Source organism: Nycticebus coucang, chromosome 3, assembly GCF_027406575.1.
Source record: "Nycticebus coucang isolate mNycCou1 chromosome 3, mNycCou1.pri, whole genome shotgun sequence".
Taxonomy (NCBI): Eukaryota; Metazoa; Chordata; class Mammalia; order Primates; family Lorisidae; genus Nycticebus; species Nycticebus coucang.
The window spans coordinates 17,571,993-17,690,416 of record NC_069782.1 but is presented as its reverse complement, the minus strand read 5'-3'; the positions used below and the strand labels follow the sequence as shown (position 1 = coordinate 17,690,416).

The 118,424-nt window shown below is 41.1% G+C and overlaps 2 protein-coding genes and 2 pseudogenes across 4 annotated transcripts; 1 reads left to right on the top strand and 3 right to left on the bottom strand.

Annotated features, from left to right (window-relative positions):
* Nucleotides 1-25,947: 25,947 nt before the first annotated feature.
* On the bottom strand, nucleotides 25,948-29,887 carry LOC128580878 (uncharacterized; annotated as a pseudogene).
* Nucleotides 29,888-29,897: 10 nt separating this feature from the next.
* On the top strand, nucleotides 29,898-41,805 carry NOPCHAP1 (NOP protein chaperone 1). Its single transcript, XM_053585768.1, has 4 exons — nucleotides 29,898-30,040; nucleotides 31,847-31,933; nucleotides 36,881-37,017; nucleotides 39,460-41,805. Exons 1-4 carry the CDS (start codon nucleotides 29,926-29,928, stop codon nucleotides 39,667-39,669), a joined length of 549 nt encoding a protein of 182 aa, XP_053441743.1. The 5' UTR covers nucleotides 29,898-29,925; the 3' UTR covers nucleotides 39,670-41,805.
* A 5,239-nt stretch (nucleotides 41,806-47,044) lies between these two features.
* ALDH1L2 (aldehyde dehydrogenase 1 family member L2) lies at nucleotides 47,045-113,502 on the bottom strand. 3 transcript variants are annotated; one of them, XM_053585757.1, is made up of 23 exons: nucleotides 113,300-113,502; nucleotides 101,660-101,804; nucleotides 98,092-98,326; nucleotides 96,042-96,207; nucleotides 92,843-92,944; nucleotides 92,548-92,637; nucleotides 91,105-91,239; nucleotides 89,859-89,984; nucleotides 89,300-89,391; nucleotides 86,145-86,292; nucleotides 74,575-74,694; nucleotides 73,631-73,758; nucleotides 71,711-71,861; nucleotides 71,089-71,159; nucleotides 70,899-71,004; nucleotides 67,315-67,402; nucleotides 66,755-66,848; nucleotides 65,500-65,599; nucleotides 62,980-63,078; nucleotides 59,943-60,108; nucleotides 56,910-57,015; nucleotides 54,220-54,419; nucleotides 47,045-51,302 (listed from the first exon to the last, which is right to left on the bottom strand). In XM_053585757.1, exons 1-23 carry the CDS (start codon nucleotides 113,345-113,347, stop codon nucleotides 51,247-51,249), a joined length of 2,772 nt encoding a protein of 923 aa, XP_053441732.1. In that variant the 5' UTR covers nucleotides 113,348-113,502; the 3' UTR covers nucleotides 47,045-51,246. The 3 variants fall into 3 exon arrangements, with proteins under 3 accessions (XP_053441732.1, XP_053441733.1, XP_053441734.1); XM_053585758.1 differs by lacking the exon at nucleotides 54,220-54,419; XM_053585759.1 differs by lacking the exons at nucleotides 54,220-54,419; nucleotides 56,910-57,015.
* LOC128582145 (RCC1 and BTB domain-containing protein 2-like) lies at nucleotides 109,435-110,972 on the bottom strand (annotated as a pseudogene).
* Nucleotides 113,503-118,424: the final 4,922 nt, after the last annotated feature.

The window sequence follows — 118,424 nt, the reverse complement described above, 5'->3', positions numbered from 1 at the left end:
AGACCAGGGACCGGGAGCTCCACAGAGGGCGTGAAGTTGGAGCACCCGATCGCGCCCTCCCGGTGCCAGACAGGTGCAGGAGCAAAGTCCACGGGGCACTGAAGAGTTGGCTGGGGTGCCAGGCTTTTCAAGTTTGCCCACGCTTGCTTTTAAGCCTAGGTAAAACTGAGCCGAAGTCTGCAATAGAAATCAAGAGCTCATTTATTTTATTTAACAACTGTTTATTGAACACCTATTGTATATGACTCGGGTAATAAGATATGCCCCAGAGATACTCCAGTGAGCCAAACAAAGGAGTTAGTCCTCAACCAACTTACTCTGAGGGGAAGACTATCATTTTCAAAATTACACAGCCAATGACTCTCTCTCTTATCCTCTAATTAAAGCAGACACCAATGCCAAGTCACACTGGTGATTTAGTAGCAGCTTTTCAGGTACTAGAGGACACCACATACATTTATCCAGTTCCTTCTGCTTCTCCATCAGACTTTTGAGCTTTAACCTTCACCTTCAGAGTGAAGGGGGTTTCTGTTTCACTCCTCACCCCCTGTAGTAATGCTTTTTATTCTGGTATTTTTCACTGCCTAAAATGAAAGTATACATGTACTTGCAAGGAATATGAAAAAGCAGTGCATTTGACTGCATCTCTGGCTTCTGAAAGTAATTAGCTGCTCTTGAAAGTTTGCCAGAATTTCCAAAGCATAGGTGTCCCTTCGCAAAGTCATGTAGTCTTTCAAGATTCCTACATGAAGCCTGTATAGGAGAGGCCAACCTCTTTTGGATTTGAAGATTCTACAGTTTTTTCTGAGAAAGCTGATGGTTTGGACTGCTCTTTGATTAGTCAGCATCACAATCTTCTACTTTCTCTCTTCATCTGTATGCCACAATACACTGTATCTTTCTGAAATATGTGAAGTTGGAATCCAAATTTAAATTTCAATCCTAAAAATAGCTCAGGTTGGAATCAGGTGGGGAAATGCCTCCTTCTGAAAAATTAGGTTCTAATGTGTGCAAACAATAACAATTGGTTTCTACTTGGACTTCTTATAGCTGACAACTTAAAATGTGAAGCAAGGGCGGCGCCTGTGGCTCAGTGAGCAGGGCCCCGGCCCCATATACCGAGGGCGGCGGGTTCAAACCCAGCCCCGGCCAAACTGCAACAACAAAAAAAATAGCTGGGCTTTGTGGTAGGCGCCTGTAGTCCCAGCTACTCGGGAGCCTGAGGCAGGAGAATCACCTAAGCCCAGGAGTTGGAGGTTGCTGTGAGCTGTGTGACGCCACGGCACTCTATTGAGGGCAATAAAGTGAAACTGTCTCTACAAAAAAAATAAATAAATAAAATGTGAAGCAAGTGGCTTAAAATGAGGCTACATAGTAATCACTGGTTTGATGATTGCTAGGGAAAAAGCCTGGGAGTTATGAGAGCATAGCAAAGGAACCTGTCTGCTGTGGGGGATAAGAAAGCTTCCCTTGAGGAAGTGACATTTAATCTGAACATCCAAGAATAAGGAGAAGTGGTCAGGCAGACAGCAGGGGATGGGAGAGGAGAGGTGGGCAGATCCTTGAAGGTCATGCTGAGGACTTTGGACTTGATCCTAAAGACAAAAGGAAGCCATTCCTGTACTGGAGAGGGTTCATCTGGCCATAATCAGAGTTGTGTTTGTAAAAGATTGTTCTGGCTGCAGAGTGGAGAATGGATGAGAAGGGAGCAGCAAAGGAATGTGTGAAGACCAGTTCGCAAGCAAGGAAGATTAGGAGAAGACAGTGGATCAAAGAAATAGATCAGGATTAGAGCTGTAAGGACTTGATCGACTGCATATAGAAGGTAAAGGAGAAAAAGTGTCAAAAACTAGGACTCAAGAGTTTGAGTTTATGCCGTTCCCTGACCTGGAGAATGTGGAAGAGGTTAGAAGGGGCAACTTTGAGTGGCTGTAGATATTGTGTTTGATGTCCCTATGAGACGTCCAAGTGGAGATGGCTGAGTGTATCTTTGGAAAATAAATCTGCAACTCAAAAGTAGAGATCTGAACTGGAATGAAATGAAAACCAAATTTTAGGAGAGCAAGTAATATGAGTCATTTGCAAGAACGTAACCTTTACACTTTAGAGGAAGCGTAGACAGAAGAAATAAAAGGAATGTGTGAGACACTTTACAGAGATTATTTTTTGTAATCCTGACATCCTATGAAGATGGTATTATAGTCCTCTAAAAATAGAGAAATTGTCTAAAAGAAAGGGGTAACAGACTCTATACAAGTCCAGAACCCAGTGGAGGCAGACATTAAATCTTAAAGCTCCAAAAACAATTTCCCAATACTTCATGTTCTACATCCTGGGCAAACAGGAGTCCCTAGGCCTCAGCTCTAACTGCATGATGTTTCTGGGCACAGCCCACATGGCTGCTCTCCCGGGCTGGAATTGAAGGGCTGTGGCTTTCCAGGCAGAAGTTTCCTGGTCCTGATAGCTCTATAATTCTGGGGCTGTACGGTGGCAGCCCTGGTCCCATAGATCCGCTAAGGGGGGGACTCTCTGCAGGAGCTGCAATCATTTCTGTTCAGCATTGCCTTAGTAGAGGGTCTCTGTAGCAACTCTGCCCCTGTGGCAGGCTTCTGGCTGGGTGCCCTGATTTCCTATATCTCCTTTGAAATCTAGGTGGAAGCTGCCAAGTCTTCACCACTCCTGCATCTGTGTGCCCGACTTAACACCATGTGGAAGCCGCTGAGGATCACGGCTTATACCCTCCCGAGCATGAGGTCCTTTGAGCCGGGGGGCAGCATGCCAAGGAGTGGTGACCTGGGCATGTCCCAAAAGCCATTCTGTCCTCCTGTGCCTCTGGGCCCATGATGGGAGGAAGTGCCTCAAAGATTTCTGAAATGGTTTCTCAATGCCTTTCCCCTTCAGCTTGACTGTTACACCTGGCTCCCTTTCATCCATGCTCACCTCTCCAGCAAGCGGTTGCTCCCCAACACTCCTGGATTTCTCCCTGAAAATTGTTCTTTCCTTCTCTACCAACTGGCCAGACTGAGACTTTTTCCAATTTTTACACTCTATTTCCTTTTTAACTACAAATTCCAACTTCCCGTCATTTCTTTGCTCCTGTCTGTATCTGATTATAAGCTGTTAGAAGCAGCCATGCCACTTGTTCAACACTTTGCTGCTTTGAAATTTCTTTCACCAGGTCATCAGTCTTAATTCAGCCTCCCACAAAGCCCTAGCGTATAGACACAATGCAACCAAATTCACTGATAAGGCATAACAAGGGTGACCTTTTTTCCTGTTCCACTAAATTCCTTATTTTCATCTGAGATCTGTCAGCATGACCTTTTTTACTCTTTAATTTCTTTTTGAGACAGAGTATCACTCTGTTGTTCTGTGTAGAGTGCTATAGCATCATAGCTCATAGCAACCTCAAACTCTTGGGCTCAAGCGATCCTCTTGCCTCAGCCTCCTAAGTACTTGAGACTACAGTGCATGCCCACCACCATGCCCCTAATGTTTCTATTGTTAGTATAGATGGGGGTCTCACTCTTGATCAGTCTGGTCTCAAAACACCTGAGCTCAGGCAATCTACCCACCTCAGCCTCCCAACCACGCCTGGCCTTTTTCTTTCTTTCTTTCTTTTTTTTTTTTTTTTGCATGCACTTTACTAACTCTATTTCTACCAGCCTTTGGTCCCAGGCACTTAACCAATGTCTAAAAAGTTCCAAACTTTTTTTTTTGGCCGGGGCTGGGTTTGAACCCGCCACTCCGGCATATGGGACCAGCACCCTACTCCCTGAGCCACAGGCACCGTCCATAAAGTTCCAAACTTTTTGTCTTCTGTCTCTCTTCTTCTGAGCCTTCCAAACTCTTTCAAACTCCACCCATTACCCGGTTCCAAAGCTGCTTCCATATTCTCAGCATCTCTAGCAATGCTCCACTTTGAGTACCAATTGTCCATCTGTGTTGCTACAAAGGAATATCTGAGGCTAAATGATTCATAAAGAGATTTCACTCATGGTTCTGCAATCTGTACAAGAAGCATGGCAGCTATTTCTGCTTCTGGTGATGGCTTCAGGCTGCAAGCATTCATGGCAGAAGAGGAAGAGGAGTCAGCATGTGTAAAGATCACATGGTGAGAGAGGAAGTGGAGGGGGAGATTCCAGGCTCCTTTGAACACACAGCTTTCAATGGAACTAATAGACTGAGAACTTACTCATTACTGCAAGAATAACACCAAGCCATTAATGAGGCATCGCCCCCATGATGCCAACATTAGGGTCCCCACCAACAACATTAGAATTAACTTTCAACATGAATCCAGGCACAGTTACTCACAAGTATAATCCCAGGTGCTTGGGAGGTTGAGGTGGGAGGATCACTAAAGATCAGGAGTTTAAGACCAGCCGGGGCTGGCTCGGCACCTGTAACTCAAGCAGCTAAGGTGCCAGCCACATACTCCAAAGCTGGTGGGTTTGAATACAGCATGGGCCTGCCAAACAACAATAACAACTGCAACCAAAAAATAGCCAGACATTGCGGCGGGCACCTGTAGTCCCAGCTACTTGGGAGGCTGAGGCAAAAGAATCACTTAAGCTCGGGAGTTGGAGGTTGCTGTGAGCTGTGATGCCATGGCACTCTACCCAGGGCAACAGCTTGAGGTTCTGTCTCAAAAAAAAAAAAAAAAAAGACCAGCCTAGGCAACATAGAAAAAAATTTTTCAAGATGAGCTAATACAAAGGGTGGGGTAGGGGAATGAAGGAGAGGGAAGGGGAGGAGGGTGGGGCATGTGGGGTCATGGTGTATGGCACACTCCTTGGGGCAAGACACAATTATAAGAGTGACTTTACCTAACAAATGCAATCAGTGTATCCTAATTCTTTGTACCCTCAATGAATCCCAAACATTAAAAAAAAAAGGAAAGGCTGTGCCTGTGGCTCAAAGGAGTAGGGCGCTGGCCCCATATACCAGAGATGGTGGGTTCAAATCCAGCCCCTGCCAAAAACTGCAGGAAAAAAAATTTTTTCAATATAAGGTTTATCTAGATAGTAATAAAAACATAAAAAGAAATAGTTAGGGAGTGTGGGGGCAGAGGCAACAAGGATTTGAAGAGGAGGGGAGCCTACTTTCTATGGAGTAATCTAGGGAGACCTTGATGGTTTGAGCAAAGAGGAATGATGGAGAAATTATAAAATATGAGCAAAGCATAGCAAGCACGAAGATGCTGAGACAGAAGTATATGTGTTGTGTGCGAGGAACAGCAGGGAGTCCAGTGTGTCTAGAGCAGGGGTCCTCAAACTACGGCCTGCGGGCCACATGCGGCCCGCCAAGGACATTTATCCTGCCCGCGGGGTGTTTTTGCCACAGCTGCCTGTCCTGGTTAGTAGCCGACTTGTCTCAGGCCACAGTGTGCATGTATGGAATGTGTGCCAACACTTCTTCAACATGGGTCTTCTCACCAATGCGATCAGATTCCTGTGCAAGTTCACAGATCACAGTGCGGTTCGCACAGGGTAGTGTGAACTGGAAAGGTGGTGGAGGAACCGGCTCTGTAATTGTGCCTGTTCCCACACCACACCAGTGTGAGCCTGAGGTAAAAGCGGAGTTCCACCATATGGGCACTGACAAGGCTGAAATGATGTGGACTGGCAAGGCTGCATTGATGGGCACTGATAAGGCTGCATTGATGGGCAGTGCAGTCTATATGTCTCTGTGTGGGCAAAGTTATTGCTGGTATTTTGTTTTTGGAGTGCTATGTATAGATATTGGTATTTACTCATAGCAATTTGGAATCCCTAGGAAACAATGATATCAAGAAAGAGAAAAATTGACTTGGAGTGTAGGATATTGAAAGAACAGTGGACTTAATGATCACTTTTTCATGCAGTACAAGGAAAGAGCTATGTGTTTGATATGCCAGAATATAGCATCTGTGTTCAAAGAATACAATTTGCGTCGACATTATCAAACTCAACATAAAGATAAATATGATAGTTTGGTCGGAGAAGTGAGAAAAGATAAAATATTAAAACTGAAATATACATTGACAACTCAGCAAAATACTTTTGTGAAGCAGAAACAGCTAAATACTTCATCACTGTGAGCAAATTTTCAAGTTGCCAAACTAATAGCGTGCACTGGCAGACCATTTGTGGAGGGAGAATTTGTTAAAGAATGCCTTCTTTCTGTTGCCAAAGAGATGTGCCCAGAGAAGGCTGATTTATTTAGTACAGTGAGTCTTTCAGGACCCTCAATTACATGAAGGATTGAAGAAATGGGAGATCATTTGCATCAGCATTTGCAAAACTCCGCAAAAAAACCTTTCCTATTTTTCCTTGGCACTTGACGAAAGTAATGATGTTCGTGATTCTGCACAACTTCTAATTTTTATTCGTGGTATAAATGACTATTTCAAAGTCACAGAAGAGCTTGCTGCACTGCAAAGCATCAAAGAAACAACTACAGGAGAGGATATCTGTGAAAAGGTTTGCCAAACCATGAACAGTTTGGAGCTGGACTGGGCAAAACTAGCCAGGGTGACAACTGATGGTGCTCCTAGCATGGTAGGGTCTAAGAAAGGACTAATTTGCTCACATTAACCAAGAGATGGAAAAACGTAACCATTCTCATCCAATAGCCACACACTGCCTCATCTACCAAGTGCTGTGTAGTAAATCACCGAAGTGGGACTCTTATGAAAACTGTGGTATCTCGTGTTAACTTCATTAGAGGTAACACACTAAACCACAGACAATTTCAGGAATTTCTGTCTGAGCTAAATGTTGCCTGTGAAGATGTTCTGTACCACACAGAAGTCCATTGGCTGAGTGGAGGGAGAATTTTGAAACATTTCTATGACCTACTTCCACAGATTACAGCTTTTCTGCTTTCAAAAAACAAGTACCAGAGCTCAATAATACAGAATGGAAATGGCACCTTGCCTTTCTGATAGATGTAACAGAGCTACTCAACAATTTCAATGTGCAACTTCAAGGAAAGGGGAAGCTCATCTGTGATATGCAATCACATGTGAAAGCATTTGAAGTAAAATTAGGCCTCCTCATCAAACAAGTGAAAGAGGAAAATTTCTGCCATCTCCCCACAACTCAAAATCTGTTAGCGGAAAATCCATTGGTTGCATTCCCAAATAAAACATGTGTGGATTCACTGGAAAAGTTGCGAAAGGAGTTCCAATTTAGATTTAAAGAGTTTCATCTCCATGAACAGGACATACAGCTTTTCTATAACCCATTTTCTATTGACATTGAAAATGTGGATGCGATTTACCAAATGGAACTGGCTGAACTGCAGAATTGTGACTCTCTGAAAGACGCATTCAAGTCAAGGAGTCTTCCTAATTTTTATGCATCTGTCCGCTCTGAGCATTTCTAAATGCTGTTCTCCACACTAAAAAGAACTAGTGCTCCTTGAAGAAAAGACAAATTCCAGGGCTGAGAGAAGAAAAGTGCAAAATGAAGCTGAGATAACTTATTGCACCAGAAATTAAGGAAGTGCTTAAAAAATGATGGACATGGGCGGCGCCTGTGGCTCAGTGAGTAGGGCGCTGGCCCCATATGCCGAGGGTGGCGGGTTCAAACCCAGCCCTGGCCAAACTGCAACAACAAAAAAAAATAGCCGGGCGTTGTGGCGGGCGCCTGTAGTCCCAGCTGCTCTGGAGGCTGAGGCAAGAGAATCACGTAAGCCCAAGAGTTAGAGGTTGCTGTGAGCCGTGTGACTCCACGGCACTCTACCAAGGGTGGTACAGTGAGACTCTGTCTCTACAAAAAAAAAAAAAAATGATGGACATATATCCTGTCAGGGTTCTCTCTCAGCATAATGTGAATTCATCTACTTCGTTGAGTATATCCACAATTTGTTTCATTTTGTTGCTAAGTTGTATTCTGTTACATGAATATATCCAAATTAGTTTTCCATTCTCCAGCTGATGAGCTTTTGGATTCTCCTCTCTCTATAAAAAGGAGAGATTTGCAGATTGAAAGAGCTCTGCTTAGGCAATTTTAGGATCTGAATAAGTTACGATAGTATTAGATTTAACCCATTAAATAAAATGAATATACATTAAAACTGATATAAATAAATGGATATCATAAACAAATGATATAAATAAACAAATGCGAGATGAGAGAGTTCAGCTTCACAATAGATTACCAACTAATACATAAGGAAATAAAGAGGAAAGCATTAGGAAAGTCATCAGCAGATGTAAAAATTAGAGAAGGTAAGCTTCATGAGGGACAGTATGTTTATATACCTTCCCACAAATATTGGTTAATTACAAAGAGGAAAATAGTCATTTTACAGTGCAGAAACCTGACACTTACCATCATATCCATTATAAAGTTAACAGCGCTAGCGATGAGACCAATCTCTCGCATGTGCTTCCTGGCATCATGCAACAAGAACAACCGAATATCACTTCAGTGGTATTCTTGCCAAAAATGTCTAATGTGAATCTAATCATGAGGAAAGAGCAAACAGACTTAAACTGTTTGGGGGACATTCTGAAAATTCTCTAGCCTAGCCTGTCCAAAAATGTTAAAGTTAGGAAAAGCGAAATTGATGAGAGAACAGAAATTGATGAGAGAAAATTGAGTGCAATCCATGATCTGGTATTGGATGCTCTGCTAGGATAAAGTAAATGTATAAGTGACGTTATTGAGACCATTGAAATGTGAATGCAGACCTTGGATTCCATAATAGTACTACATTTATATTTGCCACTTTTGATCACTGTAATTTGGATGTATAAGAGAATATTTTATTACTTAGAATTTACTCACTAAAGTATTTAGGCGTGACCTGACATGAAGTCTACAATTTGCCCTCCACATAGTCAAAAGAATTTTCAGAGTGGGGGGAAGAGACAGAAAATATTTAAAACCAAAAAAATATGGGGCAAAATTTACCCACTTTTGAAAATACATAAAAGGTATATAGAAGTTATACTACTGTTGCAACTTGCTTGCAAATTCAAAGTTATATCAAAATAGAAAGTTACCAAAAAATCAAGTTTATGGGGAGGGGAGGACATAGCCAGCCATTTTTCCAGGATCCCACTGACAGAGAGGGAAACTTCAGGCAAAGAAGCACTGTTTCTGCTCCTGTTCTCCGTAGCCACCTGTCTTCCCATAGCTTCTGGTTTTTTTGTAAAATAAATTAGCAACTTTTATAGCCACTGTGTAGGCAGTCCATTTGGGCAGGATCAAAGGGAAAGACAGCTATTGTGATCATCTGATAGTGTTCATTTGGCAATAATGAGACCGCTCTGTCCTGGAGAACAACTAGGGAGGTTAGCAGCAGTTTGTAATCGAATGAGTAAACTTGCAAAACATTCTTACCATGAGAAAGATAAAAAGAAGTACTGTAGGATGGGGGGAAAAGAACAGTACAAACTGTACACAATTTCCTAACATTAAAAAATGTTTCCATTCCTCTCCTATTTAACTCTTGTATACCGTCTTTTCTTCTGATTGTTTTTATCAGATTTTATGTCTGTCAGTGCATAAAACAGTATCATCACAATGCACAAATATTGGCCTAATTATGCATGTATCTTCTAGCTACTTTTGAGGAGATGCTAGCAATCTGGCCTTTAATACCCTATCTTTTTTTTTTAGACAGAGTCTTACTATGTCACCCTCGGTAGAGTGCTGTAGCGTCACAGCTCACAGCAATCCCCAACTCTTGGGTTTAAGTGATTCTCTTGCCTCAGCCTCCCAAGTAGCTGGGACTACAGAATGCCCAACACAACGCATGACTATTTTTTGGTTGAGGTGTCATCGTTGTTTAGCAGGCCCAGGCTGGGTTGGAACCAGCTCCGGTGTATGTGGCTGGTGCCCTAGCCACTGAGCAACAGGTGCCAAGCCTTAATACACTATCTTAATAGAGCAAAATCCTGGAAACTTTGCTCAGGGGAAGAATTCAGAAGTTATGAAAAAGAACTAAAATTGATTAAAATGGGAAAAAATATTCTTGATCAAAAGCCAATGAATTATGTAATAGGAAATGGTTCCCCACTGCTATGATCTGAATGCTTGTGTCGCCTCCCCGCCAAATGTACAAGTTGAGACCTAACTCCCAAGGTGATAGGATTAGAAGGTGGGGCCTTTAGGAGGTGTTTGTGTCCCTGTCTGGTGAGATTAGTGCCCTTATAAAGGAGGCCTCAGGAAGCTTGTTCACCCATTCTGCATTGTGAGGATCAGCCAGAAAGCAGATACAGAGAGTGAGCCCCAGCAATTCTCTTGGCTTAAGTGATTCTCTTGCCTCAGCCTCCCCAGGAGCTGGGACTACAGGTACCCACCACAACCCCCAGCTATTTTGTGTTGTTGTTGCAGTTGTCATTGTTGTTTTTTAGCTGGCCCAGGCCAGGTTTGAACCTGCCAGCCTCCGTGTATATGGCCAGCGCTCTACCCACTGAGCTACAGGCGCTGCCACACATTTTCACCCTTTATTAAAATACAGTGGAACATCCATAGTTAACCACCTCCTTAAGTTGACCTAATTTTCATAGGCTGGACATGCACCACATGTACATATCAGAACAGTAGGCCTAGATCCTTATCTTGAGCAACTCCATATGTTGACCTGTTTGTTACAGTCCCCTGGATGGTCAACTTACTTTGTCATCATTTTTGATTCACTGATATTCAGCAGAATTTAATACGGATCACATTTGTGTCATCCCATGGGTGGAACTTGGAGGAAGAAATGATGCCTTTTACTGCATACAAAATTCAACACTAAAAAAAAATAATAAATAAAAACTCAAGAAATCCTTTTGCCTCAGGTTCTTGAGTAGCTAGGAGTATAGGTGCCCACCTCGATATTGGGCTACTTTTTGTATTTTTAGTAGAGACAGGGTCTCACTCTGGCTCAGGCTGGTCTCGAACTTCTAAGCTCAAATAATTCACCCATGTTGGCCTCCTAGAGTGCCAGGATTACAGGCACAAGACACTGCACCCAGCTGCATTTTCAGTTTCTTAAGAAAAGTTTCATTGTAAAAGCCAATCAGTGAGCAAGTGCAACTTTAGTCATGTTATGATTAGAGCTTGGCCCTAATAATGACTACAACATATACACAAGTCAACCAACAAGTTTCTTACATTATATTCCTTTTAAATATCTTAAAATTCCTAACAGTTCATCTTTTCTATCATTTTCCCATTGAATAAAACATACTTATCTTGTAGGACAGCCCACATTCTAGATCTGAGGCTTCCTTGAGTCATTTTTACTTGTCCCTCTGTTACTCATATTTCCTGTTGAATTATAGCTAGAACTAGGACCTGGTTAGGGGAAGGTTTAATTTTTTTTCCTTTTTCTTTTTCTTTTGGCAGAAAACTTAATAGGTGGCAGGATGTATTTTCTAATGCTTGTTTACATCAAGGGCACAAAATAGCTACTTGTCATGCTTTTAGTGATGTCAGGATGACTGACAGAGCCAGCCAGGTATTGTCAGCTTGATTTATTTATTCTGAAGTTCCCTGTCAACCTTTGACTTAATGAAATGGTTTTAGCATTCATTGATGATTGTCTCAATTCACTATTTCCTTCTTGCAAAATAACGTTTCCCTAACCTATGACTCTGTCTTCATTGAATAGTTAGAATTATTCTATTAGAAGAACTTTCCCACATCAACTGTTCGATTATTCTGAAAGTTCCTGCAATAAAGGCAGGACAAATCCTTACTTTTGACTTTCATCAGTTTTAAGAGTAATAAGTTTGTGTTCTAACAATCAGCAAAGGTGACTAATGAGAGATTTTAAAAGTCGTGTTTGTTTTTATCATTGTCATAAATTCATGGGTTTTTATGTATTTGATATGTTTTAACCAACTATATAGGCTCGGCGCCTGTACCTCAGTGAGTAGTGTGCCAGCCACATGCAAGGCTGGTGGGTTCAAGACCAGCCCAGGTCTGCTAAAACAATGACAACTGCAACCAAGAAATAGCTGGGTGTTGTGGGGGGTGCCTGTAGTCCCAGCTACTTGGGAGGCTGAGGCAAGAGAATCTGTTAAACCCAAGAGTTGGAGATTGCTCTGAGCTGTGACGCCACAGCACTCTACCCAGGGCAACATAGTGAGACTCTGTCTCAAAAAAAAAAAACAAACCAAATACATAGTAGAGACTTATTTTCTTGATGGTTTAATTGTGCCATCTTTGGCTAGTGGGAATCTCCTGGAGTTAGTTCCAGATTCCTTCTGACATGACCCCAGTAGTCTTTGAGAGCTTTCTAGCTTTCTGGCACCCCAAGATGATCCAGAATTATATTTTCTGACCCAGATCTAGAATCAACCTTTGGTATAAAAAGCTGGGTTTTTTAAAATGAAATGATATTTAGAAACCACATTCAGGGCTCAAAGACATTTGTTCTGTAGTGTTGTTATGGCTTCTAGAACTTTCAATGGACCAAGCTAGGAAATACATATTTTCTAAGGAAGCAAAAAGCAAATCAGGATTTGTACACATATTACCACTTCAAATTTAAGGTTATGGGAGTAGGGTGTTTTTGCTGTGTTTTTCTCTTGCACAAAAAAACTGAGATCCAAATATCAACATAACTACTTATTTGATTTAAGAATATCCCTATAAAGTTTTTAAATAGCCATTCCAGTGATATTACTAAAAATTAAGATGATTAAATACAGTATAAGGTTTCTCTGTGGTGATTATTTGCTGTTATTCTTAAAATGTAGCTTAGTAACAAGGCACAGTCCAAATACCGTGTTTTCATTTAAAATAATTATTTTCTTTTTTTTTTTGTTTTTCCCTTTTTTTTTTTTTATTATTGGGGATTCATTGAGGGTACAATAAGCCAGGTTACACTGATTGCAATTGTTAGGTAAAGTCCCTCTTGCAATCATGTCTTGCCCCCATAAAGTGTGACACACACCAAGGCCCCACCCACCTCCCTCCTTCCCTCTTTCTGTTCCCCCCCAAAACCATAATTGTCATTAATTGTCCTCATATCAAAATTGAGTACATAGGATTCATGCTTCTCCATTCTTGTGATGCTTTACTAAGAATAATGTCTTCCACGTCCATCCAGGTTAATATGAAGGATGTAAAGTCTCCATTTTTTTTAATGGCTGAATAGTATTCCATGGTATACATATACCACAGCTTGTTAATCTATTCCTGGGTTGGTGGGCATTTAGGCTGTTTCCACATTTTGGCGATTGTAAATTGAGCTGCAATAAACAGTCTAGTACAAGTGTCCTTATGATAAAAGGATTTTTTTCCTTGTGGGTAGATGCCCAGTAATGGGATTGCAGGATCAAATGGGAGGTCTAGCTTGAGTGCTTTGAGGTTTCTCCATACTTCCTTCCAGAAAGGTTGTACTAGTTTGCAGTCCCACCAGCAGTGTAAAAGTGTTCCCTTCTCTCCACATCCACGCCAGCATCTGCAGTTTTGAGATTTTGTGATGTGGGCCATTCTCACTGGGGTTAGATGATATCTCAGGGTTGTTTTGATTTGCATTTCTCTAATATATAGAGATGATGAGCATTTTTTCATGTGTTTGTTAGCCATTCATCTGCCGTCTTTAGGGAAAGTTCTATTCATGTCTCTTGCCCATTGATATAAGGGATTGTTGGCTTTTTTCATGTGGATTAATTTGAGTTCTCTATAGATCCTAGTTATCAAGCTTTTGTCTGATTGAAAATATGCAAATATTCTTTCCCATTGTGTAAGTTGTCTCTTTGCTTTGGTTATTGTCTCCTTAGCTGTACAGAAGCTTTTCAGTTTAATGAAGTCCCATTTGTTTATTTTTGTTGTTGTTGCAATTGCCATGGCAGTCTTCTTCATGAAGTCTTTCCCCAGGCCAATATCTTCCAGTGTTTTTCCTATGCTTTCTTTGAGGATTTTTATTGTTTCATGCCTTAAGTTTAAGTCCTTTATCCATCTTGAATCAATTTTTGTGAGTGGGGAAAGGTGTGGGTCCAGTTTCAGTCTTTTACATGTAGACATCCAGTTCTCCCAACACCATTTATTGAATAGGGAGTCTTTCCCCCAAGGTATGTTCTTGTTTGGTTTATCAAAGATTAGGTGGTTGTAACATGTTAGTTTCATTTCTTGGTTTTCAATTCGATTCCAAGTGTCTATGTCTCTGTTTTTGTGCCAGTACCATGCTGTCTTGAGCACTATGGCTTTGTAGTACACTAAAATCTGGTATGCTGATGCCCCCAGCTTTATTTTTGTTACAGAGAACTGCCTTAGGTATATGGGGTTTTTTCCGGTTCCATACAAAACTCAGAATCATTTTTTCCAAATCTTGAAAGTACGATGTTGGTATTTTGATAGGAATGGCATTGAATAGGTAGATTGCTTTGGGAAGTATAGACATTTTAACAATGTTGATTCTTCCCATCCATGAGCATGGTATGTTCTTCCATTTGTTAATATCCTCTGCTATTTCCTTTCTGAGGATTTCATAATTTTCTTTATAGAGGTCCTTCACCTCCTTCGTTAGGTATATTCCTAGGTATTTCATTTTCTTTGAGACTATGGTGAAGGGAGTTGTGTCCTTAATTAGCTTCTCATCCTGACTGTTACTGGTGTACACAAAGGCGACTGACTTGTGGACATTGATTTTATATCCTGAAACATTACTGTATTTTTTGATGACTTCTAGGAGTCTTGTGGTTGAGTCTTTGGGGTTCTCTAAGTATAAGATCATGTCGTCAGCAAAGAGGGAGAGTTTGACCTCCTCTGCTCCCATGTGGATTCCCTTTATTTCCTTTTTTTTTTTTTAAGGCCCCACCCCCCTCCCTCCATCCCTCTTTCTGCTTCCCCCCCTTTATTTCCTTATCTTGCCTAATTGTATTGGCTAGAACTTCCAGCACTACGTTGAATAGTAAAGGTGACAGAGGACAACCTTGTCTGGTTCCAGTTCTAAGAGGAAAAGCTTTCAGTTTTACTCCATTCAGTAAAATATTGGCTGTGGGTTTGTCATAGATAGCTTCAATCAGTTTTAGAAATGTGCCACCTATGCCTATACTCTTCAGTGTTCTAATTAGAAAAGGATGCTGGATTTTATCAAATGCTTTTTCTGCATCTATTGAGAGGATCATGTGATCTTTATTTTTGCCTCTGTTAATATGGTGGATAACGTTTATAGACTTGCGTATGTTAAACCAGCCTTGCATCCCTGGGATGATAAAATAATTATTTTCTATGTTGTTATACCATGAGCTTAATATATAAATTCAGTTATTTCATTCAATTATCATTTGGGGAGGATTTTCTTTTCTCTTTTAAAAATTTTATTTATGGCTCGGTGCCCATAAGCACAGTGGTTACAGAGCCAGCCACATACACCGAGGCTGGCAGGTTCGAACCCAGCTCAGGCCAGCTAAACAACAATGACAACTGAAACAAAAAATAGCCGGGCATTGTGGCAGGTGCCTATAGTCCCAGCTACTTGGGAAGCTGAGGTAAGAGAATCCCTTAAGCCCAAGAGTTTGAGGTTGTTGTGAGCTGCGACGCCCCGGCACTCTATCAAGGGCAACATAGTGAGACTCTTGTCTCAAAAAAAAAATAATAAAATAAAATAAAAATTTTATTTATAGGTATATAAGGATGATTATACGATTCTAAAGTCAAAACTATAGAACAAAGTCATTCAGAGAAATCTAATGTCATCCACTGTTCCTTCTTTTCCCATTTAGGTAACTAATTTATCAGGTTTGGGATTTATTCTTCATGGTTTGTTTTTGAAAATGTAAGCATATGTGGATTTACCTATATAAGAATACATACATAGACGTTCTCTTCACCTTAGTACACAAAAGGTAGTATACTATTAACATTGTTGAACAATTTGTTTTATTGACTTATCAGGGTATCCTGGGGATCACTCCATAGCAGATATTCACATTTCCATCATTCCCTTTTACGGTTGCATAGTTTTCTACTACGTACTTTATTTAGCCCAATTTGTATTGATGAGCATCTGGATTATTTTATTTTTTTTACTATTACAAATAGTCCTGCAGTGCATATGTTATTTTGTACTTTTTTCCAGAGTATTGTTAGGAAATGCTGGTTAAAAAGAGTAAAGGCATATGTAATTTTGTTAGATAAGGCCAATTCCTTTCCAGAGCAGTTCTAACCTTTTGTATTCCTACATTAATGTTGACAATGCCTGGTTCCCTACAACTTTGCCAATCTGACAGACGAGAAATGGTTTCTAAGTGTCATTTACATTTGTATTTCTTAAAAAATTATTAGTGAAGGCCGGACACGGTGGCTCCCACCTGTAATCCTAGCACTTGGGAGGCCAAGGCGGGTGGATTGCCTGAGCTCACAGGTTCAAGACCAGCCTGAACAAAAGCGAGACCCCATCTCTACTAAAAATAGAAAAACCGAGGTAAGAGGAACATTTGAACCCAAGAGTTGGAGGTTGCTGTGAGCTATGACACCATAGCACTCTACCCAGGGCAACAGCTTAAAACTGTCTCAAAAAAAAAAAAAAAATTATGAGTGAGTCTGAACATACTTCTTGTGTTTAAGCATCATTTGTATTTCTATTTCTGTGTTATCTATTCATTTCTGTAATTTATTTTTCAATAAGACTTATTTTTCAATAAGACTTACTTTTCTTCTAAGTTTTCAGAAGCTATAAATGTTATGAGTATGAAAACTTTTCAGTGATAAAAAGTTGGAAATCTTGTTTTCGAATTCATCATTTGCTTTCCACAATGCTTATGATGATTTTTGCTTTTGTTTTTTTTGAGACAGAGTCTCACTTTGTCACCCTGGGTAGAGTGCCGTGGCATCACAGCTAACAGCAACCTCAAACTCTTGGGCTTAAGGGATTCTCTTGCCTCAGATTCCCAAGTAGCTGGGACTACAGGTACCTGCCACAACACCCAGCTATTTTTTTGTTGTAGTTGTCATTGTTGTTTAGTAGGCAGGGCCAGGTTTGAACCTGCCAGCCCCAGTGTATGTAGCAAGTGCCCTAACCACTGAGCTATGGGTGCTGAGCCTATGATGATTTTTGTTATGTAAATGTTACTTTTGAATTTTTACATAGACTTTTTCATCTGTCTTTTCTGGATTATGGATTATTTTTTTCCCATTGCCAAGTTATAAAGAAAATTAATTTTCTTTCTTCTTGCCTTCTTTCTCTTTTCTTTTCTTTTTTTCCTTCCTTTTGTCTTCATTTCTTTCCTCCTTTTAATGCTTGTATTTTTTATTTTGTATATTTGAATTTCTAATACATTTGGAATTTATCTGGATGTGTGGTGTGGGAAACTGATCTAATTTTACCCTTTTTCCCACATGCCTATTCTTTTTTTCCAAAATAATTCATTAAAAGATCCATCTGTAAGGGAAATCTTACTGATTGAGAGGCTCCCCATTTTTTTTTTTTTTTAATTCAGGGTCTTGCTCTGATGGCCAATGTTTGCATTTCTTTGCTTGAGGCCCACTCCTTAGGAGCAGCCCTGAACCAATGACCAACAGGAGCTAATGGATAAAATACCTAGGCCCTCCCAAAATAATCCTGAGACACAGGTACTGTTTCTCACAGTTTCCCAGCAGGATTAACTCCTAATTGCCCATAGCAGTAGTTTGCTAGATAGAAACACCCCAGAAACTGCCTGTTGTAACCTGAAATCAGTTTTAACCTTAATTGCTAAAATAACTTGCTGCAACTCTAGGACTGACTTGGCCGACTGCCGTTGCTTACCAGTCAGAGTTGGCCGGCTCCCCCGACAATGACTAGTGCCAGTGAACTTTCTCAAAGAACAATGCATAACATTTCTTCTTTTTTTATAAAACCGCCAACCTCCTCTTTATTTGGGGGGTATGCCAAAGGCCACTGGATCTGTATGTATGCACCAAATTGCAGTTTCCTTCCCACATAAAACATTTTGATTTTAGAGATTCATCCTTGCATTCTCGTGTTGACTTTGACCTACATGGTGTCAAAGTGGGGTCCAAAGCTAACTCCCTCAGGGAAAATCACTGGCCCATGGAACTCTGGTTTGAGGGACCCACACAGAGACCCTTTGAGTCCCCCTGCTTCTGTGACTTGCCCCTTCTCCCTCTAGTGAGTCTCTCTTGGATAGAACCTCCAATGTTGGTTGAGTTCTGTTTCTTTGGGGATATGATAGAGAAGGGGTCTTCCCCCTCCTGTCTGAAAGGGGTCTTTTCACTTTGGTTAGGAGATCTCTTTGTAGGCAGGGTATTTTCTTCCTGTTAACTTTGTCTGTGAGGCTGGGATCTCAAGTTTTGGATGGGGGGATTTTTCCCCCTTCATCTGGAGAAGGCTTATCATCCTTTCTGGTAAGTATATACTTATTTTTTGTTGGAGCTTGTGTTTAATTGGCTTTTGTATATTTGGTATTAAGCCAGAACACCCACAAAATGGGCCCTCAGAGTTCAAAAGGCATACTAAGATATTTCCTGGGACTTCAGCTGGTAATGTTTTCAAACATTACAAGGATTATTCTGGGCGGCACCTGTGGCTCAGTGAGTAGGGCGCCAGACCCATATACCCAGAGTGGTGGGTTCAGCCCCAGCCAAACTGCAACAACAAAAAGTAGCCAGCATTGCAGTGGGCACCTAGAATCCCAGCTACTTGGGAGGCTGAGGCAAGAGAATCGCCTAAGTCCAGGAGTTGGAGGTTGCTGTGAGCTGTGACGCCACATCACTCTACCGAGGGCGATAAAATGAGACTCTGTCTCTAAAAAAAATAAATAAAGGCTTAGCACCTGTGGCTCATGTGGCTAAGGTGCCAGCCACATACCCTGAGGTGGCAGGTTCAAATCCAGCCTGGGCCTACCAAACAACAATGACCACTGCAACCAAACAATAGCCGGGCATTGTGGCAAGCACCTGTAGTCCCAGCTACTTGGGAGGTGGAGGCAGGAGAATCACTTGAGCCCAGGAGTTGGAGGTTGCTGTGAGCTGTGATGCTACGGCACTCTACCCAGGGTGACATAGTGAGACTCTGTCTCAAAAAAAAAAAAAGTCATTTTGACCTTCTTGTTATTTCTTAAAAGGAAAAGATAAAATTCCCAAGTAAAAACACCCTCCCTATGCTAGAAGAATGGTAACATTCTTATCTTCAGTGCCAAATAATGGAGTCCAAGAAAATATTGTACAGACCTTGCTAGAATAAGCCTTATCTTTAGGGCCTCCTCTAAATAATAATTCAATAACATTTTCACAGTTAATGGTTTTTTGTCCAATCCAGTAGGTTGGTAACTAACTCCAGCTGCTTTAACCAAAATTTGCCTCACTGCCTTTATAAGATTTAAAAAACAAAAAAAGGCCAGGTGCAGTGACTCATGCTTGTAATCCTAGAACTCTGGGAGGCTGAGGCAGGTAGATCAGTTGAGCTCAAGAGTTCAAGACCAACCTGAGCAAGAGTGAGAGCCCCATCTCTACTAAAAATAGAAAAACTTGCCCGGTGTTGTGGTAGGCACCTGTAGTCCCAGCTACTTGGAAACCCAAGGGTTTGAGGTTGCTGTGAGCTATGACATCACAGCACTCTACCCTGGGGCAACAGAGTGAGACTCTGTCTCAAAAGAAAAAAAAAAAATCCCTAAACCTTAAAGTTTAGCCTGTTCCATTTTATCAGAAAAATAATGTGGATCCAGGTGGAGCCTGTGGCTCAAAGGAATAGGGCTCCGGCCCCATGTGCCGGAGGTGGCAGATTCAAACCCAGCCCTGACCAAAAACTACAAAAAAAAAAACAAAGAAGAAAAATAATGTGGATCCAATTGTCATCTATAAACGGATGAGTTTATATGTTTTACTACCTCATGGCTAAAATTCTAAAATACAAGCTATAGGATCTATATTTATGTGTTTGTATATGTTTGGAATGTGTTCATGCATATGTACATTGTGTTGTATGTTGTGTCTGCATGATAAAATGTGGTATAGTCAGTCAGAAATCCCTTAAGAAATTTGATTCTGATTGGTTTAAATGAGTGCTCATATAAAATATATAGTAATTAACCCCAATTTTTTTTTCTTTGCAGTTTTTGGCTGGGGCTAGGTTTGAACCCACCACTTGTAGCATATGAGGCTGGCACCCTACTCCATTGAGCTACAGGCACTGCCTCCTAAATGTTTTTTTTTTTTTTTGTAGAGACAGAGTCTCACTTTATGGCCCTCGGTAGAGTGCCATGGCATCACACAGCTCACAGCAACCTCCAACTCCTGGGCTTAAGCGATTCTCTTGCCTCAGCCTCCCGAGTAGCTGGGACTACAGGCGCCCGCCACAACGCCCGGCTATTTTTTGGTTGCAGTTCAGCTGGGGCCGGGTTTGAACCCGCCACCCTCGGTATATGGAGCCGGCGCCTTAACGACTGAGCCACAGGCGCCACCTGTAAATGTTTTTTAAGTTCATATGACTTTAGCAAATCTTTGATAAATTATTATTTTCTTTTTTAGACTTTTTTATTTTTATTTTTTATTTATTTATTTTTTTAGAGACAGAGTCTCAGCATGTTGCCCTCAGTAGAGTGCTGTGGCATCACAGCTCACAGCAACCTCCAGCTCTTGGACTTAGGCGATTCTCTTGCCTCAGCCTCCCGAGTAGCTGGGACTACAGGTGCCTGACACAACGCCTGGCTATTTTTTTTTGTTGTTGTTTTTGTTGCAATTTGGCCAGGCCAGGTTTGAACCTGCCACCCTCAGGTGTTAATGAGCACGCAGACATTAGTGATGGTTTTATTTTTATTTAACATCACGGGGTGTCTTTTTGTCTTCTTTCTGAGTTCTTGCTTGTCTAGTAACAAGCTTGACCTAGCTTCTTTTTACTTGCATATTCCTGGTTCATCTATAATCATACCTTTATTTTTTATCATTTTTATCTTTTATTGTAGATATCTCTTCTGTCCATTACAGAGAGGAATTTTGACTTTTTATCCAATCTGAAAATTCTTTTAATTTTATATGTTAGTTAAGCCTATTTGCATTATTGATGCAATTGATATGGTTCATCTCAGTGTTGTTATAAATCTTATAAAGTCTTTCCTATGAAATTTGTTTTATTATCTCTCTTTTTCCAATTTCGTTTATTTAGTGTTTAGGAAAACTTGTATTTTGTTCCAATAACTTTACACAACACCTTTCAAACTGTCTTCTTCTGATACTGTCTTATGAATGATATTGAAATTAGCTAGTGACCTTTTTTCCTTCCTCCTTGCTATGGTTTGGGTATGGTTTGGTTGGCCACACCAAAGCTCATATTAAAGCTTGATCCTCAGTAATGGTAGTGGGATAGTGGGTCTGGTGGGACGTATTTGGGTCCTGGGAGGAGATCCCTCATGAGAGAGACCAAATTATTGCTATGAACCTTCACAAATAATGCTTTGTATGGAAATACAGTAGACTTTCTATAAGTTAAGCATGCAAGGGAATATAAAAAAAAACTGGTTAACATATGGAGGTGTTCAACATAAGGAACTAGGCCTACTGTACTGATATGTACATGTGGTGCACGTCCGGTCTATGAAAATTAGGTCAATGTTGGGAGGGTGTCAAAGTAGGGAGGTGGTCAACTATGGAGGTTCTACTGTATATTTTCATTTATTTGAGGTTATTTTAGTTCTCTATTGCTATATAACAAATCACCCAAAAACGTAGGGCTCAAAACAACAAACACTTATCTCATAATATCTGTAGGTCAGAAATCTGGTGTGGCTTTACTGGGTGCCTGTGGTTCAAGGATTCTCAAGATTTTTCAGTCAAACTGTTGGCAGGAGCTGCAGTTTAATTGTAAGGCTCAACCAGGTGAAGATCTGTTTGCAAGCTCTCTCCTAACTCATACAAGGAACTGTCAGGAGACAGTTCCTTGTGGGTATTGAACTGAGAGTCTCAGTTCTTCCCTGGGTGTTGGCTTGAGGCCAATCTCAGTTCCTTGCTGTGTGGAACTCTCCATAGAGTAACTCATAGCATGCCAGCTGGCTTCTCTCGAAGGGAGAGAGAGCAGCCAAAACAGAAGTCAGCCTTTTGTGTGTGTGTGTGGTTTTATAATGTTATTTGATGTGTCTGACAATCGCCAGTTAGTTCTCATTCTTGTTGACTATAGATTTTTTTTGAGACAGAGCCTCAAGCTGTCACCATGGGTAGAGTGCCATGGCATCACAGCTTACAGCAACTTCCAACTCTCCTGGGCTGAAGCGATTCTCCTGCCTCCACCTCTCAAGGAGCTGGGACTACAGGCAGCTATTTTTTGGTTGCAGCCGTCATTGTTGTTTGGCAGGCCCAGGCTGGATTCAAACCCACCAGCTCAGGTGTATGTGGCTGGCGCCTTAGCCGCTTGAGCCACAGGCACAGAGCCTAGATTTTTGAAAGTGGTAACAGGTACATAGGTAACTAAAGTATAGAGCTTGTTTGGTGAATCTTCATATTCATTATGTTGTCTGGACAACCACACATGGATACTGTCTGAGACATTCTTTATGCCTTTGACCCAGATAGCTTTGTTGTGCCTGGTATCTAGAGTCCCCATCTCTTTCATGGAAAATTTCCAGATCTCTTTCAGTGCCCAAGGGACACGCTTGAAGCCCACTCTGTGGATGTGCTTGTGAATGTTGACGGTGTATTCTCGAGCCACCAACTCGTTAATGGCAGACTGGCCCTTCTTCTTCTTGCCACCCTTCTTTGCAGGACCCATTCTGCTGGGCCCAAGTTGGAAAGCCAGAAGTCAGTCTTTTTGTAGTCTAATCTCAGAAGTAATATCTCATTACTTTTACTATACTTTGTTCATTAGAGGAAATTCACTAGATTCACCCCATACCCAAGAGAAGGCAATTACATAAGGATCCCAGGAAATGGGGCCATTCGGGAATATCCTTGAGACTGTCAGCCATCAGGGCAAATAACTAGAAGTGGAACTGCCTGCCACAGGGTAAATGTATGTTTATAAGAAGCTGCTGAATTATTTTGCCCAATGGCTATACCATTTTGTTTTCCCCATCAGTAATAATAGGGCTCCAGTTGTCCTAGGGTTCTCAACCTTAGCACTATTGAAATGTCGACCCAAACAATTCTTTGTTCTGAAGTCTATCTTTTGCTTTGTAGGATGCCTTGCAACATCCCTGGCCTTTGTGCATTAGAAGTCAAGAGCTGTCTTCTAGTTGTAATGACCACAAATTTCTCTAGGAATTGTCAAACATCCTTTGGGGACAGTGGCTCAAATCTATAATCCTAGCACTTTAGGAGGCTGAGTGGACTAAAACACTAATTTGGAGACCAGGAGTTGAAGACCAGCTTGGGCAACACAGGCAAGATAGCAAAACCTCATCTCTATAAAAAAAGAAAAGAGAGAGAGAGAGAGAGAAATCAGCCAGGCATGGTAGTAACATGCCTGTAGTCCCAGCTTCCTGGGAGGCTAAGACAGGAGGATCACCTGAGCCCAGGACTATGAAGTTGCTGTGAGCTGTCATGACACCACTGCACTCTAGCCTGGGCAACAGAGTGAGACTCTGTCTCAGAAAACAAACAAACAAAAAGTCCTTTAAGGCAAAATCATAAACAGATGAGAACCACTGAATTGTCTGACATCCTCACCAAAAAAATATTTTTAGTCTTTTTAATTTTAGTCATTTTAATGTAGTGTTTCTTGTAGACAGCTTACAGTTGGGTATCTTTTATCTAGTCTATTTTTTTCCCTTTTAAGACTTAGTCAATTGATATAGTCTGAATGTTTGTATCTACCGAAAGTTCCTATGTTGAAATCCTGACCACCAAGATGATGGTATTAAGAGGTGGTGCACATCTTGTACCTTCAATGAATCCCCAACAATTAAAAAATATATATTTCTATAAAAGGCATCCCCCAAACACTCAGAAGAGTCTTTGCCCCATCACATAAAACCATTTCTCTGCAGTTGCCAGGCTGCTTCTGCAAGAGCTTGAACCTGGCCAGTTACAATAGCTGGTTAAAAGCTGATCTTAGAAAACACACATGAGGGGGTGCCTGTGGCTCAAAGGAGTAGAGCACTGGCCCCATATACTGGAGGTGGCAGGTTAAAATCCAGCCCTGGCCAAAAACTCCAAAAAAAAAAGAAAACACACATCATTTCTCCAACCTCATAATTGAGACCAGAAATCCATAAGTGATACATTCATAAAATTGGGGTTTCCAAGTGCCAGCTTTGCCTTAGAGTTCCCCAGAATGGGCCAGATTGAGGGAGGCCTACCCAGAACAACCCGATAGGCAGGAGAGTGGGCTCTGGACAGGTAATGGCCAATGGAAACAGACCCAATCTGTTATTTTCCAAAGCCTCCTTTCCCGCTAGGTACATGGCTCAGCACTTTTCTGTCCACCTTTGATCACTATTTAAGTGCCAGAGCTACCTAACCCCTAGCATGTCTACAATTAAAAAAAAAAAAAAAAGAGAGGTGGGGCCTTTAGGAGGTTATTAGGTCATGAGGGCAGAACCCTGATGAATGGAGTTAGTGCCCTTTCCAGCTGCCTGGCCCTTTATGTCATGTAAGGATGCAGTGATAGGGCCATCAATGAACCAGAAAGTGAGTCCTCATCAGACAGAATCTACTAGCATCTTGGTTTTGGACATCCCAGCCTCCAGAATGGTGAGAAATAAATTTTATTGTTTATGAGCTATCCAGGTTTATGGCATTCTGTTATAGCAGTCCAAATGGAGTAAAACATTAATTTACATGTGATTATGAAAGGGGTATTGTTTCTGCCTACCATGTCGTCGTTTTTTGTCTCACTTTGTTTTTTGGTCCTTTTTTATCCTGCTTTCTTCTTGATTAACTGAAAATATTTTATGGCTTCATTTTTTCTTTCCTGTTGGCTGATAAGATATTCATCTTTTACATATTCATTTTTTGTTTGTTGTTTGTTTGAGACAGAGTCTCAATCTGTTGCGCTGGGTACAGTGCCATGGCATCATCATAGCTCACAGCAATCTCAAACTCTTGGGCTCAAGCAATCCACTTGCCTCAGCCTCCTGAGTAGCTGGGGTGTTTAGCCTGGCTAGCTTTTTCTTTTTTGGTAGCGACAAGGTCTTGCTCTTGCTCAGGCTATTCTCAAAGCCCTGAGCCCAAGTGATCTCAGAGTAGTAGGATTACAGGTGTGAGCCACAACGTCTAGTCCTAGATACACATCTTTTAAATGTTTTGTAGTTGCTTTGCTTTTTATAACATACAATTTTAACTTTAATTTTTACCACCATCTACTTTAAAGCCCTATTAAAACACTTCACACAAAATATAAGATCCTCACGACAGTTTATTTCTATTTACCACTTCCAGATTCTGTAATATTCTTGCCACAAAGCTTGATTTTACATTTCTTATAAACCTTGTAATACATTTTTTTTTTGCTTTAAACACTCAATTATCTTTTAAAGAGATTATAAGTGAGAAAAACTATGTTTTTTTTGTAGTTGAGATTTTATTGGTTGTGTTGAGCATCAGTACAGACATTTCAATTTGTATACACAATTCTTAACATATGTACCCTAAATCTAAAAAGTCATTTATTGTAATTCTTTTTTAAACATTTATTCCAGTGACTGTCCAGATTAAAATTTGGAGGCAAATTTTCCTTAAGAGGATACCAAATACCAGTATCTTCAAATGTTGATAAGCTGTTAGGTAAGTCCCACCAATTCACACTTCATTACCATATATGCTACATGCTCAGATTTTTTTTCTTTTTTGTGTGTGTGGTTTTTTTTTTGTTTTTTTTTTGGCCAGGGCTGGGTTTGAACCCACCACCTCTGGCATATGGGACAGGCGCCCTACCCCTTTGAGCCACAGGCGCCGCCCGGATTTTCAGTCCTTCACAGCACAGCAACAAAGTTATTAGGAAAACAGGAGCACCACAGCCAAAGACGTTACAGAGTGTACACAGTTCTGACTGGGGGATCACCGGAGTGGTTTTCCTTAGGAAACAATTCTAGTACAAAACAACATGGGAATAGAAGTAATTTAAAATGTTCACACATCAATGCAGGACTGAGACTCCACACTGCCATTTAGTATGCTTTGGATGACAGCATACAAAAACTAACCCCCATCTATGGAATGTTAAGCTCCCACTCAGGATAGTCAAAGCCTCCCATTAATTCAACATCCCACACTATTTTCTGGTTGTACCAAAAAATAAACAACCAGCAAATGATTTCACCTCTTAAAAAAAAGCATTTACACTTAAACAATGGAATGAGGTGGGATTCCCTCCTTCTTAAAAATGTTTCTAGAGCTACTAAAAAACTTGCATTTACAAAATAGTTGATAAAAATATTCCTCTGGATTGTACAAGAAGGGAGCCAGGGACCACTGATAAGACATGGTATAGGATATTAATCAGACTTGGCTTCTTTCTCTCCTGCTTTGTCCGCGGCTGGATCCTCCTCAGTCTTAGTTTCTCCGTTTTCTGCGGATAAATCTTCTTTAGTTTCTTGGTTAGCCACTTGGGCCTGCTTTCCCTTTGCTCCTCTTTTCCCTTTCGGCTGCACTTTTTTGTCTGAAGATTTATCCCTTGCTGCTGCCTTTTTTGGCTTCGTTTCCACTTTCGCAGGAGCAGGTTTAGCTGACACCCGCGCCGACCTTTTCTGGGCTCTTCCTTCCCCGCTCCTTCGGCAGAGCTGACCTTCCTCTCTGGCACTTGGCGGCGGGCAGGGCGCGTGCCGGGTGCCTGGGGCCGCGGCGCTCCGAGAGCCTTCGCGAAGCTGCGGGGCCTGGCCGCTGCCGCTCCTCCCGCCGCCCGAGCTGCTGAGACCCGCGGCGGGGGCGCTGGGAGAACCGGATGGAACTGGATTCAACTACGTTTTGTATTTATCCTTTATTTTATAAAACTGCTTTTCTGGTTGACAACATCATCTGCTAGAAGGGAGAATAAATTCTTCCAGTGCATTTTCTACTCTTAGTGAGCTCTAAATGTCTTAATTTCTAAGCTATTCTTATAAACCAGCAATGGCCTATTAGCTTGGTATGGTACTATATCTGAGGCATGCTTCAAACCTCAATCAACAATTTACGAAAGAGATCTGAGCACATTTCCATAGGCTAGAATCCAGTTTTGCTGAGAATATCAGTCCATCAATAAAACAGTTAGTTGGCAATTACTCATTTGTTCAACTTGTGTTTGTTCATTCATTCATCAAACATGGATTAACCATAAACTATGTGCCTACTCCCAACCATGCGATGGGAATACAAGGGGAAAAAGGAACTATTCTTTCCCTGAAGGATGTCCAAAGATAGTAGGTTTCATCTAGGAAGTAGGAAGACAAGAAAGTCAGCTCTTAAAGTGCATAAAAGCAGGGTTTTCTTCCTCGGTGCCTATTGTCACTTCTTTCATAATTTATTGTGCCCTAAGTTTTGGTTATGTCCATAATATAACAGTAATGCAGCTTCCAGGAAATGACATTATATGGATTTTCCTTTTTCTCTTTTGTTCCTTAGGCCATCCCTGTGAAGTATTATTGTTTTGATTTTGCAGAGGAGGAAATAGAGGCTCAGAGAGTACTCTGCCCAAAGTCACAGCTATTCAATGAATGATAGGACTCTAGCTGAATCTGCAGCCTCTGTTTGCCTGAATCAAGTTGAAAACTCTGGCCCAAGGATTTCTGCTTCTTCATCTGTGAACCCTTTATGAGAGAAGTCTGGGCTACACTGCAGGTGATCACTAAAGACTGTCATATGAACAAGATGAAGGGAAACAACCTACTGAATGGGAGAACATATTTGCAAATCACATATCTGATAGGGGGTTAATATCCAGAATATATAAAGAACTCCTACAGTAACTCAACTAGAAAACAAATTACCTGATTAAAAATGGGCAATGGAATCTAATACACATTTTGTTGTCAAAACCACAAGAGAGTTTGTGCTTGTGGCACAAAATAACCGATTGCAGAGACTCTGAGGATTGTCAACCAGGAAGGAAATTTCAATATGAAAGGTGTCTTATTGAAAGAAATATTTTTGGGATAATGGGAAAAGCAGCTTCAAAGCCATCTCTTGAACTAAGGGCGAGGACAGGCTTTTTAGGGAGGGAAAATAGGGAAAATAAGAAGGAGCCAAAAAACAGCCGGGCGTTGTGGCGGGCGCCTGTAGTCCCAGCTACTCGGGAGGCTGAGGCAGGAGAATTGCTTAAGCCCAGGAGTTGGAAGTTGCTGTGAGCTGTGTCATGCCATAGCACTCTACCAAGGGCCATAGGGTGAAACTCTGTCTCTACAAAAAAAAAAAAATAAATAAATAAATAAAAAAAAAGAAGGAGCCATGTGCACGGAGACAGTTGGTAGTAATTTTTTTTTTTTTTTTGTAGAGACAGAGTCTCACTTTATGGCCCTCGGTAGAGTGCCGTGGCCTCACCCAGCTCACAGCAACCTCCAACTCCTGGGCCTAAGCGATTCTCTTGCCTCAGCCTCCCGAATAGCTGGGACTACAGGCGCCCGCCACAACGCCCGGCTATTTTTTGGTTGCAGTTTGGCCGGGGCCGGGTTTGAACCCGCCACCCTCGGTATATGGGGCCGGCACCTTACCGACTGAGCCACAGGCGCCGCCCAGTTGGTAGTAATTGGTGAGTCATCAGGAAGTGTGTGCAGGCCTTGGGAATCTCAAGTCTTTTGTCTTGCGGAAATTTCACCATTTCTGAGAAGTAACTCAAAAGATCACAGAGGTAGTTGAAATTTACAAGATTTTCATCATCAGGTTTTACTGGTTGAGAAACTAAAATATGAAAGGGAGAGGATTATTTAAAAAAAAACCGTATGTTTCATTGAAATGTGCTCATAGAGCTGGTTGCAATTCTCTAAAGAAGATATACAAATGGCCAAAAAAGCACATGAAAAGGTGTTCAACTCACTAATCATTAGAAAAAGCAAATAAAAACTACAAGATATCACTTCATACATATTAGGATGTCCACTGTCAAAAAAAAAAAAAAGAAGAAAAAATAATATGTACGTGTATGGACAAGGAAGTGGAGAATTGGAATCCTTGCTCAGTGGTTGTTGGGAATGTAAAATAGATTCAATGCTATGGAAAACAGTATGGAGGGTTCCTTAAAAAGCTAACAAGTAGAATTACCATTTATCCAATGATCTTACTTCTGTATATATATCCAAAAAACTGAAAAGTGAAGTCTTTAAGAGATATCCATGTCCATGACATCATTGTTCATGATACCCAAGGGGTAGAAACAATCTGAATGGCTTTTAAGGGATGAATGGAAAGAAAATGTAGTATAGACACAGACACAGTGGAGTATTATTCAGTCTTAAAAAGGAAGGAAGCTACAACATGGATAAACCTTGAGGACATTAATTAATTAATTTATTTATTTATTTGAGACAGAGTCTCACTATGTCACCCTGGGTAGAGAGCTGTGGCATCACAGCTCACAGCAACCTCCAACTCCTGGGCTCAAGCTATTCTCCTGCCTCCACATCCCAAGTAGCTGGGATTACAGGTGCCTGCCACAACGCCCGGCTTTTTTGGTTGCAGCCATCATTGTTGTTTAGCGGGCCCGGGCTGGATTTGAACCCGCGAGCTCTGGTGTATGTGGCTGGCGCCTTAGCCGCTTGAGCCACAGGCGCCGCGCCAGGATGATATATTTTATTACGTGATTTCCCACAACTTAAAAAACAAATTTGATTTAAAAAAGAATAAAAGGTAGAGCAGCCCCACGCTATGCTCTTAATGTCTGAATTTATTTAGCTAAATGGAACCTTTTTCGCTTTTTTTGCCAGTAACAGCGCCTCGAAAGTCTAAAACTCCCTTTTTTCTGGAAGGAATGACCGGAAGCTCCCACGTGGCCTGTTCGCCGCGCCAGGGGTAGCCCCGCCCTCTCCCCGCCCCCGGCCCGCCCATCACCAAGTTTCTTCCAATCGCTGGCCTTTTCCCGCCCCCTTACACGAGCTTGTTTCCTGCATCCGGGCGAAGTGGCACGGGCTTAGAAGATCTGGGGAGCATGGAGGTCGGCGGCGATTCTCAGGCCAGCTCGAGCTGTTCGTCGCCCATTGGGGGCTGCTCCGGGGTCTCCGTGTCCAGGGAGCTGCTATCAGCGGGGAGCGACGACCGCGGAGGTGACAGGGGTGTAACGCTGCGGGTCGCGCACGTGTGGCGGGGGACGCGTGGCTCGAGCAGCCCGGGGACTGGCCCGCACTCCTCGAGACTGGGGACCGCTGCGGGGCGGACGCCTGGTCGGGGCCCGGGACGTTTTCTCCTGCGGTGGTTCTGCCGTTCTGCAAGGTAGTCGGCCACCGTTCTGTCGAGGGCCGCTCCTGCCCTCCTAACCCGGGACGCTCCCAAGCTCTGGAAGGGAAGGGGGGGCCTTAGGGCTGGCCGTCTGGGTCAGAGCAGCTGGCTGGGAGGGAAAGTAGATGATGCTGTGCCTAACACCCGCTTCTTCTACCTTCGTGCTTCTGCCGTGGAGAAGAGACACACATCCCGGAGATTTCCTCAGCATTTCTGACTCTGTAATGTAAAATTAAAAATCATGGGTTCGAATCCTAGCTCCACAAGTAATTAACTGTGGGACTTAAGAGTTATTTATATTGCGTAAGCCTCACTTTTCACGTTAGGAAAATGGATCTGGTAGTACCTGTAACATTTTTGTGAGGTGGAGAAGGATGCGTGAAAGGGCTTGGGCATATTCTCAGCAAGTATTAGCTTGAAGAAAAGATTATGTGAGAACCCAGAGCATCTATAAAGCAATTACGACAACGACAGGCACAGTTTATGTAGTGCTTACGATGCCCTCGGAATTAACAGATTTAATCTTCACAGCAGCCCTCTGCAGAAGGTTTTGTTGCCACTATTTTACAGATGAGAAAGCTGAGGCATGGTGTATCAAGCAGATAAGTGACTTTCAGAGATTATGTGACTGGAAGGTAGCAAAACTAGGGTTTGAATCCAAGTCATCTGGCTCCAGAGTCTGCCCTGAGCGGTAATCCAGTAGCGTACCATTGTTAAGCTTTCAAGGGACATTTGCTGAGCTCTGCTTTGAAGATAAAAAGGTGTTTTTGTTTTTAAAACAGAGAGAGAAGGGATTTTCCAGAAATTAGAAACAGGGCATGCAAAACCTTGAGTTTTGAAAGTCCTGCTCTGGGAGCTTTGAGGGGATTGGAGAACTGGGTTGATTTGAGGAGTCGTGAGTGATAAAGCTGAGAAGGCTAAATAGGAGACAAAATTGCCTAGAAGGTTTGTCTAGGTTGGACGTCTTCACCGAAAGGGGAATAACCAGGCAAGCATGTTTTACTAATGACAAAAAAAAATATTCAGAGATTAGGTAATTTGCCCAGTGTTACACAGCTGGTAACCATTTCTGGCTTTACTTAACAGTTGTTAATAACAGTACTCCTTCCTCCCATACTGTCAGTGGGCGAATTTCTGATCCCGAAAATAGATGCATGAGAAAGGTTTATGAAAGGGGAGATGGTTGTACATAAAGAACTGGAAAATACAGGGAATCAGTGAACAAACACTCCTATAATAGCAAAAACTGTCCCTGTTGATAAGACAGAATGAAAATGTGCTACAACACGGTATGTGCCATGAAGAATAGTAGTTAATGATGTCTTAGCTAGTACAATTCCTGTTAAACCTCTAACTGTAAATAACAAGTTGAACCCTAGGGCTCATAGTGTAGTGGTAGCTCATTTAACATCGCCTCCATGTAGTGTTGCTAACCAGTTAAAATTTGAATGCCTGTAGGAATGGCAAAACCTTCTGTGACCTACAGTGTTATAATGGAACTTGGAGTGCCTCTTTGTTTAAAAAAAAAAAAACTGTCTTGGGGAATGTGAGCAGTCAAGACTTAAGTCTTGGGAGGTTTGCTTATGGGCCCCGATTTTTTCATGCTGTGGTAAATTGTGTGTGTGTGTTTTCAGGTATATGGGACAAGTTGCTCATCAACTCCCAGCCTAGTTCCAGAAGAACCTCCACCCTTCAAACAGTTCGGATAGAGAGGAGTCCCTGTAAGTACCTTTCTCTCCCTCTCTAGTCCAAAATTTTGCCTAATTAAGCTGTTATTTAACTGAACAGTCTCTGCCTTTATGGTCAGTTTTCTGACCACAGAGAATTCAGTAGAGCAAGTCTGACTTGGGATTTACATTGTAAATTCAGCACACAAAGAGAATTTATACTATTCTCCTGCCTTAAGATGGCAACTTTTTTGTGTGAAAAACTGCTTGTGGGATAAAATTTTTGGAAGTAAAAACAATTACTGTTAATCTCCATTGGGAAATATTTATAGCAGTTACTAAGTCCCAAACCGAATATACGTGTATGCAAAACATTATCACATCCCATTGAATTGGATGTACTTATTTAAATGGTAAATGGTACTTACAATATAACAGCAGGGCCATTAATTATTTTAATTTTATAATTTATTCTGTAATATTGCTGTGCTGCACATTTGTAAGTGTATTTCACATTTAGACTGAGTTCATATGACATTTATGTAATATTCAATATCTGTGTGATTCATTCATGGTTAAAGAAGATGAATTCAGTGAAAACCATGTAAATAAGTGTGAAGTCACATCAGTAAACTAAGAAATCATGAGTATTCTGAAAGGGGACCTTAACCATAGTGTGCACTAAATCTCCAATAGCTACATGATGGCTGTGCATTCAAATACAAGTTTGTATAGACATAGATTTTCATTTTGGGGGTTACATAGCTAGGAATAGAATTTCTGGGTATATGGAAAGTATAAATTTTTATGGAACAGAAATTGCCAGACTCTTTTCCAAGTACTATTTGCATCTCCTCCGGTAAGGTGTGAGAGTTTAGTTGCTGCACATCCTCATCAGCATATGATGTGGCCTGTCTTTATTATTTAATTTTAGCTGTCCTAGTGTGTCTGTGGTGGTATCACGTAGTGATCTTAATTTGTTTTTCTCTAACGATTAATGATGTGGAGCATCTTTTCATGGGTTATTATTGTCTTTGGTAAAGTGTGCAAATCTTTAGTGCATTTAAAAAGCAGAATAGCTTTCTCTTTTTTTTTGAGACATAGTCTTACTATGTTGCCCTCAGTAGCATGCCATAGTGTCACAGCTCACAGCAACCTCAAACTCTTGGGCTTATGCGATTTTCTTGCCTCAGCCTCCCAAGTAGCTGGGACTACAGGCGGCTGTCACAACGCCCGGCTATTTTTTTGTTGTAGTTGTTTAGCAGGCCTGTGCCGAGTTTGAACCCGCCACCTTTGGTGTTTGTGGCTGGCATCATAACCACTGTGCTACTGGCGCCGAGCCTATAAATACCATTTCTTTTTTTTTTTTTTTTTTTTTGTAGAGACAGAGTTTCACTTTATTGCCCTTGGTAGGGTGCTGTGGCGTCACACAGCTCACAGCAACCTCTAACTCTTGGGCTTACGCGATTCTCTTACCTCAGCCTCCCAAGCAGCTGGGACTACAGGCGCCCACCACAACGCCCGGCTATTTTTTTGTTGCAGTTTGGCGGGGCTGGGTTTGAATCTGCCACCCTCGGTATATGGGGCCGGCGCCCTACTCACTGAGCCACAGGCGCCGCCCTATAAATACCATTTCTTGTAATGCAGGTCTGCTGGTGATGAATTTACCAGCCTTTATTATGTCTGAGGAAGTCTTTATTTTGCTTTCAGTTTCAAAAGATGTTTTCAATGGATATAGAATTCTAGGTTGACAGGTTTTTTGCTTTTTTTCTCCCCCATTACTTTAAAGATTGCTGTACTTTCTTTTCACTGGTGTTATTTCTATGAGAAGTCTGCTGTTGTTCAGTGTCATATATAAGGTGTTTCTTTTTTCCTCTGGCTGCCTTTGAGATTTTCTTTATCGCTGGTTTTCACCAAGTTGATGAAGATGCGCCCTTTAGGTTTCTTTGTGATTCTTGAGCTTGTGATTTGTTGAACTTATTGGATCTGTGAATTTGTAGTTTGCATTAAATAGGGAAAATTTTAGTCATTTATTTATTTTTTATTTTTTTATTTTTTTGTAGAGACAGAGTCTCACTGTACCGCCCTCGGTAGAGTGCCGTGGTGTCACACGGCTCACAGCAACCTCTAACTCTTGGGCTTACCTGATTCTCTTGCCTCAGCCTCCCGAGCAGCTAGGACTACAGGCACCCTCCACAACGCCCGGCTATTTTTTTTGTTTTGTTTTGTTGCAGTTTGGCCGGGGCTGGGTTTGAACCCGCCACCCTCGGCATATGGGGCTGGCGCCCTACTCACTGAGCCACAGGCGCCGCCCTAGTCATTTTTTTTTTTTTTTTATTAAATCATAGCTATGTACAATAATGCAATTATGGGGTACAATGTGCTTGTTTTATAAACAATTTGAAATACTTTCATGAAACTGGTTAACATGGCCTTCCCCGCATTTTCTTAGTTATTTTGTTAAGACATTTATATTCTACACTTAGTAGATTTAACATGTATACTTGTAAAATGCACCACAGGTGTGGTGCCACCAATCACTGTCCCTTCACCTATCCTTTCCCTTTCCCTCCCCTCCCCCTCCTCTTTCCCCTTCATCTTGGGCTGTAGTTGGGTTATAGCATTCACATGGAAGTGTGGGTGTTTATAAATCAGTTTCATAGTATGGCTGAGTACATTGGATATGTTTTCTTCCATTCTTGAAATACTTTGCTAAGAAGAATATATTCCAGCTCCATCCTTGTAAACATAAAAGAAGTAAAGTCTCCATCTTTTTTTAAGGCTGCATAATATTCCATGGTATACATATACCACAATCTATTAATCCATTCATGGGTCGATGAGCACTTGGGCTTCTTCCATGACTTAGCAATTATGAATTGGGCTGCAGTAAACATTCTGGTACAAATATCTTTGTTATACAGTGATTTTTGGTTTTCTAGATATATACCTAGTAGAGGAATGGATGGATCGAATAGGGATTTTTTTTTTCCTATCCCTCCTTTTCTCTCACCCTGAACAGACTTTAATTACACCTAATTTTATCAGTTGAAGTTGTCCCACAGCTCGCTGGCTTATTTTGTTTTTTTAAAGTCATATTTTTTGTGTGTTTGATTTTGGATAGTTTGTAATGTGTTTTCAAGTTCCCTAATCTTTTGTATTGTCTAATCTACTGTTAATTCCATCAAATGTATTTTTGAAGGTAGATATTATAGTTTTCACCTCTACAAGTTCAACTTGAGACTTCTTATTTATCTTTCATTTCTTTCCTAATTATGTTTGTGTTTTGCTTTCTTGAACATGAATATACTTATAATAGCTGTTTTAATATTTTTATTGCTGATTCTATCATCTGTGTCATTTCTGTATCTACCTCTATTGTTCTCCCCCCCTACTCATTACAGATTATATTTTCCTGTTTATTTGCATGCTTGGTAATTTTTTGTTAGGTGCTGGATGTTTTGAATTTTCTGTTGTATGCTGGATTTTGTTTTGTTTGATTTAGAACTGCAGCTGGCCTAACTTTAGGGTGTGGTACATACTCTCCGAGAGTACCACAGAAATATTTAGCTTCTGGGAATCATGGCTCAGGCGAGGCTTGTCGGTACTTGTTTTGTTCCATTTGATTCATTAATTAAAAACAAAAGCAGAACAAGATTCCTTCTATCTGTGACAATAGATTTAAATCACCAGACATGAAAATGCCTTTATGGTTATCGGTAATTCTCAGTATATCTGAAGGAGATGGCAGCTAACATTTATTCACTATTTAGTGTGCCTTAGACATTGTGTGTGGCTTTGCATGTATACATGTGCTATGAGTCCTTCTGGCAGACTTATTAAAGACCATGTACTTGACCTGTACTGCCATTTCTGGACATTTAAGTCATCTGTTACATAGCCATCACAGTGACTTAACAAGTTTTGAGAGCCCATTATGTGTATTTTTATGTGCTGAGCCTCTTTTGAGAAATAAAAAAATGAAATATCCCTTATTTGTTGACTCCCTTGTACTTAGCAGAATGATTGGCAGTTATCACCCCTCTTTTATTCTTTTTGAATAAACAAGAGTTTTTGAGTGGTACAATTAAATGTATTAATTAGGACTCTTGGTTGCAAATGACTCAAATGCAGCTGAGATTTCCTTAAGCCAAAAAAAAAAAGGTGGGGGGGATTGTGTTGGTTCATTTTATTGAGGAAAAGAACCCCAGGGGCAGTAACTTCAGGTACATCTGGACCCAGATTATCTGGTGATCAGAGGTCTGCTGGTCTGTATCTCTTAGCCCTGTTTTTCCTGGTGTCGGCCTAACCTAGAGCAGGCTCTTCCCCCAGGTGTTGCATGTTGGCCAGTTTATCAGCAGCCTCTGGTGTACATTCAGGAGCTCGGTCATTCACTCAGATTTCTCTCTGAACAGTTCAAACTAGAGTCCCTCAGTGATCTATTGGCAATTATCAGCTAGAGCAGTGTATCACCGTCTATGCCCCTGAAGCACATTACAGTGGCTAACATTGTGGAATACGTAGTCATGTATACAGGGTGAGGGACAGGAATGACAGAGGGATGCAAGCTTAAAAGGAAAGTCAAGGTTATGTTATCAGAAGGAAGGGAGAGGTGCTGGATAGGCAAAACCAACCACTACTTAACTTGCATGAAGCAATTGAGATAGTAAGAGGTGGGGCTGGGATTCTGTGAATAACCTGTTCAGTTTTACCCTATAGGCACAGATCCTGGTACACCACCTTTGCTGAATGTCAGCCTTTAAAGAGTTTATAGTTTTGGGGATATATGAGAAACACAAATAAAACACTTGAGAAATAAGGAATTGCTAAATTGTGTAGTCCTGCTGCCTTGCTCAGAAGATGATGGAAGTTAAAATGGAAGAGACTTGGAAGATTTATTATTATGGTTATTGCTATTCAGTTCAGCAGTGTTTTACAGGAAATCCTGCATTTTGGAATTTACTAGCATAAATGTTGATATACTGTATTTTCTCTCCATAGTATTGGACCAAGTACAGATGTTTCTCCCACAGATGGCACAGGCAAATGAAAAGCTAAGAAAAGAAATGGCATCTGCACCACCTGATCATTTCAATATTGAAAATATTGATGTGACTCTTGGAGAAGTTATACAAATGGTAACTATGTTTTGTTTTCATTTCATATCCTAGCATGCCTGTCACCAAAAAAGAAGAGAGTGCTCTCTTAATTTTATTTACAACTGATAATTTTCCTTGTGTTAGCTCATGGTTCTAATACTGTGTAGGAACATAGGTCATCACTGAGCTTCCCTGGGTGAGCTTAGGGGTTTAGTCACATGGAGCCACATGGAGTCACATGGGTTTAGTCACAAGGGATTTTTCAAGTCAACTATTTGAGTTGTTATCTTAAAGCATCAATTTACTCAATGTCCTAACTGGATTTTTCCCATCACCTAAGCCCCAAAAGAGGTAATTATCATCTGATTCATTGAGTATGCAAAAGTAAATAAATGATGTATTTAAGAGAATGATTGTTTACAGTAAGTTATGAATATTTTTTCTTAATGTATATTCATAACTTGTTTCTAGATTAGAATTACCTTTATAACATTTGTGCCTGGACAGATGTGACATAATGATAGCACCTGAGTCATCAGCAAATCTGGTCATTTCTACCTCCAGAATGTATCCCAAATCCAACAACTTGGTCAACCTCCCCCACTGCCCAGGGCCTCCCTTGCTGCAGTAATCAGAGGCTCTCCTTCGGACTGTTGCAGTAATTTCCGGACAGGTCTCCTTGTTGCTGTGCTTTCCTCCCTGGAGTCTGCTCTTCACATGCTGTGTGTGGTGCACAGTTTGGGAACCATGGTGCTTCCCATCACATTTTTATTAAATTTTAAGTCCTTCAGAGGGCCCGTGTGATCCTGCCTCTAGCTCTCTATCTGACCTTATCCTCTGCAGTCCCCTGCCTTCACTCTTCCAGCTCTAGGTCTTTTCCCTCTGTTTCCTCACACAGAAAATGTCTTCTCCCGGATTTCCGCACCTTGACTCCCCTCTCACTTTCCAGTCGTCACCTCATCAAGCGCCTCCCTCATGGCCTTTTATGGTCTTTTCTTGCTTTATTTTTTAAATTTTCCCTTCCCTTATGCTCTGTATGTATTTGTTTATTGTCTGTCTTTCTCCTCTAGAACAGAGACCACAAACGTTTTCTGTAAGAGAGGCCAGATACTAAATATGTCAGGTTCTGTGGGCCATCCCATCCGTGTTGTGACTGGTCAGCTCTGATGTTGTAGGGTGAAGGCAGCCACAGATAATACATGAGTGAATAAACAAACTTTATACACTTATTTGTCGATACTGAAATTTGAATTGTATATAATTTTCACATTTCACCAAATAGTGCTGTTTTGGGTTTTTCCCTCCAACCACTTAAAAACCATTCTTAGTTCATGAGCTGAACAAAAGCAGGCAGGATTTGGCCAATAGGTTGTAATTTATTGATTCCCTGATCAAAAACAAGGCAAAGGTTTTGTTTTTGAGTTTTTTTGTGGGTGTCTAGTACCTCATGTACTAGAGAGTTACATTGTGCACAGAATGCATGTTAATTGTGCATCAAATACACTTATTTTTTTTTATTTATTTTTATTAAATCATAACTGTATACAATGATATGATTATGGGGCATCATACACTCACTTCATAAACCATTTGACACATTTTTATCACAGTGGTTAACATAGCCTTTCCGGCGTTATCTCAGTTACTGTGCCAAAACATTTACATTCTACATTTACCAAGTTTCGCAAATACCCCTATAATATGCACCACAGGTGTGATCCCACCGATTCCCCTCCCTCTACCCACCCCCCCCTTTCCCACTTCCCCCTATTGTTAAGTTGTAGCTGGGTTATAGCTTTCATGTGAGAGTCCCAAATTAGTTTCATAGTAGGGCTGTGTACATTGGGTATTTTTTCTTCCATTCTTGGGATACTTTACTAAGAAGAATATGTTCCAACTCCATCCATGTAAACATGAAAGAGGTAAAGTCTCCATCTTTCCAAATACACTTATTTTTAAAACCACCTTGCGGAGTAGTTTGTGTTATTGGCCTCTATCCACTATTATGATAAGAAAGACAAGGAAAGAGTCTTGAGTCCTCTTTTCACTGTATTCCCCTCAATGCCTAACATAGTGCCTTTCACTCAGTTGGAATATACAATAAATGTTCATTAAAGTGACTTTTTTTTTTTTGTCCTTGTGTTAATAAAGTAGTTCAATTTTTTTTCTTTTTCTTTTTGAGACAGAGTCTCACTGTGTCGCCCTTGGTAGAGTGCTGTGGCGTCACAGCTGGTGCCTGACTCATGTTTATAGTTCTTGAATAAATGTTGTTAAATGTGTTCAGGATATCTGGAATTGTAGTAAATGCAGATCATCATCATGGTAGACCTCGGCCACTGAAGGCATAAAGTGCATGTTGTATTAAAAACATTTCTTGTCCTCGGTATTTGTACTGAGTGTTGATTGTTCCCAATGTTGTTTTATTACAACTTTTTAGAGAACTGTTCTGAAATGGGTTTTCTGACTGATTTCTTTTTGCAGGATGTGGCCTTGTTTGAAATGAATCAGTCAGATTCAAAAGAAGAAGAGGGGTCACCAGATCGTTCAGAGAACACTTCAGAATCTGAAGATGAAGATGACAGCCTCTCTCATGAAATAACTGTAGACAACATTAAGCTTCCTAATTCTGATGGTGGAAAAGGCAAGATTGAAGTTTTGGACAGTCCGGCAAGTAAAAGAAAGAAGCAGTGAAATAAATTATCTGAGAAGAAACAGGTGACATATGCCTGTGAGTTCTGTGAAAAAGAACATGGTTCACTGTTTTACATTTCAGGTATCTATGGTGCTTCTTATGTGTTATAATAGAAAAAGTTTAGATAAATTTAACAGCTTATTTGAGCAGATAAGAATTTACGAGTCAGGCAGCACTTTAAACTGAAAGGGGTTCAGAGGCCTCTGCTCTGCAGTGTGGACAGTGTGTTTTTATAGGCTGAGCATGGAAGTACAGAAATAACTTGATCGATTACAGCGCATTGGCCTTATTTGGGATGGTCCCATCACTTGGCTGCCTGTGATTGGCTTGAAGCTCAGCAGTTTGTGTTTGGCTAAATCTCAGCTGTTAAAAATACTCTCCCAAGTTAGGTTTTGGTGTGTTTATCTACTGAGTTAGGTGTTGCTAAGTAATGGCCTCCTGTTTATTTAATTTAGCAATTCCCCTCTTTTGGTCAACCCCTTGATCTTGAGAGAGTGACCCACTCTCTGGCCATTGATGCCCCTCTCTCTCACTAGCATTCTGTTTGTGTGCAATGAAGGCAGACATCTTGGGGTAAAGAATTTCTTGGTCTAGGACCTCTTAGTTGTGGTTTAAAATAAGGGGGAGGAGGTTTCCTCTGGTCTTTGGTAAATAATGTTTCTCAATGGGCCCTATAATCTGAAACTAGTTCATCCTTTTTTTTTTTTTTTCCTACAAGAACATATGAGGGACCAATCAGTGTTTTGTGGAAAAATCTGAGGAATTGAATTTAAAAAGTTTTCACCAATTTTTCTAACCCCCTTTGGCTTATTTGAGGAAGTTTGGGAAAAGTCTTTAATATGCTCATCAGGCGTTTCCCATTCTGTTGTTACTTTTCATTTTCAAGCTTCACTACTCCCTGATATCATATCAATACATTGGTTAGGGAGTCTTAGATTGTAAGCTCCCACGAGTATTCTAAATTCTTTAATAAATGTGTGAGGATTTCCCCTTGGGCTAGAGAAGTTTTTTACCGTGGCTGTAAACTCAATTTTTTACCATGGAGTAGAGAAAAACAGCCTGGTTTTACTTATAGTTTATTATGAAGTCAAATTTATTTGTTACCTTCAAAATCGGTTCAATGAAAAATAAATCTTTGTAAGAGAAAAAGTGTTTTACAAAGAAAATAAAAGAATTACTTATGTTTGAACCTTGAACAATGTGGGTAATAGGCCCCGACCTCCTGTGCAATAAGAATCTTATGTAAGTTTTGACTCGTGAAAAACTAATTACTGGTAGCTTACTCTTAACTGGAAGCCTTACTGATAACAAACAATTAGTTAACACTTATTTTGTGTATTACATGTATTATATACTGTATTTTTTTCAATAAAAATAAAGTGGGCTCTCAAAAATTAGTAAAAAATGACTAATATCTAAACAGTGGATAGCCTATCAGCCTTCATAAGAAAAACAGCTTAACCCCATTTATCAAAATAATGCAAATGAAATGAAGATTGGATTCTATACCTACCAAATTGGCAAATAAAACAATAGCTGGTATTTGCTGAGCCTTTTCTTTGTGTGAGTCACTATTCTAAAAGTTATCTCCGCTCATGCCTGTGTGTTCATGGAGTCGTAAATATAACATTTTATGTGTATTACACTTTTATCAAAAAGTCGTTTTGTTTGTAAGTAGTTTGCCCTCCAGTCTGTGGAGCACAGTCATTATTGTGCGTTAGTTAGTTCAGCCCTTGCTTCTTCTCATGCTTATGTGTGCTGTGATGGCAGCTATTTGGAGGACAGTTTTGCTTTTCCTAGAATTACTGAAACGTACTGAAACGTTGTCTTCAAACTTATTGAGTACCATTTTTCCATGACAGTTATAAATTAGCAAATTAGGTATAATTGTTTCTGAAGCAAAAATTTCACTCTGAGTGAATCTCCTGTCTATTTCTATAAAACGTTAATTGTGCATCAAATACATTTATTTTTAAAACCACCTTGCGGAGTAGTTTGTGTTATTGGCCTCTATCCACTATTATGGTAAGAAAGACAAGGAAAGAGTGTGAGTCCTCCTTTCACTGTATTCCCCTCAGTGCCTAACATTGTGCCTTTCACTTGGTTTCAATATACAATAAATGTTCATTAAATTGGCTATTTTTTTCTTGTCTTTGTTAATAAAGTAGCTCATTGTTTTTTCTTTTTGAGACAGAGTCTAACTATGTCACCCTCCATAAAGTGCCATGGTGTCACAGCTCACAGCAACCTCTAACTGTTGGGCTTAAGCAATTCTCTTGCCTCAGCCTCCCAAGCAGCTGGGACTACAGGCGCCCGCCACAATACTCAGTTATTTTTTTTTTTGTTGCAGTTGTCATTAATGTTTAGCTGGCCCAGTCCGGGTTCAAACCCACCAGCCTCGGTGCATGTGGCTGGAGCTATAACCCGTGCCAAGCCTAAAGTAGTTCATCTTAAACATCAGTTTAGGGATATTGTGATTGATTGGCTTTTCCCAAAAGTTTAATGCTGGCGTCTCTGTGGTTGACTCCCTCACCATCTGTTGGTGGAAAACCCTCACCAAGATGGCTTTGGGAATGGCCATGTGAACCTAACCAGCGAAGCATGAGAAGAGTCTATACACGGGAAAGAAAGTATAATTTCAGCCAATGATGGACCGCGTATGTGATAGTGGTCCCGTAAGATTCTAACACGTTTTTACTCTGTTTTCTATGTTTAGATATGTTTGAACAAATCCTTACAATGTGTTACAGTTGCCTACAGTGTTCTGTACAGTGATGTGGGGGTTGTTGCCTGGAGAAACATACCACATAGCCCAGGTGTGTGGTAGGCTGTACCAAATAGGTACAGTGTCACACTTGATGCTGTTCACACAATGACAGAATCGCTAACTGCTTAACATATTTCTCAGAACAACCATAGTCATTAAGCAACGCATGACTATTTCTCATTCTTAGAAAGGGGGTATGTGAAGAAACAATTTCCTTTTGGAAAAAAGGACTAGATACTCACGAGCAGATCTGGCTCTCGGAACTCCCGTCTCGTGGCCATGAATGGAGCCAACTCTCCATAAAGTTAGCACACCGGGGATAGTGGAGACAAGCAAGGAACGGTACTGAGTCACCTCGTCAAATAACCCTGCAGTATTGTGGGGTTGCTTTTATGGCAGAATAAGTTTCCTTATTGTTTGGTTTTGTTTGTTTGTTTGTTTGTTTTGAGATAGAGCCTTAAGCTGTGGCCCTGCGTAGAGTTCTGTGACATCACAGCTCACAGCAACCTCCAGCTCCTAGGCTTAAGCGATTCTCTTGCCTCAGCCTCCCAAGTAGCTGGGACTACAGGCGTCTACCACAATACCCAGCTATTTTTTGGTTGCAGCAGCCATTGTTTGCTGGGCCCAGGTTGGATTCAGACCCGCCAGTTCTGGTGTATGTGGCTGGCGCCTTAGCCGCTTGAGCTACAGGTGCCGAGTCAAGTTCCTTATTGTTAAAAAAAGACCACCACCTTATGAGATATTAAGCCCACTTCACAGATGAGAAAACTGGCATACTAAGCAAATTCTTTTTGGCGGGGGTGGGGTGCGGGGTACAATGTGCTGGTTTTATATACAATTTGAAATAGTTTCATCAAAAAGGTTAACATAGATTCGGCGCCTGTAGCTCAAGCGGCTAAGGCACCAGCCACATACACCAGAGCTGGAGGGTTCAAATCCAGCCCTGGCCTGCCAAACAACGACAACTACAACCAAAATATAGCCAGGTGTTGTGGTGGGCGCCGGTAGTCCCAGCTACTTGGAAGGCTGAGGCAAGAGAATCGCTTAAGCCCAGGAGTTGGGGTTGCTGTGAGCTGTGATGTCATCGCACTCTACCCAGGGAGACAGCTTGAGGCTCTGTCTCAAAAAAAAAAAGGTTAACGTAGCCTTCACGGCATTTTCTTAGTTACTGTGTTAAGACATTTGTATTCTACATTTAGTAAGTTTCACATGTACCCTTGTAAGATGCACTGGAGTTGTAGTCCCACCAATCACAATCTACCCACTATCTCCCCTCCCCTCCCTATCCCCTTTTCCCATATTCTTGGGCTATAATTGGGTTATAGCTTAAGCTATAACTTGGTTTCATAGTAGGGCTGAGTACATTGGATACTTTTTCTTCCATTCTTGAGATACTTTACTAAGAAGAATATGTTCCAGCTCCATCCATGTAAACATGAAAGAGGTAAAGTCTACATCTTTCTTTAAGGCTGCATAATATTCCATGGTATACATATACCACAATTTATTGATCCATTTGTGGGTTGATGGGCACTTGGGCTTCTTCTATGACTTAGCAATTATGAATTGGGCTGCAATAAACATTCTGGTACAAATATCTTTGTTATAATGGGATTTTTGGTCTTCTGGCTATATACCTAGTAGAGGTATTGTAGGATCGAATGGCAGATCTATTTTTCGATCCCTAAGTGTTCTCCAGACATTAAGGCCTCAACAGTGCAAGGTAAGTGGTAGAACCAAATTCTAAGTCATTCAGCCACACCTCGCTATCACAGACCCTCCAGTCACTGCTATAAGCACAGGCTTTGAAGCTGTCTGGATCAAATCCTAGCCCAGCCATGTGTCTCAGTTTCAGTAGAGGGAATAACCATACCTTCCTAACAGAATTTTTGTAATAAAGTAACAAGTTAATAACTCAAGAGCTTAGAACAGTGCTTTATAAATGGGAGGTATTATAATGCCGTAAGAATAATACACAATGGAGGCAATGATTTGGGGAGACTTGGTGAGATGATAGATTGTATAGCCTGTAACTCAGGAATTCACTTCTAGGAATTTACTTAAATTAGATAAGGCTTTGTTCAAAATTTTATCTAAGATTTATTGTAAAAAAGGATGGAGACTTTACATCTTTTGTCTTAACCTGGATAGAGTTGGAGATCACTGTCTTTAGTAAAGTAGCACAAGAATGGAAAAGCAAGTTACCAATGAACTCAATATGAAGCCAGTAGATGAACTAATAACATGTCCGCACAAGAGAACGCTCAGCTTAATGTAAGAAGTGGGGGAGGCAGATGGGGGGGTTGGTGTGCTCCCACTTAATGGGCACAATGTAAGGGTACATGACACGCTTCCTGGGTGAGGGGCTCAACGACAGCAGGGACCTTACCTAACAAACGTAAACATTATAACCTGTTCGTTTGTACCCTTGTGTTAATCTGAAATATAAAGAAAAAGACTTATTGTGGCATTTAAAGTAGCAAAAAGCATATCTAAATGTCCAACAATAGAGAACAAGTTGAATTAAAGCCACTGAAATATGTGGAAATGTGTTTATTGCCATAGAAAAAGATGCTTGTGATATGTTAATTGAAAAAGGTACAAAGTTATGTATAATATTCTACTAATTCTCTAAAAAAAAAGTATCTATTTATAGAAGAAACCCCAACGGTCTCAAATGCCAGATGTGGGTTGTTTCCGTGCGGAGAAATTAAGGTTGATTCTTACCTTCCTGTTTTATGTATTTTTACATGATTAGGTATTGTTTAGTCATTTAAAAAAAATCCAGTTGGATGTTATTTGTATAATGCCTGTAGTAAAAACAGTGAAAATCCCCTACGTCTTATCCATCATCTTGCGTATCCTCCTCCTAGCCCAGGTTTCCCTCAACAGCTTTGTCTTCTCAGAGGGCAGCTGTGGAGAACAGAATTTGGCTCTTCACCCTGGCTCTAGCAGATAATGTCTTTTCTTTCTTTCTTTCTTTCTTTTTTTCTTAAGAGACAAGGTGTCCTTATGTCGCCCAAGGTGGGGTACAGTGGATATTTACAGGCATAACTCACGGTAGCCTTGAATTCTTCAACTCCTGGGCTCAAGCAGTCCTGCCGCCCCAGCCCCCTTGGTAGCAGGGACTACAGAGGCACCCTACTGCACCTGGCTGGATAATGTTACTTTTGCTTATTTAATTTTGCTAATTTTTTTTTTTTTTGTAGAGACAGAGTCTCACTGTACCGTCCTCGGTAGAGTGCCGTGGCCTCACACAGCTCACAGCAACCTCCAACTCCTGGGCTTAAGCGATTCTCTTGCCTCAGCCTCCCCAGTAGCTGGGACTACAGGCGCCCGCCACAACGGCCGACTATTTTTTTGTTGCAGTTTGGCCGTGGTTTGAACCCGCCACCCTGGGCATATGGGGCCGGCGCCCTACTCACTGAGCCACAGGCGCCGCCCATTTGCTAATTTTTTTTCAAGACAGAGTCTCAGTAGCCCTGGGTAGAGCACCGTGCATCATATCTCACAGCAACCTCAAACACTTGGGCTTAAGCAATCCTCTTGCCTCAACCTCCCGAGTAGCTGGGACTACAGGCGCCTGCCACAATGCCCAGCTATTTTTTCTATTTTAGTAGAGACAGGGTCTTACTCTTGCTCGGGCCAGTTGGTCTCAAACTGCTGAGCTCAAGCAATCTGCCCACTTTGGCCTTCCCAGAGTGCTAGGATTACAGGCGTGAGCCACTGCGCCTGGCCTAATTTTGCTAATTTATTTGTGTATTTACTTTGACAAATAGAGTGTACACAGTGTACCACCCAGGACCTGATTTCGGCATTGGGAATAAAACCATCTCAGCTTAATTAAAACCACCAGCTTTATTGCTTGACTACCTGTTTAGCCGGTATGATTACGCAGCTTTTGTAACCTCTTCATTTGACAGAAAGTATTTATTAAGCTCCTCCTGCATGTGAGGCATTGGAGATACAGTATTGAACAAAACAAGCACCTGGTCACAAAGCTTGCATTCTAGTGGGTATTGACTGATGATTAATACACTCCAGGCAGTGATAAAAGCTAGGAAAATAATGCACGATGAGGAGAATAAAGAATTACAGGGCAGATGAGCTATTTGAGTAGTCTTCAGGGAATGTACTGTTGGGCCCTGCCATGTGCCTGAGGCCTACTGCAACTTCCCGATCTTGACTAGAAGTAGATCCATCGAGCTACCTCCGCTTAGCAATGACTCAGCAAGGCCCGGCCTGAAACTGCCTCTACCTACATACAGCCAATGTGGCATCATGCCATTGGTCCAACCCTGTTACCACCCATCACACCACCTCAGTCCCCGCCCCTTCCACACGCCCTATATAAGTGGCTGCTTGTCGCAATAAAGTTGAGTTCCTGCTTCAACAGACTGAAGCTCTGTGTGTTCCTGTGTGTTCCTGTTCGGGCCGTCGACGCTCAGCCCCTGGGACGAGATCCGGCTGGCCCTGATCTTCCCTCAACTGCGACTGCTGGAGGACCCGGCAATGTACCATATTTTGCTATGCGTAATGCACTCCCGTGTGTAATGTACACCCACATTTTTGGCCCAGACTTGCAAGAAAAAAAATCTTTTGTTTTAATTCAAATTTTTATTTGCTTAAATTTAGGTACTTGTTTTTGTATTATAAAAAGGAATTTTCGTATTCTTTAACACATTATGGCACAAGAAATTTTATATAACAAAAAAATTATAAAACACAAGAACAGATACAAGGTACAAGAAATTTTATGTACCAGTAAGAAATAGTACTCCGAATGTATAATGTGGCTCCTTATCTTTCCTTCAAAAATTTGGATAAGAAAGTGCACATTACACATGGCAACATATGGTATCTCTAATCAGATGATACTTGAGGAGCCAGCTGTCAGGCTGTTTGGGGAAGAGTTGGAGGAAGAGGCAGTGGTATGCTGGCCCTGGTTATCACCTGTTCTGACTGTATCTCCTCCAACTGAGCTTAGTGAGGTCAAATTCAGCCTTGATGGGTATCTGCAAATGCTGGAAACCAGGTTCTTGTCCCCCCAGAGAACCATTTGTTAAACATTTACCAGCAAAGAGGGAACGGTAAGTACAAGGGCCCTGAGGAGGAAGCTTGCTTGGTGTGTTTAGGAACATCAAGGCACCCAGGATTGCTAGGGCAGAACAAGAGAGAAATTGATACGGAGCTGAGGTCAGACATAGCCAGGAGCAAGATCTGTGGGTCATGGTAGATAGCCTGGACTTTATTCTAAGTGAAATGGGGGGCGTTAGAAAGTTTTGAACAGAGTGGTGACACCATCTAACTTAAGCTTTGAACGGGACCACGTAAGGGAGGAATCAGAAGACCAGTGGGGAGACCTCAGGAGTAATGTAGAGAAGAGGCGATAATGGCTTGGTAGTAGAGGAGGTAGTAAGAAGAGCAATTTCTCCATTTTTTTCAGATATTACAAAGATTAAAAAATAGCATTTAAAAAGTGCTAAGCATAGTGTCTTCATACAGGAGGCCATCAGTAAATGATAGCTGTTGTATTATTATTGACACAGGGCTAACCCTGGGGGTGGGGAGGGGGTGCTCATATCTAGTTAGGAAGACAGATAATTTTAGTATCAAATATTAAATGCTATGTTTGAGACAAGTGGGAGCACGGAGGAGAGTCACACAGCCCAGCCAGTGGCATGAAAAGCCAAGCAGGGTGTTGGAGAGAAAGAAGTCTGCTTTAGCAAAGGCATGAGGATGGGGAATTAGAAGGGACGTCAAACTGCTTAAAGTGTCCATGCCACCCCAATTCAGTGGATAATCAGATCACAGCTTTATCTTTTAGCTTAGCAAAATAATCAGTGCTCTGAAGGAACAGCAGTGATTTAATTACTCTCTGTGTTAATTAAACCACCTACCAGGCTGTGGATTATTATGTTCCAATTCAAGTTCACGTGGTAAGTTGATGAACTCTGTAAAGACTGATTTTGATCAGCAGTCAGATATAAAAACTTTGAACTTTATGGAACTTGATATGAAGAAAAGAGTTCTTAATCTGGGGCTCAAGCATGACCTTTAGGATGTCTGTACATCCCTTGAAAATATTTGCAGAATTATATGTGTGCATGTAATTTTGGGGGTAAAAGTGAGACAGGGAGGTTCATAGCTTTTATCAGATTCTCAAAGAGGTTTATAGCCCAATGAAGATTAAAAACACTGCTACTGAGATTAATATTAGAGGGTAAAATAAAATCAGAAGAATAGAGATATTTTTGTCTGCTCATTCTGTCATTAAAATAATTTGATAAAGTGATATGCTAAATCACATGAAATCAGTTAAAAGCACTTCATTTACAAGCAATTATTTATGATAAGGCTTTCAATATTTTATTCAAATATAAACTGTCATTTAGGGCCAATCCGTGTTCATTTGTGATGGTAAATAAGCTGTGCCAAACTTTGATGGTAAACAAGCTTTAGTATAATAAAAAATCCTTACAGGCTGGGCAGTGCCTGTGGTTCAGTGAGTAGGGCGCCAGCCCCATATACCAATGGTGGCAGGTTCGAACCCAGCCCCGGCCAAACTGCAAAAAAAAAATAGCCAGGAGTTGTGGTGGGCGCCCGTAGTCCCAGCTACTTGGAAGGCTCAGGCAAGAGAATTGCCTAAGCCCAAGAGCTGGAAGTTGCTGTGAGCTGTGACGCCATGGTACTCTACCGAGGGTGACAGAGTGAGACTCTGTCTCCCCCTCCCCCTGAAAAAAAATCCTTACAGGCAAAATTTACTCCTTTTATCATCTTGGAATCAAACCTTGTATTCTTCCCTTTGAAAATGTCCTCTGCCTCTGATTTTATTGTTTTTACTATGGATCGTTGTGATCACTGTTTATCGATTCCCTATATTCACCTCAGGTAATACTGCAGAGTCTCCAGAGTAACATTTACTCCCTGGGGCCTTCTTTAAAGCCCAAGAAATAGGAATCTTTATTGAAATTTGACTATAGGAAGCTTAATAGAGGCTAATTTCTCTGGCCATCTTCTGCAATTCAGGAATTTGCCTTCTTTTAGTCATCTATGGATGGAATTGACCCACTTAATTACTTTTGTCTGACAGTGGGAAGTTACGTGAGTACTGCATGGATTGTAATATTTCTCAAGTGCTGACTGTGATCCAAATGCACCTTGTTAAGTGCATTGAGGATACCATCTCATCGAATCTTGCAACACCTCATTGCATAGAGATCTGTATTCCCCCTTTATAGATACCAAACATAGGCTCTGAGATATCTTGCCCAAGATCACACAGGCAGTGAGCAGCAGAACAGGTAGGTAGAAAAATGGAAAGACACATGTCCCATGAAGGATGAGTACACGGCAGAAAGCAGCAGATTTCTTTGCCTCATGCCCTTGCCATTTTTTCCCATGACTCGGCATTTTTCAGTGCAGCTGTATTAGGCACTGTGTCAAAAGAATGGATGAGAAAAGTGGTCTAGTGATTGATTCTTGAAAAGGATTGTGGGAAACTAATTCATCTAGTTAATCAACCTATTTTTAAAATAGTGATGAAAAAAAACAGTTAAATTTAATTGAGTACTTAACATAAGCAAAGCAAAAATGCAAGCTGCTTTACTTACATTATTGCATTGTATTCTCATAATAAGGGTCCTGAGGAAGGCATTACTATCCCTATTTTAAGCTGAGGCTCAAAGGAGTTGCATAAGTTTGCCAAAGGCACATGGATGGTAAGATGGTAAGATATGAACCAAGATCTATTTACTTTCTACTATTTCATACTATAAAACGTCTATTTACCTTCTACTGTTTCATACTATAAAATGTCTATTTTCTACTATTTCATACTATAAAATTCACTTTTGAAAATGACTTACTAGAGTTAAAACTATGTGGAGTCCAAAGATCATGTCATTAAATTCTGTATACTCTTGAGAACATCAGATAGTATTTTGTACATAGTAGGTATTCAAGAAATGTTTATGGGTTGACCACCCATCACAGTGGGCTAAAAAATAGAAAATCAAAGGCACGGAGATCTATCTTATTTCCAAATTGGAAAAGAAAAACTAACTTCACATTAGTTACAGGACATACTGTTCCTTGGAAATGGAATTATAGAAAGTCTTTTTAATAACCCTACATGTATGTATGGTTCAGAGGTTAAAACCTGTACATCCTCTAAAAGGTTCCAATAAAAGCACCTTGTGTATAACTGCGTGATTTTGACATTTTCAAGATGGACAACCAGGAATAGATTAGTCTTGGTAGAGAAAAAGCAGCTTGATATTTTAGAAATACGTATGATGGCAGGCCTGTGGCTCAGTGAGTAGGGCGCCCGCCCCATATGCCGAGGGTGGCGGGTTCGGACCCAGCCCCGGCCAAACTGCAACAGAAAAATAGCCGGGCGTTGTGGCGTGCGCCTGTAGTCCCAGCTGCTCGGGAGGCTGAGGCAAGAGAATCGCGTAAGCCCAAGAGTTAGAGGTTGCTGTGAGCCGTGTGACGCCACGGCACTCTACCCGAGGGCGGTACAGTGAGACTCTGTCTCTACAAAAAAAAAAAAAAAAAGAAAGAAATACGTATGATATACAACATAGTCAAAACCCAACAACCGTAAGTCATTTGAAGGTATAAAGGGTGTATTGGAAAATATTCAGGCACGTGTGTAAATGCTTTGCCCTGTGGTCTGACCCTCTTCATGGTCCATGTGTGCACTTCTTGGCTCATGGCTGCCACCTTCTGTCTCAGCAGTTCCAGGCTTCTTAAGTGTGTCTAGAGTTGAGAAATGGTGTCAAGGTTTCCTGGTGACTGTGTTGCTCTAATATTCCAGTGTCACCGTCTTGGTTTTGAGGTATTCGTTTAGAGCTTCCTCCCCTAGGAAAGAGAAGAGCAGTAGATGGACCATGTTCAAAGGTGGATGTACTGTCACCAGACTTCCAGACATAGGTGTAGGTAGGTCACTAAGCAAGGGGAATGTGGCCAAGGTCATTGCTTCTCAAACTTTGAAGTTCATACAAATCACCTGAAGACTGTTAAAACCACTGATTCTGATTTAATGAAGTCCAACATAAGCCCTGAAGCTATAACTATTGCTGGATGATGTTGATGTCAGGGATGCGTGGATTACACCTGGAGTAGTAAAGCTCCAGACCAGCTGTTGTGTGACCGGAGACACAGCAGCTTTGCCATGGGTATAAGCTCGCTCCTGCAATTAAAGGGTAAATAAGAAACAGACTACATAGTATGGGATGGCGTGTAGCGAAGTTCTTTATTCGGGGATCTGATTTTATACACTTCTAGTCACGTACACACTTAATTTATCATCCGTTAGTTTCACCATTACCTCATTTTATCTATCTGAAATTAACTTGTAAGGAAATATCCTGTTACCGCATCAACACAATCACTTCTACAGTAAACATTCTCTTCTAGACACTGACTAATCTCTTGGGCAGGTATCTAAATAAAGATCACAAAGAAGAAAGCAGTCACAGGGGAACAGAGTTAAATGGAAGAGTACCTTCAAGCGTTCACTCAGTTTACTCAGCATGAAGTAATGACTGTGTCTCTCCTCAGGGCAGAGCACCTATAGACCTCTGACAATATGTTTTTAACATACATCAACCCTCTGGCCCATATCTCTGAGGAAGGGCGACATGCCCTTTGGCCTCAGGCTTAACCGGGTGCACAACTTCAGAGAATTGGCTTGTGGAATTTTACCTCCAGGCAAGCTAACTCTGCGCATGTGGGGGGGGGGGGGGGCAGGTCCCTTAAGCCTCTGTAAGAATAGCAAGCCATTTTAAACTCACACTGAGTTCACTTTGTGTGCTTGATGTAGGATATATTTATTTCTAAATATTATCCTGCACCAGCTAGCAGGCCTTCATAGGACCAGAGAGTGTAGGGTGGCCACGTCAACCCAAATCCTTTCTCCTGTATTTCCCTGCTTGATGACAAAATTCACCTTCTCCTTTTGTCACCTATGCTGAACAGAAGTGACCAGGATACTTACTGTCCTTCCAATGATAGTAAATGCAGCAGAATTAAACACAGGAAAGAAAGTCTGACATCACTTTCTTTTTTTTTGCCAGGACTGGGTTTGAACCTGCCACCTCCCTTATATGGCGCCAACGCCCTACTGCTTGAGCCATAGGCACCGCCCCTGAGATTGTTTGATGTAATCTTACTTTAAAGATGGGGAAAATGCAGTTTATGTTAGCAACACATAGGACCATGTTTAGGCAAAAAATATATATATATGTCTGCCTTTGTTCACCCATCACAGTGGGCTATTTTGAGCTAGCACAATCATTCATCTCTTAAAGGGCAATGACTTTGCTGGTGAAACTAATGAGTATGTAGTTCTAGAAGCTGAGCTTAAACAAGGGCTGTCAACCATGTCCCCACATTAGAATCGCCCAAGGAGCTTTCAAAACTCTTGATCCCAGGTCACACCAATTAGATCAGTATTTCTTTAGCATTTAAAGCAGTGATTCTCAACCTGTGAGTCGCAACCCCTTTGGACTGTATTAAAGGTTCGTGGCATTTGGAAGGTTTTGAACCACTTGTTTAAAGCTTCTGGGTGATTCTAATCCAAAGTGCAGCTAAAGCTGGAAACCACTGAGCTAAGTGGTTTTCAAAGTTCGGGAGGAAGAAACTGTTATGCAAAAACTAGTGCTTTATAATAAAACAACAAAGCTGTTCAATTACACTCTATCAAAAGACAAGTGAAACAGGGATGCCTCATTTTCTAATAATTTCCCTTAGAAAGCCTCCCCACTGTTTTGGATCCATGGATGAAAGCCAAATTAAAGACATGGGAAAGAAAAATCATTTACCCTCACCCGGTGGAATTTAAAAGGAGAACTACTTTTATTGCTGCAAATATATTGCCAAAAGTCATCAAGAAAGAGGAAAAAAACGCGAATCAAACTTGTAATATATCAGGCTGTAATTTCAGTAAATTGCAGACATTTCAGTTTTTGAAACCTCATGACAGACTGAATATGGGGAGTAAGACATGGGCTCCACAAACAGACCACCTGGCTTTGAATTCTCTCTGCCAGTACTTGGCTGTGTGACTTTGGGCTACTCACTCAATTTCTCTGAGCCCCATTTTTCTGTTCTGTACAATAAGATAATAGTGGTACCTATCTCTAGATAGTACCTAGAGCTAGTGTGAGGATTGCTTGTGCCTCTATGGCTTCAGTAGAATAGGGCTTGGCACATATTTAGCATTCAAAGTACACTATTCCTTGAAAGGTGTTAGTATCACTGCAGACAGTGAATTACGTGTCTGGCTTTTTATAAACTCTAAATCTTATTCCCCAGACTTCCAACAAACCTTGCCAGTTGTAGTATTGACTCTGAAAGACTACCAGGCAGTTCAGAGACAGGATTTATTCCTGGAGCTAGTTGTTACTGCCCTCCACCCCTTTTCCTTTCTTGGTTCCATTTAGTGCCACAAAAGCTAAACCAAGTTCATGGTCAATGTCAGATTTAAAAAAAAAAAAAAGATAAATTTTAGCTAAAATATATTGTCAGAGTTTCTTTTTCCTTTCAACATTCATCTTTTGAAAAGAATCATCTTTCCCCATAATTTGTATGCTTTTCTGTATGTATGTTATATTCCATTAAAATGTTTAACATTTAAAAAAAAATTAGTGCCCTTGTAAACCCAGATCTAACTGCCATATAGGAAATGTCCTTCAAAACGATATTCAAGTGTTGCATGAGACATAGAGCAGATGTGGCCACAAAGGGAACATGCAGGAGAAAAGTAAAGCCATACCTAAGTCTTTCCCAAAGCCAGATTGTTTAACTCCACCAAATGGGGCTGCCACGTCCGTCTTGTTGTATGTGTTAATGAAAACAGTTCCAGCTTCCAGTTTTTCACTCACATACATAGCTTTGTTTATATCTTTTGTAAAAACCCCTGAGGCCAAGCCATACTCTGTATTATTTGCTCGCTGCAGTACTCCATCGATGTCCCTACAAGATGTTTTTAGGGAGACATAAAACTTCATTAAATGTAAAGCAGAGGACTCTCATTTTATGTTCAAAAATTTCTCACTGCTACGCTAGAACCAGAAAAACATGACGGCCACCAGTTTAAGTTTTCATAAATAAAACATTTCAATCTTATACCAAAAGAAATAGTATAATTCTAATATTACATTTTTCTTTCCTTTTTCTTTTTTTTTTGTTTTTGAGGCAGAGTTTCACTTTGTCACCCTGGATGGAGTGCTGTGGCATCATAGCTCACAACAACCTCAAACTCCTGGGCTCAAATGATCCTCTGGCCTCAGCCTCCCAAGTAGCTGAGATTACAGGTGCCCACCACAACACCCAGCTATTTTTAGAGATGGGGTCTTGCTCTTGCTCAGGCTGGTCTCAAACTCCTGAGCTCAAGCAATCCACTTGCCTTAGCCTCCCAGAGTGCTAGAATTACAGGGGTGATCTACCATGCCCAGCCACTCTTACTCCGCTTGATATGTTGCACATGGTAGGGACCACATGTTTATGGCCTGGACTAGAGGCAGAAAGATAGCCTTGTGCCATTTCTTGTTGAGGACTGTCATGATGCCATAGTTCCAAAGCACCTTGTCTACTTCTGCAATAACAATAAGCATAATGCTGGCAGCAGCAGATACTTGACTTATTTATTTTTATTTTTGGACAAAGTCTCAAGCTGTTGCCCTCGGTAGAGTGTCATGGTGTCAAAACTCACAGCAACCTCAAACTCTTACGCTTAAGCAATTCTCTTGCCTCAGCCTCCCAAGTTGCTGGGACTGCAGGTGCCCGCCACAATGCCCGGCTATTCTTTTGTTTTTGCAGTTGTCATTGTTGTTTCCTCAGTGTATGTGGCTGCTGCCCTACCCACTGAGCTACAGGTGCTGCTGATACTTGCCTTGTTTAATCCTCAGAATAACCTAAGAAGGGACATAGTGTTATTAACTCAACTTCATAAATTAAGAAACTAAGGCGCAGAGTGGTTAAGCAACTGGCCCAAGTTCACAGAGATAGTGAGGGGAGGAGGCTGTGCCTACTCTGACCCCCTACACCATCCTACCTTTGGCCCCCTGTTAGTTAACAGCCCAAGTGTTTGTCTGTGTCCCCCATTAGATGGTAAGCCCCTGGAGGACAGGGACTGCGATTTATCCACATTCAGATCCCCCCATCCTGGCTTCTAATATCTGCATGTTTAACACCAAGACCATCCTGGGGGCAAATTTATGATGAGAAACAGCCAATAACAGGTGTCCTTGGATCACTGTGTCAAAACCTTATTCAATTAAGCTTTGTGTCCCCCGAATTCTCTTACAATATGTCTATCAAAGACCAACAGGGATTTTTTTTTCAACTTCTCACTGGTTGAACGAACCCTTAAGGCATTCGGAAGGATTTTGTACAGTACACCTGCAGCCTCTGTTGTGTTAATACTGTTTGATGAGCTCAGTTACCACTTGGCTTTCCTTGCTATGCCGAACACTTTAGGGAGTTTCATGGAGCATAACACACCAGCGGATCATTTGCAGTTGCTTACATGGTGAGGGTGAACAATTCTATGAGAAACTGAGTCTCAAGCTTTTCGGGGCATAATCTTTTGTGATAACAGCACCCTTAGTTTGGGAAACTAAGATATCACAGATGCCTTCTCTAGGAATGTAAATTTGAAAACTGGTTGTGTTTGTTTTGTTTTGTTGACACAGAGTCTCACTATGTCACCCTCACAGCAACTTCAAACTCTTGGGCTTAAGCACTTCTTTTGCCTCAGCCTCCCAAGTAGCTGGGACTACAGGCGCCTGCCGCAGTGCCTGGCTATTTTTTTGTTGCAGTTGTCATTGTTTAGCTGGCCCCAGGCCAGGTTCGCACCCGCCAGCCTCCTTGTATGTGGCTGGCGCCCTAACCACTGTGCACTGGTGCCAAGCCTGTATTATTTTTTAGTTATTTACCTTGTTCCACAGCCATTTTAAATATCAACTGTACAACACGGTGGGGGTGGGGGTGGGGGAGAGCAGAGAGAGAAAGAAGGAGGGAGGGGCGGGGAAAGGAAGAGCAGAGAGAGGGAAGGAGGGAGGGGACTGGGGCCTTGGCGTGTGCCACACCTTTTGGGGGCAAGACACAATTGTAAGAGGGACTTTACCTAACAAATGCAATCAGTGTAACCTGGTTTCTTGTACCCTTAATGAATCCCCAACAATAAAAAAAAGAAAAAAGAAAAAAACGTCAACTGTCCAAAAACTAAAATTGAATCAGCCTAAATTCCATTCTGTTGGCCATTAATTTAAGCTGAGTAGCAAAAATATATTACGATCTATAATGGTTAGCAAGATCACACTCTTCTAATCATTTAAGTTAATTATTCTTATGGTAGAAAATTACATGTTCATTAATTTTGTGTTCTGTGTCTAACATAATGACAGAAAAGAAAAACTTATCTAGACAAAATCTAAGTTACTTTATGTCTAAAGAACATACCCATTTTGGAATTTAGAAATCACCATAATGGGCCCAAAGGATTCCTCTTTGGCAAGATACATGTGGTCTTCCACATCTGTGAACACAGTTGGTTCCATAAAAAAGCCTTTTGAGGGGGGGAGTAAAAAAAAGAAAAGAATGTCAATTATAGATCAAATTATTTTCAATTAATAGTTCTTCACTTAATTACATTATGGATGATTTTTTTTTTCTTTCTCTCTGGCCCTGTAGAAGTACAAAGAGTTTCATTTCTGTTTGGTGTGGGCATTCCTTATTTTTTAATTCTTCTTATTCATTCTTACTCTTGTTCTTATTTTTAATGTCTTTATTATGAAAATTTCAAACATACGTGAAAGTAGAGAAAACAGTATAATGAATAATAAAGTAAATATCCATATTTGCTATATGTATTTTTTCCTATTTAAATATTTTAAAGCAAATTCCAGATCATAATTTTCACTTTCAAGTATTTTAGTACAGATCTGTAAAAACTGGGACATTTTCTTACATAACCACAATACTCTATAATATCACACTTAACAAAGTTCATGCTCAGTCTTTATTCATGGTTTACATTTCATTTTCTCTTATTGTCTAAAAATTATCATTTTTACATGTATTATCATACATTTGTCATGATTTAGGATTCATATGAGTTCTACACATTGTATTTGGTTATTAGGTCTCATAAATGTCTTTTAATCTAGAATATTTTGTCCTTTTGCTCACCCCCTTATTTATTTATTTATTTTTTATGTCATCATCGTGTTAAAGAGACTCAGTTGTCACGTAGAATATCTAACCTTTTAGATTTGTCCTTTGGGTGATATTTCCCTATCCCTTATAATTTTTTGTATTTTTTTATCATGGTAAAATATACATAACATAAAATTTTCCATCTTAACCATTTTTAAGTGTATAGCCCTGTGTTATAAAATTTATTCATAACAGGCAACCTTCACCACCATCTATCTCCATAACTCTTTTCAGCTTCTAAAACTGAAACTCTGGCTTGGACACAGTGGCTCATGCCTGTATCCCAGCATTCTGGGAGGCTGAGGCAGGTGGATTGCCTGAGTTCAGGAGTTTGAGACAAGCCTGAGCAAGAGCGGGACCCTGTCTCTATTAAAAACAGAAAAATTATCAGGGCATTGTGGCGGGCACCTGTAGAGGATTGCTTGAGCCCAAGAGTTTGAGGTTGCTGTGAGCTATGACAACATAGCACTCTACCGAGGGCAACAGAGTGAGACTCTATCTCAAAAAAGAGAAAAGAAAAGAAAAAAGAAAAATGGAAACTCTTTCTGTTAAAAAATAACTTCCTTTCTGGGGTGGTGCCTGTGGCTCAAAGGAGTAGGGCACTGGCCCCATATGCCGGAGGTGGCGGGTTCAAATCCAGCCCTGGCCATAAACTGCAAAAAAAAAACAAAAAACTTCCTTTCCTCCCTCCCTCTTTCTTTCTCTCTTTCTTCCCTTCCTTTCCTTTTTTTCCTTTCTTTTCTTCTTTCTCTTTCTTTCTTTCTGGACAGGATCTTACTTTGTTGCCCAGACTGGAGTGCAGTGCCATAATCACAGCTTACTGCAGCCTCAAACTCCTCAGCTCAAACAACCCTCCTGCCTCAGCCTCCCAAGTAGCTCCCAATACACTACCATGCCTAGCTGATTTTTTATTTCTTAACTTTTTAGAGTTAAGGGTCTCTATGTTGCCCAGGCTGGTTTCAAAATCCTGGCCCCAAGTGATGCTCCCACCTCGGCCTCCCAAAGCACTGGAATTACAAGAGTGAGCCACTGCATCCAGCCTGTATTTCTTATAAATGAAAAGTTTGGCCTAAAGATGTGATTAGACTCAGCTTGTGATTTTTTGGCAGCAGCACTTCATAGTTGATATGTGAATTACACATTTTGTCCCATCAGAAGACACATAATATCCAGTCATCCCTCTTTCACTGATGCTAAGATTGACCAGTGATTTCAGGTGGTTCTGACCTGACCCCTCCATTGTATTTATTATTATTATTATTTTTTTAGAGACGGAGTCTCACTTTTGTCACCCTTGGCAAAGTGCCGTGGCATCACAGCTCCCAGCAACCTCTAGCTCTTGGCTTAGGTGATTCTCTTGCCTCAGCCTCCCGAGTAGCTGCGACTACAGGTGCCCACCACAACGCCGGGCTACTGACCCCTCCATTGTAAATTTTTGTTGTTCCCCTCGTGACTGGCAAGCAACGTCAGGAATGATACTTTGGCACCTTGCAAATACCAGGTCACCATCAACCTTTCACCTCATAACCTCAGCCTCTTTTGATGATCATGGCTTGAACCAACTATTTCATCGATTACGAGATGTAGAATGGTGATTTTCTTTTATCCTATCACTTCTTTTTTATATTAATTAGCAGAAATTCTTCTGTAAAAAAAATGTCTGCTTTACTGGCTACTTGGTTACATAGAAATTCAGTTAATACAGGAAACACAGGATAAATGTTGAATTTTTTTCTTACGATTACTGATGTTCAGAGTAAAGCGTTGGGTGTGTAATCTACCCACAACAATGAAAAATGAATTTTTGCAGTTTTTCTCTCTGTCCTTGTCAGTATCATAACACTGAGACCTATACATGTTGGTCCTGCTGTAGACAACAGAAACGAACCCTTCCTGGGCTATGTTGGCTGAGATTCAGTCTCATAGGTGCAAGAATCAAGACCAACAGTCCCTAGTAACACAGTTCTCCCTTACACTTTCCTGCATAGCTAAGGGCTTGTCACATCCATTTTATTATTTGATTTCCACAGCCTCATATACCAAGGTGTGTCCACTGTATCTCATTTTATAAAGGAAGAAATTGAGGCTCAGAAAAATTGTACTGTCCAAGGTGCCACACTTATAAGTGATCAAACAAGAGATAGAACTTAGTTCTGACTGCATTATAAATGCCTTCATTGACTCTTGAGGTAAGAGAGTCCAGGATGAAGACTGTTACCATCCACTCCAAGTGCAGAAGGCAGGTGCCTGGTAAACCCCCCAGGAAGGTGAACTTACCTGGCCTTTGGACTTGCCTTCCCCCGTACACCAAGGTGGCTCCCTCCTTCACTCCAGCTTCACAGTATTGCAGCAGCTTTTCCAGATGGGCCTTATGATTTTGGGGCCCATGATCAGTAGATCTGTCAAGCGGGTCACCAATTTTCATCTTTTTAATTTCTTCTACCTGCATGTTACCCAGTCCACAAAAACACAATTCACGGTTAGTGACAATAATGGGTACCCTTGATTGAGTTTTTTCTGTAGTGGATATTGTACTAAACTGTTCGTGCATGTGTTGTCATTTGTCTTCACAGCAGCCCTGGAAGGAGCATTTATTATTTCCCTTTTACAAGAGAAAAAACTTGAGTCCTAAAGAGGTTGTGTTTTGCCCAAGCACATACAACGATGGAATGCTGAAGACTTTTCCTATTTGAAATCTCAAGTTTTTAACCACTGTCTTCTATTTTATTTTTATTTATTTATTTATTTAATTTTTTGCAGTTTCGGCTGGGGCTGGGTTTGAACCCGCCACCTCTACCATATGGGGCCAGTGCCCTACTCCTTTGAGCCACAGGCACCACCCTAACCACTGTCTTCGAACAGAACATAAACTACACACGCTGATCTGAAAAGTATCTTCAATGTGAATCCATTAAAAAGAGCAAAGTGATGTTCTGAAATTTTCATTAATAGTGCATACTTCTACTCTTTCTAAAACGGCCACATTGTTAGGCTGGGCACGGTGTCTCACACCTGTAATCCTAGCACTCTGCGGGGATTGCTTGAGTTTAGGAGTTTGAGACCAGCCTGAGCAAGAGCAAGACCCCATCTCTAAAAACAGCCAGGCATTGTAGTGGGCACCTGTAGTCCCAGCTACTTGGGAAGCTGAGGCAAGAGGACCACTTGAGCCCAAGAGTTCGAGGTTGCTGTGAGCTATGGTGCCATGGCATTCTACCAAGTGAGACTCTGTCTCAAAAAATAAATAAATAATAAAACGTCCATAATATCTGTTTTTTTTTTTTTTTGCTTCCTCCAAGGTGGCAGACCACCCTCGTGAAATTCTCATGATATAGCCATGCCAGAGGAATCACTAAAACATTCTGGTGAAAAACAATCTTTATCACACAGCATTCATCACCTATGTCTTTGTAATTGCCTCTTGTACTCCTCAGTGATCTTAATCTATTTCTGGATTTTCTAATGTTAAATCTAGTTCTAGTAAGAAAAAGGAATGGAGTTATCATGACCCAGAAGGGCCATGAATTTGAATTTAGGCCTGGCAGTAATCACTCAGAGCCCTGCACACAGTCCTGTGCTGGGTGAGAAGCTCTGGGTGGGCAGGGATGGTGTCTGTCTTGTTTACCTTGAATTCTCAGGACCCAGTGTTTGGTCTATATAGGTACTCAAGAAATAGCTGTTGAATGAATGAATGAATACCGGTAGTATGTGTGCAAAACATGCTTGTTGACTTGATGTAACAAACTCCTAACATTTCTGCTCCCAGCATCTGAAATTTCAACAAGTTGTAGCTGATTCTTGATAGCCCATGACACATAACATCACAAACTGTATTTTATTCAGACACAAGAGTGAATTATACTGTGATGTTCAGGAGACAGGTACTGCCCACTTGACTGCCCACCATCTGCCGTTCGGTACCACTTCCTTTTATCCACTTTCTTGAGAAAAGAATACCTTCACTTTTTTGGTTGGATGGGGTGTAGGGAATTGGCTCTGAGGAGAAAAATCTGGGTGCTTGTTTTGCGAATATAAGCAAATTCTGAATTACTATCCCCTTCATCATGACATAATGTAGTATAATTTAGTTTATGTTAGTTACAGAATTCATCTTAATAGTCTTACAGATGACTTTTAGTCCCATATTTATGGAATCCTGATCCATGTACAGGGCCTTATTTGTTTAGTTATTTTAGTGGAAGAAATCATATGCTGTCATATTAACTATGAGTCAGGAATTTGTAAGAATCTAGAGGTGTACCTCTCAGAGTCAATTTAGAGATTTATAAAAATCTAGAGGTGTATGTCTCACAAGTGTCAAGGATCTAGTATACTACATATGCACAGTGAAATAGAGGTAATAACAGCAATTAAGTATACTTTATCAGGCTTTCAAAGAAACCTATAATTTCTTACTATGAAAGATTATAAACACACAATAGTAGAAAAATAATACAATGACACTACCTACTTATCACCCAGTTTCAACACTATCAACTCCTGGGCAATTTATTCCCTTCTTTACTTCCTGTCTTCCTGGGTTATTTTGAAGCAAATTCCAGACATCATTTATACATATATAATCTGTATATGTATAAGATTATACATATGTATATACATAATCCACTGTATCTCATTTTATAAAGGAAGAAATTGAAGTGTCCACTGTATCTCATTTTATAGTAGTGCCTGTGGCTCAAAGGAGTAGGGCGCTGGCCCCATATACTAGAGGTGGTGGGTTCAAACCATATGTATATACATATGTATATAATCTATATGTATATATGTTCTTCCATGAACAACTGCCCAGCTGCGATACAGTTCTCTCCTTTGTTGAAAAATACTGCTCCCATGCCCTTCAGCAGAAGATAAAATATTGCAAACGTTATTTGAGAAGTCAAGATTGTCGTAAAATTGTCCACACAGAGAATTAGGTGTTACGAGAAGCCAAGTAAACAACACAGAGACGTCATCAATAATCCTCTTGGCCTTGTTGGTGATGAGAAGGGCTAGAGATGTATATTATTATACATATATAATCTGTAAATATGTCAGCATATAGCTATAAAAAATAAGGACTTCTAAAAAACACTAACCATTATATTGTTATCACACCTAAAAATTCATTAATGATCCTAGAAGTACTTTTTAAGTAAAAGCAATTTCTTTCTTTTTTTTTGCAGTTTTTGGCTGGGGCTGGGTTTGAACCCACCACCTCTAGTATATGGGGCCAGCGCCCTACTCCTTTGAGCCACAGGCACTACCCAAGTAAAAGCAATTTTATACAACTCATAGAGCAAATCTGAAGGTGCCTCACCACTCTGGTCACAAATTCATCGTGGATAGATTCTTCCACGAACAACCGCCCAGCTGCGATACAGTTCTCTCCTTTGTTGAAAAATACTGCTCCCATGCCCTTCAGCAGAAGACAAAATATTGCAAACGTTATTTGAGAAGTCAAGATTGTCGTAAAATTGTCCACACAGAGAATTAGGTGTTACGAGAAGCCAAGTAAACAACACAGAGACGTCATCAATTATCCTCTTGGCCTTGTTGATGATGAGAGGGGCTAGAGATAGTCGGTTTTGATTTAGCATATTTTTTAGGAATTTTTGTTTCCTCCTTTCCCCCTGGTATTCCTGAGCACTTTACCAATACATGTGCAATCATAAAGATAGAACCTTCAGGGCAAATTTTGTGTTGCAAAAAAAAAAAAAAAATCTAGATTTTCTATAAATTTAAGTGTAATAACTTATAAGTTTTGCTTTAAAATCTCTCCATTAGTTTGTACAAGTCACAAATGTTTAGAAAGCTTCCCTAACCCCTAACTCATGAAACAAATTATCCGTTTTTCAAGAAGGAGTTTGGAAAATCTTTGAATTTAAGGCGCTCAAAAATGACAAATGGGGGGACAAGGGAGTGGGGAGAAGGGAAGAGGGAGAGAGATGGGTGTGCTTCCACTTAATGGGCACAACGTTAGGGTGTATGGCACACTTCTTGGGGGAAGGACATAATTATAGGACATTGTAACCTAATTATTTGTGCCCTCATATTAACCTGAAACAACAACAAAAGATAATTCAACTTAAAAAATATATATATAACAGTGTTCAAATGTTAATAGACTCAACCTAAAAAAAAAAATGACAGATTTGAAAGACAGATGGATTTTGTATATCTCCCCTTTCTAAATGCAGCTTCTAATTTACCTCTAGGAAACCTCCTTGGACTGGGTAAAAAAATATAACAGATGCATGGAAGTAATGTTTTTCCTATATGTGCATCTTTAAATCTCTTAAGATTATGTCGACTATCTTGGATTTGGGGTTCTTATATGGTGCAAACTAGGACTCCTTAAGGTTATATATTGCTATCCTGCAGAGTCCAGTAGTGGCTAATATTAAACTCACTATTTGTGAATATTCAACTTTAGGGAAAGGGAAAGAATGATTTCTTAAAATCATTACACTGGGATTTTATCCTTTCTTACAATTATTTCACCCTTAGCCATCTTTATTCATTCCTTTTTATTCATGTTACACAATTGAGAGTGTGAGATGACTAGTGAAGACTTATATTGAGCTGGGTGCTTTTAAAAACATTAACAGACTTTGGTATAGGAGGGGAAAAACCCTCTTCCACTTATTTTCTTTTCCCCAATCTTGTTTTTGGAAGGCTCTGGAAGAAACCCAGATATCCAGGGGAGTCCTAATCCCTGATGTCAGTCCAGTATCCCCGGCCATTGTCTGCCACTGAAACCTCCAGATGGGCTACCCGGCAGTCCTCGTGGCAGAAGTGTTTGGCCCTTCCTCACTCCCAAACCACTCCATTCTCCTACCGGCCTTTACATGGTGAGTTTGACTGTGGGCATTCACTCAAATTACAGTTTGGGGGAATGGGGAACAGATTCTTCTTAGTGCACAGAACAGAGGATTGCACAGAACCAGGCCTTTTCTGGAACTGCAAAAATTACAATAAATTATACAGAGTGTCCAACTTTTTCTTGTTTTTTTTTTCTGTTGCACATTGGAAGAAGAAGAGTTGTCTTAGGCCACACATTAAATACATACACACTAACGAAAGCTGATGAACAAAATGAGTTTAGGGGTAATATCTAACACCTCAGATATGCAATGCAGGCCTCAAATAATGTGCATGTGGCCCACGGGCTTCGGATTGTACACCCCTGTTATCAGAACTCTGCCCAATTGGCTCATTTTATGCATCTCAGAAATGAAGAATGAGGGTTAGGCCAATGTGGTTGTTTCAAAGTTTTATGTAAAATAAGTTTTTATACGTATTTGAAATAGTTGAGACACACTGGGTTCTGCAAAAATAGTACATGAGTTCCTGGGTACCCTTTACTCAGCTTCCCCCATGATAACATCTTACAAAACTGAACTACATTGCTAAAATCAGGCAAAGAATGTTGCCAAATAATGTTTTCAATAAGGAACCCTTTGTTGTGTCTAGAAATCTTACTGGAAGCTCAATCTGTAAAACAAGTAAAGGTAGAACTGCTCAGGTTGATGGGACGAGATGTTTGAGGCAGAGGAGGGAGAAGCGGGAAGCCTTCTAAAAATGTCTTTTCAATTTTTTAATATGGGACTGCTAAGATTCATATCCCATTTTTAAAACACTAATAATTAGAGAAATTATAAAGACATTCCTTTTTAAAATTAAGTGCTCTGAGTATTCCCAAGTCTAAGCATCAAAAGGATGGTTTCTGATTATCCCTGGACAAAACCATATCTCAATTTAAGGTCTCTGATATAGAAGGTGGTGGAATGTGTTTTAGAAGCAGGCACTTATTCACTTGGATGTGGACCACTCTTACCATTCGCACAGCCTTGTCAAGTTCACAGTCTTGGAATATTATAAGTGGGGACTTGCCACCAAGCTCCAGGGAAACTTTCTTCAAGTTGCTCACAGCACAGCTAGAGGACAATGAGTGAGAAATGAGCACTTAGCTTGCCTCTCTCTCCCCCCTTGCCTTTTAACAGCGTCACCATTACACTCAGCATGGAAAACATAATTGAGCCTCAGAAATGTTAAGAAAAACTCATCTGAAGACAAAAACATGGCTGGTAGGTTGGTGATTACTGTCGAAGTTGGGGGATGAGCACCCGGGATTCATTATGATTTTCCACGTGCTTTGTATATATTAGAAATTTCCCATAATACAAAGTTTTTTTTTTTTTAATTCTGTGGTCAAATAATTAGAGATTCTCTAAGTTAATTCAGATTCTTTAGAGATTTTGGTTACATAAAGGCCCTGGCAAGGAATTCAACCTCTAACCAGACTACTGGAGCATTGGGAGGAAAAAGATCAAGTTTTAAAAGTGTGCTGTTTATTTCTCTGTTCTTACAGAAGTATTCTTATTTAAAACATTTTGAAAATATCCTCCAAAAATGCATATAGAAGGAAAATTCCACTCCGTTCCGTGACCATTGTTTTTGCCATTTTGATGTACTTATTTTGGGGCTATGTGCTACCATAGCTTTTGCCTTGTTTAACATAGTTGAGATCACCCAATGTATACAATTTTATACTTTATTTTTCTTTCCATTTATAACTTTAACTTTACAACATTATTAAAATTTGTTCAAGGACATGACTGTACAGTATTCCATTATGTTGGCATACTTTACTGCTTTATTTTGGACATTTGGATTATTTATAGTTTTTAAAAAATTATTGCTTTTTGGGGAATCCATTTTAGAAATAATTCATATTTATTACATACAATATATACATTTGTCATTTTTATATCTTTTCAGTTTTTTGCTCATGCTCCCAAAACAATTTTTGGAGCATAAGCTTTAGCACAGAAAACCTTTTGTCCTGGATTGTTAAAGCGACCAGTGGGGTGTAGAATTTTAATAAAGACCTGATTTTATTGCCTGTGGGCTTTAATGCTTTGAAAAGTATTTTATTGCATTCAAATATTTCGATACCTAGCAGTTGTAAATAAATTGCTCTTCTGAATTTGATGAGGTTTTTCTTACTCCAGAAGTGCCCTATTTAAACAAAAACAGAAACCTGAGTTAACAGGATCTGTAGCAAACTGACATATTAAAACCAATAATACCTCTTCATGATCTGTTTGCCAATAGGAGTGGAACCAGTGAAACCAAGTTTGCGGATGTCAGGATGTTCAGAAAGGCGTTGTCCTGCTATGCTGCCTGCAGAATTAGGGAGCAAAACATGAATTAAAAATGCTACTCAAGTTATATGGAGGATGACTTTGAAGGCACCAACATCGATTTCTAAGCTCTCATGGAAACCTTAGTTTTTCTGTATTAATTGCAAACTGACAAGAATCTAAAATAATGTCCTGTGTGCAATTGTCAGACCCCCAACATAATGATGGGCAAGGCTTGGTTTTTAGCTTCCAAGTCATTATTGAAAATCAAAATGGACTACCTTAGGGTAGTTTAAAATGTTGTACAATCCTCCTGCCCAGTGCCACTCATTCACCACGGTGTCCCCACTTTGACACATGGTAACAGTTCATCTTTAACAATTTGGTAAACGGTATTTAGTTTGAGTATAGTTATAATTCAGGACAAGTCTCCAGTGGGAAACAGCCACTCAGCTACCCCAGTACCATTCATCAGTTATAGCAAAGTGGGTCATTGAATGGCTTACCTGAGCCTGGAATGATGTTGATCACCCCCTTTGGAAAGCCTGCTTTCACAGAGAGCTCTGCAAACTTCAAAGCGGTCAAGGGCGTGACCTGAACAGAAGCAGAAACCTTCTTCAGACTCTGTCTTGTCCTTTAGACCAGTCCTCAGTTTTCTCTTGATGTTTGCACTAGAGCTCACTTATTTTTCTTTTATGTATTTTTTTATTTTTATAATTTCAGGCATATAGCAAAGTTGCAAAAATAATACACCCAGATTCCTCAAATGTTAACATTTTACTAAATTTGCTTTCTCTATCTATACATATTTTTTGGAACTGTTTAAGATATAGAAATCTCAATTACCTCTGTGTACTTCCATGTGCACTTTCTAAAAGCAAGAAATTATTTTACATAATCACAGTACATTATCAAAATCAGGAAATTAAAAAACTGACAGAATACGCAATATAGACCTTATTCAAATTTCACCAAATTATCCCAAAGTCATTTATAGCAAAAGAAAATCCAAGGTCATTCGTTACATTTAGTTATAGCTGTAGTTTCCATTAATCTGGGAGAGCTTGAGTTTTCTTTTACATTTCATTACACTGACATTTTTGAAGTGTACAGTCCAGTTACTTTGTACAATGTCCCTTTGTTTGAGTTAGTCTAATATTTCCTCATGATCAGATTCAGGTTCTGCACTTTAGCAACAATATCCCTGGGTGATGCTGAGTTTCCAGGACATTCTGACCAGGAGGCACATACCATGGAGTAGTCCCAACACCAGAAACATTCACTTTGATCAGTAAGTGTGATCTGCCCACTTCCATCACTATAAGTTACTATTTTATACACTATGATTAGTAAATATTTTTAGAGAGATACTCCTCAAACTTTCATCCACTGGTTTTTGTATCTGTTGATAATTCCTGCCTGAACCAGTTATTAATACGGTGGTCATGATTCTATCATTCCTTCTACCTGTATTAATTGCCTCTTCATTATAAGAGATTTCCCTTTTCTCTAATTTATTAATTAGTTAAAATCGGTGAGAATTCATGTATTCTTTCTCTGTTTGGTGGGATGTAATCTTTAGTACTGTTACTGATTTTGAGGTTCAAATCGTTCCAGCTTTGGCTGTGGGAGCCCCTTCATTATGGCTTCTAGGCTGTTGTAACATGTGCACGTGACTCTTGCAGCATTTCCTGGATTTTGGCCCAATGTGATGTGCCAGGCTCATCTCATTTCCCCTGTTCCAGCCACTTCTCCAAAGAGCCTGGGTGTTTTATTTTTATTATTATTTCATATTAATATGAGGGTACAAATGTTTAAGTTACCTTATTTTCATTTCTACGGTAAAGTTCAAGTTGTAGGTGAGCCCTTCACCCAGGGGTTGTGCTGAACACCTCACATTGTGCACATTAGGTGAGATCCCATCAATCGCTCTCCTTCCTCCCCTCACCCCTCCAGCCCAGGTTTCTTTTAGTGGATAATAGTGTTTAGAAACCAAGACATCTGGACACAACGGAGGTGTCACTGCTTCCAGGCCCAGGAAGCAGACCTTAAATAGATAAATACAGCCGCACACGTTGTGTATGTGTCCATGTGTATACTCAACTATCTCTACATATGTTATATCCATTTCTTATTCAGCTATCTAAAGACATTAAAACCCACGAGTTTATACTGATACATCTATCCAGTATCTCCAGGTTGATTCCATCCCTCCCTCTTTTTATATTTACAATTCTCTTCTCCAAGTGGGAGACATGGTTCCCATTATCCACAATATATTTACTTTTCTGCTTTATCTTATAAGGTAGAGAAAGTCATTGGAATGATTAAGCCATATTCCTAGTGAAAATGAAGCCCATTTTCTAAGTTCAGTATTTATTGGGTGATCTTTTTGCCTTGTTAATCTAAAGTTAGTTGGGTTTGTGTTTCCTTGCCCCCTTCAGTGGGGTTATGCTATTTATTGGAGATATGACTTAATTTGATTTTGGCTGTCTTCCATTTTAGGGTTTGGCCCCATCTGTGTTGATTGTCTTTCTTTCTTTCTTTCTTTTTTTTGTTGCCATTAAACATGGGAAATATGCTTCCAAAAGTCAGGGCTGTAGGGAAGGTCTGTTCAGAGAACTGCTGCTCTGCTCTCATGCCATCCCCTCCATCAGTCCCTTACTGATCACACCCTCCATCAGTCTCCTCACTCTCTGGTTTTTTTTTGTTCAAATGAGCAAATACATATTTTTCTTTTTATTTTCTTTTCTTTCTTACACAAAAAGTGGCATAATAGGGATCTCATTCTACACATCTATTATATCAGCACAAATCTCAGAAGCAAAATGAAAATACTATTGTCACGCTCTTAAAAACCCATGATGATTAAGTCTTAAGTTAGTATCTTGTTAGTCTCTAAAAATGGAGTATGCAAGAAGATCCATTGAGGTGTGGAAACAAAATAGTGGAAGCTTTACTTACATATTTTAACTCACAAAGCTTTGAAAGAAATTAGCCATTAACTAACATGTTTTCTATGGCTGGATAATGGTGCTCTCACCATTCTGAATGAAGGTCTTTTATGGAAGTGAAAGAGTTGATAGGTAATGAATTGTCAACACTTCCAGAATAGAGACCAAGCTTTCTCCATGACTTAACGCATCTCAGAATGCCTACTATGGTACACCTTACAGAGTAAAGGTGCTCATTTCTTGAGTGCATACTATTTCCCAGGCCTGTATCAGTCCTGATATCTTGTCACTGGACAAGATACACAAATGCTCAGCCAGTGAAAAATTGGCCATCGTATTTTTTTCTTGAAAAATTATTGTAGCATGCAAAAAATTTTTTGAGAAAAACTTAAGCTTTCTTTTGTATATTTCTCCCTCATCTTCCGTATCTTTTATATATATATATCTATATATATATATATTTTTTTAAATTTAGACAAAGTCTCATCTCACTCTGTCATCCTTGGTGGAGTGCCATGGCATCACTGCAACCTCAAATTTTTGGGCTTGAGCAATCCTCTAGCCTTGTGAGTAGCTGGCACTACAGGTACCCACCACGACATCAGCTAGTTTTTCTTAGTAGAGATAGGGTCTCTCTCTTGCTCAAGCTGGTCTTAAACTCCTGAGCTCAAGCAATCCACTCCCTCAACCTCCCACAGTGCTAGGATTACAGTCGTGAGCCACCGCACTTGGCGTCTTTACAATATTTCTGATAATTAAGTTTGAATGCCTGTAGCATACTTTTTCCTTTTGATGTCTTTATAATTACCCTCAAAATTCCTTGATTGTTAGGCCTTTGGCATTTTGCAAGAACTGAATTGGCGTGCAGACACATTCAGTGGGTTTTCTTGATGTACAGTATGCTTGCTTCCATTGTCATGGAAGTTTTAAATTACGGAATTTCCATATGATCATGAATTTGGTTGCTATAAAAATGAGCATTTACTAATGTGGAAAGCTATCCATGATATATGAAAAGATATAATATACAGACACATTTTTGTGTAAAGACACAGTATTTATAAATGCATGTCCTATTGTTAGGTATAGTATATAAGAGACAAGGGGCTTCTGCACCTGACCCCTTGGCCCCTCACCTGTGCTGGCTTGAGCACTAAGGTGTTGCCTGCTGCCAAACACGCAGCGCTCTTCCACGCCAACATCATCAAGGGGTAGTTCCAGGGAATGATAATGGCACAGACACTGCAAGGGAATAAATTTGACATCTTTAGAGGTCTCAGACTAACACAAATCATGTGCCACTCAAAGACACTCTCCTTATCTTACCCAAGTGGCTCCTTCTTGGTGAAGGCCAGGTTGCGGTTTGGACGGGCCTGGTTGATTGGAATTGTAGAACCCTAGACAATAAAAGAAGTTGATATTTATTTACTTCCTGAAATAGACTCTCACTCTGTTGCCCTAATCTAGAGTGCCTAGCTCTAGATCTAGCTCTAGCATCAGCCTAGCTCACAGCAATCTCAAATTCCTGGATTCAAGAGATCTCCCTGCCGCAGCCTCCCAAGTAGCTAGTATTACAGACACCTGCCACAATATCCGGCTAATTTTTCTATTTTTAGTAGAGACAAGGTCTTGCTCTTGCTCAGGCTGTTCTCAAACTCCTGAGCTCAAAAGATCCTCCCGCCTTGTCTACCCAGAGTGTTAGGATTACAGCTGTGAGCCACCATGCCTGGCCTTATTTTACTAATTTAAATCAGCAATTAAAAAAAAAAATCTCAAATCTCAAAGTACCCATCTGCTGTTCTTCTCTCTTATTTTTCCTTGAAAAGACAGTGTTAGTTACATATTTATGTTTATAGATATCTATGATTATATCCACCTACATGCGAGGTAGATCTGACACAGGGCCTGGTACAATTGTCCTTTCAGAGCAAATAACATTTGCACTTACCTGAATTTTGTCGCACCAGCCAGCAAAATATCTGAATGTTTGCACAGACATTCCAATGTGAGTCTTAAGGGCCAAAGTGTAGACAGCCCCTGAGTCGAGGGCTTCAATGGTTGCCAGCTCTTCTTGGTTCTCTTCCAGTAGGTCTGCAAGTCTGTATGGTCAGTGAAAGAAATTCATTCAACAAATATTGATTGAGCCCGTATTCCACTTAATACACTGTTCTTTTTTTTTGAGACAGAGTCTCACTCCATTGCCCTGGGTAGAGTGCCGTGGCATCATAGCTCATAGCAACCTTAAACTCTTGGGCTTGAGTGATCCTCTTACCTGAGCCTCCCGAGTAGCTGGGACTACAGGCAGGCACCACTATGCCCAGGTAGTTTTTCTATTTTTAGTAGAGATGGGGTCTCTGCTCAGGTTAGTCTCAAACTCCTGAGCTTAAGCAATCCACCTGCCTCGGCCTCCCAGAGGGCTAGGATTACGGGTATAAGCCACTGGTGCCCAGCCTGTACTGCACAATTCTAAGGACTGAGAGAATTCAGAGGTGAACACAGATGGACCAGGTTTCTGCCCTTATGGACATCTTGGTCCAGCAGGGAAGATAGACATTGAACAAATAATTTCATAATTTGTTTTAAGAGTTAGAAAAGGCAGAGGGTATGGGAAGCATGTACAACTTGTCTTATATGTATAAGAAGTAACACAGCAACTGAACCACGCTAACCCAAGGTCAATGATAGAAAACAGTGGAAATATGCATAGTTCCTGAATAACACAGGGAAATCTGCAACCCGCTCCTTCTAAGGGCTCATGAACACCTGAGGATTTCTGGTTGGTACAGAAACATTTCCAGCACTAACTGCAGAGGACAAGATAGAAACGGAGATAGAGAATGAATTGCAAACACCACAACAGATTCCTGCTGGGTTTTCAGTTGCTATGAGAAAGTAAGTACAGGACTGTAAGTGATGACTATGAAATAAAACTACTTTGTGTTTTGGGTTCACCTGCTCCATTTCTTTTCCTTTGTTCCTTCAGTGGTTTTCTGAGCTATTTATTCCTTTTGGGCCATTCTAGAGTTGGGCTGGAGAGCCCCCCTTCCCTAATGTTTCTTCCAGATCTTACTCTAAGAGATCTTTTGACAAAGGTGAGTATTTGGTTTCAGGTAAGCAGAAAACTGGATTTATGATCGAATCCAATTACTGCTGGCATACTCACTTACTGATTTATGATACTCTTTCCAGGCCTCATTATTTTTTCCTCCTTGTTCTTATTCCCTACACATCGAGTAGATCTAAAATTTGTCTTTGAAAACAACAGGGTGCTGGATATTTTGAATTTGCTGCTCTATATCTATTCTCCAACCTGCTCTGTGACCTTGACCATGGTGAATGACCTGTATAGACGGTATCAGCTGGCTCCCTGGTGAAAGAACAGGGGGCCACCTGCAGGAGATTGATAAACTGGAGAAGTGGTCAGAGAATTTAATCAATCCCCAACTCCTTCACCAATGGGGAGTGGCTCAGCAGCTGCTATGTCCCTCCCCCAAAGACCATGGGAGCATGGTCTCTCCTATAGCAACAGAGCTTGCTAGCTCCTTCCTGTGTCCCTTCAGACCTTGGAGGAGCAGCAGCTTCCTGCTATGCTAGCCTTGCCCAGGATGATTCATGATCCTTTGTTGGATTCCCTTACTTTGTCCACATCTTTGTAAATAGGCCTTTATTAAACTTAGTTTCCTATTGGGACCTTGACCAATATAAGCAAAACTCAGGAACTCATGTATATGAGATTGCATGCGATTCAAGTAACAGTAGATATATTATATCATGGGTGCGTACTAGAATGTTTTGCAGGAATTTTTGAAATCTTGGCAATGTTAACCCATATCCAAAGGTAGTAGATTTGGTTTTCTAAAAAACATACCTGTACATCAATCTCCCTCTTTCTCTTGCATTCATTCTTCCCCATTCACCATTTTCAAAAGCATCTTTTGCTGCTGCTACTGCTTTATCAACATCCGCCAAAGAAGCATAGGACACTTTGCATATTGTCTATTTCAAGGAAGGATAGGTCACATAAAAGACATGTAGGTGGCTCTCGAAATTCATATTATATTAATAGGAAAAATGAGTATTACTTATAAAATACAAGGAATTCTATGATAAAATTAACATATCTGGCAATATGGTAAAGAAAAGAAACTATTTTAATAAGAAAAGGGTGAACCTGGCTCAGCACCTGTAGCACAGTGATTACAGTGTCAGCCTCATACACTGAGGCTGGCGGGTTTGAGCCCTCCCAGGTTAGGGTTAGGGTGGTTACAGTGTCAGCCACATACACTGAGGCCTGCTAAATAACAACTGCAAACAAAAAATAGCCAGGTGTTGTGGCAGACGCCTGTAGTCCCAGCTACTCTGGAGGCTGAGGCAAGAGAATCACTTAAGCCCAAGAGTTGCTGTGAGCTGTGACGCCATGGCACTCTACTAAGGGCAACATAGTGAGACTCTGTCTCAAAAAAAAAAAAAAAATTAGATCTACTAGTGCCTTAGGGAGCTGAATTTCTTACTGTGTGTTTTCAGAGTCTGAACAGTTTTTCTGTATCTGGCTGTATGTGGAGTGTGCCTCTGATGTGTATAGGTATAGATGTCTGTCTAAATTCATCATAAATATTCACTCTGTAGAAGCAGGTACTATAGCTAATAGCAGCCAGGACCAGCTAGTTGAACAGTTGAAAGAAATGCATGAAATACATTGTATGAAGTGCTCAGAGACAGAGTGATAGAATAAAAGAGTTTCATAAGACTGCTAGTTTTACAGCTGTGTATAAACTAAAACCAATGGTCATGACACACTAAATAATTACTCACAGATCCATCTGTTGGGTTGATAGTGTCATAAGTTTTTCCACCATCGGCATCTGTGAACTGTCCATTTATGAAACACTGATATGGCATTTTTACTGTCATTTCATTGACCTCCTTTGAGACCTAAGAGAGAGAATTATATTAATAAATTCAATGGATTTCTATGTTTACTGATTTGATATCAAACGGCAATTAGGAAGTGGATTCACTCTCTCAGAGGGAGAAATTGACCTATGGGATTCTAGTTGTTGCTGTCCAGAAGAGACATGCATATGTAAGATTTGGGCCTCAGGATGCCCAGCTTGTGATGACGGAGGTGTTCTAGCCTGGGTTTTTATAAAGATCTGGGATTTTCTTCCTTACACGTATGAAAGGCAACGCAAAAGACCTCCAGATAAGGGAACAGCGCCATCTAGTGGCAGTATCAACAGAGCACAGCCATGGGTGTCCTTCAAATCATTGAAAATGCTTCTGACCCTGAGACATCATCTAACCCCAGTGAGAATGGCCCACATCACAAAATCTCAAAACTGCAGATGCTGGCGTGAATGTGGAGAGAAGGGAACACTTTTACACTGCTGGTGGGACTGCAGACTAGTACAACCTTTCTGGAAGGAAGTATGGAGAAACCTCAAAGCACTCAAGCTAGACCTCCCATTTGATCCTGCAATCCCATTATTGGGCATCTACCCAGTAGGAAAAAAATCCTTTTATCATAAGGACACTTGTACTAGACTGTGTATTGCAGCTCAATTTACAATCGCCAAAATGTGGAAACAGCCTAAATACCCACCAACCCAGGAATGGATTAACAAGCTGTGGTATATGTATACCATGGAATACTATTCAGCTATTAAAAAAAATGGAGACTTCACATCCTTCGTATTAACCTGGATGGAAGTGGAAGACATTATTCTTAGTAAAGCATCACAAGAATGGAGAAGCATGAATCCTATGTACTCAATTTTGATATGAGGACAATTAATGACAATTAAGGTTATGGGGGGGAGGAAAAGCAGAAAGAGGGACGGAGGGAGGGGGGTGGGGCCTTGGTGTGTGTCACACTTTATGGGGGCAAGACATGATTGCAAGAGGGACTTTACCTAACAATTGCAATCAGTGTAAACTGGCTTATTGTACCCTCAATGAATCCCCAACAATAAAAATAAAATAAAATAAAAATAAAAAATACACGAAATGTCAAAAAAAAAAAAAAAAGAAAATGCTTCTGTTCAATAGGTATCCTTTTAAGTTGTACTAGTACCATTTTAAGTTGTCTTTCCGTAAGTTTCTTCTGATTTCTACTTTCTCCCATGTGTTGTCTAAATTGTACCCTCTACCATTGGCTAGCAAGCAAATTTAGGTTAGTCAATAATTTTTTTTTTGAGACAAGGTCTTACTTTGTCATTTACAGTTAGAGTGCAGTGGGGTTCACTGCAACCTCAAATTCCCAGGTTCAAGCAATCCTCCTGCCTCAGCCTCCTGAGTAGCTGGGACTATAGGTGTGTGATATTATGCCTGGCTAATTTTATATATTTTTTTGTAGAGATGGGGTCTCCCTCTTGTTCAGTCTGATTCAAACTTTTGACCTCAAGTGATTCTTCCTCTTCGGCCTCCCAGAGTACTAGGATTATAGGTGTGAGCCACCGTGACTAGTCGATAATTAAATTCTTTGTGGTTCAGTTTTTTCAACAAGAAAATGGGGATAATGATAACTGTTTCATACAGTTAATGTGAGGAATTATTGAAATAGTATATGTGAAAGATCATGATTGTCATAAAGTTCCATATCAATGCAAGGTATTAAAAAGGAAAGGTGGGGGGAGGAGACAAGAGGGCTGACTGAAGCCAGCTTTCCACAGAGGCTCCCGTTCAGAAGGAGAGTTAAAGGACAAAAATTCAGCAAGTAACCTGGTGGATTTGAGCTGCACCAAGAGAGAAGGTTGTAGAACGCACGTCAACCCCGCTGAGGTGAGCTGCGACCACAAGGATACAAACAAAAGGTACAAAATCCATCACCAAGTGGACGGGAGTCCCCTCCCCCATGAGAACAGCTCAGAGTGTCCCACAAACAACCGGGCAGAGTTCAAAGGTCCTCCCACTCCACTCCACGGGAGAGACCCTCTAAAAACTGGACCTAGTTCCCCAACTAGGGTGCCCCGGTGTCCTCGTGCCAGGCATAAAACTGTATAAACTGTATATAGTCTCTACCTGGAATTCTGAGCTCCCAGCGCTCCTTCGCTCACACTGGGGGCTGGAGGCCAGTCCCGGTCTGTTGGCGGAGAGGGGACTGCACGGAGTGGCAGTTCCCTGAGGCACAGTGCGACAGCTGTCTTTTGGTGACAATACAGCCAGGCATAAAACTGTGTAAAGCTGTGTGTGTTCTCTGCCCACAACCCCAGGCTTCCAGCGCTCCCCACGCTCCCCTCTGCTCTCGCTCCAAGGTCTGGAGGCCTGTCCCCCAGGGGTCCAGACTCTTGGGCAATTGCTCGAGGGGTGTAGACAGTGCTGGGCTGCAGCCGGTTGGTGCAGACTCTGGGATACGGGAGCGAAGAGAGGACGGTTGGCTGGAGGGAAGCTACACGGGAGCAACGGTTGCCTGAGCCATAAGGCAGCAGCTCTCTTTTGCTAGCAGTATGGCTCACTACAGAATATTCTGAAGCCACACCCCCTGTCTCCCTGGGCAACCAGAGACTGAGTTTGCCTGAGGCAACTCCAACTTGCAAACCAGGGAAACTCCCAGGGCGGGGCTGACCCACAGGTCCGCTGTACTAAACCTAAGACGCACCTGGCCCTCAGGGGATCGTCAGCCTATAGACAATACAAGAGCAAAGACAAGCTGATTTGGAACTCAATTCAGCTTCTCTTCTGCAGGGGAAACGCAGAGTTGTTCTGTTCTGTTCTGTCAGTAACATTAATCAGGGGCGAGACTGGACCTGAGTGAAAACCCCTCAACCTTCATCTAGCGCCCAAGGTTGTCAGGCCTCACCTCCTCCTGCTGGACAGAGGCAGAGCGCAGTGGCCTGGCAGACTTCCTTGTGATTCAGGCAGGTACAAACTCCTGGAGTACCGATTCACTACAGGCAACTGGGTCAGCCAACTGCAGGGCTATCAGTGACTGGATGTGAAGTGGTGCAAGGTGGGGAAGGAGGCAGCAACCTTCCCAGACTGATTTATAGGCTGGGTGGCTTCTCCTGACTCCATGCAGCACTGGAGCAAGCCACACCAGAGTAGTCACCAGACCCCTGTGATCCAGTTCCCAGAGACCTCTTAAACTCTCTCACCCGAGACAGGTGCAGACTGAGACAACTGATTTGGACATTTTTGAACTGAACCAATCACCTGAGGACAAATCAGGTGGTGCCCTAGGTGCACGGTGGTAGGAAGGTTTGATTTTTCTTTTCCAATTGTTTGCAGGTGGGGGGCAGGGTGACTTAATTGCTGATATTTCTCCACAGCTGAGACTTCAATCCAAAGTATCTGTTTCACTAGGGTGGAACAGAAACCAGCTGAAAACAAGGCAGAACCATTTAGCCCCACCACACCAGACAGGGCCCCAGTTTCTCAGGCCACAACACTGTATGGGCCCTTGACAAAGCCCCAGGGGAAAAAATCATAGGGAGTAAAACAACTATGGGGCGGAATCAGAGGAAAAACTCTGGTAACATGAATAACCAGAATAGATCAACCCCCCCAAGGAAAGATATGGCAGATGCAATTGAAGATCCCATTCATAAACAACTGGCTGAGATGTCAGAAATCGAATTCAGAATTTGGATTGCAGACAAGATTAACAAAGTGGAATTAGGAATTCGAGGAGAAATTCAAAAGTTGTCTCAAGAATTTAACGAATTTAAAGACAAAACCACCAAAGACTTAGACACACTGAAGCAAGAATTTGCAGCCCTCAAAGATATGAAAAATACAGTAGAATCCCTCAGTAACAGAATGGAGCAAGCAGAAGAAAGGATTTCTGACATCGAAGATAAAGCCTTTGAACACTCCCAAACTCTCAAAGAGGAAGAGAAATGGAGAGCAAAAACGGATCACTCTCTCAGAGAGCTCTGGGATAATTCGAAGAAGGTGACTATCCGAATCATAGGAGTTCCAGAAACAGATGAAGTGGCCTCGCTGGGCACAGAGGCCCTTCTGCATGAAATTATGAAAGAGAATTTTCCAGACATGCCTAGAGATTCTGAAATTCAGATAGCAAACAGCTTCAGAACCCCAGCACGACTCAACCCCAATAAGACATCCCCAAGGCATATCATAATTAACTTCACTAAAGTTAATATGAAGGAGAAAATCCTCAAAGCTGCCAGGAGAAAGAAAACCATTACCTTGAAAGGCAAGAATATTTGAATGACTGCAGATCTCTCTGCTGAAACTTTTCAAGCCAGAAGAGGGTGGTCACCAACTTTTAATCTCCTAAAGCAAAATAACTTTCAACCCCAGATCTTGTATCCAGCTAAACCGAGTTTCATTTATGATGGAGAAATTAAATACTTTAATGACATTCATATGTTGAAGAAATTTGCCATAACCAAACCAGCTCTTCAGGATATTCTCAGACCTATCCTCCATAATGACCAACCCAATCCTATACCACAAAAGTAAACTCACTCAGAAACTTCGGATCAAACTCCAATTTCCACATTGGCGAAAGGATTAAAAATGCCCACTGGACTTTTGAAAAACTCGATACCCAAAACTTCACCAGACTTATCAATATTCTCCATTAATGTGAACGGCTTAAACTGTCCTCTAAAGAGGCATAGGTTAGCTGACTGGATACAAAAACTCAGGCCAGATATCTGTTGCATACAAGAGTCACATCTTAACCTAAAAGACAAATACAGACTCAGGGTGAAAGGATGGTTGTCCATATTTCAGGCAAATGGTAATCAGAAAAAAGCAGGTGTTGCAATTTTATTTGCAGATACAATAGGCTTTAAACCAACAAAAGTAAGGAAGGACAAGAACGGTCACTTCATATTTGTAAAGGGTAATACTCACTACCATGAGATCTCAATTATTAATATATATGCACCCAACCAGAATGCACCTCAATTTATAAGAGAAACTCTAACAGACATGAGCAACTTGATTTCCTCCAGCTCCATAATCGTCGGAGATTTCAACACTCCTTTGGCAGTGTTGGATCGATCCTCCAACAAGAAGCTGAGCAAAGAAATTTTAGATTTAAACCTAACCATCCAACATTTGGATTTAGCAGACATCTATAGAACATTTCATCCCAACAAAACTGAATACACATACTTCTCATCAGCCCATGGAACTTACTCTAAAATCGATCACATCTTAGGTCACAAGTCTAACCTCAGTAAATTTAAAGGAATAGAAATTATTCCATGCATCTTCTTGGACCACCATGGAATAAAACTTGAGCTGAGTAACAACAGGAATCTGCATACTCATACAAAAACATGGAAGTTAAATAACCTTATGCTGAATGATAGCTGGGTCAGAGATGAGATTAAGAAAGAAATTGCCAATTTTTTGGAACAAAACGACAATGAAGACACAAACTATCAGAACCTCCGGGACACCGCAAAGGCAGTTCTAAGAGGGAAATTTATAGCACTGCAAGCCTTCCTCAAGAGAACGGAAAGAGAGGAAGGTAACAACTTAATGGGACATCTCAAGCAACGGGAAAAGGAAGAACATTCCAACCCCAAACCCAGTAGGAGAAAAGAAATAACCAAAATTAGAGCAGAATTAAATGAAATTGAAAACAAAAGAATAATAAAACAGATCAATAAATCAAAAAGCTGGTTTTTCGAAAAGGTCAATAAAATAGATAAACCTTTGGCCAACCTAATCAGGAAAAAAAGAGTAAAATCTCTAATCTCATCAATCAGAAACAACAAAGACGAAATAACAACAGACTCCTCAGAAATCCAAAAAATCCTTAATGACTATTACAAGAAATTTTATTCTCAGAAATATGAAAAACTGAAGGAAATTGACCAATACTTGGAAGCACGTCACCTTCCAACACTTAGCCAGAATCAAGTGGAAATGTTGAACAGGCCCATATCAAGTTCGGAAATAGCATCAACCATACAAAACCTCCCTAAAAAGAAAAGCCCGGGACCAGATGGTTTCACATCTGAATTCTACCAAACCTTTAAAGAGGAATTAGTACCTATATTACTCAACCTGTTCCAAAAGGTAGAAAAAGAAGGAAGACTACCCAACACGTTCTATGAAGCAAACATCACCCTGATCCCCAAACCAGGGAAAGACCCAACAAGAAAAGAAAATTATAGACCAATATCATTAATGAATATAGATGCAAAAATATTCAACAAGATCCTAACAAACAGAATCCAGCAACACATCAAACAAATTATACACCAAGTCGGTTTTATCCCAGGATCTCAAGGCTGGTTCAATATACGTAAATCTATAAATGTAATCCAGCACATAAACAAATTAAAAAACAAAGACCATATGATTCTCTCAATCAATGCAGAAAAAGCTTTTGATAATATCCAGCATCCCTTCATGATCAGAACACTTAAGAAAATCGGTATAGAAGGGACATTTCTTAAACTGATAGAGACCATCTACAGCAAACCCACAGCCAATATCATATTGCATGGAGTTAAATTGAAATCATTTCCACTTAGATCAGGAACCAGACAAGGCTGCCCATTGTCTCCATTGCTTTTCAACATTGTAATGAAAGTTTTAGCCACTGCAATTAGGGAAGAAAAGGCGATCAAGGGTATCCATATAAGGTCAGAAGAAATCAAACTTTCACTCTTCATGGATGATATGATAGTATATCTGGAAAACACTAGGGACTCTACTACAAAACTCTTAGAAGTGATCAAGGAATATAGCAGCGTCTCAGGTTACAAAATCAACATTCATAAATCAGTAGCCTTTATATATACCAACAATAGTCAAGCTGAAAAAACAGTTAAGGACTCTATCCCATTCACAGTAGTGCCAAAGAAGATGAAATATTTGGGAATTTATCTAACAAAGGACGTGAAAGATCTCTATAAAGAGAACTATGAAACTCTAAGAAAAGAAATAGCTGAAAATATTAACAAATGGAAAAACATACCATGCTCATGGCTGGGAAGAATCAACATAGTTAAAATGTCTATACTACCCAAAGCAATATATAATTTCAATGCAATCCCTATTAAAGCTCCACTGTCATACTTTAAAGATCTGGAAAAAACAATACTTCGTTTTATATGGAATCAGAAAAAACCTCGAATAGCCAAAACATTACTCAGAAATAAAAACAAAGCAGGAGGAATTATGCTACCAGACCTCAGACTATACTACAAATCAATAGTGATCAAAACAGCATGGTACTGGCACAAAAACAGAGAGGTGGATGTCTGGAATAGAATAGAGAATCAAGAGATGAATCTAGCTACTTACCGTTATTTAATCTTTGACAAGCCAATTAAAAACATTCAGTGGGGAAAAGATTCCCTATTTAACAAATGGTGCTGGGTGAACTGGCTGGCAACCTGCAGAAGACTGAAAGTGGACCCACACCTTTCACCATTAACTAAGATAGACTCTCACTGGATCAAAGATTTAAACTTAAGACATGAAACTATAAAAATACTAGAGGAGAGTGCAGGGAAAACCCTTGAAGAGATCGGGATGGGCGAGTATTTTATGAGGAGGACCCCCCGGGCAATTAAAGCAGCTTCAAAAATACACTACTGGGACTTGATCAAACTAAAAAGCTTCTGCACAGCCAAGAACACAGCAAGTAAAGCAAGCAAACAGCCCTCAGAATGGGAGAAGATATTTGCAGGTTATGTCTCCAACAAAGGTATAATAACCAGAATCCACAGAGAACTCAAACGCATTAGCAAGAATAGAACAAGGGATCTGAAGAGAAACTTCTCTGAAGAAGACAGGCGTGCGGCCTTCAGACATATGAAAAAATGCTCATCATCTTTAATCATCAGAGAAATACAAATCAAAACTACTTTGAGATACCATCTAACTCCAGTGAGACTAGCCTATATCACAAAATCCCAAGACCAGAGATGTTGGCGTGGATGTGGAGAAAAGGGAACACTTTTGCACTGCTGGTGGGAATGCAAATTAATACATTCCTTTTGGAAAGAGATATGGAGAACACTTAGAGATCTAAAAATAGATCTGCCATTCAATCCTGTAATTCCTCTACTGGGCATATACCCAGAAGACCAAAAATCACATCATAACAAAGATATTTGTACCAGAATGTTTATTGCATTCCAATTCATAATTTCTAAGTCATGGAAGAAGCCCAGGTGCCCATCGATCCACGAATGGATTAATAAATTGTGGTATATGTACACCATGGAATATTATGCAGCCTTAAAGAAAGATGGAGACTTTACCTCTTTCATGTTTACATGGATGGAGCTGAAACATATTCTTCTTAGTAAAGTATCTCAAGAATGGAAGAGAAAGTACCCAATGTACTCAGCCCTACTATGAGACTAATTTAGGGTTTTCACATGAAAGCTATAACCCAGTTACAACCTAAGAATAGGGGGAAGGGGGAAAGGGAGGGGAGGGACGGGGGAGGTGGGTAGAGGGAAGGGGATTGGTGGGATTACACCAGTGGTGCATCTTACAAGGGTATATGTGAAACTTGGTAAATGGTCTGTGAAGCTAGTGAATGATGCCCCATGATCATATCAATGTACATAGCTATGATTTAATAAAAAAAAGAAAAAGGAAAGGCAATTATTTTAAAATTTCTTTTTTTTTTTAACACAGAGTCTCACTATGTCACTCTGGGTAGAGTGCCGTGGCATCACAGCTCACAGCAACTTCAAACTCTTGGGCTTAAGCAATTCTCTTGCCTCAGCCTCCTGGGTAGCTGGGACTGTAGGTACCCACCACAACACCCAGCTATTTTTTTGTTGCAGTTGTCATTGATGTTTAGCTGGCCCGGGCCGGGTTCAAACCTGCCACCCTCGGTGCCTGTGGTCGACACCATAACCACTGTGCTACAGGCGCCACCTATTTTAAAATTTCTTAAAGAGAAAATGGGAATGCTTAAAAAAGAAATAAAAAATAACAAGACTGTATCTTGCCTTTTCCCATATAAAGTGCTGAGGCACTATAAACTTTTTCCATTGTGTTTATGTAGGACATAAGGAAGGAAATTTCATGTGAATCAATGTGTTCAGTCCTTGCAAATAGGTCCTTCGGTCTACTTTTCTACAATCATTGTTCTTCAAATGTAATGAGTGTCTTACATGTAGTATCTAATTTGATTCTTCCAATAATGCTATGAAGTGGATGTTATTATTATTATCCCATTTAACATATGGAAGTTAGACAATTAAGTTCATGAATTCATCCTAGAAAAAGTGATTTGAAGGGTAGACTAGGTACTGGTATCAGTGTATAGCTTCCCAAGGGGAGTACTTCAAAGGTGACCATAGTTGATATTCATCAATGAGGTATGTAGCACTTTTTCTAGGATGAGTTTGCCAACTTAATTGTTGGACGTCATATGAGGAAACTAAGACTTAGGAAAGTGAAGTCACTTATCCAAGGTCGCACACCCAGTTAAGCTTTGGTACTTAGATTCAATCTAAGTTGATCTGACTCCAAATTCACGTTAAAAGCCATTTGAGGCTGAGCATGGTGGCTCACGACTGTAATTCTAGCACTCTGGAGGCTGAAGTGGGAGGATTGCTTGAGCTCAGGAGTTCAAGACCAGCCTGAGCAAGAGTGAGACCCCATCTCTACTAAAAATAGAAAATTCAGCTGGGCTTTGTGGTGGGCACCTGTAGTCCCAGCTACTCAGGAGGCTGAGGCAGGAGGATCACTTGAATCCAGGAATTTGAGGTTGCTGTGAGCTAGGCTAAGGCCATGGCACTCTAGTCGTCTCAACAACAACAAAAAAAGTGGCCAGTTTTCAACAAAAGACAGACAATAGTAAATGTTGGTGTGGATATAGAGAAGTTGGAATCTTCATACATTGCTTGAGGGATTATAAATGGTGTGGCCACTTGGAAAAAGTCTGGAAATTCCTCAAAAAGTTAAAGAGTTACCATATGACTCATCAATTCTCTTCCTATGTATATGCTCAAGAAAATTGAAAACATATGTTCATGAGCAAACTCACACATGAATTTTCATAGCATTATTCCTAATAGCCCCAAATTGGAAGCAACCCAAATGTACATTGACTAACTGATGAATCAACTGATGAATGGATAAACTATGGTATATTCCTACAATAGAATATTATTTGACCAGGAAAAGGAATAAAGTGATAGTACGTGCTACAAATAGGTGAACTTTGAGCCCATTATGCTAAGTGGAAGAAGCTACATATTGGGTGATTCCATTTATATATAATATCTAGAACAAGCAAACCCCTAGGCACAGAAAGGAGATTAGCAATTTCTAGAAACTGGGAATGGGCTGTGGGGGAGGGAATAGAGAATGATAGGCTGTGGGTGCAGGGTTTTTAGGGAGGCGATGAAAATGTTCCAAATCAGGTAGCAGTGACAGCTACACAACTCTGTAACTATACTAAAACCCACCAAAATGTATTTCTATTTTGAGACACAGTCTCACTCTGTCGCCCTAGAGTGCTGTGGCATCATAGCCCACAGCAACATCAAACTCTTGGCCTCAACACATCCTCCTGCCTCAGCCTCCTGAGTAGCTGGGACTACAGGTGCCGCCACCATGCCAAGGTAGTTTTTTTATTTTTAGTAGAGATGGAGACTCACGCTTGCTCAGGCTGGTTTTGAACTCCTGAGCTCAAGCGATCCTCCTGTCTTGGCCTCCCACAGTACTAGGATTACAGGTGTGAGCCACTGCACCTGGCCTTAAAATATATACTTTTAAAGGGTGAATTTTATGGTCTCTCTTTTTTTTTTTTTTTTTGTAGAGACAGAGTCTCACTGTACCGCCCTCAGGTAGAGTGCCGTGGCATCACACGGCTCACAGCAACCTCTAACTCTTGGGCTTATGCAATTCTCTTGCCTCAGCCTCCCGAGCAGCTGGGACTACAGGCGCCCGCCACAACGCCCGGCTATTTTTTTGTTGCAGTTTGGCCAGGGCTCGGTTTGAACCTGCCACCCTCGGCATATGGGGCCGGCGCCCTACTCACTGAGCCACAGGCGATCTCTTAATAAAGCTGTTAGGTTTTTTTTGTTTGTTTGTTTTTGAGACAGAGCCTCAAGCTGTCACTCTGGGTAGAGTACCGTGGCAACACAGCTCACAGCAACCTCCAACTCCTGGGCTCAAGCGATTCTCCTGCCTCCGCCCCCCAAGTAGCTGGGACTACAGGTGCCCACCACAATGCCTGGCTATTTTTTGGTTGCAGCCGTCATTGTTGTTTGGCAAGCCCGGGCTGGATTAGAACCCACCAGCTCAGGTGTATGTGGCTGGCACCTTAGCGGCTTAAGCCACAGGCGCCAAGCCTAAAGCTGTTAGTTTTTAAAGGTGATAAATGTAAAATCAAATGGATAACAGGCACAGCATTCTCCTGTGTGTATGGACCCAGTGACTTCAAGTTGAAAGGTTAGGGAGAAGCTTACATAGTCCACGGCCAGCTGCGCCTCTTGATCCTCTCCTCTCAGTTTCCTCACCACCTTTTGGATGAAGTCGTCAAACTTGGTGGCCATATAGACATCTTCATTCTGTAACTGAAGCCCACCACATTTCTGTCTGATCTCTTCAACCAGCCTTAAAGCAAGAACCAGCTTCATGTTATTGACATTTTAAAAGGGCTGGAGGGACTGTATTACTAGCATTTCTGAGGTTAGGGGGAGTTGTTTTTGTTTTACGAGACAAAGTCTCACCCTCTTACTCGAGCTGGAGTACAATGGCGCAATCTCAATGCAACCTTGAACTCCTAGGCTCAAAAGACCTCCTGCCTCTGCATCCTGAGTTGCTGGGACTGCAGGTGTGTACCACCATGCTGGCTAATTTTTTAAATTTTCATAGCGACTGGGGTCTCATTATGTTTCCCAGGCTGGTCTCCAATTCCTGGTCTTCCTGCCTCAGCCTCCTAAGGTGGAAGGATTTATAGGATGAGCAACTGCACCTGGCCCACGAGTTGTTTTGAAGTAGGATTTATCTCAGGCTAGGCACCTGCGGCTCAAGGCTAAGGCACCAGCCACATACACCAGAGCTGGCAGGTTCAAATCCAGCCCGGGCCCGCCAAACAACGACAACTACAACTAAAAAATAGCCAGGCGTTGTGGTGGGCACTTGTAGTCCCAGCATACTTGGGAGGCTAAGGCAAGAGAATCGCTTAAGTCCAGGTGTTAGAGGTTGCTGTGAGTTGTGACGCCATGGCACTCTACCCAGGGCGAAAGTTTGAAGTTCTGTTTCAAAAAAAAAAAAAAAAGACTTGTTTCACATGCTTAGTTATATCCTATGAGATCTTCTGCAATAATGATCAGAGATGTTGATAAGCCTGGGAGTGAGAAAATTAAAAATTTGTCTTGAAGTACAGTGGCAATTTTTTTGTTTTTAACTTACAACTAAAAAGAAAAGAAATAAAGGAAAAAACATTATAATTACTCACAAGCAAGATAGTAAAGATATAAAGTCAGTTCCTTTCTTTTCAAGTATAGTCAAGGAACAAAAAATTAGGACAGTTTCCTAACTGTAAAGATTCTGAGAACAGGGCTGGGTGCGGTGGCTCAATCAGTGCCTGTAATCTCAGTTCAGTGCTTGTAATCCTAGCACTGTGATAGGCTGAGGCAGGTGGATTGCTTGAGCTCACGAGTTCAAGACCAGCCTGAGCAAGAGGGAGACCTCGTCTCTACTAAAAATAGAAAAATTTGCTGAGTGTCAAGCATTAGAGCAGGCACCTGTAGTCCCAGCTTCTGAGGAGGCTGAGGCAAGAGGATCACTTGAGCCCAGTGAGGTTGCTGTGACCTATGATGATGCCACCAGCCCTCTACCTGGGTGAAAGAGTGAGACTCTGTCTCAAAAAAAAAAATTAAAAATATTATGAGAATGAATGTCATATTATAGAATATTTTCTATAAACTATGCATAGGAATAAAACGGACATTTTCTTGTATTAAATGGTTAATGTAGCTACTAGCTGGAACCATGCAGCATGTCAATCTAATGTTTGACGCCCTTTCTACTTCCTTTGATTTTCACTGTGAATTTGGCAAATTACAGCTGTTATCTGAAATTTCTTGAATGGCAATGGTGTAATAGGTACATTACAGAGAACCCACCATGGTTGTTGCTTAATCTCTGAAAGAGATGAGATGCCTTGGTAATCAAGAGAATAGGATCAAATGACCATGGTAAGCCAGACACCCAAACAGAAAATCTTGCTAGCAAAAAAAGAAAACCAAAAAGTATTAATAATACAGTATTGAAATCTTGAGTTACGCTAATTAGAAGTTTCTGGGGACTCATGAATCACAGCTGAGACATCTGTAGTTTGAGGAACCAAATGCTACTTTCAATAATACTGCATACCCTGGAAATGATTGTTTCTGATTTCTAGAATAAAAGCTCCACTTAAAAAAAGGGGGAAGAAGGACTTTGTCTAATTTACAACTGTATTCCCAAGGCCAAAATTGTTTCTGATATGTGTAAGTGTTCAATAAATTTTGTTAAATAAATGAGTGACTAAATGAATAAGTAGAATATTCCTCAGGGATATCGCTTTGTCAATATGAAGGATTTTATCAAGAGGAGGAACATTCTTTACCTTGTTTACTTAGTGAATGGCCTGGAATGAAAATCCCCTGAGCGTCTATTCTCTGCACCCACCATCAAGGGACTGCACAACCCCCCGGTTAGTTTCCACCTGCCTCAAAGGAAAAGCTTCTCTGTAGGACTCTGCACCATTAGGATCTTGGTACACTTTTCCTGCCATAGTGGAGGCTTTCTGGAACTCTAGCCTTTCTTTCTTTCTTTTTGAGACATAGTCTCATTTGTATCACCCTTGGTAGAGCGCTGTGGCGTCACAGCTCACAGCACCCTCCAACTCCTGTCCTTAGGTGATTCTCTTGCCTCAGCCTCCTGAGTAGCTAGGACTACAGGCACCTGCCACAACACCTAGCTATTTTTTTTGTTGCAGTTTGGCAGGGGCTGGGTTTGAACTTGCCACCCTTGGTATATGGGGCCGGGCTGTACCCACTGAGGCACAGGCACTGCCCAGAACTCTAGCCTTTCAACTTACTGTAAACTTCTGTGGAGAAATTCTGATTACTCTTATTCTTGCAAGTAGCCTCATAACTCTCATTCCAGATTTATCTTACTGGGTAATTTGGGGAAGTAGGAGAAACAAAACTTGGAGCAGGAGGAGTGCAAACAATGTCAGGTATCCTTCTGGATCTGACTGCACAGGAAATTCCCTCCCAGTATTTTCACCCAGAGCTTCTCAGTTGTGATGTCTTATTGGAGGAAAATCAGCTAAGAAATGTGAGAACCAATTTTACAAAGAAGCAGACAATTATAAAGCTTGGGTTTTTAGGTGTGCAGAAAGTATAAAAACAACTTCTGGTTAGCAGCACAGAGGAGTAAACAGATACATTATATGTGCTTGACCACGGAAAGGACAAGAAAAAAAGGTGAAGAAAAGAGATGTATAGTTGCTGGGTATGATGGGGTGATAACATCCAGAACCAAGAGTTGGAATTTGATTGTCAAAGTCAAAATCCTGAGTGGAGGGATATGAGTCAATAACATGTTGAGTAACATTAGGTTTTACCTGACAACATCCATTGAGCTTGCTCCAGATTTAAAGAAGTCTGTTGAGTCTTCAATAACAGGGACATTGCTTAAAATTCCAGCCCAGATAACCTACACAAAAAGGGAAACATTTATGAGTCAAAGACACCTACTTCCTCTCCACCTGTATACAGAGCCTGACTGCATTCACAGCCTCTCTCCCAGTGGGATGGAGCCAATGAGTATGAGTGGAAGCGACTTGCACCCCCCCAGTCCTGGCCCGTGGAGAATGTTCTCCAGACGATCTCTGGGTCCTTTGTGCTTTTGCCCATTTGGCTGTCTAGAATGGAGGTGCCCCCCAGAGTGACCTTTAGGATAGCAGAGACTGGGCCTGAATGACTTCAGCCTAGAACTACCTTGGATTACTTATGTGGGAAATAAATTTGTATATGCTGTGTCTGAGCATATACATTTGGGGGTTGATTTCTTACCATAGCTAATACAAAAGAAAGAAAATCTTTTCCAACCTTAATACTTTGAGGACTGATAGTACCAGTTAGGAACATGCTTCAGTGATATTAGGGTTGTCTCATGTTCACCTTGATGGTCTCTGCCACCTTCACCTCTTCGGCTGTAAGTTCCACCACCGATGTCTCACCCGCTGAAAAGTACTGAGAGGCAGGAATCATTTTTCCATCTCCAAACTGCAGATTTCTCACCACCAGCTACAAAATAGTGACAAAACAAGTGTAAACACTAAAGATTAGGACAATCCGAAAGTAAGGCTGGTGGGAGGAGAAATCCTATAGATCTTATGTCTAGAAGGACAGGCTTATTTGGAAAATACAAAGATGTGGATTAAAACCCCTCACCACTACATATAAAAGGACTAAATGGCATTTTAATAATGGCAGTAGAAAGGAGAAGGTTAAGCCTTTCAGATAGCTACATCTGAAAATGGATCATTTGGATGTAGGTATTTGGATGAAAACCTACTATAACAAGGACAGACATTACTGCTCCTGGCACAGCTCGGCCGCTGGGTTGTCAAAGCCCTCACTCTGCACACCACGAAGTGTGTATTCGTGTACTAGAGTATCTCACGTGATCGCATAATCCAGATGTCAAGATGGAGGCAGAGGACATTCTCATTCCCATTTTACTGGGGCAGAAATGAAGGCTCGGTGAGGTTAAGAAATCTGCCCAGTACCACCCAGATAGTCAGTAACAGAGCTGGGATTAGGACCCAGAATTAGCTGGACTCTGAAGTTCAGTCTTGACAACTGATGTATCCTGCAGCAACTGGAAATTATCTGTGAGTTACAAATTCCCTTTAGCCCTCTTCATTGGGGAGCTACCTGGCAGTACACTGTGGCCCAGAACCAACACCCCCAAGCACAGGCAGTGTAGGTGGGTGCCTTCCTGGTGAAGGAGTGGCTAAAAGCATGGAGGGGGGGAACAAATGCATTTCCCTTACCCCTCCCAGACGCTGGCATTCCCCTCTCTGTTATTTATATGGGAAGACTGAGGCTCAGAGTGGAAAACCACCCTGCCTAAGACCAGGGCATGAAACAGTAGGGATTCCCTTCCTTGTCCCTTAACTGAATGCCAAGGTCTTTCTACCTTTTCAGACTGCTAAGCAGACTATGAGATGCCTTGTCCTCCTCAGGGCACACAGACCCAGCTCCTTCCCACAGACAAAAGGGGGCACAGCTATTCTGAGCCTCCCCACATCCTAGTACAAAGCCAGATGACCTTGTACAAGCTATTACCTTGATAGCTTGGGATACAGAAGGAAGCCCAAATGGTTATTTCATAGGGGACCATATTTCATAGGCGACTCACCGCTTTTCCATCATTACCAAAAAGAACAAGTCCGTTTTTGGTGACAAGACCAGGTTTCTTGGCACCTTTAATTTCTAGAGGTTCTCCGGAAGGGACAGAGCTGTTTAGTAATGTAGAGCCATAGAAAGTAACCATCTAAAAAAGAGATCAAACCAAAATTGTAAAACCAGGAGCAGAGCTGTTCACAGGGGTGTATGCAAGCATCGCTCCCTGCAGGAGGAAAAAAGCTGAAATTCACATTATCATCAATAATAAAACTGAGACCCCGGGCAATGCCTGTGGCTCAGAGGAGTAGGGCACTGGCCCCATATACCGGAGGTGGTGGGTTCAAACCCTGCCCCAGCCAAAAACTGCCAAACCCCCCCCCCAAAAGACTGAGACACCACAGTATGAGAGACTGTATCGATCATCTTTAAAATGCCACAAAGCAAGAGATTGTCTGTGAATGCGTGATTGAAGAGGCTCAAAAATGCCCCACATCCAGGCAACCTAAGTATACATTTATCACATAGTCACCTTGATACAAAGGTGAGTGAGGCAAAATGCTCTTAGCCTCTAGAGCTGCAGCTAGAATTTGTGGGGGGCAGGAAGGTGTTGGGGGGGTGTCAGTGAGGAGAGGTGCAGAGGAGTAAAGAGACTATTACAATGTGGTGTGACAGGTGATGAGAAGGACAGGGGACTTCGTACATCTGCTCATAGAAACAGCACTGGATCAAGACTATAACCAAGAGAAACTGATTTATTATTGTAATTCTCTGTTAGCGACCATTTATGGAGCACTCTCATAGTTAACATTTATTGAATATTTACTCTATGCCAGGGACTATGTACTTAAATGAATTAACATGTATTAACTCATTTAATCTTCACAATAACCCATAACCCATAAGGGAGTCAGTATTAGTCTCATTTTACGGGGAGGAATCCAAGGCACCCAATGAAGGGTTAAGTAACCTGTCCAAGGTTATATCGTAAATAGTGGCAGAGCCAGAACTTTAATGGAAATGTAAAACTTCCTCCTAAACCACTACACTAAACTTCCTTCCTTGGTCATTCACCGATTCCATGTACTTTTTATTGGCACCAACTTTGCACTGGGAATCTTGCTTGACTGCTGAGGTTGTCAAGACCGTAACAGGAAGCCCTCATGAGTTATACCTGAGTGTGGGCCTCAGTTATAGCATTTCTCCGACTGCCTTGCAATTGTGTATTCACTTCTCTGCTTTCCCTGTCAAACTGCAGTCTACTTGCAAGCAGGAGCTGTGCCTGGCGTCCACTTCACAATGAATGCTCAGTATGTGCAGAACCCAGAGAAGAGTGAGTCACAGCCCCTGCCCTTGACCCTGCCCATGGCCCAGGGAAAAACCCAGGGAAGCCAGACTTATCTGTCATGCCTCTTACAAAGGTACTATGGGGGTGAGAATAGTGGCCCCTAAAACATACCTGTCCATTTATCTCTGTCCAGGCTCCAGGGACTTTATCATGACCTCGAATCCAGTTATGCAAAACTTCAGCAGGCTGATCCCAAGAAATCTAGGAAAGCACAGAGCACAGGCTGACCTTCCTATGGCTGTGAGTCTCTAAGGCAGTATGAACATTTCTATCAGTGGCAGAAGTGGGGAGGGCTAGGCCAGGCTGGCTTGGAGATCCACCTTCAGGTGAGGCCATAGTACATTGGGAACTACTTAAAGGCAGAGGGCCATGAACTCTGGATGTGTTATTGAGTTGATATAAATACCTCAGCATTTTCCTTTTTCTGGATACCTTCATATGTTGCCCCTTCTTCTGGCTGAGGAACACGAGGAGCTTTTCCATCAGCTATGAGTTGGACAGCTTCTACCTGAGGCCAAAAATGTTACCTGTGTTACAGCCCAATGATCAACAATAGCATGGTCTGTTTAAACGGAGTTTCTGCCTAATAGAACTACTACCTCCAACCTTGTTCACAGCCTGACTGTACTAATATCTACCATTTCTTCAGGTCCATCTGAGTGCCAAGGTTATATCGTAAATAGTGGCAGAGCCAGAACTGCTTGACAGTATTTTACAAAATATGTAAAATATCCCTTGCAAACATCACAAACATCCTGTAAGGTGGGTATTATTATTCCCTTTTTACACATGGGAAAACTGTGGCTTAGAAAATTTAAGCAGGCTGGGCACAGTGGCTCACACCTGTAAACCCAACAATTTAGAAGGTCGAGGTGAGAGGATAATTCGTGATCAAGAGTTTGAGACCAACCTGGGCAACACAGCAAGTCACCCTCTCTACAAAAATAAAGTTAAAAATTAGCCGGGCATGGTGGTACACACCTGTAGTCCCAGCTACTCAGGAGGCTGAAGTGGGAGGATCCCTTGAGCTTGAGAGTTTGAGTTTGCAGTGAGCAATGATTGCATCTCTGCACTCCCATGGGTGAGAGTTGAAGAAAGTTAAGCAACTAGCCGAGGATCACAGAGACAGCTGGTAGGTGTCAGGAGCAGGATCTGCATCCAGGTCTATCTACTTCCAGTATCAAGCCTGCCCTCTTAAAATTTACTCCCCTCCCATTTTTTTTGAGACAGAGTCTCACTCTGGCACCCTGAGTAGAGTGCAGTGGCATCATAGCTCGTAGCAACCTCAAGCTCTTGGCTCAAGCGATCATCTTGCCTCAGTTTTTCTGTTTTTAATAGGGTCTTGCTATGGCTCAGGCTGTTCTTGAACTCCTGAGCTCAAGCAATCCACCTCCCTTGGCCTCCCAGAGTGCTAGGATTAAAGGCATGAGCTATGGCGCCCAATCAAATTACTCCCTTCTGTAAGCAAACTCCAACCTCCACTTTGGTGATTCAGTGGGAATTACAAATATAATGTATAAAACAAGTCATTATGAGTAGTTTGCTCATCATGATGTTTCTATAAAATGATTCATTGTTGTATTTCATTAATTCAATTTGCTTTCTAGTTTAGGACACCTAGAATCTTTTTTTTTTTTATTAATTTTTTTGTTGTTGTTGTTGGGGATTCATTAAGGGTACAATGAGCCAGGTTACACTGATTGCAATTGTTAGGTAAAGTCCCTCTTGCAATCATGTCTTGCCCCCATAAAGTGTGACACACACCAAGGCCCCACCCCCCTCCCTCCGTCCCTGGACACCTAGAATCTTAAACATTAAAATCTATCTATGAATTTGAATGCCTTCGGGATGTTTGCCTTAGTTGAGAGCCTCTCCTCTTCCCTGAGAGGCCTATGTGAGCTCAGGTTCTTGAATTTCTCTCTAAGGATTGACAGCAGCTGGCCAACCTTCCCGGGAACACAAGGCAGGAGCCACCAGGGACCAGGCCCAAGTTTCCAGCTCATATCGTCCACACCCGTCTATACAGGCAGTCCCCAGGTTACAAATGAGATAGGTTCTGCAGGTTCGTTCTTAAGTTTAATTCTGTTAATTACAAGAGCCCCTGTTCCTAAGTGCAAGTTGTACATCAGTCAGATGTTTGTAACTTGGGGACTTACGGTAAGAGCCCCGTTCCTAAGTGCAAGTTGTAAATCAGTCAGATGTTCGTAACTCAGGGACTGCGTGTCATAACATCAGACATAGAATCTGAGCTTGAGCGAACGTTATGAACACCCTTTATGCTCTAGTGATTATAATTATCATTTTTGGCACCTACTGTGTTCCAGATGCCTCACACAATTAATGTCATTGAATTTTCACAACAACCCTACAAATTAGGCAGTATTATCCACATTTTATTTTATTTTTTGCTTTTTTGTTTTTTTGCAATGGAGTCTCACTTTGTCACCCTTGGTAGAGTGCCTCCTAGCAACCTTAAACTCTTGGGCTTAAATGATCCTCTTGCCTCAGCCTCTTGAGTAGCTGGGACTACAGGTGCCCGGCACAACACCTGGCTATTTTTAGAAATGGGGTCTCACTCTTGCTTAGGCAGGTCTCGAACTCGTGAGCTCAGGTAATCCACCTGTTCAGCCTCTCCAAGTGCTAGGATTACAGGCGGGAGCCTTATTATCCACATTCTATATAGATGAGGGAACCAAGACTAAAGAGGTGAAGTGACTTGCCTATTGTCATATAACAAATAAGAGAGAGAATGAGAATGACAACTTAGGTCTTTGGGAACCCAAAGGCCTCTTCCCTAAATTACTAAATGGTACAAATGAAGCGCTGCCTCCCTCCCTCTGAGCCAATGGACATTACTTTCTGTCATCTCGCTACCTCTATGATACTGACTCTGGAAAAAAATAACATGAAAATTAATCTGCTAAATCTTTCAATGTTTTCATAGGCTAATATTTCAATACTTTTACTTTTTGGTGTACATGCTTTGGGCTTTTTATCCAGTGTACGCCTGAGTAAATAAACAACAGCATATTTCACCCAGTTATATAGGCTAATTTAAAATCCTTTTGAAGGAAGTCCAAGTTACATAGCAAAATTTCTTAAGTTTTTGTACACTTCTTAACAATTAGTCATTATAAATGGTGTCAGAGAGTCACATACTTGACACAAGAAATAGAGCTGTTTCTTTGCTACTTCGTCCATTTGATTACTACTCTCAGAAGAACAAGCCAGATTCACAGGCTGAGAAATCACAAAGTTCAGATTCCCACCCTAAATATACTATCCCATTGGTAAATATAAAACCTAATTTTGTTTCTAAGCTTTACATTTTTAGTGAAAAGTTATGTAGGTAAATATTTTGGGGGATTCATTGAGGGTACAAGAAACCAGGTTATACTGATTGCATTTGTTAGGTAAAGTCCCACTTACAATCGTGTCTTGCCCCCAAAAGGGGTGGCACACGCCAAGTCCCCACCCCTCTCCCTCCTTCTTTCTCTCTCTGCTCTCCCCTTCCCCCACCCCCTGGTAAACTCTTAATAAAAGAAAAATATTTCCCTAAGTTTAAAGGTTTATTAGTTTCTTCTTGTTGGCATAACTATACTGACCATGGCCTTGATTCCTTCAGGAAAAAGAAATCGATTATAAAGTGAGTCCACTGTGTCATTGGGTTGCACATCACATGATTTCTGCAGAAGAACAGGTCCTGTATCTAAACCTTCATCAGCCCAGAAAACAGAGAATCCAGCTTTCTTATCTCCCATAATTAGAGTCCTATGAAAAGAAGAATTTCAACTTAAGACGTTGGGTAACTGCATCATGATATTAAAATATAAGGTAGTTAAAATGGAAAAAGAGTCCTATGAAAAGAAGAATTTCAACTTAAGACGTTGGGTAACTGCATCATGATATTAAAATATAAGGTAGTTAAAATGGAAAAATAGCCAGTGAATGAAACTACTGTGCAAAGTTAACAGTACAGCCGAGATGGCAGAGCTCACGAAAGCAACACTTAATGGAAAGGGTATTTTATACATCCTGGTACCTGCAGCCTTTCTTGTTAACATATAGAAATGATTTGCATTGAATTCACAAAGGCACTAGAGTGCACCACTGCTACCACTCATTGATCCCCAGGTGTCAGCCTTCTAATTCAGGGTCAATGAATTTGCCCACTGGGGTACAATTCCTACATCGTTCTTAACCCTATATTAAAATACGAACAGAAGATAAATCAGTGACGAGAAGAACTGAGAACTAAGAGAAAATGCTGGCCCTTCAGAAGCATATCGTACAAATAATACGCTAGATGTGTGAACAAACACAGATAAAAGCACATCAGAGAGTAGGCTAATATGGAGAGAGTACGAAGTGGGAGGTCAGCCATGCCCATGACCTAAATTGTTTTGACGTCCCAGCTACTAATTGAGCAAGACCTAAATCGATCATCAATCAATCACTCTTCAAAAATACTGAGAAATTCACTAGCATTATGTTATCAGGAGCCTGAAAAATGTTGATATGCTTTAGCCCAATTATTCTGCCTGTAGAAACAATGTGAAGTGAGAAAAACTACTAATACAAGTGCAAAAATATCTAATAAATGATAAAGTATTATTTATAAGCACCCAAAAGAAATCGGTGTATGTAATCAAACTTTAAATACAGTGAATGTTTTTCAACACATTTAAACCAAGTGTAGACTTTCTGCTTATTCAACAACTTGACTCTGGGTGATAACAGGAAGATGTGCACATAAAGGAGAGAAGGCCCACCCCAACCCACAGCATAGTGCACCTATGGCATTAGGTGTTGTGTCCAGGCACTGTTCTTGACACTAGGAAACAGCAATAAAAATGTTAGGCTAAGTCTCTCCCTCAGGAAGTTGAAAGTTGTTTGGGGAAGATGGACAATGAAGATGATAACCTCAGGTAATTTAGCATTTCCTGAAATATACCCAGGATGCTCTATGCAAAAAAGTTCTGTGGTCAAATAAGTTGGGAACTGTGTGGTCTTCAGATGATCACACTTAAGCACAAATTAAAAGCTCAAAGAAGGCAGGACATGGTAGCTCACACTGGGAGACCGAGGGCAGGATAATCATTTGAGCTCAGGAGTTCAAGACCAGCCTGACCAAGAGCAAGACCCCCCATCTCTACTAAAAATAGAAAAATTAGCTAGGTTTATGGTGGGCATCTGTAGTCCCAGCTACTCAGGAGGCTGAAGCAAGTGGATTGCTTATGCCCATGATTTTGAGGTTGCAGTGAGCTAGGCTGACACCATGGCACTCTAGCCTGGCAACAGAGTGAGACTCTGTCTCAATATACAAACAAACAAACAAATAAGTAAATAAATAAAAGCTCAAAGAAGTTCTATAATAAAAAGCATCTAGCATAAACCAAACTTATCTGACCATGGAACCTTGGTTTGTACAAAACCTGGTTACTGATGGAACTAGTACTACACAGACTGCTTCTAGCAAACGCCATCCTGGTTCAGGCAGTATGTCTAGACCTCCTGGGGCTTCATGCAATTGTAGCAGTCAGTCAGGAGCTCACAATTGTTCAGGCACACCTAGTTTCTTTATCATCTACATAAAAGACAGAAAGACTATGGACATTAAAAATCCCCTCTGTTATTAAAAAAAAAAAATCTCACCAGTTGATAGCCGAGGCTCCCCTGTGCCTGGGCAGGATGGATGGATGGTAGATGATGGAACCATGCTTTGAGCCATTGATCACATCCATGGGGATGAACTGTGTGCAGAAGGGGAGCACATTGAGCTCTGCACCCACGGATCTGTAGGCATCTGCCACCTCCTTGATGGTCTTGCCCTTGACTCTCCATCGAGGGAACTTGAACACAGGGGTCCCATCTTTCTCTGCAGCCAAACCTGAGCATGAAAAAGATCATTTTCATTTTTAAGAGTTATCCATAACTGTATATTATATCATGGTCTATTTTTCTAATGTGATATTTATTCTTTTTTTTTTTTTGAATTTCAGGTTAATTTGAGGAGACAAAAAAATAGGTAACAATGTTTGCATTTGTTAGGCAGAGTCCCTCTTTTTTTTTTTTTTTGTAGAGACAGAGTTTCACTTTATGGCCCTTGGTAGAGTGCCGTGGCATCATACAAGGCGGAGTCCCTCTTATAGCTGTGTCCCACCCCCAAGAGGTGTGCCATATACCCCACGTTGTGACCATTAAGTGGGAGCACTCCCATCCCTCTCCCTTCTGCCCTCTTCCTCCTCCCTCATTCCCTCCCCTCTACCTTGAATTGATTTGAATTTTTCCCTCATGTGGGCATATCATCTACTGGCTTCATGTTAGTATTGAATACAGTGGATTCTTGCTTCTCCATTCTATATATATATATATATATATTTTTTTTTTTTTTTTTTTTTTGAGACAGAGTCTCACTATGTCACCCTCGGTAGAGTGTCATGGCGTCACAGCTCACAGCAATCTTTAACTCTTGGGCTTAAGCGATTCTCTTGCCTCAGCCTCCCAAGTAGCTGGGACTACAGGCACCTGTCACAACACCTCACTATTTTTGGTTGTAGTTGTCATAATTGTTTGGCAGACCTGGGCTGGGTTCAAACCTGCCAGCTCCAGTGTATGTGGCTGGTGCCCTAGACTCAGGTGCTGAGCCTGCCTCTCCATTCTTGTGATATTTTACTAAGAAGAATGTGTTTCAACTCTATCCAGGTTAATACAAAAGATGTTAATTTATATATCTATGCATTTAAGGAATAATAACTTGGAACTGAAAAGCTTGTGGCTAAATAATATTTTGAGATTTTAATGGAAACTTATTTTTCAGATAAAAAATGATACCTTTATTACTGATACTATTTATTTATTTATTTTTGAGAAAAAGTCTTATTCTGGCACCCTGAGGAGAGTGCTATGGCATCATCTCACAGCAACCTCAAACTCTTGGGCTCAAGCAAACCTCTTTCCTCAGCCTTACAAGTAGCTGGGACTACAGGCACCCACCACAATGCCCAGCTATTTTTTAGAGATGGGGTCTTGCTCTTGCTCAGCCTGGTCTTGAACTCATGAGCTCAAGCAATCCACCCACGTCAGTCTCCCAGACTGCTAGGATTATGGGTATGAGTCACCATGCCCAGCCTGCTAGAACATTTTAAAGAACACAGCTTTACATTTGGAGCCAACTGCCAGTAGTTCACCCATCAATTTAACACAATCACCTCTGGCACAGTTGGAAAACCTTGATTCTCCCCCTTCCCTGCACGGAGTAAATTGTAGACCAGAGTACATTATCCCTGCCAAACAGGCAGATCCCAGAAGATGCTGGGTTGAAGCTACTGAGCTGAACTTTTCTACATCCTTCTCCCGAATTCAATGAACAAGTAAGTTAGCAGAGGAGAGAGGCCAACGACAGTGAATGAACACTCAGCTCCATGGAAGGGTCTGCTACACTGGAACAGACCCAGGTCTCCTTCTTGAAGAATGTGCTGTCCCCTCCCAAACAAAATGACACCATCCCAACTCCATGCAAAAATGGAATGGCCTGGGCGGCGCCTGTGGCTCAAAGGAGTAGGGCACTGGCCCCATATGTTGGAGGTGGTGGGTTCAAACCCAGCCCCACCCAAAAACTGCAAAAAAAAAAAAAAAAAAAAAAAAGATTTGAATGGCCCTCCAGAGTGCAAACAGCATGAGCCCATGCTTTTACATAACAAAATGTAATTTTTATTATATACTTTTTATATGAAGCATATTTATTTAAGTATACCTATATTATATATAATAATGCATATTATTATACATTAGTAATAGTATATGTCCTATATTTTATATATTAATTTTAGGCAATTTCCAGGAGCTTTAATGAAAGCTTTTCATGTACATTTTTTGTATCCTTTACTTTCTCCCCTATTCAACCATCAAAATTCATGGACTTCGAATGAGATGATCCTTCCACCAGAAATCCTAAATTCTGAAGCCAAAGTAAGTCTTGAAGGACCCTGGCCATCTAGATTAGGCCCTGCTCAATCCACATGGAAGACTCTGAGAGATGGTACAATAATGTTCACAAGATGCAAATGTTCATAAAATGTTCAAAAGACTCAACTCATGTGCCAGATGACGGGAATATGGATAGACGGTGGTAAAAAATGTGATGATGAGAGAAAATTGTAAAAGATTATATGGGAAAGAAAAATGGTTGGAGGAGGCTTAGAAATCTTCACTGCGAAAAACGAACTCCGCTGAGATGGGCTTGAGTCATCTAGGTACCAGGCTTGTGCTTTTTGCCTTCCCCAGAGCTATTTTTGGCTGTCTTAGTCGACTCTCCTGACAAGAATAGTCAGCTACTGTCATGACTGATTTGCTAATTATTAGCCAGGAATAGTGTGAGCCCTTTATGAACAATAATCTCATTTAATCCTCATAGCAGCCACATGACATAGGTATCACTGAACTGAAGCTTAGTAAGATTAGCTAACTTGCCCAAGGTCACACAGGTAGTAAGTGGCAGAGTCAGAACTAATTTACTGCCTCCAGATCCTATGCTGTTAACCACGTGCTGTGCCACCTCCATACACAGGTAAAATGGATGTGCATAGCCGTGTAGGTGCACTTGATCAGGCTGGTCAAGTCAGGCTGGTATTTTTTCTTTTTCTGAGTTCTACCCTGAGCCCAAATGGCCATGGCCAGTGGAAAGAGGATCCTGACACTGGGACGAGGCAACTTTAGGGAAGAGTTCATTTCCCGGGATCCATTCTGAAAGGAGGTCTAGCAGTTACATTCTTGCAATTCTTCTGAAGTCCACACACCCAGCAGAGACAGCTAGTTGGTCCCATTTATCCTTTAGCAATGGATTCCCCTAGTTTAGCTGAATACATGGCCACCCCAAATAAAATCTGTATTTCTCAGCCTCTCTTGCAAATAGATTTGGCCTGGGACTAAGTTCTGGCAAGTGAAATACAAGTGGGAGTAATACGCGCAACTTCTGGATTACGCCCTTAATAAAAAGCTTGCCCTCTACTTCCCCACTTTCCTTTCTGCTTTCTGGAATACAGACTTGATAGTCGGTGCTGAGGCAGCAACCTTGGACCATGAGACAGAAGCCCAGTATCGATGCTGACAAATCGACAAAAAGAGCATGTGTTGTGATGAACACGGAGCTGCCACACCAGCTCTGATGGCCACTCCAGACTTGAGAATTCTTGACCTAATAATCATCCCAAGATGCACTTACCCAGTGGGTCGGCTTTTCCATCCTTGTCTGGAACTGTGAACACCCCCACTACTCTGTGGCCCTCTTTGCGGAGGTGGCTGTAGACTTCCTGTCCAAAAAGGCTCTGGCCAATAAGTGCCAACTTCAGTTTGTTTTTGAAATAAACCTGTGAAATAATTTAATGATGACACACATAAGCATGGATAGAAGATGTTGGATAATAAACAGCTTTTTCAGTCATACAAAATGCCTTGAGGACTACAAAAGGCTAAAAGATCTATAGAACAAAAATTTTACTGACATACACAAAACCCAGACCTCATTACATGTGGATAATAATAAAAATAAGTTCACACCTAAGCACTGTTCATTTTCTGTTTGTTCTAATTACCTTTATTATTCATTTTATGCCATTTATTTATTTATTTATTGAGACAGAGCCTCAAGCTGTCATCCTGGGTAGAGTGCCGTGGCGTCACACAGCTCATAGCAACCTCCAGTTCCTGGGCTTAGGCGATTCTCTTGCCTCAGCCTCCCGAGTAGCTGGGATTACAGGTGCCCTCCACAATGCCTGGCTGTTTTTTTGGTTATAGTTATTACTGCTGTTTGGCAGGCCTGGGCTGGATTTGAACCTTCCAGCTCTGTTGCATGTGGTTGGAGCCTTAACCGCTTGAGGTGCCAAGCCTTTATTGTTCATTTTAACCATTGGGTTTGCTTGTTTTAAAAAGTTTTTCAAATTACTTATTTATTTACTTATTTTAGGTTTCAGGTTAATGTGAGGGTACAAACACCTAGGCTATAATATTTGCATTGGTTAGGTAGAGTCCCTCTCGTAGTTGTGTCCTGCACCCCAAAAGTGTGCCATATACCCTTACATTGTGCCCATTAAGTGGGAACACACCAATCTCCTCCCCCCTTCATTCCCCTTCCCCTCAGCTTGTATTTGTGTATTTTTGAGACAGAGGATTCCCTATGGAACCCAGGCTGGTCTCGAACTCCTAGGCTCAAGTGATCCTTACACCTCAGCCTCACAAATAGCTGGTGGAATTCCTGATGGAATTGTGTGTGCGTCCCTTCCTGGGAGTGTCTGCCCAGAATTCTCTCTACCTCACTCTGCCATGTTAGAAAATGGCTCCACAGGCTCCACGCCCTTAGCACAGTGGTTCTGGCACCAGCCACATACATCGAGGCTGGCGGGCTCGAACCTGGCCTGGGCCAACTAAATAACATTGACAACTGCAACAAAAAATAGCCCAGCATTGTGGCAGGTGCCTGTAGTCCCAGCTACCTGGGAAGCTGAGGCAAGAGAATCGCTTAAGCCAAGAGTTTGAGGTTGCTGTGAGCTGTGATGCCATAGCACTCAATTAAGGGTGACATAGTGAGACTCTGTCTCAAAAAAAAAAAAAAAGGAAAAGAAAATGGCTCCACAGAATTTGGATTTAGAATGCATTTTCCCCCCTTCAATCTGAATGAGATTCTCTACTCTTATGGAAAGTCATTCTAATACAAATGGCAAAACATAAGTATAGTCCAGAAAGCAGAAGGGAAGAGGAGAGAGAGGGGAGGGGAGGGGGGATATGGGAAGAGGGAAGGTCTTTGGGGGGACCTCACCTAACGTGCATGATTTAATGGTACATTTCAAAACTATTAAGAGATGAATATAATTGTGATAGATGGGTTACTTAGTTCAATGTACACATTTCACATTGCATATCGAAGCAGTACCCTGAACCCCATAAATACATCATTGTACAAAGTTATGATTTAATAAAAAATAATCAATGGGGCGGCACCTGTGGCTCAGTGGGTAGGGTGCTGGCCCCATATACCGAGGGTGGTGGGTTCAAGCCCAGCCCCGGCCAAACTGCAACAAAAAAATAGCCGGGTATTGTGGCGGACGCCTGTAGTCCCAGCTACTCGGGAGGCTGAGGCAAGAGAATCACCTAAGCCCAGAAGCTGGAGGTTGCTGTGAGCTGTGTGATGCCACAGCACTCTACTGAGGGTGATAAAGTAAGACTCTGCCTCTACAAAAAATAAAAATAAAAAAAAATTAAAAACAAAAGAAAGTCATTCTAAATTAATAAACCCTCACAGTGAAAACTTAATTTCCCCTTATGCCCCAGTTTATTAAGGGCAGAGATAACATCCCTTTTTAGGCATGAAGTTAAAAGAATACCAGATCCCAAGTACCCAGTAATTGAGCTATAATTAAACAATTAAGGTTTTAGTAGAAGTTTCTATCCCAAAAGAGCCAAAATTTAAGCTTCAACATCTGACAAATACTTGGCAAGCAAACAGATTAACACTGTAAGAACAGAAAATTTACCCATAGATAATGCATGGTTAATCATTTAATTTCCTCTCTTCAAAAAATCAAAATATCTCTATCTTCAAATCCTATAATTAATGCTGTTGCTTGAAATAGAATCTATATTTTGTCCGCCTAGCAAAAATTTGGCTGTCATCATATGGCACACAAAAACACATAACAAAAACAATAATGAACACCACTCAGCAAGACACTGCCATGTGTCAACACAAACTATGAGCTATCAGCTATGAGACACTGAAATACCAAGATTATGAAACCTGATTGAGTTGTTTGTACAGTGTTATCAACGGACGCACATGGTGTCAAGTTCACAAACTTAACTGTCAGACCACGTACAACTACAACTCTGATGGTCATTCCAGAAAAAGAGTTTCAAAATTGCTTTGAAAAGTGGTCTAGGCACTGGTGTTGATGCATAGATTCCTAAGGGAAGTACCTCGAAGGTGATCGTGGTGATATTTAGCAGTGAGGCATGAGGCACTTTTTCTAGGATGAATTCCCAAACTTAATTATCAGACCTTGTGTGACAGCCAACAGCGAGAGTCTTCCTTGCAGAGTTTGAGTCAGGAAAAAAAGGTGGCAATAAGAGAAAACACTTCAATAAGATCTTTGTACGTACCAGGTATTCACATATATCACCTCATTTGATTGCCCAATGACTCCTGGAGCCAGGCATTATTAACTCACTTTCACAAAAGCACAGAGAGGTTAAAATACAGCCTGGAGTCAAATAGCTATGAAGTGGCAGCCCTGAGATTCAAACTCCATTTATTATCCCAGGTTCTGTTTTTTCCCCATAATACTAGTTGTGTAATCTTGAGCTAGGCCTCACTTTCCCTCCTCAATTAAAATCAGAATAATAGTAGTACCTATCTCATAAAGTTGTTATAAGGATTTAGTGAGATAAAGTATGTAATGCAACAGCACACTATTATTATTATTATTTTTTATTTCCGATTATATGAGGGTACATATGATTGAGCTGCATTGTTTGGGTTTGTAAGGTAAAGTCCAAATTGCAGTTGAGTTCTTCACCTAGGTAGGGTGCTATATATGCCTACATTGTACCCATTAGGTGGGAACTTACCAACTCCCCTCCCCCTATTATTATTATACCTAGGTAAATAAAAATAATGATAATGGATATCTCCTATTGGGAATGTACCCTGAGCCAGGGACTATATTAAGCCTTTTTCATTAATTCAGGACTTATTTATCAAATGCTTATTATACTTCTTTAATCCTCACAGTAATCCATTTTACAAATGAGAAATTAAGGCACTTGCTCAAGGACAGAGTCAATAAGATCAGGGCAAGATTCAACTCTGGATCCACCTTGCTTCCACAGATGTGCTTCTAAGCCTTTGCTATATGGAAAGTCCCTCCCTCCTTTTTCTTTCCTTTTCTTTTTTTTTTTTTGAGACAGAGCCTCAAGCTGTCGCCCTGGATAGAGTGCAATGGCATCACAGCTCACAGCAACCTCTAACTCCTAGGCTCAAGCTATTCTTCTGCCTCCGCCTCCCAAGTAGCTGGGACTACAGGTGCCTGCCACAATACCTGGCTATTTTTTGGTTGTAGTTGTCATTGTTGTTTGGCAGGCCCAGGCTGGATTTGAACCTGCCAGGTCAGGTGTATGTGGCTGGTGCCTTAGCCCCCTCCCCTTTTTGAAAAAAAGAAAAATGTACCAGCCTGAGCAGGAGTGAGACCCCATCTCTAGCAAAAATAGAAAATTTTACAAAGAGGTGGCCAACATACAGAGAATATTTTGTAAATAATTTCATAAAATTTTGTAATGAATATTTTGCAAGTAAAGGTACATTTAGCTACAATTTCCCATTTTCCCTATGTATGGTGAAAGTATCTTTATTAACAAATTATTCACTACAAAGTTTTACAAAGCGATGACCAACACATAAAGAAAATTTTGTAAATAATTTCATAAAATTTTGTAATGAATATTTTGCAAGTGAAGGTACATTTAGCTACAATTTCCCATTTTCCCTATGTATGGTGACTTCAGGGGCAACTTCTTGGACACTCTGCACTGTAACAACTCCTCATACCAATAGAAACAACACATTCCACCTTACGTAGAGTAAGACTCAACCAGGATTCAGGATACCACCATCAATGACAAACTTGTGAAACTTGACTTTCCTATTGCATCATGATGTAAAGAAAGTATTATTGAGGACTTTCTTGGCTATCTTGCCAACATTTTTTTCCTACCATAAAAAAGATAAGATAGTTTAAAAACAGAAATATCAAACAAGGGCCTTTTAGCAGGCAACGCAGAAGTGGGAAGAACAGCACCAGGAGATGAGAGCGAGCACCTGGAGGGAGGCAGGTGACCGAGGAATGTTTCAAAGACTTTGAGAAAAGAGGGAAACAGCATGGAGGGCCAGAGTCCTCAGATGGACTCTAGGCTCTGCTGGAGATGCAGGATTTCAGTGCATAGCATTTACCCATATAATATTATAATGGCATAGAATTTTTTAAATTAATTTTTAATTATACATATAACATAGACCCACAATCGTTTTATGAAAAAACAAAAGATCGCAGATGAAACTGAACCTGTATCACTCTCAATACTGGTCTCTTCTACACTCCCCACAGGCAACTATTATAGTTTGGTGCATATCCTACAGACCTTTGCTAGGGATTTACATACATGGAAATGTACATGTAACATATTTTGCATTTTTAGCAGTAATACAAATAATACTATGTATAATGTTCCATAGTATTATATGTCCTTGTCAGCACATGTAATTCATTATTTAAAGTTGTTGCACAGTATTTCATAGTGTAGCTACATCTCAGTGGATAGCACCAAATTAGTTTCTAGAGTATTGGAGGAACTGTTTTTGCACACCTGCCAACACACGATATTGTCAGATTTTATGATTTTTGCCACCCTGATGAGTGAAAAATGATATCTTGTTCTAATTTGCATTTCCCCGATTAGTAGGTGGGTTGAGTGTCTTTTTAGGTTTTATTTTCCATTTATGTTTCCTTTTTGGTGTATTGTTTTAGTCCATGTATTAAGCATTATTATTCTTTACCTAAACAACCTGGGTTTAATAGTCCGTCCTAGTAATCTATGAACTCCTTGAAATAGGGACTATTTCTTTCTTGTTTATTATTTTATTCTTTTGGCCATGAGAGTCTAAAAAGTTACTTATCTTCTGTGGATCTTAGTTTCCTTATCTGTGAAATGGTCCTAGTAATTCAGGTTGAGTATCCCTTATCCAAAATGCTTGAAATTAGAAGTGTTTCAGATATTGGATATTATCAGATTTTAGAATATTTGCATTATACTTAGCAGTTGAGCATCCCAAATCTGAAAATCTGACATTTAAATGTTCCTTTGGGTGTCATGTCAGAGCTCAAAGATTTTCATATTTTGGATGCTGAACCAATAGCACCTACTTCATTGAGATGCCATGAAGATTAAAGGAGTAGGCAGTCATCCCTCTCTATCCTTGGGTTCTATATCTGTGGATTCAACCAACCACGGTTTCAACCACAGATACAACCAACCACGAATTCAAACCACAGATTGAAAATATTTGGAAAAAAATTGGGTCTGTACTGAACATGTACACCTTTTTCTTGTCATTATGTAACAAAAAATACAGCATAACAATTACATACCATTTACTTTGTGTTAGGCATTGGAAGTAATCTAGAGATGATTCAATTATATGGGAGGACGTGCATAGGTTATATGCAAATTCTATCCCATTTTATATATGGGACTTAACTATCCTCATATTTTGATATCCATGGGAGATTCTGGAAACAATCCCCCATGAATATGAGGGGAAACTCTATATGTAAAGCATTTAGAAAAATGCTGCACGTACTAAGTACTATATCAACTTTATATTCTCAAGATTTAGACATAGTGCTCAGTACATAATAGACAATTACATATGGTTTGAAATTGAATTTGCAGGCCTTCAGAACAGACTAGACACCAGAGCAGGGGTCAGGCAATGAGAAAACAAGTTAAGGATCTGGTTGCTACAACTGAGGTATAAAGCGGATACTTGGTTCCAAAGAACAGGGAAGGGTCCTACCTATTGAACCAGATCACAAGGACCTGGAGCCATGCTATGAACCTAGAGCCACCAGCAAGACTTGTCCCAGACACTGGTGGAGGAAGCTAAATAACAAATTTCCAAATAAATATGAGGGTTCAATACCCCCTACCATGGGGAGAAATTAAGAAGCAGTGAGCCGGGCAGGATGTTGTCAGGGGACAATAATACCTAATTGACAAAAAGGTCTTAAAGCAATTCATTGTTCTAGTTAAAAGGATCTGGCCATATCACTAAGTTGAAATCATTAGGCATTTCCGCTGAAAAAATTAATTCTATCAGGACATATTCTAAACTAATTTTCCCCTTAGATAGGTTCTAAACAATTTCATTCGTCCTTCAGTCTGCTTTTATTCTAAACTTAAAAGCATTGTTTTATTTTTTTAAAATGAAGGTATAACTTGAATACAGTAAAATACATCCTCTTTAGTGTACAGTGCTGTGAGTTTTGACAAACACATAGTCTTGTAACCACTCCCACAATCAAGAGATAGGACAGTTCCATTACCCCAGTTCCCTTACACCTGTTGGTAGACAATCCTTTTTCCTATCTCCAACTCCTGACAATCACTGGTCTCTCTTCTGCCCTTGACGATTATAGTCTGATAAACGAAATCACAAAAAATGTAAACTTTTGAGTCTGGCTTCTTACCCTGAGCATACATATCTGTCTATCATCCATGTTGTGTATATCTGTACTTCATTCCTTTTGGTTTCTGTGAGGAAAATTCCCTTGTATGGATAGATACATCTATAGTGATAAATTATGATAGTGGTAAACAAATTGCCCTCACCAGCTCAGGACAATTAAGTTCTAGAAAGAACTTAGAACCAGAAAGTTTAAAACACAAAACTGGAAAGTTTTTGGCAATTATGAATAAAGCCTCTTTAGACATTAGTAAACAGGTTTTTATGTGAACAGGAAAGGTTTCATTTATCTTGGCCAAATCCCTAAGAGTGTGATTCTGGCTCATATGGTAGTTATATGTTTAATTATATAGGAAACTGCCAGACATTTTCCAAAGTGGCTTCCCATCAGCCAGGTATCTTTTTGATTTTGATTAATTCTCCTAGAACATGGTCCAGAGGATGGATCCTCATTTTTTTTTTCTTATAATAAGATACTTTCATTTTTTCCTAGACTTTAGTCACATTTGATCAGCACATTTGATACTTTCTACGTCACTTTGGATTTAGGCAGATGAAGATGACTCACCACCACCCTTCTTTTGACAGATACAAGTACTCAGCCAAATTGTAGCTCATTGCACGTACTAATTACTGAGAAGTTATTCATCTCTGGCTTTTTGTAGGGGAAATAGAAAGGTTCAAAAACTCCTTTCCTACAGGTAGGATCAACTTTTAAAGGCTCCAACTCTGCTTGCTTTGCTGATGAAGTTCTTCAAGAGATCATGGACCATTTCTGCAAAACCTGATGTCTGTGTTACTAACGTTAGATGATTTATGCAAAACCTGAAGCAGAACTCTTCTAAATCCTGGATGTCATGTTTCACGGCAGAGAGCAGAGCGATGGCATTGTCCTCAACAGATCCCTTGCTTGATCATTTGCTGGCAGAACTTTTTCAAACAATTTTCTCTATAAAACGTAGCCAAGCCCAGCAATCCTACAGCCTCCTCAGGAGAAAGACTGATGCTGTCTGTGTACAGGTATTCCAGAAAGGCTCGGGTAAACATGATATGAAAATTCACTCACTTCTACAATATCATCCTTATCTTCCAGCGAAGAACGAAAATGTTTGCATCTAATTTTGAGAAGGACTTTATGTGGATAAATATAGTTTCCGTCAACCAGAAATGTCAGGTCAGCCACAGTGAGGTGGTCATTGGGTTCCACAGAGAGGAGGGGCCAGGTGACCATGGGAGTGGCAAAGCAGGCCAACACATCATCGGTGCAGAAGAAGTGGGTGAGGTAAAAGGAGGACCACCAACTGGCCCCACATATACATGCGCCCACCCTGGGCCTTGGCAGCAGATGTGTGGGCAGAGTGACAGGTTGTGATCTCTATAACCCTCTCCTTTTCCACAAGGATAGGGGTAAGACAGGACTGGTGGCTTTCATTGCCAGTACCCAGCTGGCCATAAGAATTGGCGCCCTAAGCATACACTTGGCCTTCATCTGTTAATACTAATGTGTGTGCGTAGCCACAGGCAACTCTCTGGACATGGATTCCTTGTGATGCTGCTATTGTGCAGGGGCTTAGCTGGTTGCCACTACTGCCAAGGCCAAGCTGCCCATTTCCATTGTAACCCCAGACAAATACCTCCCCAGTGTCCACTACTGCCATGGAGCACATCTGCCCACGTGCTAAGGTCGCTATGACTTTATTCTGTAAGCAGCCAGTAACTGGTCCAGGGATTGGCTGATTAGCTGTTGATCCAGATCCCACCTGCCCAGAGTTATTATAACCCCAGGCAAATACCTCTCCATCAGATGTTAGCACCAAAGAACGGTAAGACCCACAGGCAACTTCAATGACTTGTTTGACAAATTAGTAGAGATATGACAGGGTACTAAACCATGATTAGTTGTCCCATTGCCCAGCTGGCTATAAGCATGATGACCCCAGGTAAAGACTTCTCCTGTTGTTGCAAGAACAACGTGCTGTCCCCTCCCATAGCTGAGGCAAGCTAGCTTTTTGCCATTTAACCCAATTTCCGAGGTTCAATGGTGCCCTGGATGTCACCTAACCCCAAACAGCCACAGCAGTTTGTGCCAAGCACAAAAATCTCATCAGAATATAAAACTTCATTGCCAGCATTGCCAAAGATACAAGCCTGACGAATTAACCGCAGTTCTTCCTCAGAACAAAGGGAAAAAAATCGGTCACTTGCCCACATTTAACATCTTCAAAAATGACAGAGTAGCCTGTATGGGCTGATTGTTTTAAATATCTGCAGCCAAGTATACAGTCATCTTTAATGCTTTCCTTCTAGATCCTTGTAAAGTTGTCTTCTGGAACAAAGTTAATGTCACTCCGCGCCGCTGGAGCCTCCTGGGTCGTGGTTACTGCGAAGTCCCCTGCGAAGTGCCCCTCCCCCTGAAGCGGAGCCCGGGCCTGGGCGGGATGCGCTCTGGTGCGGAGGGGAAGGAAGGGGAGTGCAGGCGAGAGGAGGGGATGGGCGACAGCGCCTCTCCTGGATCCTCATTTTATACAGAGTAAAATATACCATATTCTCCATATTATTATTGGGTTTTTTAGACAGAATCTCACTTTGGCACTCGGAGTAGAGTGCTATGGTGTCATAGCTCACAGCAACATCAAACTCTGGGCTCGAGTGATCCTCTTGCCTCAGCCTCCCAAGTAGCTGAGATTACAGGCGCCCACTGCAACGCCCAGCTAGTTTTTCTATTTTTAGTAGAGATAGGGTCTTGCTCTTGCTCAGGCTGGTCTCAAACTCCTGAGCTCAGGCGATCCACCCACCTGGGCCTCCCTGAGTGCTAGGATCACAGGTTGTGAGCCACCACACCTGGCACATTATGTAATGTCTTCTTGTTGGCCACTGAGGAGTCTGCCTTCTTCCCAGCCATACCTGTTACTGCTTTATTTATTTATTTACTTATTTATTTTTGTAGGGACAGAGTCTCACTTTATGGCCCTCAGTAAAGCTCACACAGCTCACAGCAACCTCCAACTCCTGGGCTTACGTAATTCTTTTGCCTCAGCCTCCGGAGTAGCTGGGACTACCTGCTACAACGCCCGGCTATTTTTCTGTTGCCATTCAGCAGGGGCCGGGTTTGAACCCGCCACCCTCAGTATACGGTATAGGGGGCCGGTGCCTTACTGACTGAGCCACAGGCGCCGCCCCTGTCACTGCTTTTGTAACGCACTCCTTTAGGTCCAGTTGGGCCCTGACCAACCCAGGTGCTTCTCCACATGCTTTTATTCATGCCATTTGCCACCTGGATATTCACTTTATATTCTGAAATCTTATGCAAACCCCAGTAATAAAATTTTTTCATTCTTCAATACTCCCTTCTGCTCTCCAAAAAAGACAACTTAATGAAAGGTGTTGAGAGAGGAGGCCAATAAAACAAGTAGGTACAGTCCTGGGTGCTCCGTGCCATTGCCCAGATCCAAGGTGCCGTCTGCTGGGGGAAGCTCAGGAGGGGTGCACAGCACTGCTTAGGCGAGCAGGCGAAAGCCCTCTCAGAGCAGGTCTTTTCCCCCTTATGTTATAAAAGGTGACTATGCCCCAAAATAACTAGAACTGGGCCAGGAATAAAATAATTTCTCATTATTGGGGGTTGTCTAGGGTACAAAGCTTTCCCATTTAAGCAAGTCTGGGCCAGTTCTTGGCACTATTTCTCTCAGCCTCCAAGTTTTTACATCTGTATGTTCATATGGCTTTGGCATGGCAGAGAAAATGAATCGAAAAGCAAATTCTTTTGTAAGACAGAAAGCACGTACTTCTTATAAAAGAGTATGTACAGTGAATGGAGTTTTTGTTTTGGGGGGTTCTTTGTCTTCCCTAAACAGCTTAGAGTCTGCCTTAAACGCAGAGAGGCATCTCTCCCCAGGCCTCCTAGGTGCTGAAGGCAGCACCACATGCAACGTGTCCACTCTCCTTCCATTTCTGGAGGAGCTGATGCAATTCCAAAGCGCGGGGCTGAGCCAGAGCTTGGTTCCTGGCTACGGATTTAATAACGTTCCAGCGTGGCTGCCGCTTCAGCTCCTGGTAATCCTAGAAATCTTGCCATCTGCAGCTCGGTTCAGGAACACTGAGCTTGCAGCCTTCAGCTCTGACAGTCATTATTTGAATGAGCCCCGCATACCAGTGTCAGAGCTTGTACCTCTCAGGGAGGACCCGGCTGACATGCTGCTACCTCGTCCAGCAGCCGCTCTTCCTTCTATACGCTTCATCTCTTGACCAGGGATCTCACGATTGAAACGAAGAAGGAAAGGAAGCAGACCCTGCTGTCTTTACCAAGTGTCTGTTCCCACCTTGTCATCCCAGCCAGACCTGACATTTTCAAAAATGAGCCTCTTCCCCGTAGAAAACAATGGCAAACTTCACAATTCCCCTCCAGGACCCTCCCCCAGGCCCTTCTCTGAAGATTTTAAACACATCCTCTTGGCTCTTTTAGCAAAGTCTAAGCATCGCTGCCCAGCCCCAGTCCTACCGTCCTGGCCCTACCGCCCCGGAGTCTGCAAAGCAGGACAGGGTGAGAGGCAGGACGCTCGCCCGGGCGGGACTCACCCGGCCGGTGGAGAAGCTCCGGAGCGCCTGGCTGCCACGCGGCAGCATGCTGGAGAGGAGCGCTGGCGCGGAAGGCACCGCGGAGCCGGGAGCAGGCGGCGGTGCAGCCTGGGCGCGGCCTGCAGACTGGATGCCCGGGACAGCTCCGCTCGCCTCTCTGTGCCCCTGCTAGCCCGGAGCCCGGCCCAGGCCCGCACCCTCAGCTGGCAAAGCCCCGCCTCCTAGGCTGGACGCGCCCTTCTCCCGCGGCTCGCCGAGCACTGGCCACCAATCCCGCGCGACCAGGCGTGGGCACCCGGCTTTGGTCCCAAGCTCACTCTCGGTCCCAGTGACCGCGGATGGCGGCTGTCTGAACTCCCTGAACTCCCTCGGTTCGCGTCGTGGTCCAGCTACTTACTAGCTGTGTGTTGTACCAGTTACTCAGACTTTCTGAGATATATAGGGATCTCGAGGCAGATAATAGATACGTGCCTTGCTACCTCATCTTTCTCGAAGAAATGCTGACTTGCTTTAGCTGAGCGGTTGTCTTAAAACGAACGCCTTAGCCTGGCGTTCAAGGCCGTCTGCAGTTTGGCATTTACTCTTATGGCTCACGGCTCTTTTGCACGTGTAATTCCGCCGAGTTCTTCCTAGACAATAACTCTTCCCAGAAGAACTGGTCATTTGTCACAATCTTGGCATGACCCTTTTCTTCTTTTCTTAAAGGCAGAGCTTAAATGCTGCCTCACAGAAGCGTCTTTTCTGATTCCTTCGTTAACGTCTTTATTCCTTTCAAGTAATCTTTCACTCGTTTGAAATAGGAAGCATTTTTGTCCGCACAGCTCTTACGAATGTTTCAATTTGTTACTGGTATTTGTGTGGCTCTTTGTTATCTTCTCTATTGGAAGCTCTTTGTTAGCTGAGTTTACGTCTGACGCAGCAGGACTTAACAGTACAGATAAGCAGAACTTTTAAAAATAACTTGTTGAGTAGCTCATGCCGGAATCTCATAACTCTGGGAGGCCAAGGCGGGAGGATCACTTGAACTCAGCAATTGGAGGCTGCAGTGAACTATGATCTCACCAGTACTCTAGCCTAGTCAACAGAGCAAGACTCTGTCCCAAACAAACAAAACTTGTTGAAAGAGAATAAAGGAATGAATGTTTTAAGAAAGTAACAAAGGCCAGGCAGTGGCTCACGCCTATAATCTTAGCACTCTGGGAGGCTAAAAATGGTGGATTTCCTGAGCTCAGGTGTTGGAGACCAGCTTGAGCAAGAGCAAGACCCCATCTCTAAAAATAGACAGGCGCTGTGGCAGGTGCCTGTAGTCTCAACTACCTTGGAGGCTGAGGCAAGAGGATCACTTGAGCTCAAAAGTTTGAGGTTGCTGTGAGCTATGACACCACTGCACTCTACGAAGGGCGTCAAAGTGAGACTCTGTCTCAAAAAAAAAAAAAAAGAAAAGAAAAAGAAAGAAAGAAAAAGAGTAACAGCCAGAGAAATAGAACCATCCTTAAAAGAAAGCTTGGGGAATTGCAACAAACATCCAGGGTTTTGCTTTGGGAACTATCTCTTGGCAGTTTAACCCATGTCCCTGACTGCATTTTGTGACTTCTTGCTTCTTTGAAACTGCCAAATACTCATATTCACTTTATTTGTTCTGATCTGTGTGTCCTGGGAGAAGAGTGGGCAAGGAGTTTGGTTTTCCTTTTTTGAAACTTTTGGCAGTTGCAGTGGGGGGGCTTGCTTCAGACTGTACTGCCCTGAATTCTTTTTTTTTCCCCACTGCGGTTCCATAGTAACATATTTCCACTACCAAGTTTAGGAAATGTAGAGCGTATGTTCACCCAGATATAATAAACTATTCATGATGTCTAAGATTTTTTTCTGGAAGAACCAAAAATGTAGTTCCCCTGATAATCAGAACTTAGATCAGATGCAATAAGAGAGTTTGACAAACAAAAAAATCGCATCTAGATTTCTATACCCAACAAAAATAGTCCTTAATAATGGAGATAAAACAAAGTCTTTTTTTTTTTTGGCCAGGGCCGGTTTGAACCCACCACCTCCAGTATATGGGGCCAGCGCCTACTCCTTTGAGCCACAGGTGCCACTCCAAAGTCATTTTTAGAAACAAAAACTTATGTAGTTAGTAGACACACAATGCAGGGAATATGAAAGAGTATACTTCCAGCAAAAGAAAAATTACACACGTAGGGCGGCGCCTGTGGTTTGGTGAGCAGGGCGCCGGCCCCATATATGGAGGGTGGCGGGTTCAAACCCAGCCCCGGCCAAACTGCAACACAAAAACAGCCGGGCGTTGTGGCGGACGCCTGTAGTCCCAGCTACTCAGGAGGCTGAGGCAGGAGAATGGCCTAAGCCCAGGAGTTGGAGATTGCTGTGAGCTGCGTGACACCACGGCACTCTACCGAGGGCAATAAAGTGAAACTCTGTCTCTACAAAAAAAAAAAAATAAGAAAAATTACACACGTGGAATGCAGGAAGAGCAATAAAAAAGGCAAAGTTGAGGAAATTAAAATGAACATTGACTACATGAACAATAATGGCATAATAATATATTATGTACTGGTATATATATGTTACTATTACTAGTATATATATTATAGTATTATATATTATATACTATTATAGTATATAATATAATATATATGATATATAGTATATAACATTATGTATATATTATATACTATTATATATAATTACATACTATTATAGTATATAATATATACTATTATATAGTATAATAATATAATATATTGTTATAATTATAATATTGTTATACTATAATATAATTATTATACTATAATACTATATAATAGTATAGTACAATATAGTATAATATATTAATGTAGTATAGTATATACTATAATAATATATATTATAATATAATAATAGTATATATAATAAATTATATATACTATAAATATATAATATATTATAATAGTATAATATATATGTACTAGTAATAAATAGTAATATATATGAATATACATAATATATGTATATATAGTAATATATAATAATAGTATATATTAGTATATAGTATACATATTATAATATATATTATTATACTATTATAGTATATAATAGTAATATTATACTCTTATACTACATGAACAATAATGGCATAATAGTATATTATTGTAATCAATGAAAATAATAAAATATTATAATTTACATATGTATATATGAAAATATACAAGTATAGGAACAACAATAGAAAGTTATTGGATTAAATGTAGAAACTGGGAGGAATGAAATGTTCAATAAGCAGAAAGAATGTAATCCCGGATGGGTGGCTCCCATAGCTCAGTGGGTAGGGTGCCAGATACATACACCCAGGTTGGGGTTTGAACCCAGCCCAGGCCGGTTAAAACAACAATAACAACTGCAACCAAAAAAATAGCCAGGCATTGTGGTGGGCGCTGAGTCCCAGCTACTTGGGAGGCTGAGGCAAGAGAATCACTTAAGCCCAAGAGTTTGAGGTTGCTGGGAGCTGTGATGCCACAGCACTCCACCAAGGGTGACAACTTGAGACTCTGTCTCAAAAAAAAAAAAAAAATATATATATATATATATATATATATAAAATCTGGGAGGGAAGTGCAGAGATGAAGGAATGAAAAGCAACAGAAAGGGTAAATATGAGGTAAAATTTAAGTTAATATTAACTGCATGAAACAATAACAATAACGTTTTATGGAGTTCAGAAATATATGGAATCAAAATTCATAACCATATATAGTTTTCTGAAAGAGGGGATGAAGCTAAATTATTCCTAGGTCGAAGCATTCTTGGAAATAATAAAAGTACTTAATGTAAGTTAGACTTTAATAAGTTAAGGATGCATATTATAATCTCCAGTACAACTACTAAAAGAACAGTAATAGAACGTATACTACCAAGTTAATAGAATATGTAACTATCAAGACAACAGAATTATTTTAAAAAAATCAATCCTAAGGAAAGCAAGAAAGACAAGAAAAAGGAACATGAACCAGATAGAAGGAAAATATTATTGCATCTCCATATTTATGATGTTAGATTTAAGCCTAACTATAGCAGTAATTGCATTAGATTAAAGTGAAAGAGTAAAAATATGTGACTACCCATAATTAAAAAAATTAAATAAAATAAATAAAATGGAATAAATGCTTTAATTAAAAGACAAAGCCCAGAATACTTAAAAACAAAACACTTAAGAGAAATTTAGTATAGTATAAAGTAAAGTATAAAGATTCCAAAAGGATGTCTAAAAAAACACAGACACCTGAACACTTACTAAAAGGTGTCAGTTCAACAGGTAGATGTCAACATTCTAAAGCTGTATACACTGAATAATATAGCCTCAAATTTTATAAAGCAAAAATTATCATATTTTAAGGAAAGAGAAATAAACTTGCAATCATACTCCACTCAAACTCAAAAATTCACCAGATACTCCACTATGAAGAACTGAAATCAGGCTCGGCACCTGTAGCTCAAGTGGCTAAGGCACCAGCCACATACACGAGAGCTGGTGGTTTGAATCCAGCCCAGGCCTGCCAAACAACAATGACAATTACAACCAAAAAATAGCCAGGTGTTGTGGCGGGCACCTGTAGTCCCAGCTACTTGGGAGGCTGAGGCAAGAGAATTGCTTAAGCCCAGGAGTTGGAGGATGCTGTGAGCTGTGATGCCATGGCCCTCTACCCAGGGCGACAGCTTGTGGCTCTGTCTCAAAAAAAGAAAAGAAAAGAAAAAAAATCCTTAAAAAAAAAAAAAAAATAGCCAGGTGTTGTGGCGGATGCCTGTAGTCCGAGGTACTTGGGAGGCTGAGGCAAGAGCATTGCTTAAGCCCAAGAGTTAGAAGTTGTTATGAGCTGTGACACCACCACACTTTACCCAGGGCAACAGCTTGAGGAAAGGGACGGGAAGAGGAAGGGAGAGGAGGGGAGGGGAATTGAAATCCCAAGACCTATTTGCTGAGAAGAAGAGGGAAATGAGAGAAAATGTGACTCGTCTGGAGAAATCTGAAGAAGCAAATCGAAAGCAAGTTATCTTCATCTGGGCTGAACACTTGGTAGTTCATATTTCTTGAGGAAATAGCTGTAAAAAAATCTGGGTGTTACAACAAGGAAAAAGC

Coding starts and splice junctions, on each gene's coding strand:
- NOPCHAP1 (XM_053585768.1), top strand. CDS start 29,926: ATGGAGGTCGGCGGCGATTCTCAGGCCAGCTCGAGCTGTTCGTCGCCC. Junction 30,041..31,846: donor GGGGAGCGACGACCGCGGAG/GTGACAGGGGTG, acceptor GTGTGTTTTCAG/GTATATGGGACAAGTTGCTC. Junction 37,018..39,459: donor TTGGAGAAGTTATACAAATG/GTAACTATGTTT, acceptor TTCTTTTTGCAG/GATGTGGCCTTGTTTGAAAT.
- ALDH1L2 (XM_053585757.1), bottom strand. CDS start 113,347: ATGCTGCCGCGTGGCAGCCAGGCGCTCCGGAGCTTCTCCACCGGCCGG. Junction 74,695..86,144: donor CGCAGCTGGCCGTGGACTAT/GTAAGCTTCTCC, acceptor TCTCTCTCTTAG/GTCTCAAAGGAGGTCAATGA. Junction 54,420..56,909: donor ATTTCTAAATTCCAAAATGG/GTATGTTCTTTA, acceptor AACATCTTGTAG/GGACATCGATGGAGTACTGC.